Here is a 144,179-nt window from a genome sequence, read left to right as displayed (position 1 = left end):
TTAAGGAGCAATTCCTATGCTACAGGGGCTCTATTTCGTGAATCTCACAAAGGATTCTCCCTTCTGGCTTTTGCCCTGCAGGTATTGTCTTCCCTTCCCCTTACCCCTCCTCCATCAGAGCAGGTGTAAACTTCAGCCATGCTCCTTTCTTCAGTGCGCTGGCCGCCCTTCCCACTCCATATACCTCAAGAAGCACAGGCTTGGATTTGCTTTTTCAATGTGGACTTTTCCCTGCTGCTCCATTACCTATGAGTCATGAGTATGCATAGTGGTCACTTGGCTCCAACTTTTTCTCTTTGAAAAAGAACAGGCACAAACTTTGTGGCTTAAAAGTAGAAGTGTCAAGATGGTGTTACAATTATAGCACCAGAGTCTGGAGAAATGCCTCAGACATGGAAAGCATTAAAATATAGAAAGCTGGTTTTCCAAAATAGTTTTATGGCACTGATTTAAATGGTTTGGATTTTTTCCCTTTTCTTTTTAGGTTTATTTTAAAGTTTATTTTACTTTTTCCCTCTTTTGATAGTAATCAGTCATCTAAAAGATAACTAGATGAGGCCTTTGGGAACAGTAGTTTTTAAATGATGATGAGATATCAAAGTGACTTTAAGAGGGAAAAAAGGAAACTACAAATACAATAATCCAAAAAGTAGCTACATGCATGCAAGGAGGTATAAAACTCCGAAGCTTAAGTTCAAGGCCATTTCTCATTGCTTAAAGGCTTAAAAACAACGAAGAAGAAAATTCCGCAACCCCAAACAACAGCAGTATAAAAAACTGTCACCCAAGTCTTTCTTCCCAGAGGAAAAATGTCAAGGGTATTTCTAAGTTAATTGGACAAACCATCAAAAGTGACTGTCCTTTTTAGATGTGTCCTTCCTTTTAAAGACTTTTGGGTTGACATCTCTAAATCGGTCTCTTCATGAAGGTATTTTGTCTTCAGCAAAAGGTGTAGCAAATCATATATTGTTTCTTTTTTTATGATTTTATTAATTTATTTGACAGAGAGAGAGACAGAGAACACAAGGGAGAGGGGCAAAAAGAGAGGGAGAAACAGGTTCCCTGCTGAGCAGAGAGCCCAACTGGGGGCTCAGTCCTAGGTCCCTGGGGATCATGCTCGGAGCCAAAGGCAGATACCTAACAGACTGAACCACCCAGGCACCCATCATACATTGTAATTTTAAAGTTTTCAGAGCTAATTTTTTTGAGCTACCAACAATATTGGGTTTCCTGCTTTAGATGATTGCCAATGTAAGAATCCTATAATCCTGAGCCCTATAGCTCTACAAGTTCACCTGAGTGGGTACTTCATTCTATAGCTGAATGAAGAGCTTGTGATATTTTTGTGTGTGTGGTTCTATCATTTTCTCATTATATTAATTAATGCCACCCACAATGAAAAGTAACATTTTCTGAACTAGAGTGGAAAGTAAGGTAAGATACTAATATGGCTAGCCATTTCTTTTGGCTACATATCAGCACCTGCAGCATATGCCATAACATTTCCCATTTCATATAAATATAGCCTCGAAAAATGCTCTTTTTTGTCCCACGCCTACATTGCAGAAAGATAAAAGTCAAAATTTTAGTTTAAAGTTCATTTTTTTTAAAGTTTATGTAACTTGGGAGGGCTAGTATTATAACCAGAGTTAATTCAAATTACAAAGTTGAGTAATGGTATCCTAGAAAAAAGAGTAGCAAACAGATAAATGTGGAATGCAGCCTCAGTAATAAATGACTCTAAGCAAAAGTGTCAGGCAGTTCACAAAGCAAAAAGCAAGATGTAAACAGCACTAGGCAGAGGGCAGTCTTAATATGCATGTTGTTTTTGAAAGGCCTTCAGGGCATCAATCATTTTATTTACAATACACACATACACAATATAGAAAACCTCTGTGATGGAACCTAACTTGAAGAAAAATTGACATATGTGTATAAAAGGAAAGATTTGAATGATACCCCAAAATATGCTCATATATTGGGTGGTTTGGCCTTAAGTCCTGAAAGAAAGCTAACTGGCCACAGAAGGCATTTATTCATTCATTCATTTAGCAGAAATTTATTATCTACCGAGTACCAACCACTAGATTGTCCTGGTTCCACAAAGATGAAGGAAATACAATCCCTACACTGTAAATCTCAGGTTTTATTAAAATAAATGTCACCTACATATGCTCAACAGACATATATTCATATGTGCACCAAAAGATAGCATAAGAATTTCGTAACAGCTCAATTTGTAATTCGCCAAACTAGAAATAACCCACTTGCTCCTCAGGAGAGAATGGATAAACTATAGGGTATGCATACAATGAAATACTTTCTAGCAGTGAAAATATAGTATCTGCAATAATATGAATGTATTTCACAAACAATGTTGAACCAAAGAATGTAGATATGAAAAAGTCATACTGCGTGATACCATTTATGTAAAGTTTAAAACAGGCACAAATAAAATGTGGCAAAAGAACACAAAATAGAGCAGACAATGAGATTATGGGAGTTGCATCTGGTTGGTGTACAAGGGGGGGCTGTTGCATAATGTGTTTAGTTTTGTTTTTTTGTTTTAGAGGGAGAGAGAAAGAGCATGGGGTTCTGCAGAGGGAGAGGGAGAGAGAGAATCTCAAGCAAACTCATTGCTGAGTGTGGAGCCCTATGCAGAGCTTAATCACACACCCTGAGGTTATGACCTGAGCCAAAATTGAGTCGGACACTTAATTAACTAAGCCACTCAGGTGTCCCTGCTGCATACTTTTTAAAAAAAATATTTAATTAATTTTTTCATTGAAATATAGTTAACACATAATGTTGCATTGGTTTCAGGTGTATAACATAGTGATCCAACAACTGTATGCTATGCTCATCACAAGTATGGCTACCCTCTGTCACCATACAGCATTGTTGTGATACCATGGACTATATTCCCTATGCTGCATATTGTATCCCCATGACTTGTTTTCTTTGTGCAAAATCCACTGATTTATACACTTATGTGCATATTTGCAAATTTCTACTGAAAAGTATATTGGAAAAATAAATGTCAGCTGTTTTAAGAGATAGATCTTAATGTATATTTGTTGTTGGTAATGTTTTAATTCTAGGACCTATTCTTGACCTCTCCATGACTTGTCTCAATTTTTCTATGCTAGACTGCTATTCAAAAGAGGAGTATTTGGAGACATATCACTGGAGATGTATTAAAGACCTTTAAAGAATGACTGGTTTTCTTTCAATTTTGGGAAAAGTAACTACATTTTTGTCCATTCATAACTAAACAGTTACTCTAGAATGTCTAGAATTCTGCTAAAAGTTTACCTAAAAATAAATTCGTGTATAAAAACTTGGCTAATTTTTTAAAATTAAGTTCAGATCAAATTAAATAGTTTTTTGATGTCTGCCTTCTTATCAAGAACCGATGAGGAGATCTTTCTTTGTCAGAACTTTGCATTCTGAGAGATATATTGTAGGCATAAGAAAGTTACAACTCTGCCAACTCCTGTTTATTAGATTTTGCTTATATGGGCAGAGGCCCTAGATGGAATCAAAATTTGTTATTGAAGGAAGTTAAATTGCTGTTCGGTGTTGAGGAGAACACCATAATTCATATTTGTCTAGGTCTAAGATCTTGAGTTGACAAGTTTTGCTCATCTTAACTAGTAAAGCTTAGAATTTCCACAGCGCGTTTTCACCTAAGTCCAAGAATATGTTCTTGGAATGAAATGTACTTGCATGGGCATTTCGAAGGTATTAAAATCTCTTCTGTTATATCTAAGTGGTCTGGCTTAGGGACTTGTGCATTATTTATTTTATAAATCGTATTTCATAAAGCACAGAATTCAAAAGCTAGGTAAGTTTGTGTTACAGAAATTGCAAATAAGCAGGAAATAAACAGCCCTTCAACTATAGTAAATTATGACACAAAAACAGTGCTAGAATAAGTCTAACCTAAATCACATCATGAACCCTTTAAGTGCTCCTACATTATTTGCTTTCAAATAAGATGAAAATTTCTCAGTCTATAAATCCCAGGGAGCAGGGTGAAATTACATCAATATTATATCCCACCAAGACACCAAAACATCCATTAAAAAATGTTTAGTTATGGAAATTTTCAAAGGTACACAAAAGTAGAAAAAAAGTGGAATGAACTCCCATGTTCCAATTATCCAATTTCAGCAAAAATTAACATCTTCTGAATTTTGTTTCATCTATCCTTCCCCCACATACCTTTTTTCTTTACTTTACATACTTTACTACCTGTCTTTCTTTTCTTTTCTCTTTCTTCCTTTTCTTCTTTTTGCCGAAAACTTCTCAAGAAAGTCTCAGATATGTCATTTCCCTTATAAATACTTTAGTAAAAGCTCTCTAACAAGATTAAAAAAAAATAACTACTATGCTGTTATCATACCTAACATAGTTATGAGTAACTGCTTACCATATGACACTGAGGCCATCTACAAATTTTCCCAGCTGTCTCAAAGGTGTATTTTCCAGCTGGTTTGTTTAGATTAGGATCCAAAAATGGTTCACACAATGCATTTCTTTGTTGTAGTTCTTAAATCTCTTTTATTCTTTAAGAGCTTCCTCTCTTCCCATTTTCCTCGCTTTTTTCTTTTTGTGCATAATTTGTTACAGAAACTGGCTCATTTTTCCCCGTGTAGAATGACTTCCATTCCTTTCTGAATTTGGCTATCTCCTTGTTCTATGACTTGTTCTTCTATTCCCTCTAAGTTGTGGGTCAGCTTGAAGGTTGATTAGATTCAGGTTTAATTTAATTTTTTTTAAACAAGATAGGTCATTTTAAACCTTAATCTGCTTTAGTTTACTATGATCTTGGACTCTGCATACTTTCCTTCTACATCTTTTTTGTTTTAACTCCTATTTTCTATAGTATTTTATTCTGTTAGTGGTTATCCAGCTACCTATTGACAGAGTTGAGAACAGAACCTAAATCTTTCCAGCCTTATCTGTGACCCTTTTCCATCACAGAATGCCTTTGGAAGGAGAAGAGTTCCCTTTTTCTATTTCTTATATCCACCATAATCTTTTGAAATTAGAACGCTGCAGTAGTCTTGGATGAAGTAAAGTGCCAGTCTTCCCAGTCAGGGTCTCATAAAACCCAAAGTAAAGGCAATGTTTATGTTGTTGTTTCAGCTGAAAATTTTCTTTACTGTGCAGCAATTACTTTCATGGTATTGAACAAAACTGAATGCTGGGCCAGCAGAAAGCAAGTTTCTTACAACTGATTAGCATTCTCTTCATTTTCTCATTAAAACATTAAAAAATGTTAAATTTTTCAGATCAGCTTGTCATATTTTTATTGTGACTGTCTTAATTATTCTACCTCTCCCTAGTTAAAACTCTTTTTTTTCTCAAGATTGGCAAAATGTTGATAATTGTTAAATTTAGATAACAGATAGTGGTAATGGCATTTACTGTAATAATCTCCTTTGTTTAAAAAATTTTATTTTTTATTTGAGAGAGAGAGAGAGAATAGGGTGAGAAGGGGAGAAGGAGAGAGGGAATCTCAAGCAGACTCCGAGTTGAGCATGGAGACTGTCGAGGGGCTTGGTCTCATGACCCTGAGATCACGACCTGAGCTGAAACCAAGAGTTGGATGCTTAACCTACTGTGCTACACAGATACCCCAAATAATCTCCTTTAGAATAAAATAATAAAGCTGGAAAATAATTATTTTTTCTTCTCTCATCATGGCTAAACCGAGTGTTCAGAAGGTAGCAAAACCTTAACCCAGGTTATTGTCACATTGACTCAGAGGTCTTGGAAGTTGTCTTTTGACTTAATGGCTCAAACAAGCATAGGCTTTTTCTGATATAGAAAGGTCCCTGCCTTTGGTGCTGTTTATTATACCTGAAGTCAGTTACTGTGATTTCAGCCTTGCCTCTGAGGAAGCCCTTCTATTATCAAAAGCTACTACACACTTAATGTTCAAAGACACCCCGTAATAGATGAAGTCAGTGTTCTAGCTCAGGGGGATTACTGCATTGCTGAAGAGCTGAGGAAAGGAGATTACAAGGCACTTGTCTGAGTCCTGCATCCTTGTACCAAAGTGAAGTAATAAAACTCATCAAGCACATTTTTTTTTTTCAAATGAAAAGTAATGTAGCATTTTGTATGCAATTATGGTCTTTTTTTTTTTCAATTATGGTGTATAAAGGCAAATAAATGAGCATTAGGGAAGCATGATAGCTTCTTTACTGAAACTGAAGAGCCTTAAGACCACTTTGGGAAGAAACTCCCCAACACCGTATCCTGGGTGTAGCTAAATTTTGGTGAAGAGTATTTCCAGAAGTAAAAAGCTAAAGGTAATAAAGTGTTTCCTAGCCAAAGACTATTTCTTGGATTCTGGGACTTTCTTCTATATCTTTTTGCTTGTTTGTTTTTTAACTCCTACTTTACATGGTATTTTATTTCGTTAGTGGTCTCTTCAAAATCATGTAGCTTTACACTGGGTGGGTTTGGACCAAACCTCCTGAATCATATTAAGTTTTTTGGCCAGATACAGCTTCTGAATTTCTAATATCTAATTGCATAGATTAAATTCTATTATAACTAGCATGGTGGCATCTTTTTCAGTTGTTTTATCACAATGGTGTCATAAAACAATGAATGAGACCAGAAGCCAGAGTTCCATTTCACAAGAGGAAAACAGGAAAGGTTCCATGTAGTTTTCTTAATGTGATTGTTTATCACTTTAAGGTGGAGAGAAAGAAAACAAGTTCAGTGAAAATGGCAACTTGCATGTTGGATGAAAAATGATGAAGTGCTAAGTTAGCACTGATCTCTTTTCTCTCTTTGCCAATGTACAATATCCAGAGACTTCCATTGGTAGAGTCAATCTTCTATGGAGAGACCATAGAAAATGAGCATGGTCCACGATTTCTTATTGTGACCAGAGCAGCCAAATGCTCCAACTTGTTCAAAGATGGAAAGGTTTGATTAAATAGAACCCTTGTGTTGAACTTGAAAGAACTATACTTTCCCAGCCTTTTTACTTAAATGAACATAAGTTTGCTGAAATTAGATGTTCAGAAATATGCTTTACATTTGGACAAGAGTTTATAACACTGACTTACCTCAAAAATGTATTTTGTGGTGTTAAAATATTCATATTAAGATTTAGAAGCATTTCAAGAAATTCTTGTAAGTACTCATCAGCAGAACTTATCATGACTGTTAATATTTCTATTTCCCTCTGTTTTCACTCTCATTCAGTGTTTCTAATTGCTGCTGGGCATGTTATAAAATGAATTTAATAAATCAAAAAACTTGGATTTCCTTGGCTTAGATGTTAGTTTTACATGTATTTTACCTTTTACCCATTATGATTTTCAATATGCAGCAAGAGGACACTATAGGGGAGTGTTTCCCAATGCAAAAGAGGGAGATTAGAGATTGAATAAGCCAGTTCCCTAAAGTATAAAACTGGAGTCCTACAGCAGTTGCATATTCTACTATATATAACCAACATGTGTGTGTATACACACATATATATGCATATAAATTTATATATTGATATATTTGCTTTAGTAAAATCATTGGGACCTCTAAGAAGGGTATCGGATGGAAAGTTTGGGGATTCTTATTGGGAATGTTGAATCCTAGTGAACTTAAATCCTGGGGAGTAAAAGTAATACAATGAAAGTATAGAGGATTATTCTATATTATCAAAGAAAAGAGGCTAGGAAGGGAAAACAGCAAGGTGAATTTTGTTTCTACTTCAAATAGCAATAGATACCTTAAGAACTGACTAAAATCGTCACAATATTTACAGTAAACTTACATTTACACAATATTTACAATAAAACAATGTATGTTTTATTATTTTGTTTGTTGCATCAAAAACCCCTAAAATGAAAGGGATTCAAATAAGAAAGAGAGAGACAAATCAAGAAAAGGCTCTTAATTATAGAGAACTGATGGTTCCTGGAAGAGTGGTGGGTGGGGGGATGGGTTAAATAGGTGATGGGGTTTAAGAAGGCACTTGTCGGACGCCTGGGTGGCCCAGTTAGTTGGACGACTGCCTTCGGCTCAGGTCATGATCCCGGAGTCCCAGGATCGAGTCCCGCATAGGGCTCCCAGTTCCACGGGGAGTCTGCTTCTCTCTCTGACCTTCTCCTTGCTCATGTTCTCTCTCACTCTCTCTCTCTCTCAAATAAATAAATAAATAAAATCTTAAAAAAAAAAAAAAAAAAAAAAAAAAAAGAAGGCACTTGTCATGGGGCGCCTGCATGGCTCAGTTGGTTAAGCAGCTGCCTTCTGCTCAGACCACGGTTCCAGGGTCCTGGGATCGAGCCCCACGTCCAGCTTCCTGTTCAGCAGAGAGTCTGCTGCTCTGCTTACTTGTGCTCTCTCTCTGTCAAATAAATAAATAAAATATTAAAAAAAAAAGAATGCACTTGTCATGATGAGCACCAGGTCCTGAATGGAAGTGTTGAGTCACTGTATTATACACCTGAAACTAATATTACACTGCATGTGAACTAACTGGAATTAGAATGAAAACTTTAAAAAAATGAAAGGGACTCTTTGCAGAAGAATCCAGAGAAATGGAAATATTTATTATATGTTCAACTGTGAAGGAGGAACTATAAGAGGTAAGTAAGACAAATGGGTACAGATGCTGAAAGAGGACCTCTAGTTGCACTCCAATGGGCTTTGGGAAAAACCAAAGATCCTAACCTAGGATGAAAAAGCAATGGGGAACTGGGCAGGAAGCTTTAAACAGCCTGAGATTTAATTGTTTCCTTAATGGGTGATGGATTTAGGTGGTGGTCCTCAACTCTGCACATTAGAACCACCTGGGGAGATTTTTCAACACACACATGTTAGCTGGTATGACTAGGTTGAAGTGGGGTCTGAGCCTTTTAAATGCTCCCAGGTGTTTCTTTTGTACTATCAGGGTTTAGAACCACTGACTTAAGGTTTTTCTCACCTAATTTTTGCAAGTTCAGCATTAGAAGGTTTTTCTTGCTAGTTTATTATGTGCGATTACAATATCGTGCTGTTACATGACTAATGGTCCTTAGTTCCGTGGACCACAGTAAGTGTACTTCTAAAAAAGAGCTAAATACAATTAGAATCACTGCACCCCATTTTAAGATAATATTTAAAATAAGCTTTTAAAGAAGTAAATACTCAGAACCAATCTTTCTCACTAGTCCCTGATTGTTATCAATTGATGTTATTCTCTGCTTGGTTTTTTATAATCAGACTTCCTTAAAAAGTTTCCTTCACTCTCTAAACCTTTATCTTGGAAATAGTCCTCTCTATATTAAAAGCTAGTGTAGTTCTAGATGACTATTGTCAAACAAAAGAAGCCCCTATTTTTTGGAAAGAAAACTAAAATATCTGTCCATTTTCCCATACCTCTTTAATTTTCTCTTTTATATCTTCTGTGGTCAAAAATGTAATACATTTTTTTTCACATTCACGGTCATGATATAGATTTATTTCCAGTATATCTGCCATATAAAAGAATGCATTTATTTGCTATAAAACATTACATTTTAATTTTTTAAGAATATTTATTTGTTTTTTAAGAATATTTAATATTTTGGGCGCCTGGGTGGCTCAGTGGGTTAAGCCGCTGCCTTCGGCTCAGGTCATGATCTCAGGGTCCTGGGATCGAGTCCCGCATCGGGCTTTCTGCTCAGCAGAGAGCCTGCTTCCCTCTCTCTCTCTCTGCCTGCCTCTCCATCTTACTTGTGATTTCTCTCTGTCAAATAAATAAATAAAATCTTAAAAAAAAAAAAAAAAAAGAATATTTAATATTTTAAGAATATTTATTTATGTTTTAAGAGAGACAGAGAGAGAAAACATGGATGGTGGGGAGGAGCTGAGGCAGAGGGAGAAGTAGACTCCCCCCTGAGCAGGGAGCACAATGCAGTGTTTGATCCCGGAACAGCAGGATCATGACTTGAGCTGAAGACAGATGCTTAACCGACTGAGCCACCCAGGCACCCCAGAACATTACATTTTAAAACAACATCTTAAAAAAAAAACACACACACACAACAAAAAACAAACACAAACAAACAAAAAACAACAACATCTAGTTAAAGAAATGATCAAGTTAAAAAATTACCATTTTGCAACCATCATAGAAATAATTAATCAGGGGCACCTGGGTGGCTCAGTGGGTTAAAGCCTCTGCCTTCAGCTCAGGTCATAATCCCAGGGTCCTGGGATCAAGCTCCGCATCCCATTGGGCTCTCTGCTCAGCAGGAAGCCTGCTTCCTCCAATCTCTCTCTCTGCCTGCCTCTCTGCCTACTTGTGATCTCTGTCTGTCAAATAAATAAATAGGTTATTTACTTCGTTTTAAAGTACTTCCCCACAAATTACAATAACAAAGGAAAAAATAAGGGTGGACACTCTCTTAACCAAGAGAGAATGCAAAAGAATAGACAAACTGGTGTCCGGTGCCTCATAAAGCGATGCACTCAGAAAGACTTAATGTCACCGAGGTAGTATTCCTGCCCAAAGTGCATTGCCTAAAACTAATCACAAAAATGAATCAGATCAATCTCAAGCAAGGGACATTCTATAGCTGGCCTGTATTCCTCAAAATTATTTATGTTGGAAAAGGCTGAACTGTTCCAGATCAAAAGAGATTAAAGAACATACCTCCACTAAATGCAGATCTTGGGTTGGATTCTGGATAGAAAGGAAAACTATTTTTTCTGTAAATGACTTTAAGAGGATAACTGGAGGGACATTTGGGTGGCTCAGTCAGTTAAGTATGTGTGTCTTGATCTTAGCATTGTGAGTTCAAGTCCCACATTAGGCTCCGTGCTGGGTGTGGAGCCTACTTTAAAAAAAAAAAAGGAGGGTAACTGGAGAAATTTGCATAGGCATTTTAAAATACAGCATCAATGTTAAATTTCCTGATTGTGATCATTTTAACATAGCTACATAATATGAAGTCACTGGTTTTTATGAAATATATGATAAAATTATTTAGAGGTAAAGAATCATAATGTGTCTGCAGTTTACTCTCTAATTTTCAATAGTTTATCAAAAATAATAATAAAATTATAATAATTATATAAATATTGAGACAGGTAATGTAGCAAATTGTTAACAATTGATAAACCTTGGTGACAGATAGAAGGAAGTTCATTTTACTATATCTGTAACTTTAAAGTTTTTTTCAAAACAAAACATTTGGAAAACCCTTATATACAGTATACTTAATAGCCTTGTAAAGAAACACGTATAGTTTTGCAAAGGTCTAGTATATATATATATTTTTAAGATTTTATTTATTTATTTGACAGACAGAGATCACAAGTAGGGAGAGGCAGGCAGAGAGAGAGGAGGAAGCAGGCTCCCTGCTGAGCAGAGAGCCGATGTGCGGCTCGATCCCAGGACTCTGACCTGAGCCGAAGGCAGAGACTTTAACCCACTGAGCCACCCAGGCGGCCCTGCCTAGTATATTTTCTTTACCTTTTTTCTCCCCTCTTTATTAACTGCTTTGACAAATGTTTAATGATTTGTGAAAAGATGTTATAGTTTTAGGAAAGAGCGTCCTTAAAGTGATCATTTGAAAATTGAGAAATCCTTTTATAGTCTCATAACCTTCTCCTAACTTAACTAGTTTAGTAAATTCAAGGATTTTGGTAGTTAGGTTATTCTTTGTTTCTTTTTATTGTAGTAAAATATGCATAAAACATCATTCTAGCTACTTTCAATGGTGTTAAGAACATTCACATTGTTGTACAACCATCATCACTATCCATCTCCAGAACTTTTTAATCATCCCATACTGAAACTCTGTACCCATTAAGCAATAACTCCTATCCACACCTTTATATAACTATATATTCTGAATATTAATCTCATCACATATACAATTTGCGAATGTTTCCCACCATTCTGTGGGTTCCCTTTTTACTCTTTTAATTTTCGTAGTGTCCAGTTTGTCTGTATTTTCCTTTGCTGCCTGAGCTTTTGGTATTGTAGCCAAGAAATCATTTCTATTTTGCTTCTTAAAGTGGTGAATAGCCATAGATTTTGTGTGTTTGAGTGTTTTAGAATAGGAATGATACTCCTGGTTATTTATAATTTCTGGAACGTGCAACCCACACTTTTTGGCCTCAGTAGTGTGTAAATTCAAAATGAAATTATATTTCCTTTTTGTAACTAAATTATCACTGATTCATTTGCTGAAATATAGTCCTTTTACGTCTTCCCTCTGCTATTTCGGGAAAATGTCTTAGGGGATTTCCTCATGTGCTTCAGAACAGATCACTCAGTTTTTTGTTTGTTTTTTGTTTTTTCTATTCAAGCCTCTTCCTTTTGCCTGTGCTGCCAGTGACCCTCGTGAAATGTGTATTCTGCTGGACAGAGGTGTCTCCTAGTGCATATGCCACTGAGGCCTCCAACTTGTCCTCTGACCCAGAGAAATGGGGAAACTTCACTCCTCCCTCATCCCTGATACAGATATCTTGAGCTTCTTGGCGTAGACACCTGTCTTGACTTTGCTGCCCCCAGGCAGGCGCAGGAAGGGAATCCCACAGGCCATGTGCTGAGTCTCAGGATGGGAACCCGAAATTCTGTTAAATAAAAAGTTATTCTAAAACTTATTAAAATAGTAAAGAAGTCTTTATTCAGGACTGTGGCAATAGGTGTCTAGGCAATTGCAATAGGGGAGAAAGCTCAGGCTCACCTCTGCATACAGCAAAGACTGGGGAAGATTTACAACCAAAAAACAGAAACAGAGGGGTCAGTAGAATGGAAAGCTACCAAGATCTGATATCAAAGGTAGGGGGGGTTGTCAAACTGACAGAACAGCATTCTTGCTGATGGCAGGCCAGGGAAATCAGGTATAAAGTGTGGGGGTTGAGGAATCTCATCAGATATCAGGTGATGGGGGATTATCTTTAAACTGACTTCGCAAGATTCATCCTATAACAGGGTATTCAGGCCCAGCAGGGATGGGAGTCAAAACCAAGGCCTAGTTAAGAAAAAGGCTCAGAGGAGTCTGTCTAAAAGTTTGATTAAGAAGTGAATCTTTGGAGTGCCAGGGTGGCTCAGTCAGTTAAGTGTCTGCCTTCGGCTCAGGTCATGATCCCAGAGTCCTGGGATGGAGCCCTGCATTGGGCTCCCTGTTCAACAGGAAGCCTGCTTCTCCCTCTCCCACTCCCCACATTGTGTTCTCTCTCTCAGTGTGTCCCTGTCAAATAAACAAATAAAATCTTTAAAAAAAAAAAAAAAGAATTTAAAAGAAAAAAGAGAAAGGAGTACATTATATCTGGAATATAGAACATTAAAGAACCAGCAAAATTCCAAAGAAAAAACCATAATCATCCTTAATCAGATAATTCAATCCCATGTAATTAATTCTTATTCTGCTTGATCTTGGGTTAACAGTTTTAGGAACCTGTCAGCTTCTCAGCTAGAGTTCTAGAAATCCTTACTCAGTTCAGTGGTATGGTCTCAAACTTTTTTAAGTAATGGCACCAAAAGCCTGTATCCTAGAGTATCTGTCATATTCTTTTCCATGGCTCCCTGAGAGAAACGCTTTTTGTTGAGGATGAAATGCTCTGACCCATAATTGATTCCAAACACTTTCAAGAAAGTATCAGAGTGGGACTCCTGGATGGCTCAGTGGATTAAGCCTCTGCCTTCAGCTCGAGTCATGATCTCAGGGTCCTGGGATCGAGTCCCACATCGGGCTCTCTGCTTGGCAGGGACCCTACTTCCTCCTCTCTGTCTCTGCCTGCCTCTCTGCCTGCTTGTGATCTCTGTCAAATAAATAAATAAAATCTTAAAAAAAAAAATTATCAGAGTAAAGCAATAACTACCTGTGAACAAAAGACTTAAAAGACCATGGTTGAGAATCCAATGTGAGTTAATTTGATCAGGAATTTTTGTTATTTTTATAGCATACCACATTTAAAAATAATAACTGGAATTTTAATTGGTAACATTATACTGGTCATATCATAGACAGTGAGAATATTGCTAAATTCTATGAATTTTATACAAGTTCTGAAATATTTATATTAATGACATTTACCCATACAGATATAATCTAGGGAAGGTTAGGTATCTCAACAGTCATTTTTTTATGCCATTCAACATATGAAATACCCTAATTATTTTTTAATATCTCTCTTTTTACTAAGTGAAAGAACAAATCCTTTGTGATTTTCCAGAGTCCCACTTGAAAATCTCATAGCCTGGGATCAAGATTTTACTTAGGATTTGATTTTGGGAAGGCAGAATGTCAAAAGGTCTGAACAGTTACTTAAATAAGATCCTAGGTCACTGTGAAGCAATCCTGAGCTACCTATTTAACCAAAGAGACAATAAAAGAAATCAAAAGTAACTATAGAAGGTAACCTGATTGTAAAAAACCTTAGTTCTTTCAAAAAGTGAGAAAACTTGGTCCTCCTAAACAACTGAGGACATGATAAAGGTTAACTTAAAGCACAGGGAATTATTCTGATAAGACACAAAAATCTTGATTTCCTAGGCATATTATTCAAAAGGTAAAGAAAAAGCTTTCACAATCTCTTACCAAGAGTAGACCAGTAATCCAAGAAAAGTTTATCATATTTTTTTTAATTTTATCATTTTTAATAGGGAGAAAACCAAAATCTAGTTTTGTATCAGTGTGCTTTTGGTATCAAAGTTCTTTTTTTTTAAAACTTATAAATGAACCGGCTTTGACTTGCTGAATCTGAGGCAGCTTTGACCACGAGATAAATTTCCTTTTCTAAGATTTTGTCCTACACTGTTTCTCTTTTTCATTCTGAAATAACTAGTCATTTAATTTAAGACAAAAATTATTCTTTTTCCCTTAACAAAAACACACCCTACATTCCTTGCTTTCTTTACACGTTAAGTTTCTCTTTACCCTTATTATTTGTAGTAGTTTTATTTACATATACTTATTATAATTTTTAGCCATTAGTAACCTTTTTTGAAACAGAAAAAATGGGGAAGTAGTCAACTGTGAATTTTATGTTGCGTACCATAATTCTGCAGCAGATTGGCAAATCTTATATTATTTGTATCAGTCAGGGTTCTCCAGAGAAACAGAACCAATAGGACATATACAGATATATATAATATAAGATTTATTAGAGGAGTTGGCTCACGCAGTTATGGTGGTCAAGAAGTGCTGTCTGCCATCTACAAATTACAGAACCAGGGAAGGCAGTGGTGTAATTTAGTCTGAGTCATAAGACCTGAAAATTAAGAGACCAATGGTATTAAGTCCCAGTCTGAGTTCAAAAGCCCAAGAACCAGGAACTCTGATGTCCCCAAGAGCAGTAGAAAATGGATGTGTCAGCTCAAGGGAGGAAATTTTCTTTTTCTTCACCTTTTTCTTCTATTCAGGCTCTTGTTGGATTAAATAATGCCCACCAGCACTGGTAAAGGCAGTGGTCTACTTGGTCTACTTGGTCTACTGTTTCAAATGCTAATCTCTTCCCAGACATCCTCACAGACACACCAGGAAATGTAGTTCTACCAGCCATCTAGATATGTTTAGCCCTGTCAAGTTGACACATAAAATTAGCCATCCCTGCATCTCACAATTTTTATGGATATATACTTCCTCATAGTACAACTTTTCAATATGGCAAAAAGAATTTATTAATAGACCCAAATACATTTAGCTTCTCTGTGCCATATTAAAATAAGAAGCCAAAGTATGTACACTTAAATTTATGCTTAGTGATGAATGTTTCCGATAGTTTATCTTACTTAGAAATGATCTAGATAAGGGTGCCTTCATGTCTCAGTTGTGTCTGCCTTCGGCTCAGGTCATAATCTCAGGGTCCTGGAACTGAGCCAGGAGTTGGGCGCCCTGCTCAGTGGAGAGTCTGCTTCTCCCTCTCCCTCCCCTCTGCCCCTCCCCTTGTTTGTGCTCTCTCTCTCTCAAATAAATAAATAACATCTTCAAAAAAGAGAAAAGAGTTAGAAAAAAAGAAGAAAAGGGAAAAGAAAAACATTCAGAATAATTAAATTTAAATTTCTATGTTTCTGATAGTTTCAGGATTATTTAATTTATTTAAGTGTGTATTTCTCTCTAAGCCAGTTTGGTTGGGTTTTCTAAAAGATTTTACTTATTTATTTATTTATTTAACAGAGAGACAGAAAGAGATAGGGAGCGAGGGAGCACAAGCAGTGTGAGTGGGAGATGGAGAAGCAGGCTCCCTGATAACCAGGATCCTGGGTTCATGAACTGAGCTGAAGGCAGACACTTAATGACTAAGCCACCCGAGCGCCCCTCCCTGAGTTTCTTAGGAGCTTCCGGTGGGGACAAGAGACTTAAAGTTGTAGCGATTATGGGGCGTTGAGGGCCTGGAGTGGGGGGGCAGGAAAGGTCTGGAGGGGTGGATAGGGGCATGGAGGAGACAGGAGTTGGGAGTTGGACAAACTAAAAGTTTCAAGGGATGAAGGGAAGATTGAAGGTGGTAAAAGGAGTAGAGGTGATGGAAAAGGAGAGGTCTTAGATGAGCCAGTTAGGAGAGATCCTAAGTTCCAAATTATCCTTTGTAAAATCATGTCAGCTAGAAAGAAAGTGGGTAGAATTAGTGCCTTAGTGATGGAGCATATAGTTAATAGGAGTTTGAGGAAAAGAGGCTTCAGCTGACTGAGACCTTCTCATGGGAGAAACAGGATCAAATAGAGAAGAGAAAGAGACTTCACAAGGAGCTAGGAAACAAATTTCCAGCCTAGGAGTCAGGACATAAATCATACTTGAAACAAAGTGCTGGGAAGAAATTTCCAACCCAAAAATCAGGGAGTGATCTCCATTTGAAAGTTCTGGAAAGAACTCCCAGCTCAGGAGGTCTCTTTCAAACAAAAAACCCCTGTGACTGCATGTAACCCAGCCTCAGAGAGTATACTCAGAACACTAAGACTCAGAATCTGCCCTTACAGTGCTTCAATGGCCTGTCATCCAAAGCACTGGCTTAGTCGTCAGACTCACCAACGTATCCCCAGTCAGTCAGGACTGAAGACAAAGGCTTCAAAGATATACACTTGGGATCCTGGGTGAGGGGTCCAGGGTCTGATGATGAATGGGATCCTGAGTGGCAGCATCGTAACTGTTAAAGAAAAAGTTATTCTGACGTCTGTTAAAGCAGTAAGGAATACTTTATTTGGGACTATGGCTACAGGCGTCAAGACTGCGGCAACAGAACAGAGATCAGGCTCTGCTCTGAATGCAGCAAAGACAATGGAGATTACAGCCAAGGCGCGGGGTGAGGAATCTGTGGGTGAAAAATTACTAAGAGGAGATACCAGCAGGAGGGGGATTCTTGTTAAGTGACTTAACAGGACTCTTACTGAAGGCAGGCTAGGGTGCTCATGTGTCACAGATAGGAGATTCTCAACTGGGCTATATAGCCAGCATGGGGGCTCTGGATCAGGCCGGGTCAAGTGGAAGGTCAGAGGAGTCTGACTACTGCCTGACCACAGGGAGAGTCTTTGTCAATACCTGTGAGGATCTGTACTTGCCCATGAGTATTCTGGTGCTAAAGGGAGAGTGACATTAAGTGGCAAATAAAGAACACCATCCGAGGTAGAGAAAGAGACACTGGAAGAGAGGAAAATCTTGTATTTTAGTAGCTTTAATAGCATTTTTTTTTCTTGCTTCTTGAACAAAGTGCTCTGCATTTTCATTTTGTACTGAGCCCACAAGTTGTGTTGCCTTTCCTGCAAGCAACCCAGGGAGCATGTATACAATGCATCCATTTTCTTGGGATTCTATTTCCTCAGGCATAAACTAGAGGAAAGTTTAGTCTGAAAATGTTTCTTGTCATAATCTAGTTTCCTTATCTCTTTGCAAACAAATGGTTGGAAACAGCTAATCAAATATCTTTAGAGAAAGGGATAATTTTTAGGCATGTGGCAGTTGAAATTCAGATTGTGGAAGAAAATAGTTTCTTTTTCTGGAGAGGCAAGCTTCCATCAGTAATAAGCTAATTGAAAGGACTAAGCAGAACGTTAACATCAGTTTTTGCATTTGTGTAACTTGCTGATTCAGAGCATCGGTAAGGGGCGATGCTATGGTCTGAATATCTGTGTTCCTACAAAATTCGTATGTTGAAATCCTGGCCCCAAAGGTGATGATTTTAGTATGTGGGGCCTTTCAGAGTTACTTAAGTCTGGGAGGGACCCTCATGAATGGGTTCATGCCTTGTGAAAGAGGCTCCACGGAGACCCCTAGGCCCTTCCATGATGTGGGACAGAGTGAGAAGGCCCCAGCTGTGAACCAGGAAGAGGGCTCTCACCAGAGTGTGATCATGCTGCTACCTTGATCTTGGAATTTCCAGCCTCCAGAACAGTGAGAAATAAATTCCTGTCGCTTATCAGCTGCCCGGTCTGTGCTCTTTGGTTACAGCAGCCCAAATGGACTGAGACAGGTGGGAACTGACCAACTTTATAATTGTATCACTAAAAGATTTACCAGAATAGTACTTCCTGGACAGAAATGAGGATTTGACCTAAGGACAAATTCCAGTTCCATGCTCCCGCTCAGAATGCAGAAGCAACCCCCCAATTTGCAGACTTCCAAATTTAAACACTTGAAAATCGAGCCCCCACTAGTTCTCTGATAGCAAAAGCTTTTGCTGCCGTAAATTATTATACTAAAATTCTTTTATTTGATTTTCACGTGGCTTTATAGGGTGCACTTTGTCTTTGGCTCACATTTTTCTGCCTCTGACCTTGCCCTTGACCTTCTTACCTTCTTCACTTTCTCATTTGCAACACAGGACAAACCTCACCCCAGAGGTGAGAATGGATAAATACTATTAAAAATAAACTTATTCCCTGATCTCTCCTGTTTCCATTTTAAATATATTAAAAATATCATATCTTCATCTCTAAGTAAAACAGGATAGCAAGTGGATTCAAAGTCTAGTGTTTTCATTCTAAAAAATTACTGCTTTATGAAAAGTTCTTCTGCACCTGTGTGCCAAGGGATTACTTGTACTGCAGTCTCATCTTCCTTTTGCCACAATATTTTACAGGGAACTGCTCCTTGCCCCAAATTCATGCCCCAACATTTTCTTTCTTTCTTCTTTACGAAACATTTCCACATTTCAGCAGGTTTTACACTGCGTTGATAAAAACATTCCAGTTTTAAAATTTTTATGCCTGACAATGTCATTGGGTCTGATATTTCATTTTAGTTTAAAGATGTCCACACCATAACCTCAGAATAGCAAACAGTGTTCTTTTATTTATTTATTTTAAAGATTTTATTTATTTATTTGATACAGAGAGAGATTGCAATTAGGCAGAGAGGCAGGCAGAGAGAGAGGGAGAAGCAGGCTCCCGGCTGAGTAGAGAGCCCAATGCCGGGGCTCGATCCTAGGACCCTGAGACCATGACCTGAGCCGAAGGCAGCGGCTTAACCCACTGAGCCACCCAGGCGCCCCAACAGTGTTCTTTTAAAGAGCTAATACCAATAGTTGGTAACGGCTCCCTGTAGCACTAAAAAGTACTCAAGAACACATCTGAGCTTATTAAAACAGAAAATCACGGTAGATTAGTGCTGTCTACCCTTAGGGAGGGGTGGGGAATGATGGCCCAGGTGCCAAATACTTTCTAATCCCCTCCCCTCTCCTCCAAGGTTTGGTAATTCCACATTCTCAAACACCAGGGTGGAAACAGCCAACGGTAGGAACCAATTAAGAGTTTGGATTGAGGGGTGTCTGGGTGGCTCAGTGGGTTAAGCCTCTGCCTTCAGCTAGGGTCATGATCTCAGGGTCCTGGGATCCAGTCTCGCATTGGGCTTTCTGCAGGGGGCCTACTTTCCCCACCCCCTCTCTCTGCCTGCTGCTCTGCCTATTTGTGATATCTTTCTCTCTCTCTCTCTGTCAAATGAAAAAAAGAGAGAGAGAGAGAGACCTTTCTCAATGCCTCTAAAACCCTAAGATGGCGACCCCTTGGCTGCTAATTATGTATTCTCTTTTCTTCCAGGTTTTGTTTTTTGTTTTTTGTTTTTAAGATTTTATTTATTTGACAGACAGAGATCACAAGTAGGCAGTGAGGCAGGCAGAGAGAGAGGGGGAAGCAAGCTCCCCACTGAGCAGAGAGCCCAGATGCAGGGCTCCATCCCAGGACCCTGAGATCATGACCTGAGCCGAAGGCTGAGGCTTTAACCCACTGAGCCACCCAGGCGCCCCCAGCTGGTGACCTTTGGATGATTCACCTGCTATTTTATATAACCCATGATGCAATGGGTGATAGAACATCTTATTAAGGTATAATACAAATCTGTTAAATGACTTTAAGTGAGCAAATTTGATTCATTTCATAGACCCACATACCTGTTCAGGGTCACATATTTCTCTAGAATTTTGTTAGGGAAGAGAAAGAATAAATAGAGATCAAGACCAGAAGGTGGACATAACACATGTGTTTGTGCCTTCTAGATTACTGAATTTGTTCAAGCTGCTGGTGGGGACATGAGGCAGGTGGGAAGGAGAAGGGCAAGTCAGAAGACCATGATAACTGCGACTGATGAAAAAACCGATAGAGGATGGGTTTTAAAGTTTGGGCAAAATGAAGCTTGTACTTTTTTGTACAATATTTTTTTGTTTGTATAGTATCTCTCTCTGATTGCTGATAATGAGCTTCAGGATATTTAAATTGAAGTTACATATAAATCTTCTCAAGTGCCTGGGTGTATCATTTAGTTGTTACTTTAACCCATCATGATAAAGATGTTCATTTGACATGAGATTTCCTAAAGTCTGGCATAAATCCTTTTGATTTGGAGATAGTGTGGGTACTCACAGCCTTTAGGTAGCACAGCTGCAGATATACAGAGCCTGAGTTCTTCAGTGGATCTCTACTGACTTTAAAGATTTAAGAAGGATAAAGGAAGGAGATGTCTAGTTTAAGAAAGGGACCCCAGGAATAAGAACCTAGGTCAGGTTCTCTGTAAGCTGCTTTTGAATTAACTTCAGTTCCAAGAGCTGAATTAGGTCAGATTAACCTCCAGGTTGCTGGGATTCCTAAAGGTGACTTAACTTTCAGAAGACTCAAATCAGGATAATCCTGGAAGTCAACGAACTAAGGAGAATCCTACCTATTGGAGTCGACCCTAAAATAGCACCTCCCTCTCACGGCAACCTCCCTCCTCTAAGACTAACACAGGAGCAAGCCAAGCAGTTATGATATCTAAATCAGTGTTTTGAGGAAAATACAAGGATGTACTTTGGGTTACAGGGCATAGGGAATCCTTTTGGTGTCTCTGTGATGGCTCTTCATTTTGTATTCTTTGAGTAGGGAAGTGTCCGGAAGGAAACTCCTCAACACAAACCACGGTGGCTTCTGTGATGGGCAGTGATGCTTGAGAAATACCATGTTTCTTGACACTCAGACTTTTTTGAGCTATGTGTCAATGTATTTGTAGAAAATACTGCTGTGAGGACCCTTATGTGAAGATGTCTATAAACCTTTTCATTCTTTTCCAAATAATCACTGTAGGAAGAAAAACACAAGCAGTTCCTACCTCAGTATCCTAAGTTGTTATGTCACATCCAAATTTGCTCTAAAAGTCTCTGTGGAAGAACCAGGAATATGATTTTAATGACCGGGGTGGGTTCTTGCATTGTAAGTGTACAAAACACTATGTTGAGAAGGCTTAGTGCTCTGAATCACCCAATGTACTTTATACATTTATTTAGAGAGGAATAGTTTAGTTTTAATTATTTATGATAATAGCTCTCAGTGCACTAGTAAATGTCCTTGGGTACATATTTTGTAAAAGTAATGAAGTCTTTGTAATGTGAGCTTTCTCTTTAGCTATAAGCTGCCCTCCCTTTGCTGAAGAACCAGAGCAGAAGACTGTGTCTGTGTTTTTATATAAGAGTGTATATAAATTACCAGGCTTGAGATTTAGCAAGATGTTACTGAACTTCATCAAGAATTTCTAAAATTTATTCCTGAATATACTCATTACTGTTATCCTCCAATCACCCTCTTTCCCAGCCATGACATTAGCAGCCTGACCAGAGAAAATACCACTGTACAGGAGATGAGCAGCCTGTCAGAATATTTTTGTTGTTGTTGTTTCTCAGTGTTTTTCATGTTGTTCTTCCTCTGTTGCTATAGTCCTCTGGTACTGTGATAAAGCACACAGCAAGAATCTGCTCTATTTCCTTCTGACTTAAGTTATCTATGCAGTAACTGATGGGTAAGTCTTATTACGCCAAGGAAACATTCTCTTTCAATTACCTTCTTTCTCCTACTCTTCTCCCTCTGTCTCCTCTGCATCGGATTAGCTTTATAGTTCCCCTTTTGGAAACTTCCACACACCAAAAGCAGAGTAATTTTCCAGAGGGCAATCAAAGTGCACACATCATCCACTGAGCTCACAACTGGGAGGGCTAAGACCACCAAAATTATAGGTTCTGCTTTCCACATTTTTAGTAGCCCTCTGCACGTGTCTATTTAGAAGACAGCAAACCTTGATGATGGTCGTGACCAATATTCACATTATAGTGAACAGAGCAAAACCCTGGTATACTTTGATTTAATATCTGCTGCATTTGCTCTTTGAAGGTGACTTAAAAGTTGCTGGTTTGCAACAGATATTCCTATTTCACAGGGATTTGTTGAGAATTACATGAGACAATGCCTTTAAAGTTTTCTGTAGGAAAGAATCAGCCAACCCAGAAAGCTGGTGGGTGAGAGTCACTTGGCTAGTGAAAAAAACCTAGTTGTATCTTAATTACCGATGTTGGAGATTTGGAGACTCAAGAAGTCTCTAGATACAGCTCTTAAAATTTTACTATACAATGTTATCACATTTAGGTTCCCATCACTCCATAGGCTTCAACACAGAAACTAAATATTAAGAAAGTTATATATAAGTGCCTCATTTGCAAATGAGATCCAAACAGATTATAGTCATTTGGACAGGAGAAACAGTTCCTGTAATATCCAAATTATCCACCTACAAATTAGACATGGCTTCTGTGTAAGTAAAGGAGACTAACAATTTGGCTTAAAACATTTCTGTCTCCAGAAAAAGAGGCTCCCAGACACAGGCTTTGAAGTAAAGGGGTCACCAGTGATTTAGAAGCATTAGCAGAAACCAGAGAACCTGATCATGGGAAGGGAACTCTTGAGGGACAAATGCAGTGATCCATGAGGCAACAATGCTAGAAAGGACATGTGGGGAACACACTGGGCTGATCAGGCTCCCTGACACACATGGGTGGGCGCAGAATGGGGAGCAGTTTCTATAAGAAATGGCAAGGCCACCTGCCCATCAGGTTTGGAATGCCAGCTCATGGATGCAACAGAATGGACAATGAAAAGTGTTTTAATTAATCCTCTTATTCATAAAGGTTTCTCTTTCAATGAAAGGGGACTGTTGCAGTTATCTACTGCCACGTGACAAACTACTCCAAAAGGTAGTGGCTTACCACGTGATTTTATTTATTTGCTTATAATTCTCACTTAAATCCATTAGTTCATGATTAGTTCGTAGTGATTAGTTCATAATGTTTGAATTTGCTCAAGCCTTTATTTATTTATTTATTTATTTACTTTTATTTTTATTTTTTATTTAAGATTTTTATGTATTTATTTGACAGAGAAAGGCACAGCGAGAGAGGGAGCACAAGCAGGGGGAGCTGCAGAGAGAGAGGGAGAAGCAGGCTTCCCACAGAGCAGGGAGCCGGGAGCCGGATGTGGGGCTCCATCTCAGGAACCTGGGATCATGACCCCAGCTGAAGGCAGACGCTTAATGACTGAGCCACCCAGGTGCCCCTATTTATTTATTTAAAAAATATATATTTTATTTTTTTATTTGACAGAGAGAGAGATCAGAAGTAGGCAGAGTCAGGCAGAAAGAGAGGGGAAAGCAGGCTCCCTGCTGAGCAGAAAGCCCTATGCGAGGCTTGATCCCAGGACCCTGAGACCATGACCTGAGCCAAAGGCAGAGGCTTAACCCGCTGAGCCACCCAGGCGCCCCTCATCATGTATTTTTTTAATTAGTGGAAACATCATAGCTTCCAAACAGTATAGCAGGAGGTGAGGATAAAGACGGCCGGGGGAAACACAAAAACCAAAAATCAGAAAACATTGTTGGGGCGCCTGGGTGGCTCAGTGGGTTAAGCCTCTGCCTTCGGCTTAGGTCATGATCTCAGGGTCTTGGGATCAAGTGCGGCATCGGGTTCTCTGCTCAACAGGGAGCGTGCTTCCCCCCCCCCCCCTCGCTGCCTGCCTCTCTGCCTACTTGTGATCTCTGCCTGTCAAATACATAAATAAAATTTAAAAATAAATAAATAAATAAAATCTTTTTAAAAATAAAAAAAAAGAAAACATTGTTAATCTAACAGAAAGTGGGAAAGAAGGAAGAAAAAGTTGCCTAAACAGTAGAGTCTCCCAGTAAGCGAAAGTTCTTCACTAAGCCTTGCATAGCCATCTTTAGAGTCTGTAAATCTAGCCTCTGTCGTGAAAGCGCATTTTGAGCTAGGACACTCGGTTCTATTCCTGACCCTCCTTGTGGCAAGTCATGCAGCTTCTTTGGGCTAAAGGTGTGCATGGATCCTTAGGCTATATTAAGGGCTGGGACATCCTTTGACCATTGGCAGCTCTGTGACAGCTGGCTGGAGCTAGAGATTTAGTTTGCTGCCACAGAAGAAAGCCACGCCAACTGGGTCACATGAGGAAGTAATCTGAGCCCTTTGCTCCAACCTGGTGAGCAACGTTCCATTTTGCCTGCTGCTGTTGTGGCTATTCAAGGATAGCCAAATGTGTATGACCAAATGAAACAGCCAATCCCAAGACACCATTTGAAGAGCGTCAAGTCCTCTATAAACTTTTGAAATACGAGTTGGCAAGTTTCTAGTAAAAGTGATTTGCAGCCTATTTGAATGAAAAGGAAGGAAATGGAGTGAATACCACAAAGATGGCTGCATCTTAGTGACCATGTTTTTAGAGGACATGGGAATCTTGGAGAGGAAGAAAACCTTTCTTCACTCTCTCAAACATTGTTGTGAATTTAAGCTCTTTTCTTCTTTCCAGGTTCATCCTTTCAACAGCTTTCTAGTATTTTCCCATATGTTCTTCATCTTTTTCCCCATGGATTTTGTGTGTGTGTGTGTGTTTACTGCCATCTACTAAGCTCTGCATTTATTCCCATATTTCTCAGTATGCAGCTTTCTTACTACATTTCGCATTTCCTTTCCTATTCCCATTGCCTGCTAGCAAAACTTTGTCTTTAAAAAAAAAATCTCCTCCTCTTTTTCCTCTCTACTTCTATATCTTATTCCCCTGAAACTCTCTTCTGTTCTTGCTCTTGTCCTCTCGTTAGCATATAATGTCCATGAAAGGATTAAGTAGCAAAACAGTCTCAGAGTAAGGTCAGAATGTGTTGTGATGTGGAAAATTTTCCATATTAACTATCTTATTGGTTGAAGTTATTGTTCCTTTTTATCCTCCTGGAGCACTTACTAGATAAAATGTCTGGATTTTTTTTTGTTGTTGTTTTGTTCATAAAATCTCCTAGGGCTCTAAAAGGCAAGTTGTCTTTCCTTTCTAAGTTGCTTCTTAATTTGATTTTCACCTGAAGTGTTGTATGGTTGAAGATAAGAAAGAAATCAGAGAAAGACTAGATAGAGAAAGAAAAAAAAAAAAATCTGTGTAGATAACCTAATCCCATGTTGGGCTTTGATAAAGTCATAGCTAAGTTTTCCTGTGGGAATTTGAGGTACATCAGCACAGGTACTAAATAATACATTTTGGTGATAATGGAGATCTAGAACTGTTCTAAAGAGGGAAAACTACATGAAAGAAAGGGAGAAAAAGGAATTTTTTTTTTAAAGGGAAAGTAATAAAGGTCCCAGATAACAGACCCATAAATTCTTTGGGTGGAAGTAACTAAACTTATGACATCAAAACTCTAACTACTTTGCATATATTCATTGTTAACCTTCTTAACCATTATTAGCCCAGCAGGGGGGATAGTTGAAGCATAGAGAGGTTCAACTTCCTACCCATGGTTACACAATTAGAAAGTAGTAGCCCTGGGAGTGCCTGGGTGGCTCAGTCCTTAAGTCTGCCTTCAGCTCAGGTCATAATCGCAGGCTCAGCAGAACGCGCAGATAGAGTTCTGCATCAGCAGGCTCCCTGCTCAGCGGAAAGCCTGCTTCTTCCTCTCCTGCTTCCCCTGCTTGGGTTCCCTCTCATGCTGTCTCTGTCAAATAAATAAATAAAATCTTTAAAAAAAAAATAAATGTAGTAGCCCTGGGACAAAAACAAAAAACCTTTAAATGAAGTTTATTTCACCAATATTTCAGTAGAAAGGTGAGTTCCAAGATATGGGCAACCTAAAAATTTTGTGTGAACCTGGTCACATTTCAAATCTTTGTTTATATCTGTGATTCCAGTGAACCTATCATAGAGAATGCTTGGGGCACCTGAGTGATGCAATTGGTTAATCGTCCAACTCTTGGTTTCAGCTCAGGCCATTATCTCAGGGTGGTGAGACCAAGTCCCAAGTCTGGCTCTGCACTCAGCACGGAGTCTGCTTACAACTATTTCTCCTTCTGGTCCCTACCCCACTGGCATGCTCATGAGGTCTCCCTCTAATAAATAATCTTTTTTTTTTTTTTAAGAATGCTTAAAAATAAGTCACACAGTTTTCACTGGTAGCACTAAGGAATGTAAGACAATCACTAAATGATGGGTTTCAGAGAAAAATACTTTATGTGCAAAATTCTAAGTAAAGCCATAACATAGAACATAATTCAAAAATTTTAAAAACCTAGAAAAGAGAGGCACCTGAGTAGGCTCAGTAGGTTAAGTAAACATCCCATCCAACTCTTGATCTCAGCTCAGGTCTTGATCTCAGGATTATGAGTTCAAGTTCCATGATGGGCTCCATGCTGGGTATGTAGACTACTTTAACAAAAACAAAACAAAACAAAACAAAAACAACAACAAAACAAAAAGCAAGATATTAATCAGTTAAGGTTAAATTCTAAGAAATCAGAATGTATATACTTGAAGAAAATAAGTGATTTTAAAAATCCATATACAAATTTTAAAGGATTTTTTTAAATTTAAAAAATTTAAGTTATTTATTTTTTTAAGCAATCTCTATACCTGAGATCAAGGGTCACATGCTTTTCCAACTGAGTCAGCCAGGCACCCCTAGGTGAATTTTAATATAGAAATATATAGCTGAGACATGGATATGCTATTGATGAAGGTATTTCAGGTAATTGTCATGTGATATAAACTTACCAATGCTGATAGTAGTAAGGGTAAAACTCAAGTATACAAAACAGGGTAGGAATTATCTAAAACCCAGAGAAGGAATTATCTGTGAAATGCAAGATTTTGATTTTGAGCCAGAAAAAAGTCTATTGAGGTTGACTGTCAGCTCTTTTCTCCTGTGAGGCCATAGAAAGGCTGTCTATCTTGTGTTGTTTACACTGAATCGCCTATAATCATTTAATGGTTGGCAATATTTGCTGGGATAGCTGAGTGATTACCCGTTCTTATACTACACAGACCAATATTCCATCATGAAGCTTTGGACATAGATGTCAGTTGGCTGGAAGGAGCTAGAAGAAGCTAACCAAGTTGCTTTTCTAACATCCTCATGGCAGGTGCTATGGGACAATAAACTGATACTGTATCTCATGGTTAAATATCTTTTATTATTTTTTAAAAGGATTTATCCACTTAGGGGTACCTGGGTGGCTCAGTCAGTTGAGTGTCCAGCTCTTGATTTCAGTTTAGGTCATGATCTCAGGGTCATGGAATCGAGCCTCACATCAGGCTCTGCCCTCAAATGGGAGTCTGCTTGAAGAAGATTCTCTTCCTCTGCCTCTACCCCCACTTGCGTACATGCTCTCTCTCTCTATCTCTCAAATAAATAAATAAAATCTTTAAAGTATAGATTATTCCAAGAGGGAGTACACTTTGAGGGTGACTTAGACTCACCTGTTCAATAATTCGCTCTTAGTTCTGCTCTATTCACATTAGTGGGTGTTGTATGTGGCTTCTAGACCTTGATAAAAGACTTGGAACTTCTAAGTTGGTCTCCTTATTTTCTCACTAATATAGGGTTGAGTTACTGGCATTGTGGTACAAAAAAAATTTTTTTAAGTTTTTATTTTAATCCCCCTGTGCTAATCATAAGTGCACTCCTTAATCTCCATCACCTATGTAACCCATCCCCTAACCCACCTCCCCTCTGGTAACCATCAGTTTGTTCTCTATTGTTAAGAGTCTGTTTCTTGGTTTCTCTTTCTCTGTCTCAGTCTCTTTTCCCCCTTTACTCCTTTGTTTTGTTCCTTAACTTCCACATATGAAGGAAATCATATTGACTATTATAAAGTATAGGGGCATGTATCCCTCTGAATTCATGTTTTTATAGTTAGGGTAGTTCTGTTTTTAACTTTTTGAGGAATCTCTGTACTGTTTTCCACAGTAGCTGCACCAGTTTGCATTCCCACCAATAGTGCATAAGTGTTCCTTTTTCTTCACATCCTCAACCAACACCTGCTATTTCCTATTTTGCTGATTTTAGCCATTCTGACAGGTGTGAGGTGATATCATTGTAGTTTTGATTTGCATTTCCCTGATGATAAGTGATGATGAGCATCTTTTCATATGTCTGTTGGCCATCTGAATGTTTTCTTTAGAAAAATGTCTATTCATGTCTTCTACCCATTTTTAAAATTGGATTATTTGGGTTTGGGGTGTTGAGTTTTTCAAATTCTTTTTTTTTTTAAGATTTTATTTATTTATTTGACAGAGAGAGATCACAAGTAGGCAGAGAAACAGGCAGAGAGAGAGGAAGGGAAGCAGGTTCCTGCTGAGCAGAGAGCCTGACGCGGGACTCGATCCCAGGACCCTGAGATCATGACCTGAGCCAAAGGCAGAGGCTTAACCCACTGAGCCACCCAGGCGCCCCGAGTTTTTCAAATTCTTGATATACTTTGGATACTAACCCTTTATCAGATATGTCATTTGCAAGTATCTTCTCCCATTTGACAGGTGACCTTTTAGTTTTGTTGATTGTTTCCTTCTCTGTGCAAAAGTGGTTTGTTTTTTGTTTTATTTTTTTTTTCTTGAGGTAGTCCTAATAGTTTATTTTTGTTTTTGTTTTCCTTGCCTCATGAGACCTATCTAGAAAGCAAGTTGCTTCTGCTGATGTCTGAGACATTACTGCCTGTGTTCTCTTCTAGGATTTTATGGTTTCAGGTCTCACATTTAAGTCTTTCATCCATCTTGAATTTATATTTGTGTATGATGTAAGATAGTGGTCCAGTTTCATTCTTTTGCATGTGATTGTTCAGTTTTCCCAATACCATTTGTATGGTAGAGAAGAGACTGTTACTGTTTTATGTATTTGGGTACTGCCATGTTGGGTGCACAAATATTCACAATTGTTATATCTTCTTCTTGGATTGTCCCCTTTATTTTTATATAGCGTCCTTCTTTGTCTATTCTTAAAATCTTTGTTTTAAAGTCTATTTTGTCTGATGTAAGTATTGCTACTCTGGCTTTCTTCTGATCTCTGTTTGCATTATAAATGTTTCTCCATTCCCTCAATTTCAATCTGCAGGTGTGTTAGGTTTAAAATGAGTCTTTTGTGGGTAGCATATAGATAGGTCTTGTTTTTTATCCATTCTGTCACCCTCTGCCTTTTGATTGGAGTGTTTAGCCCATTTAATTCAAAGCAATTATTGATAGACATGTACTTATTGTCATTTTATTTCTTATTTTGTGATTGTTTCTGAAGATTTTCTCTGATTCTTTCTTGTGTTTCTCTCTTTCTTGGTATGTTGCGCTTTTTTAGTGAAATATTTGGATTTCTTTTTCTTTATTCTTTTGCAAATTTTTTGGTGGTTTTTGATTTGTGGTTACCATTAGGTTTTTATATGACATCTGCATACAGCAGTCTATATTAGGTTGTTTAAATCTGAACCTATTCTTTACTCTTCTCCTCCTCACTTTTTAGGTATAAGGTGTTATATTTTATGTCCTTTTGTTTTGTGAGTTCCTTGACTAATTTTTTTTTTACAGAAATATTCATTTTACTGCTTTTGTGTTTCCTACCTTCACATTATCATTTTTGGCCTCTCCTTTCCACTCGGAGAGTCCCCTTTAATATTTCTTGCAGAGCTGGGTTAGTTGTCATGAACTCCTTTAGTTTTTGATGGTCTGGGAAACTCTCCATCTGTCCTTCTATTCTCAATGATAACTTTGCTATATAGAGTATTCTTGGCTGCAGGTTTTTCCCATTTAGCTCTTTGAATGTATCCTGTCACTCCTTTCCGGCTTGGAAAGTTTCTGCTGAAAACTTTGCTGATACTTTATGGGCTTTTCTTTGTATGTAAATGTCTGGTTTTGTCTTGCTGCTTTTAATATTTTTTCTCTTTCATTATCTTTTGCCATTTTAATTACAATATGTCTTGGTATGCATTTGTTTTTGTTGATTTTTTTGGGGGGGTTTCTGTGCTTCTTGGATCTGGATATGTTTCCTTTCTTAGATTAGGAAAAATTTGAGGTATTATTTCTTTTTCTTTTTATCTTTTTTCTTTAGATTTTACTTATTTATTTGAGAAAGAGAGGGAGAACACGCAAGCAGGAGGGGTGAGGCAGAGGGAGAGGGAGAAGCAGACTCCCTACTGAGCAGGAAATCAGCAAAGGGGCTTGATCCAGGACCCTGAGATCATGACCTGAGCCAAAGGCAGATCCTTACCCAACTAAGCCACCCAGGCACCCCAGGTATTATTTCTTTAAATAAATTATCTGCCCCCTTTTCTCTCTTCTTCTGGGACTTCTACTGTACGAATGTTACTATGTTTGATGGAGTCACTGAGTTCCCTAAGTCTATTCTCATTTTGCGTAGTTCTTTTTTTCAGCTTGATTACTTCCCATTACTCTGTCTTCTAGGTCACTAATTCATTCCTCTGTTTCTTCCATCCTGCTGTTCATTCCATCAAGTGTGTTTGTTATTTTGAAACTTTTATCTCTGCTATGTTATTTCTTACCTCTGTGGTGATGGTCTCATTGATGTCCTCTTCTTTCTCAAGTCCAGTGAGTATCCTTATAATCATTGCTTTAAATTCTCCATCAGACATGTTACTTATATCTCTTTAACTTAGATCTCTAGCTGTGGCCTTGTCCTTTCATTTATCTGGGATAAATTGCTCTGTCTTCTTATTTTGTCTAAGTCTTTGCTCCACTTCTCTGTGTTAGGAAAGTGAGCTATATCTCCTGTCCTTGAGGGTAATGGCTTTGTAAAGAAGACATCCTATAGTGCCTTGCAGTTTGGTGTCCCCTGTTCCCCAGGGCCTAGTACTTGATGGAGTGTCTCCAATTTTTGCTGTGTGGGCTTTCCTGTTGTGTCCTGGTTGCTTTATCTTTCAGGACAGTCATCTGCAGAGGCTGTCTTTGCCTTTTGTGGGCAGTGTTTGATCCCTGGCCTGAATGTGGTGCAATGTTGGTAGGGGTTTGGGCCAGTCTTCTGGGGGGAGGGGACCCACTGTGCTGGGACTGAGGTGAGTATGACTGGAAAGGGTGGTTCCACTGGAGTGTGAGGCATGAGTCTTGGTGTAAGCAACTTAGGTAACAAGTGTGGGTGTGGTGCTGGTTCCTAGGTGACTCTGTGCTAATGCTGAGAGGCCAGTGGGGGTGGGGGAGGTGTGGGTGTGGGGTAAGGGTCATGGGGAGAACAACGATACGGCACCTGCCAGTTTCTGGAAGAGTTTCTCCATGAATGCTGCCTCTCTGGGACATGCTTTGAGAAGAATAAATAGTTATTTATTCATAATAAATAGTGTGTACTGTTCTCCACTGTGTACCGCAGGCACACTTCAGACCTGTTTCCATACTCTAAGTCTGTGAGCTGTTTGTCCTGCCTCTTCTCCAAAAGCAGCCCCAATGTCCTCTGAGCTCTCCCAGAGCCAAGCGCACTGGCCTTTAACACTCCAGGCTTTAAACCCCACTCATTGCAAGAACTCACAAAATTCATGTCCTTTTGTTTTCCAAGCAATTGTTACAGGGATTTGTTTTCCTTGTGCATTCCCCTGTGTGATAGTCTATCTCTCACCCTTCTCTGTGACTGTGACTCCCTCCCTGCCACAGTGGGCACAATCCATTTCTCTCCCAAGCCATGTCTTCACAATTACCTCCTTTGATGTGGCTACTACTCTCTCTTTAGTTATGCAGTTTGTTTTGCCAGTCTTCAGATTTCTGGGGTACTTAGATGTTATGATAGTTATAGTTGTATTCATGGAACTAGGCAAGCCTAGAGTCCTCCTATTCCACCACCATCTTTCCCTCTATTGGTACAAAATTCTTTTGATGTATGTCTATAAGTGTGTATGCATGCATGCCTGTTTTTCCTACTTTAAATTATAAATATTCTGTAAATTTCCTTTCTGACCCATTAATTTTTAAGCTTAATTTTTAAAAATTTAAATAGATAATTAACGTAATTTAAATTTAAAAAAATTTAAAAGTATACAGTAAGGACTCTTTCTCCCTCTCTGCTCCCATTTCAACCCACCCATTCCTCACTTATGCAGCAACCAATGTTATTAAATTTTGTGTATCCTTCCCGAGATATTTTAAATATATGTAAGAAAAACAATGTATAGATAATCTTTTTTCCCTTTTTCACACATGTGGTAGTCTATTTTGCATACTTTATATACACTTTTTTTAAAAAAAGATTTTATTTATTTATTTTATAGAGATTACAAGTAGGCAGAGAAGCAGGCAGAGAGAGAGAGAGGGGAAGCAGGCTTCCTGATGAGCAGAAAGCCCAATGCGGGCCCTGGGATCATGACCTGAGCCAAAGACAGAGAGGCTTAATCCACTGAGCCACCCAGGTGCACCTACACACTTTAGGCAACAATAACTCCTGGTGTCTTCTAACATTTCTCCACCCTCGTGCTCTTTATCCTCTCTCTTCCCATGTTCCCATTTCTCACTCTTGATATGTATTTACTCTGCACTTTTGTATGCTGGAAATACATTAGTCCATTCACTGACTAGTTTAGCTCTTATTGTGCTAAATCTTGTACATGTTTATCCACTCAGTGTTGCCCATTTAAATGTAAGCCTCCAACTGATGTAATGTATGCACTTATGTCTTTTTTGGGTACAAAATCTAGCATAGCACCAAGAATAATTGTGAGTTTAACAAATATATCTTCATGACTCAGTGTCTGGTTTCTTTGCCATTCATTCAGTTAAATTCTATCTTGTTAATAGGCAAATAACATAAATTGGCCAGATTCTGATACAAGAGATATAAGACCATTACTTTATTAAGTCAGTGTGATAGAAAAAGACATATGAAATTTAGCTATAAACCTGTCAGTGCTTTCTAATTGTATCTATAAACTCAGTTCAACCCTAATCAAAATACCAGTTAGATTTTTTAAAAAACTTAATAAGCATGTCTAAAGTTTATATGGAAAGACATATGTATAGCCAGCTTGATTTTTAAAAACAAGAATAAAGGGGTATTAAAATATAACAAAGCCTTAGTACTAAAAGCAGGATAATATTTGTGTAAGGACAAATTAATGAATGGAATAAAATAGAATGGACATATTAGACATAATAGAATAGAACAGATTATAGAGATATACTAATGTATACAAATAATTAGAATGAAGAGAATATAATTTAACAGATGTTTTTGGGAAAACCTATTTTCTCTATTTAATACATACAAGGAAATATATAACTGGATCCTTGCCAAAATCACACAGGGACTAAAGACCTCAATGTGAATGCTGGAAGTATAAAACTAATAAGAGAAAATATAGAAAACAATTTCTGACCTGAGAGAAAGAAATAGCTCATTTTTCATTTTTTTCATGTTAAAATTTCCAAATATATCAAAAGTGGGATAGAACAGGGCCCTCTGGCTGGCTCAGTAGGTAGGGTATATGACTCCTGATTTCAGGGTTGTGCGTTCAAGCCCCATGTTGGGCATAGAGCTTCCTTAAAAAAAAAAAAAAAAAAAAAAAAAAAAAAAAAAAGTAGCCGAACAATGAACTCCACATAGTCATCACTCAGATTTTAAAATTAGTAAGATTTTTATTATATTTGCTTCTTCTATTCCCTTTTTCATTTCTTCACTTTACCAAATTATTTTAAAGCAAATCCAAGATTTTTATCATTTTTTTCTTTTTTTAAAAGATTTAAATTTTATTTATTTGTTAGAGAGAGAGAGAGAGCACAAGCAGGGGGAGCAGCAGAGGGAGAAGCAGGTTCCCTGCTGAGCAAGGAGCCTGATATGGGACTCCATCCCAGGACTCTGAAATCATGACCCAAGCCGAAGGCAGAGGTTTAACTGACTGAGCAACCCAGGTGTCCCTATTTTATTCCTGATAGCCCCCAGTGTATCTTAAAAATATGGCCAAATATTTTTGTGTGACTACATTTTTTCTGATAGCCACAATGCCATCAGTGAAACTATAAAAAATAGCAATCATTAATTAATGACTTTTAAAACAAGATTTCAAAATATAAAATATTGGGGCACCTGGGTGGCTCAGTCTAGTTAAGCATATGCCTTCGGCTCAGGTCATGATCCCAGAGTCCTGGGATGGAGCCCCACATCAGAACTTTCTGCTTAGTGGGAAGCCTGCTTCTTCCTCTTCCACTCCCACTGCTTGTATTCCCTCTCTCGCTGTGTCTTTCTCTACCAAATAAATAAATTAAATCTTTAAAAAAAATCAAAATGTAAAATATTGATGTATTTGGTTATATTGAGGTTAAGAATTCCTCTTCAAGGAAGAACACAGTAAAGATAGGAAAATGCGGAATAGGGAAGATATTTGCATTATCTAAAACTGTTGAGGTTAGTATCTAAAACAAACAAGGAACTCTTGCAAATCAGCAAGAAAATGACATCAAACTTAAAGGGAAAATGGCAAAGGGTACAACTGGCAATTTATAAGAGTGCGAATCCAAAGTCCAAGAAGCATATGAAGAGATGTTCAGAGTAACTAGTAGTTAGTGAAAAGAAAATGAAAATAACTGGAGTGCCTGGGTGGCTCAGTGGTTTAAGCCTCTGCCTTCAGCTCAGATCACGATTCCAAGGTCCTGGGATTGAGCCCCCCATCGGGCACTCTGCTCAGTAGGGATCCTGCTTCTCCCTCCTTCTCTGCCTACTTGACAGATCTCTGTCTGTCAAATAAATAAATAAAATCTTTTTTTAAAAAATGAAAATAACTAAATATTGCTTTACACTTTTACCCTTAAAAATTTTGACTAGCAATGCCAAATATTGGTGGGATATGTGCTGGTAAAATGTAGGCAGTATAATTTGGGAGAGTAATCTGGTTCATCTTAGTTAAATTAAAATCACAGTGTTCCAGGATCCAGCAGTTCTGCTCCCGGCTATACACCTCAAAGAAACTGTCACACAGATCCATTTAGCGATATGTGTAAGAATGTTTGTTATAGAGTTGTTTGTGATAATAGGAGATAATATGGGAGACTGAATAGATGAAATATAGAGTACCAATCAGCAGTTAGAAGCAAAGCAAAGATACACACATAGCAACATGTGTGGACATTAAGAATATGGATGAGTAAAAAAAGTATGAGTATATAATAGAACACCATTTGCTTAAGAATACCTGAGCATAAAACACTGTACCTTTTACAGAAGTACATAGAGCCAACACACACATTAAGTTCATAGTTTACAACCACTTATAATAGTTTCCTGGGTCAGGAGTGGGGGAGGAGAAGAAAGGGGAAATGGGAATGGAATCTAAGGATAAGAGAATAAAAAATTAGAATAAGAGCAAAAACTTGCACATAATAGTGTTGATAATGTACGATGTACCAAGGAATGTGATTAACTCATCTTTCTATGTCCAGGTGGGGAAAGGGGTAGGAGGTGCATAGCAGAGACAGTGTATATACCTTTAGATAAACCTAAAATAATGTGCAACTTCATTACAAGATTTGAGAAACTAAATCCAGATACCTGAAAAAATATCTCTCCTTCTGATTCAATCTCTGATTTAGAAACTATAAAAGACTCTTGTGTAGAATAAAAAGGAGTCATGAAGTGCTAAAAACAAACAAAATCCCCCTATATTGCTGGTTGTCTATCATAGGGTCATAGGAGCCAAATGAAGTGCTCATAAAATAGCCAAATCTGGAGCAACTCAAGCAACTAGAAAATAAACTGGTATCAGATTATAACCCAACACGTAAGTATCCATGAGTCTATACTGATAGAAATAAATGACTGAGTCCATTAACACATGATGAGGAAGACACGAATCTCTTCTGTTCATGTGCAGAATGCCAAATAATTTATGTAGCTACTCAACCCATAATGAGGGGTGCATAATTCCCCACTCCTTAAGCATGGGCTATACAGAAACTTCCTTCCAAAGAGGACTATATGGAAAGGGGACATAGAGAGGAACTTTATAATGGAGAAAGCTGACAGACACTAACTACCTCAGCATGGTGATCAAGGACAACCACAGCAGTCATGAATCATGTTGATAGTGTGTACCCTTAATATGATGTGATGAAAATGATACTGTTCCCAATGATTTTCTTAACACACCCTATAACCCCAGTCTAATTACGAGGAAAACTATCAGACAGATTCCAAAAGAGGCACATCCTACAATGTACCTGATCAGCATTCTTCAAAACTCTTAAGGTCATCAAAACAAAGACTTAGAAACTGTTAGGACTCAGAAACTGTCCTTAGGAACCTAAGGAGACATGAGAACTAAAATATAATTTGGTGTCCTGAAACTGAAAAAAGACGTTAGGTTAAAAACTAAGGATATCTAATAAGTATGGGCTTCAGATATTAATAATATATCAACATTGGTTCATTAATTGTACCATGTACCATATTAGTGTAAGATATCACTAAAAATGCAAACTTGGGGTTTAGTGTGGGGTGGGAAACTCTTGGTACTATCTTCTCAACTGTTCTGTGAATTTAAAACTGTTCTTGGGGACTTGAGTGACTCAGTTGGTTAAGCATTTGCCTTTGGCTCAGGTCATAATCTCAGGACACTGAGATAGAGTTCTGCATTAGGCTCCTTGTTCACTGGGGAGTCTGCTTCTCCCTCACCCCTGCTTGTGTGCATGCTCTCTCGTGCACACGCACCCATACACATGTGTACACCCTCTCTCAAATAAATGAAATGTTGTAAAAACCCACAACAGTTCTCTAAGTGCCATGAAGTCAGAGATCAACAGACTGCCTTATGATATGCCCCGATTTGTTCCTCGATCCTCCTCCATGCACAGCAAAGAAACTTTCCTTTCCTCCCTTCTAACTCAGGGAGTAATTAAAGATTTTTTTAATCTATTTGATAGTGAGAGAAAATGAACACAAGTGGGGCAGGAGACAGAGCGCAAGGGAGAAGCAGGCTCCCAGGGAGTCCTACTTGGGGGTAGATCCCAGGGCCTCAGGATCATGACCCGAGCTGAAGGCAGATGCTTAACTGACTAAGCCACCCAGGAGTCCCTATTTTGTTTGTTTTCGTTTTTTGTTTTTTTGCTAAACACAGAAAAGATCTTTGCTCAGAGACACAGAAAGTTTTTCTTTTTCCTCTTTGGTGTTATGAGTGAGCTTGCCAAAGTTGAAGACAGATGCCTTAGCACCCTTGAGTAGATAATATAACTATTTAACTAGTTGGAACTTGAAGAGATTTCGAAGTCAGCTGAGAAATAGCCAGTATTATACAATGATAGTCAGTAGCTTCTAAATGTTAGAACAGTAGACCCCTTCCTCTGCAGTCCTTGAAGTTCAACCAATGCCATTACAGTGATGGTTTTAACTGGTCAGAGGTAACCACCATTGAAAGTCTAGTTGCAGGATCTCTGAGCACAGTGTTCAGACAGGACTCCCCGTGGGAACTTTCAGCTCCAGTGCCTAGCACGGTGCCTGAAACCCAGTAGGTACTTAACAAGTGTTCATTGGATTAATGATAATGTGCTCCTAGACTTCAGGGCAGTGTTAAAATATTCCACATATGGTTCTAATAAATTATATAGCCTAACTGGCAAAATAATTATTTCCCCCTCAATCTCATTTATTTGATTTTTAAAAATATCTTCTAGTTCATGAAATTTATCTTTTATTAGTTCATCTACTATTAGTTTCAAATCTTTGAATAGCAGAACTCTGTCTTTTATTATGGGGAAAGTTGGACCAGTTTTCTTGAAAAGTATCTCCCCTAAGTAAGTATTAATGTGTTAGCTTGAACTCAAGACTGGCCTAGCAGGAATGCCTAATGCTTTCCTCGAGGAATCTTGAAGCAGTTGAATGTTATAATTTTTGTGTGTATTTTTATTAGCTACAGAACCTCGCCAATTCACTCATGCTAATTCTGCAAGTCCTGTAATTATCACAAAAAAGTACTCTGGCAAATTAACCCCACTTCTCAATGCAAGCTTAATAGAAAAGAGTTATTTTGAAAGCTCAATGAATTATAAGCACTAATTTACAGAACACAGTGCAACACACTTATGCTTTGAGATACAGCCTTAAATAGTTAAACAAATTCATTGGCATTAAGTGGTTACATTTCCATCCTTTATTTTTTTCCTATTGACTTCATTACCTAAGATGTGTCTGACTGGATGCTGGCAAAGGGCCTTCTGGAAATGTGCAGCCATGGTGGAGGGGAGTGGAGGGAGCCCCATGTTTGTGAAGGAGAGTAGACGCCCTGGGAGATACACGTGATTTGAACAACTAGCTCCAATTGGAATATCATTAAGAGAGTAATGCTTGGTTATAATCAGGGGTTAAGCAGTGAAACTGGATTCAAGTAACTAATAATTGCTTAGTATAATCTAAGACTCAGAAAGACCCACAATAGAATAACTACAAAGAAGTAAAATCAAAACACAGTCTTGGATGTTTTGATCACTGAAGCTGGAACAATAGGGATAACCATGAAAGCTTATCTCTGAAATAACTTCTTGCTGGAGTCAGGGAGTGGAGACCAAAAGCAGACTCTTAGAAGAACTAACTTCAAAGAAGGTTCTATATAATAAGGGTCAAGCTGTTAGATGAAAATGACGAAGACCTCCCAGGGATTTTAGGTCATGCCTAAACCATCAAGGTCAGCACAGACATTTCTAGAGACCTAGTACACTTGCTCTTCCACCCTCGGCCCTGCTCCCAGCCCAGGTTAGGCATTGAAGTTCCCCACCAGCCCACACGGGGCTAAAGCACAGGCCTCTTTTAAACGCAGAACTCCCTGGATACTGCAGTGCCCTGGAAGTCTTGTGAGAGCCGGTGAGCGCAGCCTGAGTGTCTAGGGAGATCAAACCTGAAGAGAAAGTGAGATAAGGAGAGAGTTGAGTCATTAGTCACCTCTTTTAACTAACTCTGAAGTTGGCAGGCTTCACACTAGACCTGGTGATTAATGGTAAAGAGATAGCTCCTGCAATTCAACTTCTGTAAGTAGAAAGAAATGTAAAGCCTCCCTCGAGCATTTACTTCCTCTTAAAATGCTTCAAAACAAATCTCAGCATCTGTAGGCTGATGCTGGTTCTCATCTTGCACCCTTGATGGGGAAGAAGGAGAGGGACAGGCATGCCCTGTTGGACAGGGACCCATGGTTCTCTGGCTTTTCACAGAATTCCCCCAAGGGAGAAACAAAGTGACAAAATCACGGGACAAAATGGCAGCCCTGAGAGGTCATTACACTGTCAATACACACAAGTTATTATGCTGAAGAGGAGAAGAGTGCTTGCAATTTCCTTCCTTCCTTTCTTTCTTCCTTCCTTCCTTATTTCTTTCTTTCTTCTTTCCTTCCTTCCTTCCTTCTTTCTTTCTTTCTTTTTTTTTTTTTTAAGATTTTATTTATTTATTTGACAGACAGAGATCCAAGTAGGCAGAGAGGCAGGCAGAGAGAGAGGAGGAAGCAGGCTCCCCTCCGAGCAGAGAGCCCGATGTGGGGCTTGATCCCAGAACCCTGAGATCATGACCTAAGCCAAAGGCAGAGGCCTAACCCACTGAGCCACCTAGGCGCCCCTCTTTCTTTCTTTTTAAAGATCTTATTTATTTATTTGAGAGAGAGAGAGCGCGCACAAGTGTGGGGAGGGAGAGGGAGACACAGACTCCCACTGAGCAAGGGAGACTGATGTGGGGGTGAGCTCAATCCCAGGACCCTGAGATCACAACCCAAGCCAAAGGCAGATGCTTAACCGACTGAGCCACACCAGCACCCCTACTTGCAATTTTCTAAGGACAGCCTGGAGTTTACCAAAGAAGTACTTTGTGTTCAATTATCCCTTGTAGACAAATACATACATAAAACTTAAGAAAATTCAATACTGAGAATGTTTTCCCTGGCTTTAAAAATGTTCCTAATACATAAGCAAGATTCTTATTTCTGGAACCTCAATTACTATTATTGAAACATGATATGGATAAGGTGACAAACCCCACTATCCACCCAGCTGCTCAAACAGAAATCCGTGATTCCTCTCTTCTCATATTCAGTCCATTAATCTCATTAATTCTCCCTTCGAAATAGTTTAATTCATCCACTCTTCTCCATTTCCATGGCACCATGCTGGTCTAAATCATAATCATATCTCACCTGAACTATTACAATATCCTTAAATAGAGGTTAAATAATCTTACAATAATCTTAGAGAAAACTTACTCTTGCTTCTTTATAATCTATCTCATGGCAACCAGAGAATTTTTTAAGCAATCTCTATGCCCAATGTGGGGCTCAAACTCATGACCCTGAAATCAAGAGTCATATGCTTTACCAACTAAGCCAGCCAGGCACCCCAAGTCAGAGGAATATTTTTGAAAGTCCATGAGATCATGTCATTCATGAGAGCATGTCATCTTCAATAGGTTCCTTCCAAGGCCATTCATGATCTGACCCCTATCTACCTCTCAACTTCATTTCCTACTGCATCCAGCGTGAACACCACTGGCCTCTTTGGAGTTCCTTGACTAAGCCAAACTTCAATCTCCTTGAGGGACTTTGCCCTCATTTCCTCTGTCTGTAATGCTCACTTCCTATGACTGGTTCTTTTCTGTCCTTTATGTCTTAGCATAATTGTCCTCTCCACAGATAGGATCTCTCGGACCAACTTGTTTACTTCCCCAGTTATTTTCCCTGTACTGGTATCTCCTGTTTATTTTGTTCACAACGTTAATAATTAGAAATTGTCCTATTTAGGGATGTTTGGGTGGCTCAATCAGTGGAGCATCTGCCTTCAGCTCGGGTCGTGATCTCAGGGTCATGGGATCAAGTCTCGCATTGGGCTCCTTGCTCAGCAGGGCGCCTGCTTCTCCCTCTGCCTGCCCCTCTCCCTGCTTGTGTGCATGCACTCTCTCTCTCTCTCTGACTAATAAATAAATAAATAATTTTTAAGGAGAAATTCTCCTATTTATTTATTAATGTATATGCCTATTGTTGGTCTCTTCTCACCCACAACAGAATCTAAGCTCCTGGGCAGGAACCACCTTAGGCTTATGACATCACAGCATCTCCAATACTTCGAACAGTGCCTAGAATGGATTAGATATGCAGTGAATATTCACGAAATGAATGAACAAAGAAAGCTCATCTAGGGCAAAGTTTGGCAAACTTTCTGTAGAGGGCCAGAGAGAATATATTTAGGCTTTGCCACTTAAAAATCTCTGTTGTCTATTCTTTTTCATGGGAAAACCATTCCTCTCGTTCTTCTAAAAACAGACCTCAGGCTGGATTTGACCCCGGGGCCATAATTGCTACCCCCTGATATAGATTAAGAGAGAGTTTATCTATGACCTCAGTTATCTCTAATGCTTAACTTTTGCATACTTTTTGGAGTTCTAGGTTGTAGTATATAAACTGGAATAGATGCACCAGCTGTTAACTCCTTTGCCCAAGATCCCTTCTTAGTGACCCTATTCCACTCACAGCTCCTGGAAAGACAGCTCAATATACTACTTGATTCCTCAACAGCAAGTCTTCCCTACTCATGGGTGACTGTACTAGAACTGAACACTACCCTGATCAAATAATGTCTCTACAAATTTGAAATTGGGCTACTGAAACCGAACCAATTACATGCTGATGGGTTCTTGATCTGCAGTGGTTGGGTAGGGCCATGATAAACTAAAACCAATTATAACTCCTATTTTAACTCATATTTTAAAATAAAGTTTCCACAGTAAAAAGGTCAATCTACTAAAGAATTTTGAGAGAGAAGGAGAGGCAGAGATAGAAGCACAGACCTGAAGCCACAGGGTCCCAGGAGGAAAGACTGGCCTTGGGTCTTGATTGTCAAGCTCCATGTCTCTGTCTCATGTCTGGGTGTACTTTGCTTATGTCCTTGTTATCTGTTCTTTCTTTTTTTTTTTTTTTTTTAGATTTTATTTATTTATTTGACAGACAGAGATTGCAAGTAGGCAGAGAGGCAGGCAGAGAGAGAGGGAGGGGGAGAAGCAGGCTCCTTTCTGAGCAGAGACCCCCAATGTGGGGCTTGATTCCAGGACCCTCAGATCATGACCTGAGCCAAAGGCAGAGGCTTAACCCACTGAGCCACCCAGGTGCCCTGTTATCTGTTCTTAACCTAATTTGAGTTTCTTCTTTTTTTTTTTTTTTTAAGATTTTATTTATTTATTTGACAAATAAATCTGTTCTATTCAAACAGATTGGCTCACACTGATGGTTCCAGTGACAGTGCTTGGCTAGTCCAGTTTTGGGGTTTGGGAAGGGCTGCCCCAAAGAATGGAGTGCTGACACATGCTACCACACAGAGCACAAGTAGGCAGAGAGAAAGACAGAGGGAGAGGGAGAAGCAGGCTCCCTGTTGAGCAGACAGCCCGATGTGGAGCTTGATCCCAGGATGCTGGGATCTGACCTGAGCCAAAGGTAACTGAGCCACCCAGGCACCCCAAGAGTTTCTATTCCTGACCAGAGGAATGGGTATTTCACATTACCATCAAAACTTTCAATCAATACACACATATCTAATGGATGTCCATGTTTAAGCCACCTGATAGACAGGATGAGGGCAAACGAATACATATAAGAGATTTTTATTGGCCTTCAGGAGGGTAATCTTAGTTGAGGGATGACACAGAGACACAGGAAGTGATAATTAGCAGTTCAAGGCTGTATATGATAAGTACCACATGACATGATCCTGTGAGTTTAAGACTTTCTAAGAATCAAGTTTAATAGTATTTAAAGCAAAATGAAAATAGAGGCTGATGAAATGATGGCCACTGTTTCAAAAGAACCACACAAAAGTGAATTTTGCTTTTATCAGAATCATACTTTTATCTAAGTATTTAAGGCACATTTTAGCAAAATTTCAAAACTGCTAACCATGAGTCAAATCTATTCAGATTAACTAAGAATAAACCATTCTTGTGCTCTTTCTGAAAGAGATAATGACTATCTTCAGAATAACTAAAAAGTGTTTGGTCTTAACAAGAAAGGATAGATAAAGTCCCTGGCGTGTCCAAAGTGAATTCTTGAGTATTTCATCGATACAGGCATCATGTTACCAATCGCCTTAAAAAGGCACTGCCTGATACTGTCTCTGCTGACAAAACAGTCACTCAGAAAAGCAATCTCCAGAGACCTATGTCTGATGTGAGTGCATGGAAGAACTAATTTTTCTGAACCAAGATTTGTAGAAATACCATCTTCTAAGGATGCTTGCTTTAAGATCATCTCCATCTGGAGTAGAAATAAACTCTACTCATGCAACAAGTTTATTAGGATTTTTTAAAAGTACTTTTTCCCCCAAAGATTTCATTTATTTATATGACAGAGAAAGACAGCGAGAGAGGGAATACAAGCAAGGAGAGTGGGAGAGGAAGAAGCAGGATTCCTGCTGAGCAGGGAGCCTGATGTGGAGCTCGATCCCAGGACCCTGGGATCATGACCTGAGCCGAAGGCAGACGCTTAATGACTGAGCTACCCAGGCGCCCCTCAAGTACATTTTTTATCAAAACATGTTTAAAAGGAAACAAAGATGGGAGATGGGGAATAATTGGTTGTCTGTCATATTGAAGGATAGAAATCCAGTCTATATTTCATGATCTGCTATTTTGTCCCTGAATGGTGTTCTTTGTCTTCCATCAGGTATATACACTTGATACAAACAGAATATGAGTCAGTAATTTGTGTTCATGTGCCAGTGACGATAGTACTATACCAGTTAATGAATGGGCGGTTCTCAAACTTTAGTGTGGATCGGAGTCACGTGGCGTGTACACGGTACACCCAGATGTATTGGGCCCCACTCCCAGGATGTCAGAATCAGTGAGTCTGGTGTGGCCCTGAGAGTCTGCATTTCTTTCAAGTTTCCCAGGTGCTACTGGTGCTATTGGTCCGAGGGAACACACGGAGAACAACTGAACAACTGAACTAATAACCACTCTATTCGTATAAGCTTCAGCCCACTTACCAGCCTGGACTCCCCTGCTGGATATACTCGGGGAGTCCACTAAAACGGTAAGAAGAAACAATCCGAGGTGGTTTTGTATGAAATCTATTGCTCCAAGTCATACAATGGTTTGGAGGATTCTGTCTGTAATTCTGATTGGTTCTGAGTTTCCTCTCTTCACATAAGGCTCAGTGTGAAGTGGTGGCTTGGGTAAAGAAGCACACAGCAGGCACCAGGCAGGTTGCCAGCAAGGAACCGTTGCAGATGAAAACCTCACCAAAGTGAAACAGATTGGGTCACACTGATGGCTCCAGTGACAGTGCTTGGCCAGTCCAGTTTTGGGGTTTGGGAAGGGCTGCCCCAAAGAATGGAGTACTGACACATGCTACCACAAAGATGCACCTTGAAAGCATTATGCAAAGTGAAAGAAGCCAGTCCCCAAAGATTCTACTATATTATATGGTTCTATTCATATGGAAGTCCAGAAAGCCTATAGAGATGGAAAGTAGATTTGTAGTGTGGGAGGCAGGCAGGGGGGGGGGGGGGGGACAGGTTAGCTAAAGGATACAAGGTGTCATTTTGAAGTGGTGCAAATGTTCTAATCATGGTGATGGTTGCACACATCTGTAAATATACTAAAATCCATTGATTTGTACACAAGTGAGTGACCGCTATGGTATGTGATTTCTATCTCTATAAAGTACATAATTTATTCACTTTTAACTGTGCTCATTGTCTTCCTACTCTTTAAATAACTTTTCTTAGTACTTGTGCATGTACGGACTGTCTCAAGCCAAGGCCCTAATATTAATGGCCATATCTAAAAGCAAAGAAGGGGGGCACCTGGGTGGCTCAGTGGGCTAAAGCCTCTGCCTTTGGCTCAGGTCATGATCCCATCCTGGGATGGAGCCCCTTTTCCGGCTCTCTGCTAGGCAGGGAGCCAGCTTCTGCCTCCCTGCCTCCCTGCCTACGTGTGGTCTCTGTCTGTCAAATAAATAAATAAAATCTTTAAAAATAAATAAATAAAAGCAAAGAAGGGATTCTCCAAATACGATTAAGTCTTTGTTACCTATTATTTTTATCCAAAGTGAAAAAAAAAAGGTATGAGAAAGCACAAAACGTACAAGACTGACAAAACATGAAAAAGCTTTTCTGACTTCTTTTAGAAAGCGATTTGTAAAATTTAAATGCTCTAAGCATGAGACTTAGGAAGAAACCGCTGAGGCTTCTACTCCAGGAAGCACAGTTTGAAGGGGAGCATAAGGTTGGGGTCCCAGAAAGCATTGCTATACATCCCTAGGTATAAAGTTGGTGTTAAAAAGCTAAATAACATTTCCTCTCAAGGGCAACAGGAGACACTGGAAAGGAGGTGTGAGGAAAAAGGCCCTGACTAGTACAGGCCTTTTAACACAGACAGAGGAAAGTAAATGCTTCAGAAAATGAAACTCATCCCAGGAGCAAAATATGTTAGAGTTCATGAAAGTATTCACAAAACATATTCTGAGGACATATACTAGCCCCCAACACTGTAGTCAGATACTGTCGTGGGCTCAAGCAATATAAAGAAAACAGATACCACACCACCCCTCGAAGAACTTACTATCTAGTGGGAAAACTGGACAAACCAGTGGTCACAGTACTTTCTGATGACCACTTGGATAAACGGAGCTTTGCAAGCCCAGAAGAGGGACAGGTAAATTATACTGTGGGATCAGAGACAGCTTCCTGTACAAAATAACCCTGGAGCTGGATTTTAAAAGACTGGTAGGAGTTAGCTATCTAGAGAATGAGGGGAGAGGGTATGACAGGTCTGACTTAAGAACAGGTGGGGAACCCCTGCTTTGGAAGGCACAACTGGGGTCCTCTGTGTGCCTCTGTGCTCCCAGCATCTGCAGGACAGGTCTACGTGTTCTAGATTTCCCTGGGGAGCCCTGACCCATGGGACCTGGTGACACCACTTTCTCCTCCTCTTCCTTCCTGCCTGGGACTGTCTGTTGGTAGTGGCTTTAGTGGCTTGCTAGTGTTGCTCATCTCTGGTTGCCTCACCATCCCAACTGATTTCTTAGCTCTTCCATCACCTGTGTAATCAATTCACTGAAGTAAATGCCCTCTGGTCTAAAGACCAAAAAAAAGAGCAGGTGGGAAGGCATAGAAACATCATTTCTGACTGGAAACTGCAATTAATTGTGAATGGCTGGGGTGAGCCATTTGTGTGAGAGGAGTGAAAAAAATAAGTAAGACAAGTACCGGGTGCCTGGGTGGCTCAGTAGTTTCGGGTCAGGTCATAATCTCAGGGTCCTGGGATTGAGTCCCATTTCAGGCTCCCTGCTCAGTGGGGAGTCTGCTTCTTCCTTTCCCTTTGCCTGATGCTTCCCCTGCTTGTGTGTACTTGCTTTCTCTCTTTCAAGTAAATAAATAAATAAAATCTTAAAAACACAAAAGAAGTGTAGTGTTAGATGCTAAACTGAAAGAAACAAGGAGCCATTGAAGGATTAAACAGGGATCTGGTTAGCATTTAATAAGATCACCTTGGAAGCGATGTAGGGAAAGGGGATATTGTGATTGGCCATGGACAAATCAGGAGCAGAAAAAACATTCCAGAAATTATTCAAATAGATCCTGGTGAGGGATGATTCCGGCATTTATAGGCAAGAGTTCTCAAACATTTTGTTCTCAGAAGCCCTTCACGTTCTTTAAAATTATTTTTAAAATTTAAAAAAAATGTTAAAATTTTCTTAAAAATTATTAAAGTCTGGAAGACAGCTACCTTAGTTCTAGACATAAACAGACACACCAAAGTGATAGAAGACAGATTATCAGTTAATGCGTGTTTAAGAGCCAAGATAACTTTTCTCAAAATTTCCTCAGTTGACTTTCTCCCAGTGCTTAAACCAGTCACTAGAAAGCTGGGGATGGAGGAAGACAGAGCATCATGTTTGGTTTTAAGTGATCATGATTCCTTCTTTGGGGTCCAGCCTCTTCTAAAGCTCACAGAGGTGCCTACCAGTAGGAAAGAAAGTGGGAGGGTAAGTGCTGTTGGGTGAGCAACTACGAGGGGCAGCTATGGGATTCATCAGTGCAGAAATTGTAAGAGGAAATCTCACGTCTACTGGTGATTAACCATAGAGGCAATAAAGTAAGCTGAGCTAAGAACTAAGGACTGGACTCTGAGGAACATGGACACTTGAGTGAGCAAAGAAAAAGGAAGCACAGAAAGAAACTGTGGTATAAGGTGAAGAGCATATGCTCTAAGTCAGACTGTTGGAGTTGGATGCTACTAACCTCATCATCTGTCTGACCTGGAGAAAAATCACTTAGATTTTCTACACCTAAGTTTTCTCATCTAGAAAATGGAGGGACTAATTATGCCTATTTCATTAGCGCTGTCAAGAGGGAGGATTAAACACAATACTGTGTGTAGCTGGCCCAGAACCTTTAATAAATGAGGGCTATTGTATTATTCATGTTAGTATTAATGAGGATCTGCTTCAGAGACAGAAAGATAATCAGATGTAACCAAAGCCAGGAGAGTAGAGGATTTTTAAATATCTCTGGTGATAAGTACAAAAAGAAGTCGTAAGGTAAGGGCCATCATGAAATACTTATGGGTTGTTCTATTTGCGTTTTAAGCATCTACTATTACTGTACATTAAACTAGCAGTCCACAAGTTTTATTTATTCATTCTTTTTTTATTGTTTTTAATTTTAATTCCATATAGTTAACACACAGTGTTACATTAGTTTCAGGTGTATAGTATGATTCAACAATTCTATACATTATTCAGGACTCATCATGATATGATAAATGCACTGCTTAATCCCCATCATATATTTCACCCAGCCCCCTCACCCACGCCCCTCTGGTAACCATCAGTTTGTTCTCTACAGTTAAGAGCCTATTTCTTGGTTTGTTTTCCTTTCTCTCTCTGTCTCTTTTACCCCTTTGTTCATTTGTTTTGTTTCTTAAATTCCACAAATGAATGAAATCATGTATTTGTCTTTCTCTGACTTATTTTGCTTAGCATGTACTCTCTAGCTCTAACCATGTTGTTGCAAATGACAAGGTTCCATTCTTTTTTATGGCTGAGTAATATTCCATTATATATGTGTGTGTGTGTGTATATATATCTCAGTATACACACACACACACACACACACACATCACACTTCTTTATTCATTCAATTGGTGGACACTGGGCCTGTTTGCATAGTTGAGTTACTGTAAATAATGCAGCAATAGACATGGGGGCACATGTATCTCTTTGAATTAGTGTTCGTGTATGTTTTAGGTAAATGTTCAGTAGTGCGATTACTGGATCACTGAGTCATAGGATAACTCTGTTTTTAACTTTTTAAGGAACCTCTGCAGTGGCTGCATCAGTTTCCATGCCCACCAACAGTGTGTGAGGGTTTCTTTTTTCTCCATTTCCTCACCTTCACTTGTTGTTTATTGCATTTTTGATTTTCACCATTCTGACACCATTTTATTTATTTATTTATTTATTTTACAAAAACTCCAGGGACACCTGGGTGGCTTAGTCGGTTAGGTGTCTGTCTTGGGCTTAGGTCATGATGTCATGGTGCTAAGATGGAGTCTCACATGGGGCTCCTTGCTCAGTTGGGAGTCTGCTTTTTCCTTTCCCTCTGCCCCTCCACCACTCCACCCCCTGCTCGTGCTCTCTCTCAGATGAATAAATAAAAACAAACAAATGAACAAAAAACTCCAGATAAATTTTCTGCACCTGTGCAGCTGACTGCAGGATTTACATTTTATGCCCTGTATTGTATCTTACCTTCAGTTTCAGTCAAGCTGGCTAGCCTGACAAGATCAGTTTGACTCTTTGGTCTCTCCTGCTTATATTAGGTGGCTTTTCCATTGTTAACGTCATCTATATATTAAGTGAATATGTCTTGTATATTTTTATCCAATCTTATAACAGGTAAGTTGTAAGAATATTTAAAAGAGACGTAACTTTTCTCTAAATTTTATTCCATTTCCTCATCGGTAAAATGAGTATAATTATATTTATTTTGTGTAGGGTTGTGATAAATAAGTAAATGCTTGAACATGCTTAGTATTGTGCTTAGTATTGTGCTTCTAATAATAAAGGTGTTCCTGAATTCTTCCTTGTTTCCTCTTCTCTTCTTCCTGATATTGTTCCTTTTCTTTTTAAATTTCTTTAAAACATTGCTTTAACATATTGCCTGGCTTATAAAGAGAAATCACATATAGAGTAGAATGATGTTTTGAAAGCCAGTTGGCTAACATAGAATAAATTGAATTTCATGCTTTGAATTGATGACAGTTCCCTAAAGTGAGGATAAAGGCATAAATACACTTCAGTCTCCTTTCTCATGATCCCCTAATCCCCATTCACACACTATACTCCATACCCTCTCCTCCCACATCCCCTCAAGTCCCTCAAAGCAGATCATAGTCACTTCACTGTTAATAGAAATATAATCACTGAGTACCTATGATGTACAGAGCATGAAGTTAGGGCTAAAGATGAGAGTAGAAGCCAAAAACAACCTCTGCCTTTAGTCCCATTGTACTCAAGAACCTGGACTTAATTTGCTCAGGCTAGAATCTCTCCTTTCCCCTATAAATCAACTACAATATGTATACATGTATCCCTTTGTGCCTTCAACAAATATTTATTACACCCTTATTATGTGTCAGACATGGTTATAAATACTAGGGATATGGTAGAGAGCAAGACAGGAAAGTTCCCTGTTCTCACAGGGTTTACATTTTAGAAAGGGGTGGCATACAATAAACACACACAAAAGTACATGAACAAGACAGTGTCAGAAGTAAGTGTGATGTAGTGTATTTGAAAAAGTGTAAAATGCTAGAATGCACCTCCTTTAGACTGGGTGGGCAGGAAAAGCCCCTTTGAGCAGGTGACATTTCAGCTGAGACCTGACTCACAAGAAAGAACCAGTCCCACTAAGATCTAAAGAACATTCCAGGCAGAAGAAACACTAGTACAAAGCCCCAGAGGTAGGGATGAAATTGCTGTGTTCAGAGGGCTGAAAGGAGGCCAGTGTGGCTGGATTATAGCACCTGATGGGGAGAGTGATGTGAGATAAAGGGGGAGAGCCAGAGACCAGGTCATGCTGGCAGGACCTGAAAAACATGGAGGCCTCTTAGAATCTCCTGGGAAGCTTTAAAAACTATGTGGGGCCCTCCTCCAGGGATTCTCTTTCACTTAGCCTGAGGTGGGGTCCAGCCATCAAAAGTTGCCAGAGGTTGAAAATCAGTGATGTCTGGGCTTCACAAGCCATGGTGGGGGATTTGTGTTTTCTCCTAAGTGGGATAGGAAATCACTAAAGGGTATTAAGCAGAAGAGTGATGGGATTTGAGTAATTTATTTAAAAGATCCCTCTAGCTGCTGTAATGGAGAGTGAATTGTAGTGAATCAAGAGAGGAGGCAGGCTATTACTACTATCTTTTTGTGGACATATGCTTTCATTTCTCCTGGGTAAATACCTAGGAATGGAATTGCTGGAAACAACCCAGATGTCAATCAAAAGGTGAATGGATAAACAAATTGTGATATGTTCATACAATAACATACTATTCAGCAATAAAAATAAAGAGCTCTTGATACAGGCCATCACATGGGTGAATCTCAAAACCATTGCATATTAAGAAAACCAACCAGATACAAAACAGTATATGTATACTATTCCTCTTATGAGGTTTAAGAAGAAAAACAAGTAAAACTAATCTAATCTATGGTGATAGTAATCAGATGTGGCTGCCTCTAGTGGATAAGAACTCGCTGGAAGGGGGTTACTAGGAAATTAAATAGGGTAATGGAAATGTTCTACATCTTGATTACATAAATGTATGCTTTTATCAAAACTCATTGAAAACTTAGGATCATTACATTTCATTGTATGTGAATTTTGCCTCAGTAAAAAAAAAGGGGGGAGAATACTACTACACACCAACTAGAGTGGCTTAAAAAAAAAAAGGCAAAAGAAACCAATACCAAGTACTAAATAAGATGTGGAAAACTGAATGTGGAACTCTCATATTTTATTGGTGGAAATGCAAAATAGTTTGGCAATTTCTTTTAAAATGAAGTAGTCACTTAGCATATGACTCAGCAAGCTCACTTCTAGATATTTACTCAAGAGACATAAAATATGTCATGCCAAGACCTGTAAGTGAATATTTATAGAGCAGGGATTACAGTTGGAAGGCTATTTGTAGTGTCCTGGTGAAAGATGATGGCTTAATCTAGGCTGATAGGAATAGAGATGAAGAGAAGTTAACAAATTCATGATATGTTCTAGAGGTAGAACCTCATTGATGATTGCATGAGAAGACGAGAGAATCAAGAAGGACTTAGATTTTAGATCTGGGTTGTTGATGATGCCATCTACAGAGCTGTGGAAAACGAAGAAGAGTAGGCTGGGGGGAGGAAAATTGACGGTTCTTTTTTAGGCGTGTTAAGCCTGAGATGTTTATTAGACTTCATGGACATTTTAACTATGAAACTATGATGATAAGTGGCAATAGAATGCTGTTCCTTTAAGTTGTGATAATAGAGTCAGCAATAGGCTATGAGACACAGAGCTCGACATACTTTAATGTCTATAATTGTGGATCAAACAGATAGAAAGAATGGGGGGGGGGGATCCGGATGAGATGAAGCAATAAATAGTTTAATCTAAGCAAATGGTGTAGGCACATGAGTGGAGGTTTATAGGAGCTAGTAGACTTAAAATGAGATAATGATATGCTTTAGATTCAGAGGTGTGGCTGATAGGACCATTCTGTATTAGTTACCTACTGCTACTTAAAATCTCTCAAAGTTCAGAGGCTTTAAACAATAGTAAATGTTTATTATCTCACAGTTTCTATGGATCGGGAATTTGGGAGCAGGCGTTTTTGTGTTTTGAGCAGGAAGCACCTGCTTGGTCTTAGTGTCAGTCAGGGCTACAGTTAGCTGAAGGCTTGACTGGGGCTGGGGGATCTGTTTTCCAGATGGGTGACTCATACACATCACACGTTAACACTGGCTATTGGCAGGAGGATTCAATTCCTCACCACACAGAACTCTTCGCAAGGTTGTATGAGTAGCTGGCTTCCTCCAGAGCAAATGACCCAGGAGCACACAAGATAGAAGCAATGTCTTTTATGACCTAGCTTCAGAAGGAACTCTGCATCATTTCCACAATATCTTATTGATTACACAGGTGAGTCCTGGTTAGAATGGAAGCATCTACCCTGGGAAGTAACTAACAAGAGGTGAGAATCAGTGCAAGCAATTTGGAAATACTGGTGACAGGCAGCTCTCTTTTTATGTTTTTGAGTTTATGATATATTAAGAGTATAAAGGGACTCACTCTGGTAGTGGTGTCAGGAGCAGAATTCCCGTAGACATTTGTGGCTTCAAACCTCATATGCAATTCAACCAACTTTGGACGATATGCTCAAAAGAATTAGAGGAAAATAAACTTTTTAAAAAAGCAATAAGAATGTTTTTAAACAGTGGGAAAATTTACAACTAAATGTAGAAATGTTCAGGAAAATCAAACACATTGTATTTGTATTTTCGTGTAAAGAAATCTGTCCATTAAGTATTTTAATTTTTTATGATGTTCAAGAGAATATGACCTATTAGAATAACACATTATATGTATAGAGTTTATTTAAAATATGTAATCTAAGTAAATTATCTATATTTGTGATTTTAAATGGAAAATTTTCAAATGTGAATGTAATATTAGACATTTAAAAGAACTTAATGTTGATGTATTTATAAGATTAATTCATTAGATATATATGAATTACTTAAGTATTTGGAAAGGTTTCTTTTGTTTTGGGGAGTTTTTTTTTTTTTTTTTTTTGGTCAAACAACTATAAAGTATTTTAAAAAATAAATTGAATATGTTAAATTTATAAATGCAGTTAACGTACTTAAAATAGGGCGCCTGGGTGACTCAGTGGGTTAAGCCTCTGCCTTCTGCTCAGGTCATGGTCTCAGGGTCCTGGGATCAAGCCCCACATCAGGATCTCTGCTCAGCAGGGAGCCTGCTTCCTGCTCCCTCCAACCCCTCTCGCTCTTTCTCTGCCTGCCTCTTCGCCTACCTGTGATTTCTCTCTCTCTCAAATAAATAAATAAATAATTGTTAAAGAATACTTAAAATAGGTTAGTTAAGTAAATTTGGAAATGTGACCCAACATTAACCAAAACCCCCCTTAAAACTGATTGTCTAAATTTAGTTATATCTAGGGACCCCTGGCTGGCTCAGCCCATAGAGCATGCAACTCTTGATCTCGGGGTCATGAACTACATCCAACTACATCCCATGTTGGATATACAGTCTATCTAAAATAAATAGAAATAACATTGGGGAGGGTATGTGCTATGATGAGAATAAGTAAATTAAAAAAATGTTTTAGGGGGTCCTGGGTGGTTCAGTAGGTTAAGCCTCTGCCTTCGGCTGGGGCCGTGATCTCAGCATCCTGGGATAAGCCCTGTGTCGGGCTCTCTGCTCACTGGAGTCCTGTTTCCCCCCCCACACCCCGCCCCGCCTGCCTCTCTGCCTACTTGCAATCTCTGTCAAATAAATAAATAATATCTTTTTTAAAAGTTTAATTTATTCTTCTCCTACTCCCTAACCCACTATGTTGCATCTCCACTTCCTCATATCAGGGAGATCATATGATAGTTGTCTTTCTCTGCTTGACTTATTTCGCTAAGCATGATACCCTCTAGTTCCATCCATGTCATCGCAAATGGCAGATTTCATTTCTTTTGATGGCTGCACAGTATTCCATTGCGTATATATACCACATCTTCTTTATCCATTCATCTGTGGATGAACATCTAGGTTCTTTCCATAGTTTGGCTATTGTGGACATTGCTGCTATAAACATTCGGGTGCACGTGCCCCTTCAGATCACTATGTTTGTATCTTTAGGGTATTTATTTACCCAGTAGTGCAATTTCTGGGTCATAGGGTAGTTCTATTTTCAACAATTTGAGGAAACTCCATGCTGTTTTCCAGAGTGGTTGCACCAGCTTGCATTCCCACCAACAGTGTAGGACAATTCCCCTTTCTCCACGATGGGATTGGGAGGGGACAAACCATAAGTAACTCTTAATCTCACAAAACAATCTGAGGGTTGCCGGGGGGAGGGGGGTTGGGAGAAGGGGGGGTGGGATTATGGACATTGGGAGGGTATGTGCTATGGTGAGTGCTGTGAAGTGTGTAACCCTGGCAATTCACAGACCTGTACCCCTGGGGATAAAAATATATTATATGTTTATAAAAAATAAAAAATTTTTTTTAAAAGTTGAATTTAGCTATATCTATAAAATGTACACATTGAATCTCTAAGCTTACAGAAAACTATCCATAGATTTTAACTTTGTAAAGTCAATTATTAATTTTCTAAACAAAAGTAAATTCTGAATAGTTTTTCTATGCACCAAAGTCACCCTTGAGTGAAGAGATTCTCTTGAGTGGTAAGTAGGGAAAGGGAGGAAGAGAGATTTTGGCTGATGAGCTGAGCGGGTCCACCTGGAGGAGCTCCTCCCTGCCAGGGCCAGACCGAGGAGGGGAGGGAAGCAGGAAGGCATGCCGAGTCCCTGTCAGTCGTCTGTCTCCCCGTCTGTCTCCCCATCTACCTCCCTTGTCCTCACTGTGCTTGGTGCATGTGATAAGAGCTGTACTGGCCTTCAGGCCAATTCACAGCATGATTCTTGTTCTCCCCAAAGAAGGTAAGCACATGGCATGATGGTCTTTCTTTATTAACTTGCTCTCTGATTGTCTGAGGGATTTCAAACTGACCTGCGGGACTAAGCAAAGGGTACAGTATAAACCTGCGAGAGGTCCTGGACATAGGATCTGCAAATTCATCACATTGTAGTCATATGACTTATCAATATAAAACAAAAGTATGGACAAACATTGATTAATTTTGGGTGGCACAGTCCCACATTTTGTTTTTGGTTGTCATATTGAAGTTTTAAAGGGACTCTAACTGATCTTACATCTGAACCCCCTACCCAGCTGTTTTATGGGCAGGAGTACTCTTAAATTTCCTATCAACCCTTGTGTCTGTCTTTCCCAGTTTGTGCTCTTAGTCTGAGATGGCATTAAGGTGCAGGAAGGGAGCCTCAGAAGTCCCCAACTTGTTGCGGGGGAGGGGTGAGGGATCCTTTTAGATGCCAGAGAGCAGGGTGGCCTCTCTCTGCAATGGCACCATTTTCCCAGCCCTACTGCCCTTTGCATGGGTTTTAACATCCACTGCACTGCCTGACCAGTGGCCACAACCTCCCAGTCCGGATTTCTCCCTGGAGGCCTTCCCTTGCCCACCCTCGCCCTGCCCTTACCACCTGCAGGGCACAGCGATCTCTCACCCAGGCACAGTGCAGTCACCTCTACTCCCTGCCCTACCCAGCTTGGATAAGCATCCCCAATCCCACCCCTGGGTGGCCAGCTGGCCTGGCAGCTCCAGGGGTTTCCAACAATCTAAGCACTCACAGGCCTGGAGGGATGGGCTTCTTGGGATGTCTTTCTTTAGGGCGTTAAGCTCTAAGGACTTCACTATATTATGCAACAAAGTGTGGTTTGAGTCTATGATGTGAGGAAAACGATCAAAGCTAGGTCATTTGCTGAGGACAAAAATACATTGATGTTGTATATGTACCTGTATTTCAATTAAAATGAACTTTACATACTGTTAATTGAATTTTTGAGAGGGTAGAGATGGGGAATTATATTTAACAAAGAACTACCATCTGACAGTTATATACAAAGTACTGGACTTCATCTACAAGGAGCGGACACCTCAGAGAGGGAGAAAACCTGTTTAGAAGTGTCTCCAGTAGAAGCCAGAAGATGGCAAATGCTGTAAAGGAGGTTCCAGCAGAGTCCTAGGGTGGCATGGATCCCAAATGAATAGATACAAGAAGGGTTCAAGGGATAGCCACAAATTTCCATTAGGGGAAGGGATATAGGAAAGAATAAGATCTATGGGTTTCTGCTTTTGGGGATTCATGGTCTAATGGTAGAGACCAACGTATTTTGTGGAAAAGGTGACATTTAAGCTAGACTTTAAAAGACGTGATTTCAGTAAGCAGGGATAAAGAATGAGAGAAAATGGAATTTCTAGGAAAAGGGAAGCATGAGTATCAAGGCACCAGTGGTTCTTTTTCCCCTCTCCTTCCTAGATCCACTTTATCTACATGATTTCTGTGAAAATCATCTTCTTGGGGCTATAGGATCACATGATCTTTCGAGGAATCATCTTCTGATCACTGGTTGGTAAATGAGGCTGAATTCTGACCCAAAAGGATTATCTATTCTTCCTTGGGAATTTTGGAACAAAAAGTGAGACAAAAATAGTCAATTTCAGGGGTATCTGGGTGGCTCAGTGGGTTAAGCCTCTGTTTCAGCTCAGGTCATGATCTGAGGGTCCTGGGATTGAACCCTTCATTGGTCTCTCTGCTCAGTGGGGAGCCTGCTTCCCCCTCTCTCTCTGCCTGCCTCTCTGGCTATTTGTGATTTCTCTCTTTCTCTCTCTCTGTCAAATAAATAAATAAAATCTTAAAAAAAAAAAAGTCAATATCTTTTGGGGTACCAGGAAGTAAACTTTGCAGTTGTTGATGACTGTGACCTTGAGAAATGTAGGAAGAGGGAGAAAAAATAAGAAAAAGTGGGAAGAGAAAGAAATGAAACAGATACAAAGGGGAAAAAAATGTCACAGAGAAACTGGTGGCCTTTGTTTCTCTGATTTTGGACATTCCTGAAGCTCAGTTGCATTTCTGCTCTTGGTTGCCTGAAATACAGCAGTATCTTTGTGGTAAATTTCTTTTTCTTTAAGCTAAATTGAGGTTTTTAGATTTTTGTTATGGTTGTTAGCCACCAAAAATCTCCTAGCCAGTTGTGTTAGTTTCCTAGGGCTGCTCTAACAAATGACCTCAAACTTGGTGGCTTAGAACCACAGTTTAGGGGCACCTGGGTGGCTCTGTGGGTTACAGCCTCTGTCTTCAGCTCAGGTCATGATACCAGGGTCCTGGGATCAAGCCGCGCATCGGGCTCTCTGCTCGGCAGGGAGCCTGCTTCCTCCTCTCTCTCTGCCTGCCTCTCTGCCTACTTGAGATCTCTGTCTGTCAAATGAATAAATAAAATCCTTAAAAAAAAAAAAAAAAAACACACAATTTATTCTCCCAGTTCTGGAAGGTGTAAGTCTGCAATCAAGGTGTGCGGCAGTGTCACGCTCCCTGTAAAGGTTCCAGGGAGGAATCCTTCCTTCACTCTTTCTAGCTTCTGGTGGCTTCTGGCAATCCTTGGCATTTTCTGGCCTATAGCTATATCCCTTTAATTTCTACCTCTATCTGCACATGGCCATTTTCCTTCTGTATGTCTCTTTGTAACTTCACATGGCCTTCTTATAAGACACCAGTCATTGGATTTATCCCACCCCAATCTAGCAAGATTTCACCTTACTAATTACTTCTGCAAAGACCTTATTTCCAAATAAGGCTGGATTCTGGGGTTCCAGGTCAACATGAATTTGGGGAGAGACGTTAACCCAGTACACTAATTCAGTACATCAAGACACTAGGGTTGCAGGTTCAGGCCATGTTTAAAGCCAGGTGCTTGAAGACCTGCAATGTTGTGTTGAAGATACTGAGGTTTGCTCTCTACCCAAAAAGGAGGCATCAACTGCTCTGTGCAAGAGAGTATCATGGCTATAGTTTCGTGGAGGATTGCTTTGATTACAGTTTCTAAAGTACCTTGGAGCAGGGAGAGCTTTGGAGGAAGGAAAACCAATTATAACCATTGGATAATTCAAGTGAAAGGTAATACAGTTTGTGTCAGGTTAGAGGAAGTAGGAATAGGAGAAAGGGACAAGTGGGAGACACATTGCAAATTCAGAGTTTTCTAGACTTGGTGATTAATTGTATAGGGAAGGAGGAGAAAGAGAGTGAAGAAAGAGTCTAGGAAGACTGTACTTTACGGGTGGTCCATAAATATCCCTGAGTTGTTGCCAAGTAAGAGACGGTATTGCCCAGAGGGCTGTATTAAAGAGAAGGACAAGGCTTGAGGATCTCACAGGAACCCAGAGACATTATGGTCAGGTAGTTGGAAGTAAACTTTCAGTTTGGATTACTTCCATGAAAATTATTCCACATTTGTATAAGAGGATTCCATGGCATAGTCCTTACTCGCTTTTGTTTATTTTTGCTTTTAAATAATCTTTTCTGGGGCGCCTGGGTGGCTCAGTCGTTAAGTGTGTGCCTTCAGCTCAGGTCATGATCCCAGGGTCCTGGCATCAAGCCCCACATTGGGCTTCCTGCTCAGTGGGGAGCCTGCTTCTCCCTCTTCTTCTGCCCCTGCTTATTCCCTCTCTCGCTGTTTTTCTTTCTCTGTCAAATAAATAAATAAAAATATTTAAAAATAAATGAATAAATACTCTTTCCCTTCATCAAGTCTATCTGAATAATGTATTTTTAATTTTAAAAAATCTTGCCAGATTACTTTCCCAAAAGGCTATAGCAATTCATGTTTCTACTGGCATTATATGAGAGTCCCCTTTATTGTTTCCACTATTAGTAGGCAAATCACTCTCTAATTGTTATGATTTAAAAATATGAATTCTTTTAGAGGCTATAAAACATTCTGTCAGTCAACATGTCAGAAATTCCTTAAACATTTTCTGATTTTTTAAAGGCTATTTACTTATTTGCTTTAGTCATCTCTATATCCAGCATGGGGTTCAAACTCAAGACTCAGAAATCAACAGTCACATGCTCTTCTGACTGAGCCAGCCAGGTACCCCAACATTTTCCTATTTTTGGTCATTAGACTGTTTCCCTTTTTTGCTGTAATAAAATTAATAACCCAGAAATGGGCACATTTTATACATAAATATGTCTTTTCCAGTGATGCTTACAATGATGCTTATATTTTGAAAGGAGAGAGAAGATTACATAGTTATAGCTTCCCCAGGTTCTTTGCTTTGTTGTTTTTTCTTCCTGTGTGCCTTTCTTTCATTTCACTGATAATATTCTAGGGTGGACAGGGAGGGGTATGAGAAAGGGAAAGGGTTAAAACATATAGATTTTTTATTGTTTTTAAATTCTATTTACATATGCTATTCCTGTCCTTCATTACCAAAATGATCTAGAATTGCTATTAAGCCATTATTAGTTCCTTAATTTTACCTTATACATAGTAAGTTTCTCATTTTATTGATGGAGGATGCATCAGTGATACAATGATGTAAGAATACCCTGGCATTGTCTGGAACCTACCAAAGCAGCTTGGCTCTGTTTTCTTAAAGAAGTTCTAAAAAGCATCAATCCTTACTTCCCTGAAAAAAAAAAAAAGAGAGAGAGAAGAGAGATGAGGGATGCCTGGGTGGCTCAGTCAGTTAAGCGTCTTTTTTTTTTTCTTAAGATTTTATTTATTCATTTGACAGAGAGAGGGAACACAAGCAGGGGGAGTGGGAGAGGGAAAAGCAGGCTTCCCGCTGGGCAGGGAGCCCAGTGTGGGGCTCAATCCTAGGTCTCTGGGATCATGACCTGAGGTGAATGCAGACGCTTAAGGACTGAGCCACCCAGGTGCCCCTAAGCATCTGTCTGTAGCTCAGGTCATGATCCTGGGGTGCTGCAGTATAGGGGAGTCTGCTTCTCCCTCCCCCTGCTCATGTACTTTCTCTTTCAAATAAATAAATCTTTAAAAACAAAGAAACAAAAAGATGAAATTTATATCTTGGTACAATGAATGGTATATAATGTATGAGTAGATAAATAAATATCCTTTTCTGTATTCTTTTCCCTTAAACATTAGCTATTAGAGTAAGAATGCTTCGATTGCAGAATTCTCACTTGAGCAAGGTTTTTATATAACATTATTCATATTCTTGGCCTTGGATGCCAATTAAGTCTCTCAAGTCTAAAATTGCTTTGTTTGCTTTTTAAAGAAATCTGCCCACCTTACAGACCTACAAGTTAACTAACCAGCCTGTTTTGTTTTGTTTTGTTTTTTCTCCCAGAGGACTTTGCTCTGTTGGTTTCCTGCCAGCTCTTACTTTCAAATTGAAATAGTTCAAGTTTCTCTGTTTCTAGAACATAGAATTCATTATGCCTGGATTTTTGCCAACAATGTCCCTCTCATGTTTTTAAAACTAAGATGAATGTTACAGAATGACCTAGTGGGCTTGACCCTCAAGTGGAAGTCAGGCGTTGATCTATTAGATGCCTGCATGGCTGATCTGCTCTGGGGAGCAGGGCTGCTAGGGCAGCGGGATTCTGGGAGGATGGGAAGGGCATCCAGGGTGAAGCCTAGGAACTGGGGTGGAGAAATATGTGCAAGAGATTAAGTAAGATTTGGCTGATATGAGGCAAGGCTTGGATTCTTTCTCTGTCCTTAGGGCTCTGGCGGGTCTCTGCCATAAAAAGGGTATAGTTATTCATTCCTATTGGCCATTTGGGGAGAACACAGAAAGCCAGGTGACAGATAATATTTATAAAGGGCTCTGGGAGGAACCACTCTAGGTTTGTTTTGTTTTGTTTTTCGATTTTCAATGCTCTTTTCTTTTCCTACCTACACAACCCTGCTTATATTGTATCTACCACTACTGAAAAGGTACAGAACAGAAGTTTTAGGAACGTATACATCAGCATAATCATACAGCCAAATGAATTTTTCATTTGTGCAGCTCTATTGAATGACATAAAGAAATTCCTTTGCTTTTTAGGTTACTTTCTAGGAATGTGTAAGAGTCTATTTTTTTCTTCTCTTCTGGGTGCCTGGGTGGCTCTTTCGTTAAGTGTCTGCATTCAGCTCAGGTCATGATCTCAGGGTCTTGGGATCAAGTCCCACACTGGGCTCCCTGCTCTGAGGGAAGCTTGCTTTTCCCTCTCCCATTCCCCCTGCCTGTGTTTCCTCTCTCACTATCTCTCTCTCTCTCTCTCTCTCATTCTGTCAAATAAATAAATAAATAATATCTTTAAAAAAATTTTTTTTTCTTCTAATTAGTTATATAGTTTTTAACTTTGACTTTTACTTTTAGGATAATTGCAGAATGATCATGCAGTTTTGAGAAATAATGCTAAGAGGTATGCCTGGGCGGCTCATTCGTTAAGTGTCTGCTTTCAGCTCAGGTCATGATCCTAGCATCCTGGGATCCAGCTCCCTGCTCAGCGGGAACCCTGCTTTTCTCTCTCCCACTTCCCCTGCTTGTATCCTCTCTCTCACTGTCTGTCTCTCTGTGTCAAAAAAAAAAAAAAAAAAGAAAGAAAAGAAAAGAAAAGAATGCTAAGAGATCCTGGGTACCCTTTACCCAGTTTCTCCCAATCATAACATTATGCAAAACTATGGTATAGTATCATTGTGCCATGCATTTATCTACAATATCATTAACATTGATATAATCAAGATATATAACATTTCCTTTTTTGTTTTTTATTTTTCTTTAAGATTTTTATTTGTTTATTTGACAGAGAGACAGATCACAAGTAGGCAGAGAGGCAGGCAGAGAGAGGGAGAAGCAGGCTCCCCACTGAGCAGAGAGCCCAATGCAGGGCTCCATCCCAGGACCCTGAGATCATGACCTAAGCCCAAGTCAGAGGCCCAACCCACTGAGTCACCCAGGTGCCCCTCCTTTTTAATTTTTATTATTTATTATTTTTTATTTTTTAAAAAAGATTATATTTATTTATTTGAGACACAGAGAGAGAGAGTGAGTTAGTGAGAGCGAGAAAAAGAGAGAGCGAGCAAGCGAGCACAAGCAGGGAGATTGGCATGCAGAGGGAGAAGCAGGTTTCCCGCCAAACAAGGAGCTCAATGTGGGACTTAACCCCAGGACCCTGGGACCATGACTTGAGGCGGAGGCAGCCACTTAACCAACTGAGCCACCCAGGCACCCCGATGTATAACATTCCCAACACCACGAGGATCTTTCATATTACACTTCTATACTCACATATCCCTCCCTTCTTCCCTGACCCTTTCACTATCCCTTGTTAACTGCTAATCAACTCCATTTTTGTAATTTTGTCATTTCAAGAATGTATAGAAATGGAAACATATGGTCTATAACTTTTGGGTTTGGTTTTTTAAACTTAGCAAAAATACCTGGAGATTTGTGTATGTTATCAATGGTTCGTTTTGTTTGCTTGTTTATTTAATTGGAGTGTACTCTTTTATAATATCTATATACTATTGTTTGTTTACTGTTCACTCATTGAATAGTTTCCAGTTTGGGGCAGTTACAAGTAAAGATGCTATGAACATCTGTGTACAGGGCAGTTACAAGTAAAGATGTTATGAACATCTGTGTACAGGCTTTTATGTGAACGTAAGTTTTCAGTTCTCTAAGATAAATGCCTAAGAGTGCCATTGCTGGGTCTTGTGATAGTTGCATGTTTAGTTTTATAAGAACCTGCCAAACTCTTTTCAAGAGGGAGCAGAGCAGTTTACATCCCCACCAGCAATGTATACGTGATCCAATTTCTCCACATCTTGCCAGCATTATATGTTGCCACTATTTTTTATTTTGGTTATTCTGAAATAAGTGTTGTGATATAGCATTATGGTTTAAATCTGCATTATTTTCCTGATGACTAATGATGTTGAACAACTTTTCATGTGCTTATTTGCCTTCTGTACATCCTCCTTAGGAAATATGGTCATGGTTTTTGCCTGCTTTCTAAATGAATTGTTGGATTTGTAAAAAATATTTATTTATTTATTTATTTATTTTAGTTATTGAGTTTTAAGTGTTCTCCATATATTCTGGATTCTAGTTCTTTGTTGGCTATGTGGTTTGCAAATATTTTCTCTCTGTCTGTAGCTTGACTTTTTATCCTTTTCACAGGTCTTTCAGGGAAAAAAATAATTTTGAGGAATCCAGTGTATTACATTTTCTTTTATGGTCTGTGCTATTGGTGTCAAGTATATGAACTCTTTGGTTACCCCTAGATCCTAAAGACTTTCTCATATTTTTTTCTAAAAGTTTTACACTTTACAGTTAAGTCCTTGGCCACATATTTACATAGCTATAGATGCCTGCTATCTGAAATAAGCCTTAGTACTTGCAATTCTTTCTGTTCTAATTTTCTTTCTCAAGTATCTATTGACTCAAGTCACTGATACCAAGTCATGGATACAATTTCTGATAAGGCACATGATTCTGACTTTGTAATGAGTCAGTTGAGTGATGTACTTAAAAGTATGAACTTGGGAGCCAGATTGTTTGAGTTCAGATTCTGGGACCACCTCTTCCAAACTTTGTGATCTTTCTCAAGTTACTTAATCCCTCTGAATGTCAATTTTTCAGTTCATTAACACCTGCATGAAAATAATAATAATACCTATGCCTAGGGACGCCTGGGTGGCTCAGTTGGTTAAGCAGCTGCCTTCGGCTCAGGTCATGATCCCAGTGTCCTGGGATCGAGTCCCACATCGGACTCCTTGCTCAGCGGGGAGCCTGCTTCTCCCTCTGCCTCTGCCTGCCATTCTGTCTGCCTGTGCTCGCTCTCTCCCCCTCTCTCTCTCTGATAAATAAATAAAATCTTAAAAAAAAAAATACCTATGCCTAAAGATTGTTGTGAGAAATAAATGAAGTATTACGTGTAAAAATGCTTAGCTCAGTGCCTGACACATACACAGAAGACATTCCATGACTGTTGGTCTCCCTCCTTCCACACTCAGTGCAGATTCTCTAGGCACTTTCCCTAACTCAGATTCTCCTTCCCCATACCCTCCATTTCTTCCTCTCTGCCTCTCTCTCCTGGTCCTAATATTCTCCTTCCTTTATGAAATCTTCTCAATCTCCTTTGGCATTTGAAAGATTTTTCTGTCTCCAAACTATCATAGTACTCATATATGTGGTCAGGTTAGTGTTATTGTTTCATGGGCATAATACGCCTACATATACATAATATTATGTACACCGCACATATCTCCTAGAGAGCAAGTCCCCCACCCTCCTCCATGGAATATAGCTCTATGCTGGGCAAGTGGCAAGTCCTCAACAAGTCCCCAATACACTGATAGAGCGTATCTCAATTACAGCAGGTTTTGTGCAAAGCAACTTGGCAAAATGAATCCAGTCTTAAACACTTTGACCTAGTAATTTACTTTTTTCAGAATCTATCCAAAGAATGTTCAGATATAGGAACAAAAATTTATACATAGGAATATTTCACATACCCTTATCTGTAAAAGTAAGGACTTAGACATAAAGATATAGCAATAAAAAATCAGGAATCATGCAAATTCTATTTGTATGATAGAATATTATACCATTAATAAGATTCCATTTTCCTAATCATGGATGATACAGCTATAAGGATATTCACTAAAGCACTTTTTACACTAGGAAAAAAAAAAAGAAATAAATTAGAAGGCCAACTATATGGATAAATTAACTTTAAAAGTCACAAAATAGAATTAAAGTTTGATCCCATTTGCTAAAAAAAAAAAAGTATGTACATATAGATATACAACCATACAAAAGACGGGAAAAATATAAACCAAAATTTTAGTGTTGATTGTCTTTGAGTAAAAGTTTTTTGGTAATTTTAGTTTTAATTTGGCTTCTCAAAAGCATAATATTTATATTTTTAGCACAAGAAAATAAGAATGAAAGCTATAATCTATTTTTAAAATAGTGTTTTAGAGACTATTTATTATATGAATGTAATCTTCATTCATCCATCACATTCAAAACGTTTATTAAGTGCCTACCAACTGCGAGGCCCTTCTATGAACACAATGGAGAACACAACTGACTATGTCCTTGAATCACAAAAAATTACAGAATAGTAAGAGAAGTGATCATACAGCAATAGTCTTGAATATCATGGGAAATTAGATAAGGGTTGGGTTTAAAAAGGTAGAATAAGCCTTTTTTGTGGAATTTGAGGGAGATGGAGCAAAAAAAAAGGTGGACAAATAGCGAAGAATGATCCAAGCTTAGGAATAAAGATTTTCAAAGTTATCTCAAGATATCATTAAAGAAATATGAAGGCCATGAGTGTGGGAGAAGGGTTTGGAAGGAAAAGTAGCAAAAGTAAGTAGAAATCGGAACATGAAGGACCTGATAGACTGTGTTGGTGACATGTTCTATCCTTATGAATAAATAGGGAAAAAATGGCAATTAAAGGTTCTAAATGGAAATGGCATGATCATATTTTTTGCTTTAAAAAGATCACACTGATTACTGAGTAGGAAATGAATTAAAAGGAGACAGTACTGCAGGCAAGGAGACCATTTAAGTGGTGGTTTAAGTCAATGAGATGATAGTAGCTGTGGGGATGAAGAAATGAGACCTGATGGAGAAGCGATTGGGGGATAAATTGGATTGGTAGTGTTGGTGGAGAGGGTGTTCTTGGGGAGTAAGAGTTTCCTCCACCCTTTGAGGTCCTTCTAGATGGACTAAGAATCAAATTGAAATGAGCCAGATTAACAGGAGAAAATAAAATTGAAAAGTGTGGGGAATCCATGGAAACATGAAGTTCCAAAGACAGTGAGACAACATGCTGCTTATATGAGCTAAGTGGAGTTGTAGGGGTCTGAGGATACAAAGTGGAGAAAAACCATTAGCAGGAAGGTGAAAAGAGATGTCTGGAAAACAAAGGTTGCCCTATTATGCAGATAAGTTTCTTAGGTAAAGAGGAATCTCTGTTAATAGCTCTCTTCCTGATACTGGCTGACAGCTGAGTGGGGAGGTAAAGAGCTTTTCCTAAACCAGCTGAGTTTCAAAAGCTTTTAACTCAAAATAAAGTTCATGCCAAAGGGGCCCATCTTGGGGCAGCCTGCCCTTGGCCCCCACTGTGTCAAAGAAGAGTAGGAGTCAAGGAAGATGTTTTGGCTCCTGAGTTGGCTTTTGTGGATGGTGGAACCACTAAATGAGACAGATATGGGACAGAGGAGGAAGTACCAAGTGGGAGGGAAAATGAGTTCAGTTTGGAATATGTTGAGTTTAAGCTGCCAAAGGAGTGTTCAGGAAACCATTGGAGACACAAGTGTGAAGGTTAGGTGTGAAAGTGGCTATGTAGACATGTGTTTTGAGGGGTGTAATTAGAGTAGATATGATCACCAAAAGATATATGTATAATGAGAAGAGAAGACGGCTTGGGATGGAACCCTAAGGAAACATGTAGGACGGAACCCTAAGGAAAACCAACATTTGAGAGGCTGAAAATGAGAGAAAAAAATGGACTCAAACCTGGTCTGGGACAGAAATTTTTTTGTGTGATGTAATTTACAACTCCTTCTGGGAAGCAATTAGCATTCCTGATAAAGTGCGTGAACAGTTTTCTGACAGACTTTAATAAGACGGAGAACTCCTTCTGGGAAGCTAGGGTTACCCATCCAGCTGATTGACTAGCCTAATAATCTTTAACCAGATGTTCTTTTTTTTTTTTCTTTCTTTTTTTTTTTTAAATATCCATTCTAAACGGTTAATGGTTAGTGAACCATTCTTTTTTTCTTATAAAATGTCTCAACCAAAATTATTCCTTTAGTTGAATTTTTCAAAAAGCTTCTTCTCATACACTCAAAAATAATTTGTCCAAGGCGTTGCTTTAACAGAAAAGAAAGAGGAACCTGCAAAAGAATTAGAAGAGGCTAGAGAAGTAGGAGAGGAACCAAAAGACTGCTGGTGTCATGGAAGCCAGATGAAAGCATTTGAAGAAACAGGACATGCCTGAGCAAGAGTGTCAAATGTTAGGGCAAGGTCAGGTAAAACAAGGATACGAAATTGCCACCGGAATTAGTAATAAGAATGTCAAAGGTGATCTTGGCAAGAAGAGTTTCACTGGGGTGATTGGGGGCATCAGTCAGATATCAGTTGGCCCAAGAGTACGGGTAGACCATTCTTTCAAAAATGTGACTTTGAAGAGGAAGGAATAGGAAGAGAGTTGTTGTTGTGTTTTTTTTTTTTAATTTTTAAAATTTATTTTCAGCGTAACAGTATTCATTGTTTTTGCACCACAACCAGTGCTCCATGCAATCCGTGCCCTCTCCAATACCCACCACCTGGTTCCCCCAACCTCCCCCCGCCCCGCCTCTTCAAAGCCCTCAGATTGGAAGGGGAGGTGAACCATGAGAGACTCTATGGACTCTGAAAAACAATCTGAGGGAAGAGAGTTTTTGAGAGTTTTTTGTTAGTTTTTGTTTTGTTTTGTGGAGATATTAACTGTATTTAAACATATTTGGGAAGAAGTCAATAACCAGGGCAGTAGAGGTACCTGTGAGAGAAGGGCTAATCTCGAGTTAGAGAACAGAGAAAGTGGGTCAGGCTCCAGGGACTCTGGGTCCAGGTAGAGGAAAGATCCTCTCTCCCATTGTGACTGGAAAGAAGGGAAAAATGGGCCTGCAGGGAAGACTATCTGCAAGTTTGGTGGTAGAAAGTCAAAGACTTTCCTGTCCAAGGGCCTATTACTTCTGTGATGTAGGAAATTAGAAGCTCCGCTCAAAGTGCAGTGCAGGATGGTAGTCTAAGGATGGGAAGACTAAGTTCTGAGGAAGATTCCAAGGAGAATGGGAGATTGAACTGACTGGGGGGAAATGGAGCGTGATTTCAGGACATTGTGAAAGTGGAGAATAACGAATACACTGTGAAACCAATCAGCACAAGTCTGTGATTTTCTCTAGTAGTGCTTAGAAGTCTGGACTTAGGCACGAGGTAGGCTAAAACATTTCAATTAATCTGGACTGACCTCAATGAAACCATTGAAGCATTGCAGCTTCCTTTGCCCATCCTTTAAATGTGACACCACAGTTTTGAGCCTAGTCTCTCTTTTCTTCTTACTCTGTAGACCTTTCCAATTAATCTCATCTACTTCAAGTCCGGAGTTAATCTCTCTATGCTGATAACTCCTAAACCAATACTTGCCACTGTCAGTGCCTAGGGCAGGTGCCCCAAGACGGGCCACTTTGAAATGAACATTATTTTTGAGTTAAAAGTAACCAAAACCGAGCAAATGCAGAAAAGCTCTCTTCTTGGTCCTGCCTAAATTTACATCAGAAAGGAGAGCCTGTACCAGGAAGAGAGCTATTAATAGAGACTCTCCCTTACCTAAGAAACTTATCTGCATCACAGGGCAACCTTTGTTTTTCAAGACATCTCCTTTCACCTTCCTGCTAATGACCCTCCTCCCCTTTGGGGCCTCAGACCCTTTCCCTTTCCTTAGCTCATGGAAGCTTCAGGTTGCCTAATTGTCGTTGGAATTTCGTTTCTGTGTGGATTCCCTGTACATATGCCTATTAAATTTTATTTTCTCTCTGTTTCCTATCAATTTGATTCTAAGTCCAGCTGGAAGGACCATTATACAGTGGAAGTTCTTCCTCCCCAACACAACCCAGCCCTTCTCCAGAGCACCAGACTCATCTGCCTGGAGTATCTTTAGTCAGCGTCTCCTCAAACTCAAGCATTCCGTTTACTCTGAGAATGAATGTGCGCTCCAGGAGGGCAAGGGTTTATTTGTCTTTTTCACCACTTCATGCCCTGAGCTCAGTGTTCAGTGAATGTCTGTTAAAATAAATGAAAGAATCCACTCAGTTCTCTAAGCCCGAGACCTGGGAGTCATCTTTTACTCCAATTTCTCCTTCACCTCTGACATCCAGTGCACCAAGTCGTGTCCAAAACTAGATATGTCTTATGGCAGGGGGGAAAAAAAGTGAATTATCAAACAGTTTTAACACAGAAACTTGTGTTTGCTCTGCCTCCTTTTCTTGGCTTCATTAACACTGGAACTAAACTAGTGGGAGGGCACCTCCCTCCCTGCTTCCTCTCCCTATCTGCACCCAGCCCTCTCAGTCTTTGAGAAAAGCAAGCCCGTTTTTCATTTGCTAATGATTTGGGCTCAGGTTATAATGGGCCATTGACGTATATTGTGGAAGAAAAGAGGAAAACAGAGCTTTTTTTGGAGAGGGATAAGGACCTCGTGGGGTGGCGACCGAGACGTGAGGGAGGAGGGGCCTGGGATGAGATCCAAGCTTGTGCGAGAAGGGGGGCGGGGAACGACCCTGCCAGGGGCGCAAGTCCTCCCAATCACGTTGGAGGAAACTGGCTGTTTGATCGCCCGGTTCCGTGAGGCTGGAGCCACTGCTCTGTGCATAGGTTCAGGGCTTGGACCCCTCTGCACTGGGCCTTTAACCCGTTCACTGCCCAGCAGGACCTTCATTTGGTTCCCCTGGAAGAAGCTCTCTCCCCATACAACTGCATCTATCCAGGGGGTGCCACTTGAGAAGCCCCAGGCTCATAAGGTATAGAAACATCCCCTTGGCAACTAATTAGTTGGGAGAAGGAGTTCCCACACCCTTCCCTGAAGGGGTGCTGGACGGGGTGAGCTGGAGACCTCCGAAGAGCGGGGACATTGTTAACCATGCCTCCACCATGAGCTGATCTGTCTGCTTGTCTCTCTTCCATGATCAATAACTGTAGGCCAAGCCTCCTTCATCTTTCACCTGGTAACTGCAGAAACCTCCTAACTAACCTCCCTGCCTCCTATCTTACTCCCACCCCATCCATCCTGCGCACGGAGTCAGACGTTTTGTTAGAAAGAAAGAGAAAGAAGGGAGGTAGGAAGGAAGGAAGGGGCAAGAAGCAGCACAATACTTCACAATACTTGACCCCCTCCTCCTCACCTGCCTAACAGCTGTACTTCTTCAGGTTTCAGCTTTAGGGTCACTTATTTAGAGAAGTCTTCCCTGAGCACCCTCTTCCCAGGACACAAAAACAAGATTAGATGTCTAGGTATATACTTACCCCCAACCCTGCAGTTTTTTGTAATTACTTGTTTATATTTTTTAACTAACTTGAAAAATAGGCCTAGCTGTCTACTTGTCACCTTTTCTCTAACATCCATCCCTGTGCTTTGAGTACAGTGGGTAGGAGGAAGATCTACACCAGTGGTTCTCAAACTTGAGCATGGATCAGAATTACCTGGAGGGTTTGTTAAAACACACACTGCTGGATCCCCCTTACTGATTCAGTAGGTCTGGCGTGAGACTGGAAATTATGCATCTCCAGTAAGTATCAGGTACAGCTGCTGGGGCTGGTTGGAGATCACATTTTGAGTTGTCAGTCTGGTTCTAGAAAGAAGAGAGGCCAGAGGGGTAGGTAGATTGCAGTGACTTTTCAGATAAAAAGAAAGGCTGAGTGAGAACTATACATTTTGCACACCTCAGAAGTGGTGGCTAAAATGGGAGATATTTGAATTTGATATTAAACTTTCCAAGAGTTGACAAGGTCCAGGGAGTAACTACGAGAATGCATGGTTGAAGTGGCTTGTAGATAAAAGTATGGTATGGAGCCAAGGCCCTGAAAATTTAAAAAACTAAAAAAAAAAATTTTTTTTTTTACTTGAAAAAGTACAATATTGAAAGTTTAAAAAAAGGTGTAAGTGCAAAGATTGTAAAATGGAATGTGTGACATCATTCCAATTTTATTAAAAATGTCTAGAAAAAATACTGAAAATACATGGCAGTGTTTATAGTAGTTATCCCTGTGGGTGAGTTATATTGTCTTTGTAAATTTCAAAATTCTCTCAATAATAATAATTCTTCAAAATTATCATATTTTTCTTTCATAATTAGAGCAAACCTTTTGTTATTTTGAACCTCTCCAGTCTTAGACATTTCCATTTGGTTGGACTAAGTTATATCCCTTCTTAACCCCCTCTTGGACTTGTTTTTCACTGACAACTTGTGCTAAAAGTATGAAAAACAACAAAATGGAAACAATGAAAATAAACAAGGAAGATGAAAGGAAAAGAAAGAAAGAACCTCATGAAAAAAATAATGTGGTTGATACTGACACCCACAAGAAAGTATGTCAGATGTTGACCTTCAATCATTCCATATATTCGAAGGTTGTAACCACCTACCTGGAGGGGTAACCAGGCCATTCGGGACTGGTGACTTCATTGACTGGTCAGACAGGGTACTCTAGTCCTAATCTCTTACTCATCACCTCCTGTTTCTCATGGAATTCAGGCATGTGCTAAGTATGGTTCCCAACTGTACTCCTCTTATTCAGAATTATACCTCCTTATCTTTCTTTGAACTGGATCCTTTCCCACCCAAATAATACCATTTTTTAAAGTAAACAAAAAGTTATTCTTTTCTATCATTCAGTATTAAAATTATTATTGTTTTTTAAAGATTTTTATTTATTTATTTGACAGAGAGAGACGAAGAGAGCACAAGCAGGGGGAGCAGCAGAGGGAGAGGGAGAAGCAGACTCCCCGCTGAGCAAGGAGCCCAATGCAAGGCTCCAACCCAGGACACTGGGATCACAGCCTGAGCTGAAGGCAGCTGCTTAACTAGCTGAGCCACCCAGGCCCCCCTAAAATTATTTTCTTAAAGATGGCTTAACAACCTAAACCCTCTTTATAATAAGGTTTATTTGGGGTATAAATTCAAAATTCCAAACAAGTAAAGTTCAAATAAACTTTCAGAACACAACCCATTTTATCCAGGATATTCCTTGTACAATTAAAAAATTCTCTCTGTGTGTCATAATGTATACCAACTAGCAGTGGTATTTGCCAGTAAGAATTTTTTTGTTCATTTCTCTAAAGGAATGAGATATATAGCGGTTTCAACATATACATTTACTTCATTTTAATTGTGAACAATTCTGTGGGCACCTGGCTGGCTCAGTTGTTAGAACATGCAACTCTTGATTTCAGGGTCATGAGTTCAAGCCCCATGTCGAATGTGGAGCCTATTTAAAAACAAAACAAAACATAAAACAACTATTAATTATGAATAATTCTGAATCTCTTATCAAGACCTTATAATTTTTTACCTACAAAGATGTACATACAAATGAAATGATTAAGTAAACATTCATAGGTTTAATCAAGTATGGTTTCAAAATCAAAAATATGAGTATAAAGTTCCAAATATTTATTTCATAAAAATCCATTATTACGGAAGAAAATAATTGAACAGTGTATGACTACAGCAGAATGTAAGAGATATACAGAATTATAACTTTCATCACAAACATGGTCAGATCAGGCCAGATGAGATCAGAAAAGACTAGAATCTCTCTTTTTTTTTTTTTTTAAGATTTTATTTATTTATTTGACAGAGAGGGACTCAGTGAGAGAGGGAACACAACAGGGGAAGTGGGAAAGGGAGAAGCAGGCTTTCCGCTGAGCAGGGAGTCTAATGCCGGGCTTGTTCCCAGGATCCAGGGATCATGACCCCAGCCGAAGGCAGAAGCCCAGCAACTGAGTCACCCAGGCGCCCTGGAAGACTAGAATCTTGATATTTCAACCACACTGATCAATTTGTGGCTCTTTTCTTAAATGTCATTTCATCTCTGGCAATAAAGTGTGAATTAACAGAACTGTTCTACAGACTAGGAGATGGGGCGCCTGGGTGGTTCAGTGGGTTGAGCCTCTGCCTTCAGTTTGGGTCATGATCTCGGGGGTACTGGGATTGAGTCCCGAGTCAGGCTCTCTGCTCAGCAGGGAGCCTGCTCCGCCCTCCCTGTCCCGCCTGCTTGTGATCTCTCTCTGTGTGTCAAACAAATAAAGTCTTCTTTAAAAATAGCAATAATAAAGACTAGGAGATGGTGATCCTGAGTGACTGGGCAAGGTAAGACAGTTAAGTGACAGAATGGAAGAGAAAGTAGTTTTTCTAATTGCCACCTTAGTACTTCTTATTCTACATTGTATTACCTGTGCAGCTGCAAGGCAAACCATGTCATTTACTCTCCTATTTTAAAAATAGCTTGTATAAAAGTCTCCTTTGTGGTCTGATGGCAAAATGCCTATCTTATTTTTTAAATGTCAGCTGTTGGAGTGCCTAGGTGGCTCAGTCAGTTAAGCAATTGCCTTTGGCTCAGGTCATGATCCCAAGGTCTTGGGGTCAAGCCCTTGTCTACTTCCTGCTTGGTGGGGAGCCTGCTACTCCCTCTCCCTCTGCCTCCCACTCCCTCTGCTTTTGCTCCCTCTATCTCTTAGAATATATGAATGGGATCTTTTTAAAAAAAATGACAACTGCTGATCATCAATGACAAAATGTTTTTACATGTTCCTTAGGACTCAAGTTGTCCTTCATTTATTCAAATAATCATCACTTTCTAAGTTAGGTAAGAAATCACTGAATGTTAAAGAAGAAGAGGCACTAGATACCATCTGTCAGTCATATCATTGGAGAAACTAAGACCCAAAAGCCATGTCAGAGTCACAGTGTGAGTTGGTGGGAGTCTCCTGACTTCTAATCCAGGGTTATTTATAACACATCACACTGCCTCAGTGCATCAGTATTTTGATGTCATGGCATTATTGAGAGAATATTCTTGGGACCATCAGTCCTGGTCAATCTATCAGCTAGGGGAGTCTGTGTGCCATTTTACCTCTTCATTTTTCTCATCAACTTATTCAATACACTTTCATTTTCTTGCCTGGTGTTTTGGGAATGGGATAGTCAGAAAAAAACAAGTAAAACATTAAGTAGCAAATGTTTGAAATTTTTAAAATATAAGTTAATCTTTTTTTTTTTTTAAAGATTTTATTTATTTATTTGACACAAAGAAAGAGAGGCAGAGAGGGAACACGACCGGGGGAGTGGGAGAGGGAGAAGCAGGCTTCCCGCTGAGCAAGGGAGTCCCATGCACGCTGGATCCCAGGGCAGATGCCCAAGGACAGAGCCACTCAGGTGCTCCATTTTGAGTTTTTGTTGTTGTTTGTTTGTTTGTTTGTTTGAGAGTATGTGCAGGAAGGCTGGCTGGAATTTAGAAAAGTTGCAAAAAAATTGGTTGAAGACCGAGAAAGAGATATGGAATAAATGACCCAGGGAACTGATAACTTCCAACTGCCCAGGGCCTCTGCTGGGCACTTTTATGGAGCTTTCTCTTTCCTCTTAACAACCCTTTAGGTTAGGAGCTGTTAACCTCATTTTATTACTCATGAAGCAACTGAGGGTCCAAGAAGTTCTATACTTTATCCCACAGCCATACAAGTTGGTCAACTGGTAGAGCTAGATCCAATGTGGTCCGTCTGGCTATGAAGCCTGTGTTCTCTTACTTCTACAGGAGAGTATGTGTAAGGTGAACCAAGGAAGGTAGCAACAACTGCCGTGTGACCTAGTGATAGTAATAATGACAGCATAGTGCTTTATTTATGTCTGTAATCTCTGAACACGATTAAATGAGCCTATGAAATAGGACTGACAGGTGTTACTACAAACAGGAGAGGAAGATATGAGACTTAATACTTGAGATTTCCTTTGGCTTCCTCGTTTTCTGAAAAAGTATGGAAAGGCTCAGTTAGTTTTGTTTTGCAACATTTATCAGATTATGTTCTTTTTTTTTTTCTTAGATTATTGTGTTCTTGATGTAGGTGGATAGGTTGGTGTGTGATTGTGTGAAATCAAACCTGGTATCTTCAGAAGAATTCTTCCAGCAGATAAGGATGCCTTTAGGTTCAATATCCAATTTTGTAATTAGTGACCACTGTTCACATTTACTGAATGGGAGTTTTTATCTGCACCAAGGTTTATTTCCTTTGAAGCTAAATGACATATACACACTCGTTTGTTTTATGTTGACCTCCGCATGAATAAGTAAATTTGTATTCTGTGGAAAATCAGTTATTTCTACACATAAATAACCTCCAAATAAACCTCTGATGACTAATTTTATGTTAGTCTGCAATTCCAGTTTAAGATTTCGTCTCCATTTTCTGATCTGGAAGGCAATGTCCAGTTCTGTAATCCTGTGAAATATAAAGCTGGTGTCCATTTACAAATAATCATTGTCCTCTAATGAATTAATCCTCAGTTGCAATTATCAGTTCGATATAAAGTTGGGTAAAGATGCAGTCCGTCTCCAAAACTGGATTCTCTGTATTTAAAAACGTCATTGTAATTCTCAACTCCCTAGAACTGTTACTACAAAAGAACTATTTATTTTGCCGTTCAGCCTAAAAATAAAACCTTTCACCCAGATTGCACACTTTTAATAGTCACATTGGTATCTAAATAATTTTAAACTAATTTGAAAGAATCCATTTCTAGGTGCAATGAGATTAGATCAGAGTTGGAACTGGGGCAGTTTGAAGAGGGTGATCTGAGAGCCCACCTCCCTGCTTGGAAACACCTCAAGAATTTCTAGACTCACAAGGGAGGTGAGGGAAGAGATTTTAAAAGCTGAACAGTGCCACTCTTTGCCAGCTCCCGCGGACGAAGGCCCAGCCGGCTGCGGCGAGGACCGCGAAGAGTTAACGAGGGACGGAGCCCCCCGCGCTGTGGACTCCCCGCGCGCTCCCTCCGCCCTCGTGTCCCCACCCTCTCGTTTTGGCAAGGGATTAAAGTGCTCCCCCCTGTGGCAGCAGTGACCCAGAAATGAGTTTGATTCACAGAGCCCTTCCTCCATAACAAGCCAAACGCCCGTCCGAAAGTGCCTCCCTGCGCGAGTGCCGAGTGTGAGCGCGCCGGCGAGAGCAGGGGCCCGCCCGGCGCGGCCAGAACTCATGCAGCGCGGCGCGAGCGGCGTGGAGCCCAGCGCCTCCGCCGAACCCTTCCGCAGCAGGTACGCGCGCGGGCCGCGGGGGGCGCGCGGGGGGGGGGGCGCGCCGCGCCTGTGCCCGCGCGTGTCCGCGTGTGGGTCCGTGTGCGCGTCCCGGTACCGCGGCGGCGGCGGCGGCGGCGGCGGCGGCGGCGGCGGCGGCGGCGGCGGCGGCGGCGGCGGCGGCGGCGGCGGCGGCGGCAGTGGCGGCGGCGGCGGCTGCAGGACGAGCCGAGAGGCTCAGCCATATTTGATGGTTTTGTTGCTTTGCTCGGGAGTTCTCGGGAGTAATTTAGTGCCGAAGGTCGCTGCCTAGTGGAAATAATATAGTACGTCATTAATATGGCGCCAAAAGATTGGGTTCTCGATATGTAGCGAGGAGGGAGGGCAGGCAGCCGCCGAGCGCAGCGTTACTATCCCACCAGTAACTTGGGCACTGCTGGGGCGGGGGCCAGAGGAGGAGGAGGAGATGATTTTTGGATCCTGAGAATTGATCTGTGTTGGATCAGTAAGTTTAATTATGATTAATTTTCAATTTTGGGGGGGGGGCTGAAGACTTAGAGCTTTTTTCTTCTTTCGGATTTGCGAAGAACATGCGGTTTTCAGGTGAATCACCATTTAAACGCGTTTGGGAACAGAAGCCCAGTTTAGTTGGCTTTAGTTGATACAATTTTTTAAAAAGCCAAAGCGCATTAGGCTGCATGAAAGTGGAAAGCATAGTAGCAACTTGGTAGACAGATGGCAATGGCAGAACGCAGGTCCGCGTACATATATGAATCCAGAGTGTGTGTGACCGTGGTGGCGGGGGGACGACTATATTTGTCCAAACATAGGTGTGTGTGTGTCTGTGTGTGTAGGTCCATCTCTGTAGGGTGGCCGCAGCAGCCCTGGCTCTTGTCACCGCGTCACCACATGTCCAAAATATTCTTTGCATCAATTCAAGGGCAGTGAGCAGGGGGTGTAGGGACAGCTTGGCAATTAGATTCTTCCAAATTGGGTTTCCAATAATCAGATCTCTGACTTAAAGCGAGACTGTCTGTAAAGTGTAAAACCCTTCATCGGTGAAATTAGGAAGGAGTTGCATTCGTAGAGCAAAGTACCGATTAACCATGAACTTAAAAACGGATTGCAAATTGCAACCTTTGGCACCATCTGCAAATTGTGGGGGTGGGGTCGCTTGGGCTTCCCTGCCTTAAATGAACGTGCAGTGTGTACCCCGGGACTGCAAGTTGCAAAGCCCTTCAGTGCACGTGTCTGGTGCCTGTGAGTGTGTGTTTGTGAGTTGGGGGCTGTTGTTTGGTAGCCAGCAGGCTTTCCGGATTGTTGGCGCTGGCTTGCAAATGCGGGAGAGGGATGGAATGTGGAATGTTGACCAGGGAACCGAATCCTGTCGGAACGGTCCCATTTGCTGGAGAAATTCGATCCCTTCCACCTCCTTCCCGCTCCCCCCCGCCCGCCTGCGGGCAGGAGGCGGGGCCGAGGACGCGGCTGCTGCTCAAAGTGGCGGAGCGCGGCGGCGGGAGGCAGGTGCACGGCACCCGCCAGTGGGGGTGTCTCAACTTCCGCGGGCGTTTAAATAGCAGGCTCTCTCCCCTCCCACCGGTAATAGGTGACCTGGCGGCCGAGGGCGGCGGGGGGAAGGGGACGGGGGAGACCCGGGAGCGAGCCTCCGTGGCACGTGGGCAGGTGCTGGGTGGCCCCGGGGCCAACTTTTGTAGCCCGCCTCTGGCGTTGGAGGAGAGGCTGCTCCATGTGGAAATGGGGGCGGGCGGCGGCCGAGGTGCTGCTTTCTTGGCCGCGGCCGGAGCGTCACCTAACGGTCCCAGAGGCGCTGCCGCGGGGCCCGGGGTGGGGGGCTTCGGGGGCGGGGACGCCCGGCCCGCCGCGCCCGCGCCGCGGGAGCCCCGCACAAAGCCTGCGGCGCGGGGGCGTCCGCCGCGCCCCCGCCTAGGGAACGGCCCGAAGCCCGTCGCCGTCCCCGTGCCGATTCCGGCGGGCGGCCGCAGGCGTTTGTTTGTTGGTTCCGCGCCGCCTTCCTTGCCGGATGGCTTCCTGTGACAGAGGTGATACACAGTTTCCAGAACTGTCTGGGGGCGGGAGCGAGAGCAGGAGCCGAGCCCGCTCGGGGCTGCTCGCCGCCGCCGCCTCTCCCACCTCACAGCCGTTTCTCGCCGGCGCGCCCGCCCCGGCTCAAAGGTGCCGCCCGGGAGGGACTCGGGGAGGGGGACGGCGCGGCCGTTTCCAGCGGCGCAAGTGGCTTCTGGACGCGAGGGAGCGTTTGATTTGCAACTGGGGCCGAGCGGATTGGTGCAGCTGGCGGCGGCGGGGCGGGAGGAGCGGCGGCGGCGGCGGCGGGGGGTGGCCACTTTCAAATGGAGAGGGCGGCGGCGGGGACGCCGCTGCGGAGGGAGCGGGGCTTGGTTGCGCCACGAGAAGGTGTCATCACTGCACCGGGGCTAATTCCGGCGGAGGTGCCGGGAGTTACTTTCCCCTCCTTCCGCGCTGTTGTTTCTGTCGCCTCGGGAAGAGGAGGAGGAGAGGGAGGAGAGGCAGGCAGGGAGGGAGGGGGCGGTGCCGCGCTGAGCCGCGGCCCTGCGCACACCCTGGCGGGAGGCGGGAGCCGTACGAAGCGTTCTCCGGTGCGGGGCGGTGGCCCGGCTCCCCCCACCCCCGACCCACCCCGGGATTTCCCCCTCTCCTCTCCAGCCTTCTTCCCCACAGCGCACCCTGCACTCCTCCCTCCCACAGGGCTCGGCGACCCAGGGCCCTCCACCCCCGCCTCTCGCCCCGGTTCTCCCCCACTCCGACCCCTCCCCCCACCGACAGGGCTCCGGGCTTCCCGACCCTGGGCTCCCCCTCTCGGGCGCGCGGGGGCGGCTGCAGCCCCGGCGCCCGGTGAATGCAGCGAGCAAACAAAAAAGCGGGCGATTTAAACGTGCCTTCGAAACCCGTTAGGAATGCGTCGTCACCCGGAGACCGTTTAAAAGCTGCTGTGGCTGGCTTTCTAGTAACGAGGAGACGGGCGCCCCACCTCGCTTCGGCGGGGGCGAGGGTCCGCGGTCCTCCGTGTAGTCCGCCCAAGAGGGAATTGAAATTTTCTTTTCGTAAAACGATAGCTGCAACTGAATGACACGACAGCAACATTTTTAGGGAAGTGGGAGAAAATCTGAGGTTTCCATTAATAAGGAATGCGTAGGGGCTTATTTTCCAAAGATTTTTATTAGTGAACTGTTTTTCCGTTTTAGGAAACCCACTGTGAAAGAAAGCCTTAATCTTTGGTTACTTGTAGTTCAAGGCTTTCATTATCTTTAAAAGCTGATGAGCTATTTTTATAGTTCTAAGGTACAGGGAAATTATTTCACTGAAAGCTTGTTTAATAGTGGTCCACAATGGTTAGAGATTACTACAGGAAGTTGCATTTTGATCAGATCACAGCTGATCAAGATTTAAGCACTTCTAGGTAAAGGAAGAGTTCTACATAACCATACTTAGAGACAGATTTAACACTTTAGGTACAGTAATTGTAGTGAAGTGGGTAACATGTTGGGAGAGAGAGAGGGTGTTTTAGGGGTGACATTTAATAACAAAGATCTGAACCCGGAATTTTATTACTTATTTATTCCAAATATTTCGGTCTCATTTAATGTCCCTTTTAAATTAGATGACTTCCTGGTTGGTATTTTGCTTTTCTTAAGTTTGTGTATTTTTATATTTGTATATGAATTGGCATCTTTGATGTCTGCAACAAGTAAAATTTTCAATTATGTGTTTATTTTCCCCATATCTCCCTTCATTTTTATGGTAGCCAGACAAAAGGGAGTTGCCTGATAGGCTGTAGACCTTGAACTTGATTCCATCTTAAGCTCAAGATCGGAAGCTGCTTTTTTGTAAGAAAAGTTGGATGGGCTGCCTTAGAAATTTTAACTATGACAAAGCTAGGTGTATGTTCATTTAAAAGGAGAAAAAAAGTTTATCTAATTAGTTCCTCCTTCCTCCCTTAACAGGTTTTAGCCTATAATGAGCGGTTTAGCCTTTTATTAGTTACTAAGGTTGAAAGAATAGCTGTAAGGAGAACACTGAAAAATAGTAAGTGTGCTTGAGAATGAGAGGAGAGGAAAAAACTCTTAGGAGTTTAAGGAAATGTTTCATTTTAAAGGGACTGTTGTTTAGTTCAGAGGCTTGGGGGGAAAGATTGGCCAAAAACTTGGAGAACTTGGAATGAAACAGATCTGCATGTGAATTGTCTATAGTAGGCATTTAATAAATAACAGATTTTTGACTTTTAGGAGCCCTTAGTGACCTAAAGTATTATTACAGAGGTGGTGTTACATGTGTGTTGTTGGAAATCAGAAAATACAGAGAAGCAAATAAACATATTCCTGCTATCCAGAGATCACTGATCACCACTGTATCACTGTAGATAACTGTCTGTGCTTATATATGTAGTCTTAAATCAAAATGAGATCATACTCTACATACAGTTCTATAAAGATTTTTTTTCCTCTCCCTTGTCTGCCAGCTAGGTAAATTTTCATCTCTATTACTGGGGTATATTCAGATATCCTCAGTTGGCCCTAAAATATAATGGCAGCTTTGTCTAAATTAATACTGTCCAGCTGAGGATCAATTATTGCATCTGGTGATTATTTCCCATAAGTAGATTTTAATCTGTAGTTACTTTTTGACAGAATATCTTACATTGTGTAATCAAGCCTTTGGAATTAATCATGACTGGATTTTTAAAAAGTTAAAAATGAAAATCGCATTTTATTGTAATTTGGGATTACATTTGGAAATTTCTTGCTTGAAAAATACTTTGAAGAAATTTGCCTGACGTTTTTATCTGGAGGCTTGTTGGGAAAAGAATTATCAACTGTTTGTTTCAGTACTGAGGTGGTTGGAACAGCAAACATCAAGATCTCAAACTGATCATGTCCTGTATCTACGATTTGTGAGGAGTAGGAAAAAGGCATATGAATCTCAGTTTGCTTACTTCCTGTTGTGAAGCTCTTGGCTTTTTTGGTATTGTGGGACACCCATTATACCATTGCAGTAAACAGTCTGTCAGATTGTGCATTGTAAACCCAGTTTCCCTACAAGGTTAATAAAATAGACATCTTGGCCAGTACATTTTGCTTTTTATTTGGATTGGCATCAAAAAGTTTGGCTCAGTTGTTCAGTTATACCAGTATTAAACTTCTTTCCTCCCCTCTTGGTAAGTTAAAACATTGGTATCATATTCAACAGTACATTAAAAATTTTTAATTTTTATTTATTTATCTTTAAAGATTTTATTTATTTATTTATTTATTTGACAGAGATCACTAGTAGGCAGAGAGGCCAGAGAGAGAGGAAGGGAAGCAGGCTCCCTGCTGAGCAGACATGGGGCTCCATCCCAGGACCCTGGTATCATGACCTGAACCTAAGGCAGAGGCTTTAACCCACTGAGCCACCCAGGTGCCCCTAACATTTTTTTAAAAATTTAAAATAAAGGGTGGCTTTGCTTGGAGTTATTAGTTCTTAGTATCAGAAGCCTGGCAGGAAACTTAATAAGAGTATTTTAATTCCCGAGACAAGTTATTTCCTTGAAATTATTCCTGTTCAGTCTGTTTTCTCCATTTTCAAGATCTTGCAGTGGCTTATGTGATTCATTATTTAAAATTTGGACAGTTAGTACATTACTTGTAGTATATGATATTTAGAAAGTTTGAGATTGATTTGAGAGTTTATTGTCATTTGCCTGGCATACTTATATAAAAGTATTGGTCTGTGATCTTGAGGGGTGTTAGGTTTTAGGTTTTTGTATTTGGTGGAGTAAGTTCCCTGCATTCCTTAAATATGCCAGGGCGGCCTTAGAGAGCCTTTTTACTTTTGAGTGGAAGTGGCATCTTGTCTGCAGGTTTGGCTTAGGGTCAAGTATCCTCTGAGTCCAAACAAAATGTAGTGTAAGAGGATATTGCTCCTGACTCTGGTGATGTTATTGTGGCCATCTCTGGCCTAGGCCTTGAATGATTACTAATAATGTCATTCCTCACCTGAAAGCGACAAAAATATTACCAGACATGGGATGGAAAACTTAGTTGTTGGGCAGTTGCCATTCTGTAGTAACTGTGGACCAATGGTGTATGATGTGCAGTTAACAAATGTTCAGGATCAAACTTGATTACTCTAAAACCAGTTCAGTATTTACTTTTTGCTTTTGATTCTCCAGGTGGAATCAAAACATAATTAGGTGATTGAGGATAGTTGAAGTTCATTTTTAAAAATATCTTGGGTTTTTTTGGGCTTGTTTGAGGAAGGAATTAAGCCACAATATTCTCTTGTTGTAAAAACACTCAAAATTGGCAGTGGTATATATATGTATATGTAGTATTGATTAGTGTTTGCACAGAGATTTTATGAAATCTCCTGACAACTTCTAAGACTGATTTTAAATGACGATTTCAGTGGTGAGAGTCCAAACTGAAAAGTAAAAGGAGTATGTATATATATATATATATATATATATTTTTTTTTTTTTTCCTTCTTCTTCTTACTCCTTACTCCAGAGTAAGGAGCAAGAATTAGCAAGGGTAACAAGTTGCTGGAATTGGAGTGGAAGTATATGGTTGGTTTTTGTTTAACACAAGGTACGCTAAACATTATTTAAGATTTTTTCTTGATTACTCATGGTCATCTTTACAGGTATCAGTTATTTCAGTGTTGAAATATAATGGGTGCATTTAAGATGTAGAGGCTGAGTACTAGTGGCTTATAACTTCTTTAAAGTCAAGCGCACTTGAAATCTGAGGCCTGTAGAACCTCTCCCCAGAAAAATTGAGTTGCACTGAAATTTGTGTGTCATTTCAGGGATTTGGGGGATACTTTTAAATGTATTGTTGGAATTCCATTTTACTGTTTAAATTCTGGTGATTTCTTTTTATGATTTCTCTCTGATACTTTCATATCCTTGTTAGCCATGTATTCTTAAAATGCCTGTCTAGAACAGTCTTTTTTTTTTTTCCTTATTGGTTATTGGCTTAAAATTTAAGTAAGAAATGTGTTAGAAGTTATTATAATTTATTTTTTATTAAAGATTTTATTTATTTATTTGACAGACAGAGATCACAAGCAGGCAGAGAGGCAGGCGGAGAGAAAGGAAGGGAAGCAGGCTCCCTGCCAAGCAGAGAGCCTGATGTGTGGGGCTTGATCCCAGGACCCTGAGACCATGACCTGAGCCCAAGGCAGAGGCTTTAACCCACTGAGCCACCCAGGCGCCCCAGAAGTTTTTTTAATTTAGTGTGCACTGGCCCCAAGTAGGAGTCTTCAGGGGTTTGAGAAAAAGTCACAGGTTTCTAGACATGGTCTTTAATTTGCTTAGAGCATCCCCATCTCTCTTCTCCCCTTTTGAGTCTTCCCTGTTCTAGTTAAAAACTTCCTGAGGAATGAGTGTGTCTGATCCTTAACTTTGTAAGCTTTAAGGCACTTATTTGCCCAGGACCTGGTCATTGATTTACATTTCACTAAACATACATGATGCTTGTTTATAAGCATAGTACCAGTATGTTGATTTGTAGCAGAGATCAGTACAGTCTTTGCAGAGAGCCAGACAATAATTATTTTAGGTTTTGTGGGCCTGATCGTCTCATAAAACTGTTTAACTCTGCTTTTCTAAGTATGAAAGCAGTCTCGGTGGACAAAAAAAATTAATGAATGAACATGACTGTGTTCCAATACAACTTTATTTGTGGATAGTGAAATTTTGAATTTTTCTTAATATATCATGAGATGTTCTTTTGACTCCCCCTCTGGCCCCCCCCCCATTTAAATATGTAAAAATCATTTTTAGTTCTGGAGCTAGACAAAAACAAGCTGTGAAATTCTGATTTATATTGAGCCTAACCATTACCTGGTCACCATATTGTTCCTGTTGGGGCTAAGTTACCTTTCTGTTGGGAACCTGAAATAAGCTGAAATCATAAAAAACAACAAAAAAAACCCAAGTTGGTTTGATAAATACAGAGGAAGTTTGCTAGTCTGAGGGCTGTGGTTCTTAATTTTTTTGTTCTTAGATTCCACTTGAGGATAGAATTTATACCATGGGCCTTTGTGTACTTGGGAAAGCACACTTAGGTAGTCACACCCTCCCAAGGGACCCTGGCCAAGAAGCCTCATGTAAGGGAATATGGATTATAGACTGGAGTTCCCTGCAGAGGGAGTTTACCTGTTTCCAGGTAGGATGTGTGTGTCCTCCGACCGCTCCAAAGCTAATGCCTGCTGCTCAGAGGACTCATACCCTCTGTGATTAGTGTTCAGGAAACTACCGGCACACTCTTCTTCCAGCTCTACCTTTTGTGTGCTCCACCAGGCAGAAGGACATTTACAACTGTCTTCATATCAGCTTGCCAGGAAACCATGTTTCAGTTTCTAAGTTAACAGACTGTTTTTCATTGATTATTTTCATTGTCTGCTCCCTGATAATATATAGTTTGTGGCCTTAATCTTTAGATAGTATCTTTCTAAATCATAGTCAGTGTCTAGGAGGGGAGAAGCCTATGGTGTAGGCACTGGAATGCCCACTCACCTTGGGAACTGGTCTTTTGTTTGGAGACTGGCTTTGTTCTAGATCTGTGTGTTTTTGCTCATGCTGCTTAACCTCTCCAGAATTCAGTGTATTCATCTTTAAAATTAGGAAAAGTGGATTAAATTATCTCTGAAATGTTTTCTAATGCTGCAGCCATTTTATGGGTTTCTTTTTGGGAAGATTTCCTGCAAACCCAGTCCATGGGTGAGACTCTTTTTTCAACCTTCAACTCAGAGTACTTTTTGAGACCTTGTTGCTGGGTTTTGAGACCAACTTTATGTGTCAGTGATCATAATAACAAGACTTGTACAATTGTGATAATGTTTGTTCTCATATGGAACTCAGATGATGTGTAAGTGCTGTTTTTGTTAAGTGTGCTATCCAGGTCTTAAAACATACAACATTGGGAGTCCCCCCCCCCCCCCCCCAACAGTATTTTAACAATTTTTGGTGACTTAACATTGTTAGTGGTAACAGTTTCTGACAACTGGCTATAATTGAGGAGTAAAGTCCTCAAAACAGTTGCATTTCAATCTGTGCACAGTGTTAATTGTCATTAGCCGGTTGAGTCTGGTTTCTGCAGAAGCTGCTTTTTATATCCTATATAAGAACATCTGGTTTAAGCATTTAAAAATCTTTTAAAATTACCCTGTATACACTTTGCATTTATTGACTTATTCTTACGTGGGCAGAGTGAGGGTTTGTAGACTTCCTTTCTATCCTTACCCTCACCTTTGTTCATGTAGAAGTATCTCCTGTTACCATTTGGTTTTTCTAAAAGTGTTCTCTACCTTCAGGGGACTTTGAGACTTTGAGCTGGTGTGTGTATGTGTGTTATATAAATTAGAATTTGGTGCGTGTGTGTCTGTGTATGTATGTTACGTAAGTTAGAATTTGGTTCAGAAACCCCAGGGTAGACTGGAACACAACTTCTGATTTCAGTAAATATTCTAGGAAAAAAAAAACTTTTAGTTTTTCCTGGTTAATTGTTTAAAAAAAAAAAGTGTAAAGAGGGTTAGGGCATATGGGGCAAATAGGCTTTATCTCATGAATTCTGACTGAGTGGTGGTAGCACTGTGTTAAGAAGGATTCTGAAGTCATGTCTGGTCTTGTGGAAAAGAATGACCTAATTTATTAATGCCTGTCATGGGTGGAGGAAATGGCCTGTTTGGTAGCCATCTCTGGAATGTAGCTTTTTTTATTTTTTATTTTTTTCCAAAATAGTAGTACTCTTGCAATGGCCAGGAAGTGGAAAGTTTATTCTTTAAAGGTAGTTTAAACCCTAGTTTTCCTGTCTAAATTAATTTTTTCTATTCTTATTGCATATATTTTAGTGACCTGCTACTAGTAATGGCTGTTCTTACGTGTTTTGAAAACTTTTGCTTTTAAGTAAATAATGAGTGGGTGATAATAGCATTTTATGGTATTACCCTGTTACCTTTTTTACTTTTTTCCTTCTGTACTACTATTCCATCAAATATTCTTTAGAAGGCAGGCATAAATAAGCCTTTGGTACCTCATAGTTTATTGATGGCTGCTTCTTTTAGACTTGGTGCTTCACATGGGACTCAGAAGTTGTGCTCCCAGGGTCTTTTTTTTTTTCTTTTTAAAGATTTTATTTATCTATTTGACAGAGAGAGAGAGAGAGAGAGATCACAAGTAGGCAGGGTCCGCTGAGCAGAAAGCCCGATGCGGGACTCAATCCCAGGACCCTGAGATCATGACCTGAGCCGAAGGCAGTGGCTTAACCCACTGAGCCACCCAGGCGCCCCTAGATCTTTATTTTTAAGATTTTATTTATTTATTTGAGAGAGACAGACAGAAATAGTGACAGCATGACTGGGGAGGAGAGAAGCAGGCTCCCCGCGGAACAGGGAGCCTGACCTGGGTCTCAGTCCTAGGAGTCTGGGATCATGACCTGAGCTGAGGCTCCTGCTGAGAATATAGATAGAACAGAAGAGACTTTTGAGTAGATAGAAGTAGGGATAGAAGCTCAAGATTGGAGGCCATGGTGACCAGCTGCCTTTGTTGTTTGGATGTGAATTCCGTTATTCCCACGTCAAGGGAAGTTAAATAAATTCTAAATACAGATGATTGGAATGTTTTGTCATAGCTGCTCTTCAGTTGCTATCTCTAATTTGAGTCAGTGATTACAGAGACCTGTGAGGGGTTTGATTGTTTTTAGAGCTCATAAGCAGGGATTGGATTATTTATAAATTTGGCAGATGGGAACTGCTTGTGATTTGTTAAAAACCACTCAAATTTGTAAATTCTTTAAAATCTTGAAAAAATTTTATTGACTTTTAAAGGCTGAGTTTACAAATCATGAAGAATTTACAGTGAACTAAGGCATTATAGCACTTAGGCTTTTATTAGTAATGTTTGTACGAATAAATAATGTAGTCATGATTATCTGGTCAGTTATAATCTTTTTTGGGAAAGGTGGTTATTTATTGCTAATATAAACTCTACTGAATATTTTCAAGTGTGACATATTCACAAAAGCTCTATAGTAGCTTAGGCAGCATTTTTTTAAAACAGATTTTGATATACGACATTATAAAGGACATTTTTAAAAAGTTCCCATTTTAGGGGGTTTGAAATATTTGGACAAGGTTAAAACTTTAACACTTAAAATCTAAGCAGTTTGTCATTTACATCAAATATATGATTTTTTTTTTTTTTAACCAGATCTAACCCTTGCTTAAAGTGAGGAAGCTGGATTTGAGTTATAGTCACACTAGTATTTTTAGACTCTCAGTGAGCATATGAATTAGATAATGTTGCCAATTTGAAAACTTCCAAGCAATTAATGTTGTTCTTTAAAAACAGGTAAGAAACCAGCTGGATTTCTTTCACATTCATTTGGGAATAGAAAATTACTATCAAGTATAGATCATTATTATATTTGGATACTTTGTTACACTGGGTATTGTGTATGCCACAGAAGTTAAGAAGGTGACTTTTTAAGAAAATACAAGTTTTTTTTTGATTTGTTTTGTTTTTAAAATAGGGGGGTATTCAGTAACTTAGGAATCAAAGTATCAATTACATAATGTTTAAAAATAATATCCAAATTGTATGAACTTATCGAACAGAAAGGAAGTAGCTCATTATAAAATACTTTTTATGTAACCATGAGTTGGTGTCTGAAAATATTCTCCTTTATATACATTTTTATATTACACATTTTCTGAATACATCTTTAAATATAGTACATTTAGGTATCAGATTAACTTTGACAGGAAATGGAAGGACACCAGTAAATTTAGAGATAATATGATGGGGGTACCTGGGTGGTGTAATTGAGTGTCTGACTCTTGGTTTCGGCTCAGGTCATGATCTCAAGGTCTTGAGATCAAGCCACACAGTGAGCTCTGTTCAGTGGGAAGTCTGCTTGAGATTCTCTTTTCTTCTCCCCTCCTGTTCATGCTTTCTCTCTCTCTCTCAAATAAATAAATCTTTAAAAATAATATAACAAGAATAACACCAGTTAAATGTCAATTAGATATTAAAGTGAAAGCATCTCAAATTCTGTAAAGCCAAGTGAGCATAAGATACACTTTGTATATGAGAACTCAGTCATTCATCCAATAGTTTATTTTCAAATACAGTATATTTATTTATTCATGAGAGACAGAGAGGGAGAGGGAGGCAAAGGGAGAAGCAGGGACCCCCCAATGTGGGACTCGATCCTGGGACTCTGGGATTGCGACCTGAGCCGAAGGCAGACGCTTAACGGACAGAGCCACCCAGGTGTCCCCACTAGTTTATTTTAGTACATAGCATTTTTTTAGGTGATAGCATAGAGAAGTCCTTACAGGTGTTTAATTGAGTACCTTCTAGAACTTCTTTAGAGTGAAATAAGAATGAGACATAATGGCTAATACTTTGAGGAAGAAGCCTGACTTTCTACCTATGAGCTGTAAGATAATTAAAATCACTAGGGTGTAATCCTTACTATAACTGTAGACTTTATAGCCTGATAAATGGTCTTGTTATGCCACAGAGAGTAATTCTAGTAACTGGACAGTTTCTTTTCCTCAAATATTGGACCCTCTTTCCCAGGAATAGCACTGAATAAACATCTTCAAATTCTTAATTATCTCATTCCTTTTTTAAACCCCTTCACTCCTTATCCCGGAAGTCATTTCTCATTCTTTATTCCTCAGAATCACATACCAGTCATGCCTCCCTGGGACCACACCCAGGTCACTGAACTTGTTCACTCTTCAGTAAATTCCTGAGCCACCTTGGGAATGGATTCCTTCAGCTAATGGCTGCTCTTAGCTTCCGGGCATGCTGATGTATTTCCCCCAGTTTCAGTCTGAGGAATTTCAGGGTACCTTGCTATCTCATTTATGTATGCCGTGTCCCACTGTAATCCTTGAATGACAGTCAAGTAACCTTTATAGCAGTTACTGCAGTGAAGCCACTTGTCTAGTTTACCGTATCATCTGTTGGGCCATTTCGGATCCTGTTCACCCTATCTTGGGTATCCAACTCAATACAGATTTAATTGAATTAATATAGTAGTTTATCCACTCATTTTAACCTGTGTGAAGAGAAGATTGAAGGAGAGTGGTTTGCATGTAATGTCCACAAGGATGGTAATATAAATAGTGCCTATGCTTGGTGAGGAGTTGGTGCCTAGTTGTCTTGGCATGCCCCTGCCTGCAGTGGAGGTGCCTGGAGATTGGCACTGGATACATCCAGCCAGGGTCTTTAGCCAGGGACTTGGCCTTTGACTTGGCCTTTCCAGGCAATGTTATTATAATCAGGCTTCCTAGGTAGTCTTCTTCTCTTTGGACAAAGTCCCAAATTTCTAATAATTAGTATTTTTATCTGCCTAGCTGTTCTGCTTCTCATGGCAAAGGGATACTCCAGGCTCTTGTAAATTGCGTCCTCTTGAGTCACTTTTGATGAAACCAGGCAGAGTGGGTAGGGACTGAACCCAGATTTCTGGGTGTTTTTTATTGTAGCTGTCCTGAGGCTATTTTATGCAGGACCCTCTCCATGGTGTCTTATTTTCATATTTAATTAAAAGAGGATCTCTGTTTGTTTGTTTTTTTAAAGATTTTATTTATTTATTTGACAGATCACAAGTAGGCAGAGAGGTAGGTGGAGAGGGGGAAGCAGACTCTCCGTTGAGCAGAGAGCCGGATGCAGGGCTCCATCCCAGGACCCTGAGATACCTGAGCCAAAGGCAGAGGCTTAACCCACTGAGCCACGCAGGCGCTCTGAGGATCTCTGTTCTGAAGAACTCTGTAAATTTCTAGAGACACACATATGGCACATTTAGGTGCTCATACAAAGCAAGAATTGATTATTGAAGAAAGTAACACATTGAAAAGCAGGGTGAAAAAGTTTTTAAAACAAGATGGAATGAGTGGTACAAAATGTAAGTGCTTGTAATTGGAATGGTAGACCATGCTTACTGGCTTTTTGCTGAGGCCCCCAGAGGAGAAGAAGGGCAGAGAAGCCAGTGTTAGCAGAGGAACGGAAAGAGGCCTGGCGCAGCAGAGGCAAGCCTAGATGTTAGGAGAGATGCTTGGGTAGAGTTGTGAGGGGCCAGGTGGCAGAAAACTTATGAGTTTCTGGCTGGACTAATTTGTAAGTGTGCAGCAGACGGAGAGATTTGTATAAGGAATGACTTGATGTGGTCACCTATTAGAGAAGATTAATTTATTGTAATAATCAGAAGGGGTAAGAGATTGCAGGCACAGAGAATGAAAGGGAGGTGCTTAAAGCTATACAGATTTAGGTGTTTGAAGACAAATCGGTGAGGCAGAGTTAGGGGAACTTGAAAGAGTCCTACATTATGAATCAGTAAGGCTCGGCAATAGGATAAAAGATAAAAAGGAAAGTGTACTAGTAAACACTTGAGCAAATAGTAAGATTCTGGTTATGAAGATGCTGTGCAGAGTAATATGGTATGTTACATGTATGTTGACAGATATTCCAGTGCTTTTTCCAGAATGTTGTGCTTCTACTTTTGGCTACCTCTCCTTACTCTTTAGGACTCTGCTCCGGCAATTTGTCCCTGGCTCCATCAAGCTCTGTTCCTGCAGAGCCTTGTGTCTACTACTGTCAAGCACTAACCGTGACTGAATTTCTGTTGACTGTCCCCAACCAGACGTGTTCATGGGGTGTGTTATACGCTATTATATCTTCTTGTGCTTTCTCTAAAGTGTTCTTTTAATTATTACTTACTACACTATCGTCTAGATAATAATCAGCCATGCCCTAAAGAGTCCCCAAAGGTAATGATGAAGAGGGCCCTCTGTTTCTCACACTCGCTTTTATTGGTCAGATGTTTGAAGCATACCACCACTGTATTGTGTATCTTGAAGATACTAAAGTGTACTTTGATTTCTTGACGCAGCAAGTAACCCCAGGTGAGAGAAATCAGCCTGATGTCAAGGTTTAAGTGTATTAGAGAACAGAGGAGGAGATTCTGCTGGCACTAACCCCTGTTACTGTGCCAGGTTCCCTGGAGAAGTATAATATAGCATTCTCAACCTTCATTTCTCAACATCTTTCAGGGTGGATGAAAATGGAATGCGTTAGGAGGAAAATACTATTTTTATTCTTCTTTTACTTGCATAATTTTGCTTGAGAGAGTGTTTATATATATGTGTTTAGGAGCATCATTCTATTTTGGCCAATGCTGGCATTTTTCATTTAGTTGAACTGGGTGTTTTCTCTGGGGTTGTGTTTGAAGGCTAGGAGGAACACTTTTTGACTGAAGAGGATGCTAAGTTCTTCAAGCTCTTTTTAGGTAAATTTAAGTTGTTTGAGTTAGTGGAGATGTGATCAGCACTGGTTTTCTTGTGTCTAGTCTGGGGTGGGAGCTACATCTCTTTTGGGTCACATCACACCCTTTTTTTCTTCATTTCTTTTTCTTTTTTTTTTTTTTTTTTAAAGATTTTATTTATTTATTTGACAGACATAGGGAGAGAGGGAGCACAAACAGGGGTAGTGGGAGAGAGAAAAGCAGGCTTCCTGCTGAGCAGGGAGTGTGTTGTGGGCTCCATCTCAGAACCCTGGGATCAGGACCTGAGAAAGGCAGATGCTTAATGACTGAGCCACACAGGTGCCCCACACCCTTACTTTTTTAAGGAATTCCTCTTTAGGTAGCCCTTCCTTCTTTGTTCCTTACTTTCTTCTTCCTTCATTCCTTCCTTTTTTAAAGCTGCTTGGTGTAAATAGGCTTTGGGGAGCTTGAAGCTGTTTTTAGGAAAAAATGGTCTTTTGCTTTATCCTCTTCTCCCTGTGCCTCCTGTTGGAAGGGAAACAGGGCTGCCCTCCCTGGAAGGTTGGAGGACGTTTAGCTGTCAGTAGTTGATGTTTTTGGCATGTGGTGACTGGGCAGGAAAGACAGTCCTTCCAAGTGGGGAGTTGGCCACAGATGTTTGTGGACGCTTCTGACTGGAATTGGCCTGCCCCAGGCCAAGTTATAGATTGCTGAGTGTTAGTTATGGGTGAATGGAGCTCTGCAGAAAAGGGATGGGTGGGTTCTAGGACTATGACCCCGCCCCCATGGTATGAAACCTTAGGGCACAAGGTAGCCCATGACCCAGATCCCAAGTCCTATCTGGGCTGCCACTTGGTAAATTGTTTTATTAATGGTTTTTGAAGAATCAGTTTGTGAACAGAAGCCCACAAAGCTTAACTGGTGTCTCGGGGAGAAAATATAAAGTGTTGGAATTACAGATTAGGGGCCTAACATTTGAGTCAATCATATAGGTCTCTTTTGTAGGTGGGAACTACACTGTGTAGACTACAGTGTATGATGGATTTCTGCCTTTTTTGGTCTGCTCTTTAGTAGGTCCATTTAGAGTGGAGCTTTGGGTTTCTAATTTCTATCTTGTTCTAACACAGTGGTTCTCCACATTTTAACCCACACTGTTCCTGTGCTCTAGGCTACAAGAAACATACCGCATTCCAATGCTCTGATTCCCAATGAGGAGGATCTTGGGATGTACTTTTCTTGAGGGGCTGGGTGTGTACTTCTGACTTGAAAAGTCCTTTTCTCTCATCAGGAATCATTGCCCTGCAGTAAGATCAAGTTCCTAAAAATACCAAGGGAATCAGTAATTTCAGTTTGGGAAAGCCTTTTGGATTTCTTTGGAGAGCCGCCTGTGCGAATATGACCAGGGAATCCATCTTTATAAGTTCATTGACTGGCTTTTAGTCTCAGGTCACTGTCTGCTAAGTAGAGTCTCTTACCAGGTAATGCTGGAGGTCTATTATCACTGGGAAGGAGTTAGCAAGAGCAAGTTGGGCCAGGTGTCTGTCTGGCTAGGTTAGGTTGGACCAGGCTGTAAGGAATTGGGTGAAGTTCAGTGAAATAGGATTTGGTGTGAACTTGGGGGAGGAGCTACCTAAACTTTTTTTGATTTCATTCCTCACAAGTAAAGGGGAAGGGGCAGGATCAGCTACTATGTCTGGTTCCTTCCTCATGGAGCTTTGAATGCCAAGGGGACGGAGATGGCTGGAGGAGATCATTGCTTTCCTAATACCCCATTTATTTTGTTCCGGCAGCTCCAGGTTATTTGGCTTTTAGGATTATTAGCAAAATTTGCCTGAGAAGCATAATCATGCCCAGTGCAGTGTAAATATTCACACATTCAGGCACAACCTCCTCCCCATCCCCCATATACACACGTAAAATATGAATCTGTCTGTAGTGAGGAGGCACTGTGCTCATTGCTGCGGGTTTCTTTCTGCTTTGCTTGCTGCCAGTCAGCTAAAAAGACTCCTGGAGTAGTTGTAGTGATAATGTCACTGGAACTAGAGAGAAACGTGGCACCTTTAGGAGACCTACTGATTCGTGACTTCGCCACCCCTCCCCCTCTTTGAACCTGTTCTGTTAAAAATTGCACCTAATTATGTATCTTTGGTCTTTTGGCTGTTTACAATTCAAATGCTACTTAAAGCCAATTGTTTGCTTTTGTATGATGTAAATCCTGGGCTGCCATCTGAAGCACAACTTGATGATTGTGTATTATCATCTTGGGTTAAGTGCTGTCTCATTGCTTTGCAGGCTGCCTGCTGTTTCCCGGGGAGATCATGAAACGAGGTCGCCTTCCCAGCAGCAGTGAGGATTCTGACGACAATGGCAGTAAGTCCTGCTTTGTTGTTCTTGGAGCCTACCCGGGTTTGGGTTGGTGTAGAAACATGATTTTTTAATGTAATGCTTTAAATAGCTGAGGCCCTTCGCATATCAGGCAGGTCAGAGAAAGCCAAGGCCTCTGAGTGTGAGACTGCAGGTCTGTAACCAAGTCTTTCTGGTAAGGTTGACTGTAGGCGGGCATTCCTCAGACTTCCTGTTTGTTATCCAAGGGTGAACAAGCCAGTTCCAAGAGTCCCTGGCATGTCTCTTTTTCCTAAACATCATTTATAGCACTTAGACCTGCTATTTATGAAGAGGGAACTTAATTGAAACCAGTTAATTATCAACTAGTCCAACCTGAGACAGGGGGTAGATTGAGTGTGATGTGAGAATATTAAGTATAGGTTTTTAGTGAGGCAAGAGTCCATGCTCTTCACTTGACTTTTAACGTGACTGTATTTAATACTACTCCTGTCTGCATCTCTGCTCTCTGGCATCCTCGTATTTTCACAGTGCAGCTGAGAACCAGAAGTTGGCTTCCAGGCAGTCAAAATAAATGTCATACAGCTTCTGTGTATTGAGAAGCTAACATACTACTCAAAAGAGCTCTTCTCAGATAACAAGGGAATTTTGTACCTAGCACAGTGCCTGAGCTCCAGCCTGTTGGCTTATGTTTTAGGTTACATATGAAACTAGGGAAACCTGCTTGCTCTGCTGCATGATGGGAAAGGTATTAGGCTGCTTTCAAGGAACTCTATCTTAGACATACATAAAATCTAGGTCTGACAGTCATTAGGGGAGTAACAGAGATGTCTCTTTGACGCTTGTTGGAAATGTGTGTGTGATATATATATATATACATATACACACACAATATATATAGGCACAAATTCAGAGGACATGAGGACCAGGGAAACACAGGATTGACATTTGGACAGGTCCTGAAGGATGAAATAGTTTTTAGGCAAACAGGATTGTTTTCCGTTTTCTGGTCTGGAAGTCTTCAGCAGAGTAAAAGCTGTAAATTATAGAGAGCAAGGCTTTGCTGGTAAAGGTGGCCACATTGACAGCCATGAGAAACCTACTGGAAGGAACCATGAAAACCAGAAGACCTCAAACACGGCATTCTGTAGGGGGTTTTGGGGACAGGCGTGGGGCAGTGGGATGTAGATTTGGTGGCTGTTGGAGCGGCGTTGGGTGTGTGGGGTACATGGAATGCTAAGTTGTGACAAGATCATGCAAGGCTGGGTTTGACAAGCTAGGGGATCGGGGACTTTGGGGGCAGATGGTAGGAGCTGCTGATGTTTGGCACAGGGGAAGAGTTAACTGGGTGAAGGAAGGAGAGGCATGGAGGTTTGGGGGCTGCAGAGAGTAGGGCTTCCCTTTAATTTCAGGGAGAGGTGTTGAGGGTGGGTGCCCAGGCACAGGCAGCTAAAACCACTTGGGAGAGCCCTTGGGAGAGCCTTCTGAACTTCTTAGCGCTTGTCTGTACACAGCCCTCACTACCTGTTTTTTGCTCTGATATTTACTTAGGCTTTTTACTCCTTGAGGCAAAAACATGCTGATATTTCTCTTCTGCCCCCTGTGGTGCCTATCAAAGTGTTCTCAGGAGTCATAAGTACTCAATAAATGCTTGCTGTTTGCTTGAATACACAATTTTGTCCTACAGCAATTTTAAAAATGTCTTGCTTTTTAGGATCAGAATTAATCAGAAGAAGGTTTTATGAATTACTTTCACATACTAATAATGCTGGATACAAAGCTTGGAGTCCTGTTTTAATATATTTTTTGGCATTAAGCAGCAGGTTTATGCTCACTGTGTTTGCTCTTGTTGCTGCTTCATCTCTTCCCTGAGAGAGCTGGGTTAGAGGAGGTTCTCTCGGAGGCACCTGGCTGGCTCAGTCGCTAAGGCATGCAACGTCTAGTATTGGGGTTGTGAGTTTGAGCCCCACATTCGGTATAGAGATTACTAAAATCTTTTTTTTTTTTTAAATATTTTATTTATTTATTTGACAGAGACAGAGCAAGAGCGGGAACACAAGCAGGGGGAGTGGGAGAGGGAACAGCAGGCTTCCTACTGAGCAGGGAGCCCGATGCGGGGCTTGATCCTGGGACCCTGGGATCATGACCTGAGCCGAAGGCAGACGCTTAACCGACTGAGCCACCCAGGTGCCCCCCTGAGATTACTAAAATCTAAAAAGAAATGGAAGACTAGGTTCTCCTGGAACATTCTCTCAGACTTATAGCCTTTCCCTCTCTGGTCTAGAGCTGCCCAACAGGATGGAAATGTTCTTATCTGCTGTAATTGAGGAACTCTAGGTTTTAAGATTTTGTTTAGTTTTAATTAATTAAAATGTACATTAAAAGAAGTTGCATGTGGCTACTGACGACCATGTTGAACAGTGCAGTTGTGGGCCATGGCTCAGTCTATTCCTCAGCTGCACAGAGGATCCTGATAGTCCCAGAGGCCCTTGTATGGGTCTGTTTGAGCTGCCAGAACAAACGGCCACAGACTGGGTAGCTTAAGCAGCAGGTAATTATTTTCTCACGGTTCTGGAAGTCTCATATCAAGTTGTCAGCAAGCCTGGTGTCTTCTGAGGCCTCTCTCCTTGGCTTGCCTTCTTACTGTGCCCTCACACCATCTTCTGAGCATGTGCATCCTTGGCATCTCTGCGTCTAAATGTCCTCTTAAGGACATCAGTGAGATAGGATCAGAGTTAACCCTAATGACCTCATTTTAGCTTAATCACCCCTTTAAAGGCTTTTATCCAAATGTAGTCACATTTTGAGGTACTGGGGGTTAGCCTCCAACATAAGAATTCTTGCAGCCCTAGAAGACCAGGTATTTCACCTAAATAGGATTTTCCACCTAGAACTCTTGTTAGAACAGAAGGAGGAAAAGAGTGCCCAAGTTCACCAAAATGTGTCCATCAAAAGTCACCTTAATGGGGGGTGCCTGGGTGGCTCAGAGGTTAAAGCCTCTGCCTTCGGCTCAGGTCATGATCCCAGGATTCTGGGATCAAGCCCCACGTCGGGCTCTCTGCTCAGCGGGGAGCCTGCTTCCTCCTCTCTCTCTGCCTCCTTGTGATCTCTGTCTGCCCCACCCCCCCAAAAGTCACCTTAATGGTTTGACAGCCATTTTCTACTTCTTCTTAATACATTCCTGTCGGGGCTCCTGGGTGGCTCAGTGGGTTAAAGCCTCTGCCTTTGGCTCAGGTTGTGATCCCAGGGTCTTGGGATCGAGCCCCACGTTGGGCTCTCTACTGGGCAGGGAGCCTGCTTCCCTTCCTCCCTCTCTGCCTGCCTCTCTGCCTACTTGCGATCTCTATCTGTCAAATAAATAAATAAGTCTTTAAGACAAAAAAACCCACACATTACTGTCTGTGCTGGCCTCCCTGAAGAAGGTAGAGTCGGAGCATTAAGGAGTATTAATATTAACAGAGGGCTGGAGGGTTAAACTAGGTAGACCACAAAACTGGGTTCTGTCCCACTCAGGCTAGATGAGGAGATCATGACAGCACTACTAGAAGGTAGGTGGGCTATCCTTTTGTCATATACTTGGTTCAGTATAAAGTGTATGTTGATGCTGTAGTACTGGACTGTCTGTCCAGGCTTAATGATTTGGTAATTATGGTAGACGATGATACAGTAAACAAACAGGTCTCATTAAGTACCCTTGGAATCCCAAAGCTTATAAAAATACGTACATATGGACGCCATGGAATACCCTTTCAAACCCTCTCTGAGGGCAGTTGCTTCACAGCAGAGGCCTCTGGTACCAGTTGGTTTATTTACGTTGGAGCCCATCTTTTTGTGTAAGCCCATGGTGGTTTGATTGGGGTGCTTTCTGCCCTTGGAATGCGGTCCCTAGAACTAGTCCCGCCCTCAGGGAGGTCTGGGCACTTGGAAAGTCCTGATTGCAAGAAGGGTTGGGTGTGTGCAGTGGCTGCGCCCCAGCCTCTCCAGCCTGCAGCCCTGACAGAATTTTGGCAGCAGTTCCCAGCCCAAAGCAGAACTTGTCCAAGTGGAGGAGAGGCAGCTGCAGACGTCAGTGTGGGGCCACAACACCAGCCGCAGCCACGGCGGGGCCCTCTTGGCCTCTGGGCTGGAGTCCTTTGCTTTGTTTTCTGGCCTGATCCAGGGGAATACCAGTGTGGTATTTACAGTTGGGGATGGATGGGCATTTTCTGTGCCAGTGCAAGCCCTCATCCAGCTGCAGTTGGAGTTGTTGAAGCCTTTCTCCAGGTGCCCTGTGGAGGGCTGCCCTACAGTTAGACAGAATAGCATTGGGGTGTTCACAGGCTGTGCCTTGTAATAGCTGGACTCCTGGGACTGGGTGGCCCTCATTAGGTTGAAGTAACATATTGTGCCAGGGTGTGGCCCCGGGAAACAAACCCTTCATTTCCTGCTTTCCAGCCCAGGATCCTCTGTCCTTCGGAGTTTTGGGCAAATGTGGGAATGGGATCCACCAGCTATTGTCAGTATTTCCAAAACCTGAAGGAGATTGCATTTTTTATCTTCAGCAAAGCTGCAGAGGCTAATTAAAGCATTGAGTGTCCTTTCTTTTGGCAGGAATTATGGATTGTTATCTCAGGCCAATTAACAGCTCTGATCACCATTCTTCTTTTTTTTTTTTTTTTCTGTAAAAGTAAGACAAGAATTAAATATTACTTAATGAATACTGTCCATTTGGCACACTTTTTTTTTTCTTTTGAAAATATGAGATTTTTGGCTGGAATAAGGGAGCCAAATGTAAATGATGTTTTTGGGTTTTTTGGGTTGTTTTTAAATGTGCCTCTCAAAGACACAGAGGGAAAGGAAAAAAAAAAATCTATCTATCTATTTATTTATTTATTTATTATGAATAATGAGAGAAGTGTGCTGACACTTTAAAGTTTTTCCTGAAGTTGTGAAGCAGAGCTTCGTTTTCCTATTGAATTTCATAACTGTCAGAACTGTTGACTTCATTGTGGGAAGGCCTGGAGAGTGTTGCTGGGGATCTGGAAACCAGGTACCTTGCGGACCCTCTGGTCACCTAGTTTCCACACCTGTACTAGCCCTGAAAAATGTCGTCTTATCCAGTTAGCAGCTGAGCCCTGCTCCATCACCTGTGATGATGAATGTGCAGAAAAAGAGTGCTGAGCAAAATTCAGACCTACTAATTTTGAATTTAGTAACTCAGATTGATGAGTGGTAAACATAAAGTTATGTGAGGACTTCAGTTTTATTCCAGCTTATAGGTAAACAATGAGAGAACAAAATTTTAGTGGATGAAATATACTTCTGCTTTGTACCTCTATGTCTTATTGCATTTAATGAGTTTCCTTCCATCTTTCCATAACTTGCTGTCATTTTCTTAATTCAATTGGCTGTGCTTTGTTACCTTCATGCAGGTCTTTTTTTTTTTTTTTTTTTTTTTTTTTAAAGATTTTATTTATTTACTTGAGAGAGAGACAGTGAGAGAGAGCATGAATGAGGAGAAGGTCAGAGAGAGAAGCAGACTCCCCATGGAGCTGGGAGTCCGATGCGGGACTCGATCCCGGGACTCCAGGATCATGACCTGAGCCGAAGGCAGTCGTCCAACCAACTGAGCCACCCAGGCGTCCCACCTTCATGCAGGTCTTAAGTGGTTTCTCTTTTGCATGCTTCCACTTCCATTCATATTTGACTGTACTTTTAATTTGTTCTTTCCCCCCATCAGTTGCATCTTGTGACACTCAGGGATTGTGTAGGCATTATTGAAGTGTAGGGGATTTTCGGTTCAAATATTGCAGAATGTGTACTGACACACAGAGGTGGCTTTGCCCCTTTTCGAACCCAACGTGTGGCTTGGCTTTGAGAGGCAGAGCCAGCATCTTCTTGGGCTATAGGAGCAGTTAGCACAAAATGATCTAGTCCATGGGCTAGTCTTCTGTAGCCATTGGACTTGGATGTCGGCAGGAGCGCTGGGTAAGGGAAACACATGTGTGTTCGTTGGTTGAAGGCACAAGTATATCTATTTTGAAATATTCCTGAGCCAGTTTTTTGGATATATGCATGAAGCTTTTGTATTTTGGAATGTGGAAGTGAGTTGGACCGTGGAGCTAAGCTATGCTGGGATGGAGGAGATGGGGAAAGTGTAGGGTCAGCCCCTGCAAGAAAAAGCAATTATATTAGAGTCTTGTCTTCTATCTATCAATTAAAGCAAATGATTAATAACTACGTTAAATTTGCTTACTTTCCAGTGGGAATTTCCACAGCCTTGCTTTATTTGCACAGCGCTGTCCCTAGCTTTGAAGTAATACATAAGGGTGTGTCTTGGATCTGTGCTTTTATGACACCAGTTACCCTGCGATCCGATACTCCTTGGTCTCTAAGTGCCTTTCTTTGTTACGCTGGTTTAACATTCCTGAAGACACCAGCATGTGATGTAGTGTCTAGAAGCAAAGCAGTGTTGGAGACCTAGGAGATTTCGGTATTTGGTGAGTGGTGCAGTTCTTTCAGAGTTTGCATTTTGTGGTGGTGTCAGCACCCAGACCACCATTCGTTCTGATTTCTGAACCTCTCGTGGGCTCCACAACCTGGCTTATCACACACGGGCTACCAGTGGAGTGTGTGCAGTAGGTAGTATATTTACTCTTGAGGTTTTTCCTTATTTTAGATCTAGGGCAAGAAGCATGGCTATTTTTAATTTCAAAGGAGAATGTTCGAGATACCTGCCTAGTAGGACCCGAAAAACAGGGTTGAGTGCTCTGTGCACATACGGAGTCCATGCTCATGATGCCGTGATCTGTAAGTTTTTTATAACTTTGATTGTTACCCCACAGAGCTCTGTTTCAGTGGGAATTCGGGACCATTAAAATACGATGCTTTGTCTAATCATTCTTTCCAGTGTTTAATAGAGAAAGAATTGTTCTTATATGGTATATATTCTAGAATTTTTAAAGTCACTTAAACTTGTCACTGGAGTGGACTTTAAGTAATCCTGTTTTGTGTATGGACAGTGAAGTAATTTTAGACATCATTGTCAAATTTCTAGAGTTCCCAACTCCTGAAAGCAACGAGAAAATAAAAAAGAATTTTACTTGCTATATTCTTAGTTTAATTTGCCATTAAATGTTAACATTCTGAAAACAAAAACAAAATGCAGTACCAACAAAGTGTGATCTTAGCACATGGTTTTTAAGAACTTAGAGGTGTCTAGAGGTTTTGCTGTAGCATAAATCACTATCTCCTGGTCCTTGTGGGATTTGAAATACTCTTGGTTCTGTTTTTTGTTTTTTTTTTCACCCAACATACTTAAAAAAAAAAAAAAAAGATTTCTGTAACTTAACTTTTTTCTTTTTTTAAATTAAAAGGGGTTGCAAATTATTTTGCTTGAGTAATACTCTGGGAGCTTCTTGACCAATTGAGAGAGCATTGCTGTGGGGAGAGAACTGGTATAATACTGTCAAGACCTGAGTCTCTTGGCCCGTAGGCTTTTTGTGAATGTTTCTGTAGATGCTGGTGCATTCCTGTCAGGAGGCAGTGGCCCCAGCAAGTTGTCTTTAAATGCATTCCTTTTTTTTTTTTTTTCTAAATTATTATTTTATTTATTTATTTACTTGACAGAGAGCTAGAGTTCACAAGTAGGGAGAAGGGAAAGCAGGCTTCCTTCTGAGCAGAGAGCCTGATGCGGGGCTGACCATGATCAGAGCAGAAGGCAGAGGTATAACCCACTGAGCCACTCAGGCACCCCTTTAAATGCATTCTTGCTTTATTTTCCATGACCTTGTTTTCCCAGAACTCAAAAACATATCTTTTTTTTTTTTTTTCTTTAAACCTGTCTTCTAGGGGCACCTGGGTGGCTCAGTCGGTTGAGCGTATGGCTCTTGATCTTGGCTCAGGTCATGATCTCAGGGTTAATATCCATTTCTGAGTTGGGCTCCTCACTCAGTGGGGAGTCTGCTTGAGACTCTCTCCAACCACCCCCCAATTGCCCTGCTCGCTTGTGTTGTTTTTCTCTAAGATAAGTAAGTAGATCAGTCTTTAAGAACAAAGCAAAACCCGTCTTCTAGTAAGTAAAACAGGTATATTCTTGGTGCCTGCCACCTTCAGTTTTTGAGTTACAGTGGTGGTGATTCTTGTTAAGCATGGCTGTTCTCAACAACACTATACTTTTTTCCACTCAAAATTTTTTTTTGAGAATCTGCTGTGTGCACAATACTAACTTAGGTATACTGTATGTTGTAAATAGTCACCTCTGACTTGGGCCTGATGGCTCTTGACAGTGCTTAAAAGCAAGAAAAACCAGAAAAGGGATTACAGGTAACAAATACCTGCTGTTGGACATGGAAGGATCCTCTAGTTCTCTATGCAGATTCTCACCTATATGCAAATTACCTGTGTGAAGTAAAATAGAGCATTATCTTTTCCTTTACTGTTAATGGATGGTAGAAAATCATCACTTATTTTCTGCATGCATTTAAAGTATGCACTTTTGTTACATTTTGAAATGTTTATACACATGAAATCATAACACTCAAGATACTCCTTCTATCTTTTTCCTAATCAACCTCAGATCTACTTTGTCACATAGCTTAGTTGTTACCTTCCAGAGTTTTGCGTAAATGGAATAATGCAATATGTATTCTTTGTCTTTCGTCACAGAATGATTCCAGCATCATGTTGTATGTATCATTAGCTCATTTTTTTTTTTTTTTCTTTATTGCTGGGTGGTACTCCATTGTATGCATATACCATAATTTGGTTAGTAAATTGTATGGATACCACTGTATGTTTACTCATTCAGTTTGTGGATATTTTGGTAATTACTGGCTTTTGGCTCTAGCGAACATCCCTTTTGTCAGTTAAAATTTAAATTTTGCCTTTTTGCCAGTCTTTAATAGATTACTTTTTCTCTTTTTTTTTTTTTTTTTTAAAGATTTCATTTATTTATTTGACAGAGAGAGATCACAGTAGACAGAGAGGCAGGCAGAGAGAGAGAGAGAGGGAAGCAGGCTCCCTGCTGAGCAGAGAGCCCGATGCGGGACTCGATCCCAGAACCCTGAGATCATGACCCGAGCCGAAGGCAGCGGCTCAACCCACTGAGCCACCCAAGATTACTTTTTCTCTCCTTCCTTTTGCATTAGTTAAATTAGAAGGAGGAGGGACAGACTATTTCTGGGTGGACCAGCATTTCCCTTGGATATTATTACTATCAGATACCAAATTTGGAGCATCTTTGGATTCCTGGTTTTAAAAGCATATGTGGCCCAGACATTTTCAAGAATATAAAAGCAGTCCTAGGAAAAGTTTCTAAGTGATTGCCATTACTTGGATTGTGTTCTTGGCCAGCAAAACTGTGCACTTCCTGGAAATCTGGGAAACTACCTGGGAGGGACTTCTGACAGATCCCCAAGAAGAGGCAAGAGTGACACAAAAACCAAGAATGAGCAAATTTGGGGGCACCTGGCTGGCTCAGTCAGAAGAGCATGTGATTCTTGGGTGCCTGGTTGGCTCAGGGTCCTGGGATTGAGCCCCTAGTCATGTCAGGCTTCCTGCTCAGGGGGGAGCCTCCCCCCCCCCCCCATTTGTGCACTCTCTCTCAATCTCAAATAAATGAATAAAATATTTATAAAAAGAAGAGCATGCAATTCTTTTTTTTTCCCCATTTTTAAAAAAGATTTTATTTATTTATTTGACAGAGATCACAAGTCAGCAGAGAGGCAGGCAGAGAGGGAAGCAGACTCCCTGCTGAGCAGAGACCCCCCGATGTGGGGCTCCATCCCAGGACCCTGAGACCATGACCTGAGCCGAAGGCAGAGGCTTCCACCCATTGAGCCACCCAGGCGCCCTGAGCATCAATTCTTAATGTTGGAGTCCTGAGTTTGAGCCCCACATTGGGTATAGAGATCACTTAAATAAAACTTTTTTAAAAAGTGAGCAAATTTATTTTCTGCTTTAACTCTGAAAGTATTTGACTGTAAAGACTCCCCTCCCCTCACTCTATATTCATTTTTAAAGTATAGCAGTGGAATGATTCTTCTAAAATTTCTGGTTTTCTTATATTTATAATCCTTTTCCTAGTAATTCAAAGGAAAGGGGCCTTGCCTTTTTGCCCTGTATCTTCTTTCCTCTCCACAAACAGTTGGGCATCCTTCTAGAGTTGTTGTTTGCACTCTTCTGTCTGTTTTCTTGGCCTGTGTGCTGGCCGGAGGAGGGCCTGCAGGACCAGAGGGCGAAAAGAGACCTGTCTGAAGACATGAACCATCTGCCTGCCTCTCCAGGTTCCTGAGTTGGCTTCTGTCTCTACTTTTTCTGCTGATGACTGGACATAGAGCTTTTGCAAGTTGGGTTTGCACTCCTGTGTGCCCAGAATATTTCCTTCAATGTGGGAGTGAAACATTCTTACTGATTAGAGTCTAAAGAGACATACTTACTATTCTTTAAGGAAGAATTTTCAATATTTACGGAAAGTACAGTAGGGCCACCTGTAGGAAATGTAATTCTGCTAACCTAACAGCAGTCAGTTGACCCAGTAAAAGCCTTCAGAACTGGTTATCAAGGGTACTACCCCCATCTGTGTCAGAGGAGCCTGGAAATCTCCTTTAGTCTCCGTCATTGCAAATCTGATGATAGGCTTATGTGTAGAATCTGTTTCTTAATGTCTCCAAGGTCTTAAGGTGTTTTGATTCTGTGTCCCTCATCTCTGGAATCCACAGAGATAAAAGCTTCCTACTTGAGTGGCAAATGATTTTATTGGTAGAAGGCAGTTCCTTTAGGTTTGGGCTTTTATTTTGCGGAGGTTTGTTAATTTCTGGGAAACAGTACAGTATGTGTTCAGGTTAGAGGTGAGTGATGAGGAAGTTCAGCACCTGCCAGGGGCAGTTGTGAGGGCTGTTTCAGCTCTCTGGTGGTGGTAAGGTAGGTACCCACAGACAGGAAGCCACTGCAGTTGACCAATAGAACAAGTGAGAGGAGGCGGGGATTCTGAGGTATTGGTAGTTGCACTGAATATAACTCGGCCAATGGTTGGATGTATCCTGAGTGAAGAGAGTCTAGGATGACTCTTAGATTTCTGAATTCTAGTAGAAATGGTAGTGGTATTCATCAAAGTAGAAATAGAAGAGGAATAACAGGTTTGGGTAAAAGGTTGAGGCCAGTTTTTATTGTGTGGAGTTGATTGAGCTAAGGAACCCTGGAGTTGATGTCTTATCTGAAGGTGAACGTGGACCTGGAGCTTGGCAGGGAGGTAAGAGTAGAAATGTGAGTCTGACGGTCTCCTGGGCACATTGGGAAGACCCAAGGGCAGGGATGACAGCTCCATGGGGAGAATACTTGGAGCAAGAAGGAGAAATGCTAATGTGTTCAGGGTTCATAGAAGACTGAAGTTAGCACTGAGTAGATACCAGGAAAGAGAATTCCCACCCAGGCTGAGGGAGCATCTCAAGCAGGATAGAGTTCATGCTGCAAAAGAGGTCTTAGGCCTGAGAGGGGCCTAAGGGTGCTCTGGTAGGGCTTCTGGATTCTGTGGCCTGGTGGGGGAGTAGCTGGATCGTAGAGCATTAATTAGTTGTGGAAGAAACACACAGAAAAGACCCCGTTCGCACTTTTTTTGGGCAAGGTGAGTAGGCAATTTTAAAAGTTAATTGGCCAGGGGCGCCTGGGTGGCTCAGTGGGTTAAAGCCTCTGACTTCGGCTCGGGTCATGATCCCAGGGTCCTGGGATCGAGCCCCGCATCGGGCTCTCTGCTCGGTGGGGAGTTTGCTTTCTCCTCTCTCTCTGCCTACTTGTGATTTCCGTCTGTCAAATAAAAAAATCTTTAAAAAAAAAAAAAAAAAGTTAATTGGCCATAGCACTTAGTCTGGTGCAGTCTGAGCTTCCCCGTTTCAGGCCATGCAAAGTTCTTATGTTTTGTGGAGTCAGAACTGTTTTTTAATGTTTTGGGGGGTGGCATTATGATTTAACATAATGATCTGGCATTTAGAAAGTTTATTGAAAACTCATGCTTTTCACATTGTAGTTACCAATGTGAGAGACGTGGAATCTCTTGAAGTGCAGGCTTACAGATGAAGGCTCTGCATGGGTGATAGCTTAAAATGCCCCCTCCTGTGTGCTGTTACCTGGGCTACACAGCGAGGATGGAGGGATCTGGTTAGGCCTGCTCTGGAAAGTGTGTGGTTTAAGTAAGTACTGGGAGTGGAGGAGCATTCCCGGCTTATGTTGCGGGGAGGCGGGGAGGCGGGGAGGCGGGGAGGCGCTGAGGTCAGCCTTGCTGAATTTGGTTAAAAAAGCTCCTGTGGGGGGCGCCTGGGTGGCTCAGTGGTTAAAGCCTCTGCCTTCTGCTCAGGTCATGATCCCAGGGTCCTGGGATCAAGCCTCACGTCAGGCTCTCTGCTCAGCAGGGAGCCTGCCTCCTTCTCCTCTCTCTCTCTGCCTGCCTCTCTGCCTACCTGTGATCTGTCTGTCAAATAAAAAAAAAAAAAAAGCTCCTGTGGGAGTGCCGGGGTGGCTGGCTCAGTTGGTTAAGGGTCTGCCTTCAGCTCAGGTTGTGATCCTGGGACCCTGGGATCAAGCCTGGGGCTGAGCAGGGCTTAGCAGGGAGTCTACTCTCTCCTGCCCCCACCCCTACTCTCTCCCGCCCCCACCCCTTCTCTCTGCTCCTGCCGGTGCCTGCTCGCTCACTTGCTCACTCTCACTCGCCCTCTCTCAAATAAATAAAATCTTTAAAATAACCAAAAGCCCATGAACACACTGTGATTTGTGTACTTTTAATTGTTCCTCTTTGGATATTTGTCTTTAGGCCTCTCAACTACTTGGTCCCAGAATTCCCGATCCCAGCACAGGAGAGGTTCCTGCTCCAGACATGAAGATCGAAAACCTTCAGAGGTATTTCCTGAATGATGGTGCGACTGTGCATGTCCTACCATGTGCATGAGTACATGTGGTTGGCACACACCTGGTTGATTGATATTGATGTCTCTGCAATCGTGGGCAAGTTATCTAACTACTTCGGCCTCAGTTTTCAAATTTCTAAAATGGGGGTAACACAGGTGTTTGCCTCATAGGATTCTTGTGAGGATTAAGTGGGGTTAATACACGGACGTTAATACATACTGAGCACTTAAAAGAGTGCTCAGTAGTAAATGTTAGCTATTATTATTAATTATATTCTTTTTTTTCCTTTTCTGTTTCATCTTCGCTGGCTCCCAACAACTTTTCCTCTGGCCAGGAGATCAGCGGGTTCGGCTGCTGCCAGTCCCTGCCAGCCTCAAGTTAGTTTTGGCCATGAATTTGTGGCTTATTTGGCAACAACCCATTGTAATTCTGGGAGTTTTGTTTCGGCGATTACGTTTAAGGCTTTTTTTTCCCCCTTCTTTTTCGATTTGTTTCTCATCTTCTATTTTCCTGCTCCCCCACATTTTGTTACCTACCTCCCTACCTATGATCTATTGTCTCTTTATTTAAAATTGCTTTTAGGTGCGTTTCTCTGCAGGCCTTTGTTGATTAGGGTCCTTTACCAGGCCTGAGATAGGTTTTACTTGACAGCCTTGGCCAGGCTCTGAGGATTTGAATGATCGCAGAAAGGGATTTTAGTTTATTCCAGTTTTCAGGTGGGCAGGCTGTGGGGAGGAGGGCCTTAGGTTCAGTCCCTGATTTTGTGTTGCCTCTTGAATAGATGGCTTCAGAGACTGCCTCATCCTGTAGCTGCAGAGCCGAGGCCTGTGCTCCACCAGCTCCTTCTTTTTCTGGGTCTGTGATGGGAGTGCTGAGGGTCGCTGGCTGTATTGAGGTTAGGAGTTGTTAGTTGTGGATTACCATTCTCCATGAGGAATTGTAGTAGAAAACCATCCCAGGAGACACTTAAACATTAGATCAGACCTTCATGGGAAGGTGGCTGTTTTAGTGCCTTCGTTTCCCAGGTCTTTGTCATTTTTGATCTGCAGTGCTCCCCTCCTTTCCTGTGGGATCTGAGCGGCTCTGCCTGTCTTTATTTCTTAATTCTCTGTGCTGCCTCCACAACCAGTGTCCTCCCGTTCACGCTGCATGCGTTTCTGTTACTTCAGGACAATTGGATGGGGGTTAGGATGGGGGAGCTAGTGCTGGGTCTGAGGGGCACCAGGCGGCAGGAGGCTGAGCGGCATGGAGGGCACTGGCCTTGTCCCTGACCCGTTTTTTTTTCCCCCTCTAAAATTCTGAGTTGAACTCTTAGTTCGGACTACTTTACACATAGGTTAGCGCTAACATTGAATTCTGCCAGAGACTGGGGAGTCCGTGTAGGGCATCTGTTTCATTTCTTGACTGTCCTCCGAGTCTTTCAGTAAAGGAAGGGTGGGTTGCCTTTTCTCATATTGTTGCCGCAGTTTGATTTTCCTCCTCCTTTGGCTTACTCCCTTGTTTTTACTTGCAAGGCTTGGTTGGAATGTGTTTTTTAACTGATTTGCTTCCTGAAGATGAAGACTTGTGATCTTTGTTTTAAAGTGCTTTTCTCTGTCGGGGGAGAAGGGCATGGGTGCCTGCATCTGGGCTGGGTGCCTGCTTCGGGGTCTCAGTGCTGCAGGGGAGCCTGACCTTGCTTGTGCTTTTGCAGACGGTGCACAGCCAGGTTATTGCTTGTTAACTGGGACTTGAGAAACGAGAAGTGGCAGACCGAGGAAGAAGTCTGTGTTGAAAAAATGGCAGGCCAGAGAAATGGACTTTGTATTCAGACACTGCCCTCAGACTTTATTATGGTGAAGTTTATTAAAGTGATCACCAGTCTGAAAAGCCACCAGGAAAAACAAATATGGACCTATTAACAGGCGTATAATGTGAACTGTGCTTCACAGCTTAAGAAAGAACTCCCTGTCCCGAGCAGAGAGAGTTCAGCATTGTGACTTGTGTAAACAGAGAGTGTAGCTTACAGATGCAGGCTTGCTTTGTGCCAAATACAACTTTGGGCCAGCGCTAATGCCAGGGTCAGAGCTTCCTTATGTAGCCCTGAGACACTGGTGGACTGAGGACAAGGCCCCGTCTGGCTGCCGGCACTGCACTTCTGCCCTTTTCCCAGTTGGGAAGAGCAGCCCTGCGAGGGCCACTTTTGCTCTCGTCTCTACCTCTGATAGATTGAGGAGCTCTGCCTGTACAGGGGTGCTTTGGAGTTTTGAGGGGTCGGTTTTAGGTGGGGTGAAGAGAAGGTAGCGTAGCTCGCTTGCTTGCTTTTTTTCTTTCCCTCCCCTCCTTTCCTCTCAAATACTGCTTCCCTTATAGAAGTTATGCCAGGTAAACATGTGTAAACATGTTCTTTACAAGCCCTTTTTCTGACTTGACCCTGGTCTGTCGTTGCTTCTTTCCCATATTTTCCCCACATGTACTTATGTGTGGCACCTGCCAGCCAGGACCTGACTGCCCGGGTACCTTGCCGCAGGCCCTGGTGCTCTGGGAGGCAGGAGCTGGGTGGTGGTGGTCTGCGTATGGGAGAGGAGGCCTGGCAGTTCTGGGTTTTGGCTTGAAGTTCTTGCTTGGTTAGTGGAGTTTTATATCTTACCAAAAGGGCATCCTTGAGTGAAATCTCAGCAGCCCTCTTTTGAATTGAGAGTTTCTAGAGTTTTGGGGAGGAGGACAACAAGGTTGCTTCCCTGCTGTCAGAGATGCTGCAGGCTTACGGAGTTGATGAGGAAGTGAGAGGCTGGTGTGAGCCATTGCCGCCCCTAGCCTGAGAGGCCAAGGGCGCGGCAGGCCAAGGGGTTCCTGTAATAGGTCAGACCTAGTCTCTGCTGATATAGTGACCTTGTTACACGGCAGCTCCATGGTTACCCTGCAGCTGCCAGCACTCTGAGTCAGAATGCAAATATCACATGTCAGTGACCCTTTCTTTCCCTTTCCAGGTGTTTAGGACAGACCTGATCACTGCTATGAAGTTGCATGACTCCTATCAGCTGAACCCAGATGAGTACTATGTGTTGGCAGATCCCTGGAGACAGGAGTGGGAGAAAGGGGTCCAGGTGCCCGTGAGCCCAGGGACCATCCCTCAGCCTGTGGCCAGGTAGACGTGTCTCTCCACCTGCCATTGCCTTTCTGCCGACAGCCAGGTGCCTGAGAAGAGCAGTGAACTAAGAGGGGGCCTCAAGTGGCCACAGAAATGTGTAGAAACATGCTTTAGGTCCAGAGGGAGTGATTTTGTGGGCCATGGGCCTCCATATTTAATATTCCAGGCATCTTGGGAAGGTGCTGCTCTCTTACGAGAGGAGGGCAAATTCCAAGACATTTCAGGGAGGTGACTGGTTGAGGGGAGGAAGTTGGGATGTTTACACAACTGCTGCTTTTTTTCCCCCCCTCACCTCACCCCCAGTTGTGTTCACTCTGGGGAGCAGTTCTGCTGGAGAGGAGTACCTGGCTTCGTGGCTCTTGTAGGGATGGGTTCCACCTCTGGAGGAGGGCAGGTGTGAGGAGACCTGCCAGGTTATGGTAGTGTGGAAGGGGGGCTTCAGAGGAGGAACGCTTGATGAGTTCTCTTATTATTTTATTTTATTTAAGGGTCTTGTGGGTCCGGGGCCTTGATGACCTGCCTCCGCATGGAGCTGGGGCCTGTTTGCTCCTTCCTTCACTGTGCTGCTCAGCTGACTATGGAGGCCCCTCATAGGGAGGGAAGATTCAGGGCCTCTACGCTCAGCTAACGCCTGGTTTCTCTGCTGTGCTGTTGGCTAGCTGCCGGCTTTGTGAAATGGACTCTTTTACCATTGCTGATTATTGTTGTTTTGGGGTCTCTGTGACAAATGTCCCCTTAAATATGCAAGCTTAAATGACCAATCCGATGCTTCCGTAGGCCAGAGTCGTTGGCCCTGCAGGATAAACACCATGTTTGCCTTCGAATCTACGTTTGGGTCACAGCACTGTTTTCACTGTTTGGATGGCAGTCCCCATCCAGAATTGCTCGCCAGGTCATTTTTTTATTTGAGAGTCCAGACCAAGAGCAGTACATGTTAACCACAGCTTATGGAGTTTTTAGCTAAAGCCCTGCTCTTGGTTGAGTTGGAGAAATAACTCCCTTTGGTTTGCCTGTTTTACCTGTAGGTAAAATCACTCTGGTAATTAGTTGATGACAATACTTTGACACTCTTTGGACCACCTGCTGATGGTCTGCTGACATGGCAGTGTGGAGGGAGGAACTGTGTGGACATGTGGGGCCTAGGTCTTTAGGAAGAGGGCTCTTCCTTCCAAATTGGGAGGGTTTCAGTCTTGTGTACTGTCATTTCTTTTGAGTGGGGTGTAGTGAAAGGCGCTCCAGGTCTTAACAGGTGTGGGGAGAGGGTGGTAGTATATAAGGAGAAGCGGGAGCTTGTGTTCCTCTCCTGGGGTCCTAAGCATATGTTGGGAGAGTCCCCTACTTGGCTAGGCCTCTCAGATTCTTAGCTTGCTTAGTAATGGGCAAGGCCTAATTTTATTTTTAAGATTAGAGGTGATGGGTTTGTCCCCTTGGTTCCCCAGGGTCCTGCTGTGCAGGACCTGTTCGGAAGAACCTGGTGCTAGACCTTCAGCAGGGGGGGCAAGCCTGATTGGTTGAAAGTGACTTAATCGCTAACTGTTGAAGCTTTGGAGGTCAGTGTTTCGGGATTGCCAGCAGGTCGGGGCAGCCACTGTCCTAGCTCAAGGCAGGGCGTGCAGTATCCCAGGAAGCCAGTTGGAAAAAGCTGTTTTGAGGATGTCTCAGTATTAGCCTGTTTATCCTGTGATAACCTGGGGATTAGGGTGTTGTAAGTGGAAGCAAATTTTGGGCCTTGTGAAAGACTTCCTTTCTTATGGCAGGAAGGGTAACCTGGCTGCTTTGTTTTCTTGTTAACTAGGGTCGTGTCTGAAGAGAAATCCCTCATGTTCATCAGGCCCAAGAAATACATTGTGTCGCCGGGCTCTGAGCCTCCAGAGTTGGGCTATGTTGATATCCGGACGCTGGCCGACAGTGTGTGTCGTTACGACCTCAACGACATGGATGCTGCATGGCTGGAACTGACCAATGAGGAATTTAAGGAGATGGGTGAGAGACCATGGGTTATATTTCTTCATTAATGAATGATGAATAGAGAAGAATTTCAGGCATATGGGTATGTAGCAGAAGCCCCTCAGCATCGTCTGGTGAAGTCCACTCCATCCTACCTTCGGTTTCAGAATCGTGGGGTCTTTTTTGGAGATGAGTGTGTCTGGCTATGGCACCTGTTTTCAAAGGGACTGAGTCTGTGAATGGCTTGTGAATAGAGTGGTGGGATTGAAGGAAGATGTTTTCCATGGGTATGGGAGGCAGAATTCCCCATCTCTGCTCTGATCTACCCCCCTCACTTGCTTATCTCAAGGGAACTGAAGCCCAGAGAGATGAAGCGACTTCCCCAAGATGACAGGAGGGTCTGGTCCTCACAGTTTCATGCCCTGGTGGTGTTTTCCTGCAGTGCTATACAGTTCTTTCTTCCTGTGGTCTGTTGTTTCTCTCAGGAAACTCCGCACCAGCCAAGCTCACCGTTCTCTCGTACACCTCTTATATTTTTACTTCTATGATTCTCAAGTCCTGCTCCAAATCTGGAGTGCTTTTCCCATTCACCTCTGTCCTGTTTTCTTTCTGTGAAACCCCCGCTTGGCTGAATGTTTTGCCCATTGTAGGCTATTTTCTGTAAGTTACTCTTCTTGTGTTTATCTACAGTTTGGGGCTTCTGTACCTCTTTTTACTTGTGCCTCCTGGTGTCAAGACCAGGATTGTAGGTAGGTTGTATCTTACATTGTCACCTCAGGCTGCTAAGTGCTGCTTGAAGGGCTGTGATGAGCAGGAGCACGGAGGTCAGTCAAGTCTGGGCTTGGAGTGAGAGACTGAGGATTCATTAGAACTTGTGCTTTGGGTCCTGGGTTGGGGAGAGGTGGCAGAGATGTCTGTTGGCAGTTTGGCACACAGTAAGCGTTTATAGAATGCTTGGTGGTAGATTTCAGAGCCCTGAGGGACAAAGACTGCTTTTGCTGTGGATGGGTCCCCGAGCCTCACATAGAGCCTGGTGGACAGCAGGTGCATGTTGTGCCACCGCACTCCCTGGGCCTCAGCCTGTTGGATGGGGGCAGTCAAGCCAACTGAGCCAGGAAGGTTGTTGCTTTCTCCTTGTTTGATCACTCACGTATTTTGACAAGGTACAGTGCCTTCCTCCTGGTCCCTGCTTTTAGGTATTAGTGACTAGGACGTTAGCAAGCCAGGAGGTTGTTTGACATAATCTGTTGATAAGTTTTCAGAGCTCTCTTGGAACTGAATACCGTTCAGTTCTAGCTTCAAAGATTATAAAGTTCTGTTTTGTAACAGCTGTGGGAAGACCTGTATCATACACTTGACTAGCTGGGTGTCCTGTCTTATGGTTGAGGGTACAGCCAAAGATGCTGAGGCCTTTGTGGGTGGTTTAAGTAACGAGTACTGGGCTAACTCGCCAGATGGAAAGGTAGTCTGGAATACTTTGGCAAGACTGATATGCGGTTGTCTAACATAAATTGAACATATGCTTTTTAAGATGTTTTAGTTTTTATTGGTCTTTGTAATGGTAGAAGTTAATTATAGGGCATAGAATTATATTTTCAAAGCCAGTGTTAGTTTCAAAACTGGTAGGAGGAATTGAGATGTAAGTGCCTGACCAGGCAGTTGAGTATTTTATCAGTAACTGGAGTGTGGGAGATGGGTAGGTGGTTTTTTTTGAATATGTGCTTAGAGCTTATCATGGTTAGCAGCTCTGTGTCCTCCAAGTTTTTAAAAACTTGAAGTGTTAATTTGATGGCTTTGTATTTATCAGAATGCATAGAAGTTGGCTCTAATGACCTATTGTTTCTTGTCACTTACATGTTCTGTTAGAATATTTTTATAACCTGGTTTTTCTTTCTGCATGAGTATTTTCATTGTAGGAAGTTTGGAATATATCCACAAATGGAAGGAAATAAAAGTCTCATCTTACCAGTATTGTAACCACGATAACCACTTGAAATTTATTTTTGATCATTCTTGCATAAGAATGCATTTTATTTGATTCGCAATGAGCTGTTTCCCTTGCTTCAGACATTCCTTGTGTTTCCGTCTCTCATGTGTCTGATTGACTATGCATCTCAACTTTGTAAATTCAGAGTGTGAGGAGGGATAAACCAGTTAAAAACATTTGTGTGCTCACAGTGAAATCTGTTCTCAGAGCAACATTTTCAGTAGCAAGAAAGGAGTGTTATTCAGAAGACACCCAAACTATAATATACCCTTGGTGTTTTTTTTTTTAATTGAAGATTCATTTATTTATTTAGAAGATTTTATTTATTATGTGTGTGAGAGAGAGTGCATATACATGCACAAGCAGGGAGAGAGAAAGGGAGCAGACTGTCCTGCTGAGCAGGGAGCCTGATGCAGGGCTCGATCCCAGGATCCTGGGATCATGACCCGAGCTGAAGGCAGATGGTTAATTGAGCCACCCAGGTGCCCTATATGGTCATGGTTTTGTTATGAATCATATAATAAAATGCTAGTTTAACAATATATGTATTTAATACCCTTTAAACCCTTTTGGGATTTATCTTTTGCTTTTCTGCTTACAACACTATAGCTCAGTGCCTGACCATAAGTAACAGACTGTTGCATGGAAGATTCTCTTTGCCTTTTAATTTGAAGATCCTTCCTTGGAACAGTGAGAGGCATTCCGTAGAAAATGTTTGGGATCCTCAGGATGGATTTATTTATAAGAGTATTTATGCATTATAAATACAAATATACTAATAATGTCTTACTGTAATGTTTATCAGTATGGTTTTATTAAAATGTTTTTGGGGCACTTTTCCTTTAGGAATGCCTGAATTGGATGAATACACCATGGAAAGGGTCCTAGAGGAATTTGAACAGCGATGCTATGACAATATGAATCATGCTATAGAGACTGAAGAAGGCCTGGGGATTGAATATGATGAAGATGTTGTCTGTGATGTCTGCCAGTCACCTGACGGTGAGGACGGCAATGAGATGGTGTTCTGTGACAAATGCAACATCTGTGTGCACCAGGTATGTAGGCAGTAAGGCCCAGAAAGAACGGAGCCGCCTGGGGTGTAAGCTCACCTGCTGCCAGGGAGGCCAGAGGTCTCCCTCCAGATGGGGCCTGTTTTCCTGCTGTCCTAAGTGAGTGAAAGAGGTGTGCTCTGTGGACGACATCTTTTGTTCCTAATAGGTTCTTACAGTGTCTAAAGTATTTCCTACTACTTTCTTACATCTGGAAGAAGAGGATCCTCTATGGAGATCTTCTTCCCTTGCATAATGTTTTTATTCCCATCCACAGAAGTAAGGTTTGCTTCAGAGGAATATATGCAGCCCCTCTCAACTGGCTCACACCTGAGTTTAGATATGAACACTGGGGGCAGGGGAGGGGGTAATTTCTAAAACTGGTTAGGTTGCTGTATTAGTTTGTTAGGCTGCCATAACAAAATACCACAAACGGGGTGGATAACAGACATTTATTATTTTGCAATTCTGAAGACTGGAAGTGTGAAATCAATGGTGTGTTGTTGGGTCCATGTTCCCTCAGAAACCTATAGGGGAAGCTGTCCTTGCCTCTGTCTGTCTTCTGGCGGTTTGCTAACAGTTATGTTCTTTGGTTTGCAGCTGCACAATTCTAGTTTCTGCCTTTGTTGTCTGACGGTGTTCTCGTGTATCTGTCTTCATACATGGCCACGTTCTCCTAAGGGTACCTGTCCGGATGGATTTAGGGACCCACCTTACTCCCATATGATACCATCTTAACTAGTTATATCTGTTAAGACCCTGTTTCCAAATAAGGCCACATTCTGAGGGACTTGGGATTAGGATAACTTCTTATCTGTTTGGGACTCAGTTCAACCCATAACATTTGCTAATGTGTTCGTTTATAAACTGTGATGTTAAAAGAAGAGTAAGGAGATTCCTTTTCTTAAATGTTACTGACTGTCCTTCGCGTGCTCACTGGCATTTGGTGGTTGTTGGCTACCATCCACAGAAAGGTAAAGCGTCCAGCATCAGTAAGAAGGGTGCTGCGTGATTTTAAAAAGCTCCTGACTATCTCCATCTCTTCTCTCACGTATTCCTTGATGCAGTAATGAAGTAATTTGGATTTCTGAGGGGACACTAGTTTGTATATACACTCGCGATTTAAAAGGCTATCATTCAACTGTTGATGTTGAGATTTAAAACAAACTTAAAGACTCCTGTGGAATACTTCTTTGGGCGACCTCTCAGAAAGAAGAATCAGGTTTGTTCTGAGAAGTTCTTGCTGATTGTGTACTCCTTCTGCTAGAAGGAGGCTTCCCCTCTTCTTGACGACGTCCCCACTGGTCAGCTCATCCTGACAAGGAGACAGGAGGCCACAGTCTCTTGCTCTAGTTCTGTTACAGGCCACCTTTTGGCACTAGATTTTCAGATTATCTGGGAAGTTTCCCTGGGATAACAAAATTCTCAAAGTGGCTTTGTTGGGTCAGGATCACTCTGACTACCAGTGTTGCTGTTTTGTTGCTGGTGTTCCTTTCCTGGATGATGTTTCAGTATTTTTTAATGCCATTTTACATTCTTTTTTCCTCCCTGAGAATTTTGTTTGAAAACAAGGGTTCTGCTTGAAAACTAGTTGAACCCCCTCTTTTATAAATGGGTTCACTAACGTCTGGTTGGGCATTGGAACTGGGACTTGGGACCCTGGTCCCCCAGCCCCACCCCTCCGCCCAGCCTGCCATGCGACATTGTCCCTTTGCCCTCACATTTATATCACCGTCCTGTTGGGAGGCTCTTGAAGGCTTCTCTTGAGGGCATACTGTATTTAATTTTTAAAATTTAGCATAGACTTGATTTTCCAGTAAAAAAAGTTCTCTCTAAAAATGTGACTTTTTCTAGAATGCCTGATACAGACCTTTTTAGTATTTGAAAACTTAATAGTGTCTTTTAGCTCTGTTAAAAAATTTTTTTCCAGTAAGTCTGTGTTGACAGTGGCTTACTCATGGCACCGACCTAGGGCTCGGCTCCTAAGCTTCAGTCTTGGTGTTGCTTTACTTTGCTCCTCTCTTCATGCTTGTGGTTTCCTTTCTGTGTCCTCGCTATTCAGATCCCAGAGTGGCTGTGTTTTTCCTGTCTGGAGGATTGGAGCTATGTTACTGTGTCTTGACTTCCTGTCTTCTGGCTTCTTTAAGGATAAAGTTCTGAATAATTTAGTTTTTTTAAATGTTCTGAATGTGCTCCTGGTACCATCCCAGTTTTGTTTCTTCACATTTAACATTTGCTTTTTCTTATTTTTGAACCATCTTAATGACTTTAGTGGTAAAATCCTTGATTTCAGTAGTTTTATGTTGTCTGGTGTAATGTTGCCATCTTGTGCAAAGCAGGTTTTGTTTTAAATATTGGCTGAAGACACCAAATTCTCTTTGTCTACAGGGTCTCATTTTTCTGTGCATGTTGTGCTCACTTGGGAGAGTGGTGGGGTCTAGTGAGCGGATTTTGTTTGACTGTGGGAATGCAGATGCTCCTTAGTTCATTCTTACTTCATAGGCCATCTCATTGAATAGCTTTTGTAGACTCAACTGCTTTGTGCATTTTCCCCTCACTTTGGTATCCCACCCACATTAATAAATCAGAGAAGGAAAAGCTTCCCCCACTTAGCCTCATGGGGTGTTTTGAGAATTTATTGCCCAATATTTAGAAACTTGGTATAGATGGGTGCCGGTAGCAATAGAGTAAAGCAGGTTTCCTGTCAAGCTTTTTGTCCTTCAGGATTTTTCAGGACCAACTTCTGGTAAATAAGGATGTGTTTATCCCTGAAGATCCCAGATACCTCCAGGCTGTTGCTGTGAGGCTGGCTGGCATTTTTTGCTAAAGGGAGAGGGTCTCTAGCTAGGTGGATGTGGGAGTACCTCTATTCTATTCTGTTAAAGTCTTTCTGGTGTTTTTTAAATGACAGATACATGGGGAAAAATAAATCTTTCTTCTTTCTCTGTTTTCTTTGGGGGATGTGCTGTGGCTTCACAGGCCTGTTATGGAATCCTCAAGGTCCCGGAGGGCAGTTGGCTGTGCCGGACGTGTGCCCTGGGAGTTCAGCCAAAATGTTTGCTGTGTCCCAAGAAAGGCGGAGCGATGAAGCCTACCCGCAGTGGCACCAAATGGGTCCATGTCAGCTGTGCTCTGTGGATCCCTGAGGTAGGTGTAGTTCTTAGTAGTAGCCTAGCTTAGGAGTACTATGGGCTTTATAGCTGGGATTGGGGGTGGGGAACCACTCATATATAGGGGTATTATAGCCGCTGAGTGAAAAGACACCTATTAATTGTTGTCTTTTTTTCCCTCCCTCTTAATCGGAATCTCAGGCTTACTGTCCTCTTGACTTAGTACATAAATTTGTGGGAATGTTAACTGGAAGCAGCATTGAGTCGGACTCTTGGTTGTGTTCAAACCACTTCAGAACTGTGTCCCAGCTGATTCTCCCACTGCTGACACGTGCTGCCAGGAGTGGGCCTGTGGCGGTCTGGCCTGGGTGCTGCTCTGGCCTTTCCTAGGGATCTGCTCTGAGTCCCTGGGCTTGGTGAGCCTTCCATGCAGCACTAGATGGTTAAAGAACCACTGCTTTAGGTCAATTTTTGTGATTTTTATTAAAATTCTAACTTAGCCTCAACCTCTTTAATTTCAGGTCTGGTCTAATTTATTTCAAGTCCCAGACCTTGACTAATTTAATTTGCATGGCTCTCTATGAGGCTGTCATTTGTGATTTAAATTGCAACTTTTTTTGTGGGGGTGTGGGGGGTGTAATTTTGGTGCATTTTTCTTCTCCTGAGGAATATTATCTGGGAATGATTTGGATTAGAGTCCTGGTACCGTTGAATCTCATGGTTTGTTATTAATAGGGATAGAGTTTAGTGATCCAGGCTGAATGCAGACAGGATGCCTATTTATCTTGGTAATTTTCCACTTTGAATTGTAGTAATGTTTTCTGACTGGAAAGAATGGTTTTCTTCACTGAGGGAGATACTAAAATTAGTATGTATTTACTTCATTGTTCACAAACTATTTAAATACATCTAGGAAGGCTTTTCAGTCTTGACCACTTAATTGTGGGCCAGAGGCTGAGTTAGATTGCATTGTCCTGATACAAACCCATCTTTTGCTGTCAGACACTCAGGTGAGAAGTGACTGTTACTAGTTACCTGAGTTCATAAACAGGAACCACCTCCCCCCTCGCCCCGCCCTCGACGCATGGAAGGGCATGGAGCATGGGGACTGGGCTCTGGGTTCTCTACTGCTGCTGGCCCAGAGCTGGCACCTGCACTGTCCAGATGCTCAGAAGTAGGGATTTTCCTGCCCTAGAAGAGTGTGTGCATGCCCCTTGCCACCAGCTGGTAGGGTGTCCGTAGGAAAATACGTTTTTGCTGTCCATGCTCAGCTCTTGCTTGTCAGATGGCCTCTGCCAGCCTGTCTTGCTATTCCTTGGGCCTCTAGGTGAGCATTGGCAGCCCTGAGAAGATGGAACCCATCACGAAGGTGTCTCACATCCCCAGCAGTCGGTGGGCGCTGGTGTGTAGCCTCTGCAATGAGAAGTTTGGGGCCTCCATACAGGTAATCCACTTAGTCACAATAGTGTCTTTTCTTTCTCTGTTTTGGGGTTGGATGAGGGAGGGCTCTGTGAACTGTCAGGTCCTTTGGGGATAGGTCTAGAATCAAGGTTCTCACAGCTCTTCTGAGGTTGCTGAGGAAGGATTCGAGCCCAGTGCAAACATCTTTAGCTGGTGGATTCTATCCAGTGTAACCAGAACCCCAGCTGTAACAATTACAGGCAACTCGGAAGTCCACTTGAGACATAAGGCAGTTCCCATTGGTCTCTGGTTTCTGCCTTTATGCCCCAAGCCTGGCACTGAGGCTCTTTCCACAGGCAGACACCTTCCGGGAAGAACCATTCTGGACGCTGGAGTGTTGGCCACCCTCCCAGTGGCCCTTACAGGGCTGGTGGCAGACCCGCCTCTGTGGCTGCCTCCCAATCCTGCTGGTTTCAGTGTGCTCATGAGGTGTGTCAGACCTTAGCTGTGCATTGTTGAAAATCAGCTCGGTGTGCTAATAACTTTCGTGTTTGGTAGAATAGAGTCCTTGGAGCACCAGCTAGGTAGAGGGACACTGGAGGGGTGCTGCACCAAGTGTTGTTTGCAGAAGCTGTTACCTGAATCCAGGTTGGATACCTGATTCGTCAAGGCACCACATGTGTGGGATGGTGTCGGGGGTGGGCGAGAGCTGCTGTGTGCAAACTGTGTCCACACACACACACACACACACACAGACGTTAGGTAGATAGAATTATGGAGGGAATGTAAATGATTTTTCAGGTTTTCAAAAACTCCATTCCAGAGGTTAATTTCTGGGCCTCTTGTTTTTTTTGTTTTGTTTTTAAAGTTTTTTTTTTATTTATTTGACAGAGATCACAAGTAGGCAGAGAGGCAGGCAGACAGAAAAGGGGGGAAGCAGGCTCCCCACTGAGCAGAGAGCCTGATGCGGGGCTCGATCCCAGGACCCTGAGATCATGACCTGATCTGAAGGCAGAGGCTTAACCCACTGCGCCACCCAGTTGCCCCCAGGCCTCTTGTTATTGGCATTTAGAGTCATGACTGAAGAGGACTAGGATACTGCTTCATTCCCCAGGTCTTCATATGCTGTTTGTTGTGGACATTGGCCCTAATAGAGGCCAACTCTAGCTCTTCCTGTAGGAGGTCCACGGCGCAGGACCATGGGCTGGTCTTTGGTCTCCACAACACATGCTAAGAGCAGAGAGAGGCATTGTTTTGGAGTGGATTCTCTCTCTCTCTTTAAAAGATTTTGTTTATTTATTTGACAGAGACAGCGAGAGAGGAAATACAAGCAGGGGGAGTGGGAGAGGGAGAAGCAGGCTTCCAGCTGAGCAGGGAGCCCAGCATGGGGCTTGACTCTCAGAGAAGGCAGACAAATTTAACAACGGAGCCATCCATCCAGGCAGGTCCCTCTGGAGTGGCTTCTTTTGATGCAGACGACACAACAGATCAGCACAGATATGAACTATTGGGCTTGGGTTTTAAGGAAATGACCTCATTGGGCAAAATCATTTTGTATTTTGGGTAATATTTATTTCAGTAAAGTTATCTACTGACCAGAGGTTTTAAAAAATTTTTCATTTTGTAAGCCTGGTGTTTCTACTTTTCTTCATTATTACCTCTACTGGAGTTCAAGGATCCAAAATGTAGCAAGTATTCAGAGGGTGAGGCATGAGATAGGTGGTGGGATTTGGCTATACACCTTGTGTGTAGGGTTTTTGCACATCAATTGAATCAGTTTAAAACTGAAACATGGCAAAACCCTCTGACTTTTTGGGGAGAGAATGGAAGGGAAAATTTTTTAAAAGCCTCAGAATTAAAAACAAGCATTAGAGCCCTGCAAGTGCGTTTCTTGCATAGACCTGCTGATGTGAGCACTTGCAGAACACAAGCCGAGGGAGACCAAGGGAAATGGAAGTTACTTCCTTCCATGTTAGCTGATGTTCTGTGGACAGAATTTATGCTCTTTTCTGAGTACACCAATCCTGGTCCTGAACTGGTGTTTCTGAGAGGTGGGTGAATGAGATCTTCTGTTTCTCTTTTGAAAAGAACAATGGTAAAATGACATTTTTTGTTGCCACTGACCTTTTTTTCCTAGAACATTAATTTGAAGGAGTCTAAGAGGCCAAGTATGGTGGATGATTTTTCATATCTTCACAGAATAGATTGATTTTATTAAAGAATTCCTCTCTGAAATGTCTGCAGCTGGAAGGCTCTGGTTTATGTTTCTGTAACATCTGTTTGCTGAGTCAACCTGAATAGGAAAACCCAGAGGAAGGCCGTTTGGCGCTTTTACAAAGTCCTGTATAAAATATTCTGCTGCAGTTCATTCCTCTTTAAGGTTGGAACGTTTTGGTTAGATGTAGTTTAAGCCAAACCCAGATAGTGTCTCATCATCTGTTCCCACTTTTACTTCCCACTTGGCTGTGCGCTAAAAGGGAGGAGCACTTTGTCTTTTAATGATAGTGGCCAGGTGTGTGTGTGTGTGTGTGTGTGTGTGTGCGCGCGCGCGCTTGCTCTGCCTGCCACTAAAGCTGATTTCACACATTTCTTGGAATTGAGGTTATTTATAGGTAAAATTACAGATTTATGTGAGTTCATGTGCCTGAAGTGTTTGTAATGAGATTGGTGAAGGGAGCTGGATTTTCTGTACTTCTGTGTAAAAGAGACTTTATAAAAATGGAAGAAATCATGGCTGCCAGTGTGTCACCTCTTAAATACTGAAATGATCAGGGGAAAAAGCCCCAACTCCAGCCTCTGCTATTTGTAGTTATGGGATTCAGGGTCTGTTGAATGAGTTTAATTAAGCTTTTCAGCTGGCCTGCGGCCACCGGGTTCTGTTCCTCTCTGCAGTCTTGGTGTGCCCAGGGATCACTTGGCCTCACACAAATACAGTGTTGCTTTTAAGGGACTGGCTTCAGTCACCACAAGGAAATCTCCTTCCAGGGATTTGCCCAGTGAGATCAGATGGGGAGAAGTTAATGACTTTTCTCCTGCTAGCCTCTGGCTTGCCATCTACATCAAGGCTCTAAATTGTAGCCCTGATCAGGCAGGGAGAGGGACAGTGTTTAGTGAGGTGGGAGACACAGCAGGGTGGGGCCTGGTCTTTGGGTCATCTTCCCTGTGACCCATAGGAAGTGGGTTCTTCACAGTTGTTCTACCACACTGCAGTTTAGTCTCGTGATGCTGGGCCTCCCCTGGCCCCAGAAGCCTTCTGCATCTGGTGGAGCCTCTTCACTGGCGAAGAGGCTCCACCTCTTTATAATCTGTTCTCATCCCCCTTCCTGTGCTCGATTCTCCTTTTACCTGTTCTTTCCAGGAGTTTTTTATTCACTCTTGTCAGACTTGGCTGCTTGGAAGAAGTGTACTATTTATTTTCCCATGTGTTCCCTTCCTGGCTGGAAGTTAGCAGGAGGATTCATGTTCCTTGAAAAACTCTGAGTAGTAGTTATTTTTCCTGAAGAGATTCTTTTTCAAACGTTTTATATAAGCACTTTAAAAAATTAATTTTATTTATTTATTATTTGACGCTGAGCAGGGAGCCCGATACAGGACTTGATCCCAGGACCCTGGGATCATGACCTGAGCTAAAAACAGTTGCTTAACCAACTGAGCCATCCAGGTGCCCCTAATTTATTTTTTTTTAAGATTTTGTTTATTTGTCAGCACAAGCAGGGTGAGCGGTAGAGGGAGAAGAAGGCAGGCTCCCTACTGAACAGGGAGCCCAGTGTGGACTCTGGGATAATGACCTGGGCACAAGGCAGATGCTTAACCAACTGAGTTACCCCGGTGTCCCTATATAAGCGCTTTTAAAAGAGTTCAAATCTAGGAAAACTAGTTAATTCCTCAGAGTTTACTCTGCATATTGAGCCCATGTTCTTTATAATCTGTGCCAGGCCACTTTTGTCTACATGTGCCATTTGTGTAATTGTGTCTGCCTTAAGAGGCGTTTCGGATGCAGTTACTTTTCTAAGAGTGATGGTTACGTTTATGAAACCTTTCATGGAAAGAGTTCCTTCCCTTCAGTACCTTTTTTAAGACTAGACATGCCAGGGTTAACTGAGGTAGAGAGCCCTCTCCTGGCACGTGCTTGAAGTACCACTCTTCCTGTGTGTGGATGTAAAGAGGGTGCCCAGCACGGAGGGCCTTTAGCCACTGTCGCTCCATAACTATTTTTTCTCGCGTTCTCTGTGTTCTTTCCAGTGCTCTGTGAAGAACTGCCGCACGGCCTTCCATGTAACCTGTGCTTTCGACCGGGGCCTGGAGATGAAGACCATCTTGGCAGAGAACGATGAAGTCAAGTTCAAGTCCTACTGCCCGAAGCACAGCTCACATAGAAAACCGGAGGAGAGCCTCGGTGAGGGGGCCACACAAGAGAATGGGGCTTCTGAGTGTTCCCCTCGGAATCCGCTGGAGCCTTTTGCCAGCCTTGAGCAGAATCAAGAGGAGGCCCACCGGGTGAGTGTCCGCAAGCAGAAGCTGCAACAGCTGGAAGATGAATTCTACACCTTCGTCAACCTGCTGGATGTGGCCAGGGCCCTGCGGCTGCCTGAGGAAGTAGTGGATTTCCTGTACCAGTACTGGAAGTTGAAGAGGAAGGTCAACTTCAACAAGCCCTTGATCACTCCAAAGAAAGATGAAGAGGACAATCTAGCGAAGCGGGAGCAGGATGTCTTGTTTAGGAGGCTGCAGCTGTTCACTCACCTGCGGCAGGACCTGGAGAGGGTAATGATTGACACTGACACCTTGTAGTGACTTAGAAAAGAAGATTGCAAAGAGGCGGCTGCTTGCCCAGAGCAAGGAATGGTAGCCAGTTCCTTTACTCCCAGACCCTTGTACACACTGCAGCATGAGGTTGTGTCAGTTAAATATATTTATGGGCTGGTAAACTCATTGTACATATGTGTAAGACTGCCACAGAGTGGAGAGCTTCTCTGTGATTTAGTTTTAAAACACTTTCCCACTAATCCTTGTTGTTCTGTAAGATCATATGGGGTGTGTCCCCTCCCCTCTTCCTTCCAGTACTAGAGGGAACTGAGCCCCAGGAAGACGACCAAGGGATTGGCTCAGAATTGTTTGCAGATGGAGTTGGATTTGATTCATGGTGGGGGCAGGCAGAAGTAGAAGATTCTTGTTCAGACCTGGGGAAACACTGGATGCCAGTGACAGGCTCATCAAGGAGAGCTAGGCACTGCTTCTCTGGCCCACCCTCGTTTCTTGGCTGATTCACAGGGACATTCCCGGTACCGTCCCGGGGGCGAGCAGGCAGTGGGTGCCGATGTGTGTGCATGAACTTACATACACATGCGTATCTGTTCCCGGAGGTTGTCCTGGCAGTGAGGTGCTAAGGCTTCACTGAGGCAGAGTATATACTGTGCGTGTGCGCTTGTGTGTCCCTGTCCATGTGTGTCTGTGGTGTGTCTGCGGGGCTGGGGCGGCGCACAGGGCTCTCTCATCTATCTGAGGAGCCCTGAGTAATGTTCAGTACACTACTTGATCCCACTACTGGATTGTGAATGTAGTGGCTTTTGGCTGCCTGGAGCCTTGTTTGATGTTACTTCCTTAAACGTGTGGCTGCTTTATGCCTCCCCAACTCTCTATTATCTTTGGAGCCCCAGTCTGGACCTCCCTTCCTGCTACAGGAATAATTAGGATTGGGCTGTCTTCCCTCCAGGGCCTCCTATTCCCCATAGGTAGTTTCTGACTGAGGTTGCTAATTGGGGATGCATCTTAGAGCACCTTCTGTGGCAACTCCCCTGACTGCCAGCTACGATTAAATTCATTAGTGCACAGGAACTGGGACCCAAGCTCTCTGGCCTGGAGCATCCTGCACTGAAAGGCACCCCAGTGGCCTGAAACAGTTACCTCGTCGCCCCGAAGCACCTCACTTATTAGCAGGGAATGATTCACCTGCCTGGGAGAGGATCTGACACAGAGATAATTTGAAATGAGAGCGTAGGCAAAGAGCAGGGATAAATCAGAGGAGTATTAAGCTGAAAAATCCAGCTCTCACAGAGACCTGTGTGACCCCGCTAAAGATGGCATAGGTGCGGAAGTATTTAGTGTGCATTAGAGATCCTTTCCGAGTGCGGAGGGCCAGCTTGTTGCAACACCCCCTCTTTGACCAGGTTCAGATTCTAGATTCAGGGGGAGGCTGAGCCGGAGGAGGGTTTTTGAGGCTCTTGTGCTGCTGTACCCCCCCTGGTGGTGAGTGTAAAGAAGACCTCGCCTCAACCACCTGTGTGTGGCATTTGTAAGAGGGGGAGGAGAAAGGGATTCGGAAAGATAAACTGGAGTCCTGCTAAGAAGCCATTATTCCCAGCCTAACGACCGCGGTACATGGGGTTGCATGAGCTATGGAGTCAGATAGTCCTCAGGAGGGAGGACGAGAAGTCTAAATGTTTGGACTGTGTTTGTCTCATGATCACCACAGAATAAAAGTGTAGAAAATGCTTGTGGTGTACTAACTCTTTTCTGTACTTCAGTTACTCAGATTAACACGCACTTATAATTATAAATTCTAAACATTTTTTTTTTTTTTGGAGTCCTTACTGTTGGTTTTTAAGTAGAATGATACCGATGATGTACGAGAAACAGGGAATAAATCAGGATTTTTGTGTGTGTGTGTGTGGCATTACTTACATTATTTTATTAAAAGCCTAGGCCATTTTAGGGAATTTAGTATCCATTTAAAATGGGCTTATTATAATGAAAAATAAGTTTCCAGAATTTGCCACAAGGCCAGCTATGGTGGAAGCTTTAAAAAACATTGAAACCCGTACTGTGCTCCTGAGAGCCGCACAGTGCTTTGTAATTATAGACAATTAAGTATATCAGGCCAAAGGTTTATCAGGGCAGGGGTGACCGGAACAAATCCTAAATTACTTTTTCAATTAAGTTACAGTTCTTCTAATTCACAAAGTAGTAGTTCATAGAGACTGTCCTGCAGAAGCCATGGATACACGGGATTATAATCAAAGCTGTGGTTGGTTCTAAACGGACAAATGAGTAGCCTTCATTAGAAATGCGAACAACTGATGAACGATAATGTTGATAGCTCTTCTTGCAAATACACACCTCCGGGCATTCCACACCTGGGTACAGCTCTGGATGGCAAAGTTAGGTGGCAGGAGTGCATTTTAGAAGGGTTTAGGAACCCCCATTTTTAAGAAGACGCAATTGCTGAGGTGTGGTCCGTGGCTATGTCAAGTTCCCGAGGCTGCCACTTCACTCTGGTGGAATCCCTATCCCCTAGACATTGTCTTTTACAAGATGCAGTAAATGAGAACTTTCTCAGAGATCTGCCTCCTCTGCACTTGGGGCTCATGCGAAGGGGCCAGCTCCTGGGAGACTGTCCTACTCACCACTCAGTGGAATGGTCACCTCTGAGAATCTGATAGAGGCTACAGGTGTCCCCAAACAAAATGCATGTTGAGCTTTAGTGTGTGAGCAGTGTTTGGGATTCAAGAAAACTCCTTTAAGACCATTCTTGGATTCCAGAGGGCAGTGGTTCTCAGAGCGCAGGCCCCAACCAGCAGCAACAGTACCTGGAAATGTAACAGAAAGGCAAGAGTTTTGGACCCCACCTCTGACTCCAGAAACGGTGGTGGGGGTGGTTAGTGGCCAGCTTCCTGTGTTTTAGGGTCCCCTTATGTTTCTGTTTGAGAATCCCAGCTTTGGGGGGAAGCCTGACTCTGGTATAGTGTGGTGTGAGGGCGTACCCATGAACTGGTTTTTTGGGTAACTCCTCGCTGGCAACTGCAAGAGGATGAAGGAGGGGAGGCTGTTTGGCTGAGCGGCGTACAGGAAGGGCCGAGCATCCAGGAGTAGCGGGGGCTACTGGTGGAGGTTGTCCTGTGAGGAGTGTTTTGTGCATAGGAGAGGGAAGGTTTAGTGTGCCTACTAGTCTAAATGTGGTGAGCCAGGGCTAGGTTATTCAGAGGTTCATTTGTCCCAGTGAAAATCCACCTTGGCCTTAGCTTTTTGGGGTTACAGGTAGAGTTTTCTTATCAGAGATCATGAGGGCATAGTAGTGGAATTTGTCCACTTAGCAGCAGGGTGGAAGCCTTTCCTGGGGATAGTGGTTGAAGTGATCAGAATTAAATTTAAATAATATGCAAAGTTCAGGTACTCTGGTTTCCTTATTTTCTGTTTTCATGGATACTTACAAGTCAGCTGTAAGTAGCTTGGGTGTACATCTGACTTGAATAGAGTAACTTCGCTTGTTCTCAGGATGTCAGAATTTGTTTCTGTTTCCTATTTCCAGAAGTCAGATTCCTTGATGTAAAAACCGTTGGCCAGAAGTTTTTAATCTGTGATACAAACCTAGTCTTGCCTCTTCTCTCTCTTTGGCCTTCCACGCTCAAACCCCCGCCCTGGTGGAACAGTACTTACCAAAGATAATAGCCTGTGAGCCACTTCGATCCCCATATTGGTCAGGATTTTTAGAAAGGACATCTTCCTGGCCTGGGGCTCTGGGGCTGTCAGAACAGGCTCTGGCCAGGGTGAATTACACCAAAATAGTATTGACTCTGAGATAGAGTGATTTTCTTCTCAATTCTTTAATTCTGAGATTACACATACACACGCACACATGTCTATGCATCAAGAAGAGCTGTTAGGAGGATGCTGAGTAGCCCTCCAGGTGATGAGGGTCCGCAGAAACCTGACGGGGTGCTCCTGCGATAAGCCCGGAAACCGCCATAATGCAAAAAAGAAGAAAACCAGCCAGCCAGCCTATCCCTCTCTATGCCTCCTTTACTCTTGGAGACAAGACAGCGGTGAACTCAGGAAGAGCAGCTGGAACGGTTAGAGTTCAGAAAGGACTGGAAACCTTAGGGGAGGTTCTTGCACAGAAGCCGAAGTGCCAAGTCCTGTGTGTGGGACTTGTTGCCACCCTTATGGGAAAGGTCGGGAACTCTCTTCAGCTTGTTCAGTCAAGGTGGCAGGGAAAGGGCTTGCCCGCACCTCAGGAAGACAGAGGGGTTAAGGGAGTGTCGCCGCGCTGTGCCTGAGGCGGAGGTCCTGCACTCCCGCTGCCGAGCTCTAACGGGGCTCTGGTCTTCATCTTCCTGAAGAGGTTTAATTGTAGCTCTGGGGTGTTGAATTTGACATTTGTGTTTTCAGGTGCATGCAATCTAGTCAGGTTTCCCAGTGGGTTTGAGGACTGAGAAGTTAAGGGCATTTATTAACTAGTTTGTTTTCATATCAGCTAATCATAGGTGAGGTGACTTTAAAAATGGGGAACAAATCTAGGGGTCGATTAGTTCATATTGGTTAGTGGGTGTATAAGTGGGATCCCCAGCAGCTGTGGTCAGATGCCAAGTGGAGCTTTTAGTACTTGGCTCTTTTTTGTCACTTATGGATGAATGTGGAAGAGGGCAGTGGCAGTTGGTGGTGGTGATACAGGGAGTTGAACTTGAGATGCTGACAGCATATCAGTGGCAAAGCAAGGAAGACATTTCCTAGGTTTATATTCTAGAGGAACACAGTAGCTCCCTGTACGCTGCAGGCATTTCAGATGCTGTCCAGTTGATAAGTTTACTTGGATTCTGGTACCCATTTGGTCTTCTAGTGGGCTTGGTGCAGAGATCATTTTGGCAGGTGTAGGCAAGGATATTCCTGTGATGGCCCTTGACCCTGTGCTTCCCTAATTCCATCTTCAAGAGATGCTTGATAAGGTGGCTTCTGAACTGCTCGAAAGCCTTCCATCAGAATTCATGGGGAGTGGCTCCTGAGGGGTGGTATGCAGAGCCCTTTGGCAGGAGGTGGCATATCTGGACTTGGATCCCAGTGGTCTTCTCTGCTGGGATGAGCCTCAGGCTGGGTGTGGTGGACGAGGTAGGGCTTCTGTTCAAGGTACCCAACCAGTCTCTCTTCCATGTGGCTGCTGCCTACACGGAATCCTAGTTAGCAGCCCAGAAGTGGTTTAGAGATTGGATAAAATGTTGAAGTTCATCTTGATTTCAACGTCACTCACAGCCCTAGTAGAACACATTTCTCAGGTAAAGAAAAAACACTGAAGTACCGTTATGATGTGTTGTTTACTTAGCGTCTTTATTCTCTACGTTCTAGGTTCGGAACCTCACTTACATGGTGACCCGCAGGGAAAAGATTAAGCGGTCTGTGTGCAAAGTCCAGGAACAGATATTCAATCTTTACACTAAGCTCTTGGAGCAAGAAAGAGTTTCAGGTATGCATTAAGCTCTTGTAGGTCAAACAATAGTGCAGGGGTTTGTAAGCCTTCACGTTCTGGGAAAGGAAAAAAATAATAGTTTCTTTAATTTTCTTTTATGTATGCTATAGGAGAATCTTGGAAGCACTGACTTTTCTATTTCAAGAAAATCTTTGGGCATCTGAAGCATCACAGTATAGGGAAAAGGGCTTTGGATGTGACCTCTGTGACCTCAAATAGGCATTGAATCCTATATCCTCTACTTATAGGCCAAACACAAGCAAGCCCAAGTTTTTGGAGGCTCCCCCATCCCTGAGAGGATGATCTCTCAGGCTTCCTACTGGGAGCTCTTGTGAGACTCGAGAAGCACAGCAACTTTTCTGGTGTGTTGCAAAGCACCTGATAATTGTTTTTTTTTTTTTTTTTAAGATTTTATTTATTTATTTGACAGAGAGAAATCACAAGTAGACGGAGAGGCAGGCAGAGAGAGAGAGAGAGAGGGAAGCAGGCTCCCTGCCCAGCAGAGAGCCCGATGCGGGACTCGATCCCAGGACCCTGAGATCATGACCTGAGCCGAAGGCAGCGGCTTAACCACTGAGCCACCCAGGCGCCCAGCACCTGATAATTGTAAAGTGTCATGGGGATCCTCATAGAGACTTAAAGATTATCTGGTCTTTGGATCTACCTTGTAAGGTGTGAGAAATAAGATCTGTTAAGACATTATGCTTAAGGCACACATCCATGTTGAGATAACATTTCCAATGCACATTTTGGTGTAGGTGGAAGTTTGGATGTTTTTGAGATTCAGCACCAAGTGTTTATTTAGTGCCCTCTCTTCTACATTGCTCTGGGTTAGGCAGAGTGAACAAGGAAACGAAGATACATACTTCCTCCGTTGTGGAGAGCACATCTGTTACTTGGAGGCGGGGTGCATGCTAGGGCAGGTCCTTGAACCTCTCCGGGATCCTGGATCTGTAAGAGGGGCTGGGTTCTGAATCTCCACCTCCCCTGGGTCTCTGAGTACTGACATTCTGTGACTGTGAATCCCGCAGAGCCAGCATCTGGAGGCTCTGAGGGGAAGGAGATCACGGAGTGGATCAGGCAGGTCTTGGGACTTCAGGGCCCTGTCCCCAGGCCCACGCACTTGCCTTGTGTGGCCACAGAAAGCTAGCTTTTCCTGCTGCGGTGACTTTTTGTCTCTGTAGATGGCTGACACATAGGAGCAACAAAGAAGTGGTTATACCCTATTACACTGAAGTCCAAATTCTGGTTTACCTAAAACTAACCACATGAATGGAACTAGACTTAAGTTGGTCAGCTGAACAAAGAGAAACAAACTTAGGGAGTTTGGAATGGTATTCTAGAGGCGTTGTTACACAGGGAATACTAATGGCATTAACTTACTAATGTTACTTAGATAATTTTCTTCCCGAGAAGAAATATTTTCCAGATGTATCATTAGTTAGAGTTTACAGTTGTAAGACTTAAATTTTTGTTAACTAGGGTTCATCAGGGAAAGTAGTTTGTTTGATTCGGAGTGTTTCAAGTGAACTTCTTTCATTCATTATTCCTACTTGAATGTAAATACATGGGACCTATTTTATCCCTTGTCTTTGTGGCCTCCTGTAAACAGCTGTCTGTAGATGCCCCAGCTTCTGGCCAGCATAGGCCAAGCTGCCTGTGCTGCCCTTGAGATCACGGAGTGGATCAGGCAGGTCTTGGGACTTCAGGGCCCTGTCCCCAGGCCCACGCACTTGCCTTGTGTGGCCACAGAAAGCTAGCTTTTCCTGCTGCGGTGACTTTTTGTCTCTGTAGATGGCTGACAAGAATCCTTGAGCAGGATTCTTAATGTATGTTGTGCCTGTGGAGTTGTGCTATTGGAGGGCTTTCTGTGACTCTGGTTAAGTTGTTATGTAATGAGTGATTACCTATAAAAATAAGCCGTAAAGAGCATTTTCATCTGATTTCACAGTCTTTTTTTTTTGGATGTTGCAGGCAGCTTTTTTGCTTTTCATGGCTGAGGTTTTTATATGGGGGTGATTGAGATTCTTCACCAGGTTAGGAAGTGTTTTGTGTAACATAGCTGTAAGGAAATCCTGCTGCTATCCCAGAAAAGGTAAACCAACCCTTCCTCCCCATACTAAGTGTGATGGGTTGAAAGCAACATTAATCTTTCTGCAGGCTCCCACAGGGAATGAAGTGGAAACCCTTTAGGATGCCTCTCCCACCCTCCTTTCCAGTTCTAGACTTTCAGCTGTATTCTTACTCATGCCGCAGGTGGATCCCCAGTCTTAGAAGATAGATGGTTCCAGGTGAGGAGGAGATGGCCACAGCTTAGACATGTCGGTCAGGGTCCATGGTTTGGATGTGTGTGTGAAGCTGAGAATGGCAGGGCTGTTCTGTCGGAGGAGCATGTCCTCACTGGGGACCATGCTTCCAGGTCCTGCGGCCAAGGCTTTTCAGAGACCTGGATCCCAGGTAGATGGAACTCAGAGCTTAGAAAATGTCGGTCCCTCTTACCTTTGTTTTCCCACAGTAGGTGACTGAGGAAGAGAAATGGAAGTGTGGCATGAAGGTTGACCTGAAGGTTTGATCCTTGAGAAAGCAGGCAGTCTCTGGCCCAGTGGATTGTAGAACTCCCTCCCCTGGGGCACCCACATGCCTTTGTGTTCGGAGTGCTCCATTGAACTCCATCATGTTTGGAGTTGCTCGCTCTGTTCTGTTCACACGTGGTGCCTGTGTCTTGACTGGGCTCCTGCCTGGCAGAGCTTTGCTTTCCTGGTGGTTTATACCTTATGGGAGACAGATCATGAAAACAGCTCTTTATAGATGTCCCACAGGCTCTTGCAGAAACGTGGTCCTTGTGATAAAATCCAGTGTGTTATGAATTCATTGTTTTTCACACTGAGGGTTATGATTCCTTAGTTGGTTGTGAGATGAATTCAGTGGGTCACCACCAGCATTGAAAGCATGTGACATGTCAGTGACACATCTGGGTGGGGAAGGCTAATATGATTTCATGAGATGTGAGTTCTTACTGGGTTACATTGTGAAGTTTTAGTTATTGTGATTTGTAGCAAAAATGTTTGCAAAACACCATTTTAACTTATCCTTCTCGTGTTGGATGACAGTTCAGTTTATTTCCACAAATAGGCTTTGTATATAATTGTGAAGATTTAAAAGACATTTACTAGGTATCAAGAATGATTTTAAACTAAACCTTCCTTTCTCATTTCATGTACATACAGTTATTTATCCTCATCATAGCCCCGCGAGGGTACATTTACTTTGGAGAAAGAAACTCTAAAGATTTTCATTTACTTATTTGAGAGAGACCGTGTCAGTGTGAGAGAGGGTGCAGGGAGGAAGGGCAGAGGCAGAGGGTGAGTCTCAAGGGGACTCCATGCTGACTGTGGAGCCCGACGCAGAGCTGAGTCCCATGACCCAGATCACAGCTGAGCCGGAAATCAAGAGTTGGGTGCTTAACCGACTGAGCCACCCAGGTGCCCTTGGAGATTCAAACTTCTAAGGCCCCAGTTGCTGCCCTTGTGATGCTCTCTTTCTTGGCTCAGAGGCAGATGCCTAACCAGGTGCAGGAGCAGAGGCAGTGCTTGACCAGGGGCATTCTGCATGGATTCCTCTTTGAAAGTCAGATCACTTGTTTTGTTTGAAGGAGAATGTTTCTCTTGGAAAGATGTTTCATGAACACTTCTGTGAGCTTCAGCTATTTTAGAAAATAGAGCATATTAAATCAAGTCTACAGACTGAATGCAGATTCTCAAAGCAGATAATATTTCTGTGTAAATTTTTATAGACTGGGTGGTTGTGTGTTGTACTGTTGGGTGGGTAGATTGCATTACTAGGGCCATGCTAAGGTTATAGAATTTTATTTTTTTGGATCTGCTTCTGTAATGTTTTTCTTTGTGGTTATATGTTCATAGGTGTGCCTTCTTCCTCCTGTTCCTCCTCCTCACTGGAAAACATGCTTTTGTTTAACAGTCCTTCTGTGGGCCCTGATGCTCCCAAGATAGAGGACTTGAAGTGGCATTCTGCGTTCTTCAGGAAGCAAATGGGTACTTCCTTGGTTCATTCGCTGAAAAAGCCCCATAAGCGAGATCTATTACAGAACAGCACTGGGAGTGGAGGCAAAACCCTGCTGAAGCAGCCGGACCTGTGTGGGAGAAGGGAGGGGATGGTGGTCCCAGAGAGCTTTTTGAGTTTTGAAAAGACCTTTGCAGAAGCACGTCTCCTATCAGCACAGCAGAAAAATGGGCTGGTGATGCCAGATCATGGGGACAGAAGAGACCATCGTTTTCATTGTGATCTTAATAAGGGAGACTTAAAGGACAGACCTTGTAAACAGAGTCACAAGCCTCTCAGGTCCACAGACGTGTCCCAGAGGCACCTGGACAACAGCAGAGCTGCCGCCTCCCTGGGAGCGGGGCAGGCAGCACCTGGCACGAGGAAAGAGATAGTGCCCAAGTGCAACGGCTCCCTCATCAAAGTAAACTATAACCAGACTGCAGTCAAAGTGCCTACAACGCCTGCCAGCCCAGTGAAAAACTGGGGCGGATTCCGGATTCCAAAGAAAGGGGAACGGCAGCAGCAGGGAGAGGCCCATGAGGGGGCCTGCCACCAGCACTCAGACTACCCCTATTTGGGCTTAGGCCGAGTTCCAGCCAAGGAGAGGGCAAAGAACAAATTAAAATCTGACAATGAGAATGACGGGTATGTCCCTGATGTAGAGATGAGTGACTCAGAGAGTGAGGCATCAGAAAAGAAATGCATACACGCCAGCAGCACTATCAGCCGGAGGACAGATATTATCAGGAGAAGCATTCTAGCCTCTTGATGAAACCAAGATGGCGTGGGGGCGCCGCGGGCTTTTCGTGGAGTTGCTAGACCAGAGCTCTGATGTGGGGGACAAGCAGAACCCCATCACTCCTGAGCTACACAAACACATTTACTTGCAAGTCAGATTGAATTTTTTTTTTCCAGAGTGCTTTATGAATCACTGTTGTGAGAAGTGTGTTATCTGCAACTTGTTGAGGAAACCCAAGAGTAGATTGTAACCCTCAGACATTAGTACTTGAGGCTGAATTAAACACTAAGAATGACTGAAATAAGTCTTCAGAGGGCAAGGCTTACGGAAGCCTCCTGAGTTTGTATTGCCCTCTGTATTCTTCCCAAAGCACAAACTCTTGGTTACCTGAATATGCGGAATCAGATGCAGTTCTTGAGAAACCCTCACGTACCGTTTAATAGCCCATAGAACTTACTTCCTAGGACTGTGGTAGATGTTGAAGTCATATTTATACTTTAGCCCACAAGGCTGTTTTTGTTGCATTGTAGTTAGAGGCAGCAGCTCAGAAGCTTCAGTGACTCTAGGGAATTCATGTGTAAATTAGAACAGCAGATGGGGAAGAAAGAATTAAAAAAAGGTCAGATCTAGAAGATCTGAAGGGGCAGTGGGGAGCTGCTGCAGCTTGCAGATTTAGGGTCAGTATAGCAAGGTCCTGTTGCCTGAAGCACTTGAGTGTGTTGGGGGTATGGGACTGGTGGAGAAAGAAGCCATTAGAAAGTTCTGTGAGAAAGGGCAGTTGGTCTCATTTTTATCAGTCCTCTTGACCTTCCTCTTCCCTAACCACTTCCTTTTGGGCCAACTTTGGATCTCCCTGGCCTTTGGCATACCTGGCCATCTGGCTTCCAACAATACTAATGGCTATTCAAGTTCAAGCGATGAACTTCCAGACTCTGGTGACATACTTCCCAGAGCCAACCACTATTGCATATGTTGGGGAATCCGGGCTTCCAACATGAACGGATTCCTTAAGAAAAAGGAAAAGAAAAAAAAGAAAAAAGAAAAAAAAAAGCAAAATAGGTTATATTTTAAAAACAATAGAAAGGCAATAAGTTGCGATAACCTCTTACCATTGACCAAGGTTATACGGGAAAGAGACTGAAGTGTAATAGGTTTCCTGGAGTCAGAGTTCTAAGCTCCAATTCGTAACTTGGACTTTCTAATTGCAAATGGCAATAACTAGTAAGTTATCAGCAATAATGAATTTAGCATTAAATTTGAGTACAATGTTCTGTTTTTGCACTCACTGTAGTGCGTATGTATTAAGACAGTGGATAGTGTTAAAGTCCTGTTAATTTTCTTTGGAATTCAATGTAGTTGTGAATCAAACTTAAGGAAAGTTTAAGTAGCAATGAAATTTAGAATTATGGGCACTTGGAACAAGCCCAGCTTCCCCTAAATTATCCTTAGTTTGTTAATATCAGTATTCAAATTCCTGATTCATTTATACATCTGTTTCCATGTGGCAGGGACATTCTGATACTTAACGAGGGATGCTTTGAGTTCTGTAGTTACCTTTCAAGTCTTCCAGGTGATTGTCAACAGCAAAAAAGGCTTATGGAATTCCATCTTGCTATGCAAGTTTTATCTGATGATCAAATAGTAGATCTGACACATCCCCATTGTATGTATGACATTTTCAAACCAAGTCTTAAACTTTTCGAATACATTTTAGTAGCTAATTCAGGGGAGGGGAAAGAATGACCCAGGTTTTTAGATTGACTATTTTTGAGCTATGGGGCTCATTCTGAAAGACTGCTGTCCAGATAAGCTGTTGCTACAGATATTAGGAGCTTCTTAATGAATCCAAGTTGTACATTTACTCATAGCGTAATTTAAAAATCAGATTTTTTGCATATGAGCAAAAATGTTTTTGTTGGATACAGAAGAAGGTGGATACTTTTTACAGTTACCTTTTGACCACAGCAACAGCTCTGGGTGAGAGTAGAATATATAGCGGGGTAATCTGTCAAGCCATAGAAAGAAAATCTAAATTTTAGTAAGTATATGACCTCTCACCATTTTAAGAGGTACCAGATTCATTTGCACTATTTAGGAATGCTAGTTTTGTGCAAAAATAATGCCTTACCTGTTTTTCCCCACATTTAGGTTGAAAAGCTTTCAAATGTTCCAAGTTATGCTGAACCAAAAAAAACAAAAAACAAAAAAAAACAAAACAAAAAAAAAATAAAAACCCACACAAAAACAAAACACAAAAATAAAAAGCCCACACTTTTTATTCCTGCTTTGAAATGCAAATGGCATAGAGCACGGTTTCTCTGACAGTGTAATGATAGCTTTGTAAGTTAGTTCACGTCCTGCTGGGAACTCTGTATGAGGCGGCCACACGCAGCACCCACCCACCCACCCCACCCACTTGCACTCTCTTAGTAGGAGCCATTTGCTCTGCTTTTCCTTTCTTTTCTTTGAAGCTTTATCTTTCCTTGTGCATCCTGACCAAGAAATATCTTTGATTATGATCAATGTATTATGTCAAAATGTAGGCTAGTTAAACTTTTGTAAAGTTGCCTGGAATGTCATTTGTTAGGTTATAAACACAAAATCGAAAATGAAGGGTTCTATGTGTTGTGTACAAATCTTAATTATTTTGAAATGGACAAACTTGTCATTACATTTGTAACCTTGTACAGAGGATTTTTCACTATGTGCCTAGCTTGGTGTCCATTCAGCTAAAATTGGAAAAAAAAGGTGCATGAAGAGTTAAAAAAAAAATCAGAAATTAAACAAAGTATATGTAGAGATGACTATTTTATATTACATGGCCCAATCCTGTATTTATTTCTACCCCCTTTTTGAAAGTATTTATAAAACTAGTTGAGGACAGCTGTATTTTTTTGTTGAACTATTTAGTAGAATTTGTGCCTTTTTGTCTGTATGTGAATAAATGCTGTACATTTTGCAATACATTTTTAAGTGTCTTTTGAAATCTGATTTTGCTACGTGTTTAAAGATGTATATGACATTCCAGTCCTGAATTGGTGTATGTAAGTCAACTGTTGGACCGTTTAGGAAGAAGAGCTGTAGGGGACAGAGCGAGGAGCACAGATTGACTGGGCTGCTGTCTGGCCCAACTCTGATGGTGAGACACTGGAAAATGATGACCGTTTATTTTTAGTCTTCCCTGCCTGAAGTTCTTTCCAGAATAGTTTTTGACCTGAAAGTAACCTGACTGCAGGGTCAGGGAGACCTGGGTTTAAAGGCTAACTGAAGCTTATCAGCTATGGGACCTTTGCCAAGTCACCTACCCTGCATAAGCTTCCATCTTCTCTTCTGTAAAAAAGGATTACATCCCACTGTCTACTGGGGTAGGGTTATTGTGATTTTTCAAGCAAGTTCATAAACATCTCCTAAAGCATGCAGTAGGCACTGAGTAAATGGTAGACTATGTTAGGAACAAGGCCTTGATTTCAACAACATGTTGACCAGTGAGCCCTCTGAGGCAAGAAATGTATTATTTAATGACAGGAAGACTTTAAGATCCTTCAAAAATAATTTTTCAAAGGCTAGTTTCATTAAGTGCTGTCTTTTGATCATAGAATTCTGCAACACTAGGAAAAAGAAGAGATCTCTGCACTCTACAAAGGAGGTAGGTCCAAAATTACAACAGTAAGCACTGGCAGAACCGGGCCTAGACCCTAGTTCTAATTTCTGAGTTTGTTTTCCCAGCCTGAAACAGTCTTTATTTAACCACTGCAGGCAGAAATTAGCATAGAATGAAACACACTTTCCTTTATCTTGGGAACAGCAAAGCTACTATGGGTTTATAGTCTGGATTCTCTGGTAGATTATGAGCCACAACAGGGTGGTGTTACTGTCCCTAATTTATAATTTTTGTAAAATCTTGGCCAGTTTTTTTTTTTTTTTTTTTGAACATGAATTGTTCATACATTTGGCTAAAAGCTTGTTTATTTCTCCTTGTTCCTCCTTAGTGACTATTTACTTCCATGTTGCTTGCTCTGAGTAAGACCCCAGAGAGGAGTAACAGTGGTTCTTCTGCAAGGTCTTAAAGTTGAATAACCACAATAGTTCCCCAGGGAAATTAAGTCCCCAGGAGCCAAAGGAAGGGCCTATCATCGGCAGTTCTGCAATATGTGATGGGAAATGTGGCACCAGGGACTCGTGTTCATTTTTTTACCCAGATCACTTAGAAAACAGATTCTACCTTTGAAACATTAGCCATCTGCAGCAAACTTTGCAATTAACTTCAAGGTCGAAATCTTCAATAGGATTTCCCTTTAATGTTCAGAACTGCATCAGATGATGTGTTCTAGTCTGGCAGAGAAGAGAAGATTGCCTGGTCACTGAAAATGAGTTTTAGGGCAAATCTGTTATCTACTCCCTTGACTTCAGGGATTCTCTGCTGCAGATTCTGAGGTCTGTGCAGTCCAGCTCTTCCCGAGTTCTCATGGGCTGCTTACTGAGTGTTTTCTCCCGGATGTACGTAGGCGCTGGAGATCCAGGAGCTCCTCCTCTTCTTCCCTGTCCTGCCTTTGAGAATGTCATCCACGCCCGAAATCAGGGAGTCCTTTGTGCGTCTGTCCTTTAACTCCCACAGCCACATGGTGAGCCAGGTCTGTTTCTCACTGCAGTATTTTTCACTACTCTCAATCCCTCTACCACCTGCCACGTAATTCAAGATTTATCATTTCTTGCCTGGATTATAGCTGCAGCCTCTTATCTGTTTCCTTGACCCAAGTCTTGCTGAAATTTATACCTCCCTCTCTCTGTCCCCAGTATCTACAACCTTGACAATGCCATCTCCATAGTGAAAACCTGAAATAAAAACGGATTCTGTCATTCTACTTAGCCTTCAGGGAACCCTTCAGACTTCTGCAGATAAAAAGGGTTTATCAAATGGCAGACACTGGTCTGTATTTTATGCATATTAGTTTGCTTAACCCTCACAATGTGAGGTAGGCACCACTACCTAATTTTGCTGATGAGGAAATGGAGGCACAGAAATTAAGTCACTTGCTTAAAGTCAGTTGGTCAGTTGGGAGTTAATCCCAATCAGGCTGAAGTTGAACTCCCTGGGCTCTATTGCCTCTCAGAATATAAAATAGTTGACATCAAATAGTGTGTCTTGAGTATACTCAGGATTATACATGGAAGCTTTAGTTCAATGAATTTTTATAAAGTAAAACAATGTTGGCTTAAAACATGTTCATGTACCGGTTGAATGACTGGACATAACCTAATGGATAATGAGCAACATGACCGGCTTGTGGTCAGTCCCTGCCTTCTAGGGAGAATGGTATTGGTTTCATTTCCTATACATTTATGTAGCCTACACATAACACACACACACACACATACACACACATATTTACAGATAAAATTATGCATATACCATCAAAAAGGATAACTGCCACCAGAAACTTAATTCTCCTATGTCCTGACACATGGTTCAGAAAGTTAGAGAATTATTTAAAATTACATAGTTTCTTGATGATGGATCTGGAATTAAGACTAATGTCTGGGCACCTGGGTGGCTCAGTGGGTTAAGCCGCTGCCTTCGGCTCAGGTCATGATCTCAGGGTCCTGGGATCAAGTCCCGCATTGGGCTCTCTGCTCAGCAGGGAGCCTGCTTCCCTCTCTCTCTCTCTCTCTCTGCCTGCCTCTCCATCTACTTGTGATTTCTCTCTGTCAAATAAATACGTAAAATCTTAAAAAAAAAAAAGACTAATGTCTGCACACTTTAAACTGATACTATGCGAAACCTTCACATCAGTGTTTTTTGTGATATAAAGTACATTAAGTCTGCTTAGTTTTTATAAATAAGTCATCACTTCTTGGGCTTTTGGCTAAGATCAAGTGCAGAAATGAATAAATCAAGCAATGCCAAATTAAATAGCAAAGATTAAAAAAATAATGTATCATTCCTTTTTTTTTTTAAACATGTATCATTCCTAATTTATCAATAGTGTATCCTGATAGTCTCACTACTGCTGGGCTTACTTATGGCTGTTTGAAATACTGCATTTTAAATTATGGGTTAATTATGGTTATTTTACCCACTAATCTGGCTGATGGTTCTAATTTCAGGTTTATTACCAGTGTGATACAATTTCTTTATGAAGCAAATCTTTTTCTCTGGCATTTCCCTCCACCATGTAGCAGCCTCAAAGGGCGCTTTCCTTCTCTTGCTAATTATGGCTCTGCTCCAGCTTTCCTGTTTGAATTGTCTGAGCCTCTCTTTTTCATATTAAATCCTTGTGATCATATCTTTGCCTCAACTACTCCCAAGTACTTACTTAAAGTGAGTAAATATACTTTTTAAACATCATGCTTTAAAATACCATGCTTGTTTTGCCATAAGAAATCATAAAATATTTTATCAACTACTTTATAATTGCTAAACATATTTATGACTTTTTGGGACATATAACACTTTTTTTTTGTGAAATTGTTAATCACTCATTCAAAAAGTCTGGAAATCTTAAAGAGATTGCATTATATAGGAAACTTCTTAGGAAAAGCATCTTCCTATCAAGTGGGATTTGGTAATTTTTTCAAACCTTGAAAAGAAATTGGCCATAACCTAAAAAGTCAAATAACTTTAGCAGAAAACATATATCTAAGCAAAGGAAGTTAGAAAAACCTTTTTTGAAGGCTTCCAGATTTCTTTAGTGGGTGATAACAATTTCACCAAAAAAAAAAAAAAAAAAAAAAAAAAAAATCCTGTATTTACCAAAAAACATAAATATGTTGTGTTTAACAACTGTAAAGCAGTTGATATCCTGTTGTATGATTTCCTCTGTCAAAAGAAGCATGGTATTCAACATGACCTCTGAAAGGCATTTTTTTTCACTTTGAGTACTGAGGACTAGTTGAGGCAAGTTGCTTAACGATTATAGTACCTTATATGTTTGGAAAGGGAATGATAAAACTCTAACCAGAAGGTCTGTTGAATTCTATGAGGTAATAAATGCAAAATGCCAGCACGTATCTTCCATAGGACAATACACAGATATTAGTCATAAAGATCAGGATGAGTACTGTAGATCCAGGGAAAGATTCCCCAATACATTCCAAAAAAATTTTGGTTACTTGTAGAAACATGATTATAACTTTTCCCATTCTCTTTTATCCCCTACAGTTTATATGAAAGGAGATGCTAGTCTCATATTTTTAATCTTCACAAATCTTAGTGTTAACAGATTTTCTATGCATCACATTTTGCTCTGATTTTTTTAATTCTTTGAAAATAGGATGAAAATATTGAATGAAAATTTCCATGATGCCATATTAAAAGCTTCCAGGGTTTTAAATAAACATAAAAAAAAAGAACAAAACCCAGTGATTACTAGGCTGCTACATGGATCTACTAAAAAGAAATCTATCTGGGGGCACACAGTGGCTCAGTCAATTGAGTGGCTGACTCTTGATTTCAGCTTAGGTCATGATCTCAGGGTCCTGGGATTGAGCCCCGAATACTCAGCATGGTCTGCTTTTCTCCCTTTCTAATAAATAGATAAATTCTTCAAAAAAAAAAAATCTGACTACATTTTTTTCTTGGACAGGATTACCAGGTTAGGTCTGTAAAGTATGACAGTTGTGGCATAAAGGAACTTTCGCTGGACAGAATGCTGGGTCTTTCTTGTTAACTTTTGTGATGGTGAAGCAGCAGCAAATGGGCCAGATTAAAAACAGGCTGAAATGACCAGGTCCCACGGATCCTGATTAATTATCCATACGGTAGCTGGTGGTTACTGTGTTCCAAGAGAACAACTGTATTCACATCTGTCTAGTTCTCATCTTTTTCATGATTATCATGAGAATACGGGTGGTATGTTTACCAAATCTGTAGATGGCATTGCCATAAATACAAAGTTGTATTTATAAAAGAAACATAGCACTAAAACAAACAAAACAGAAATGGTCCCTATGCTTATACGTAGCAAACTGGATGACAGACTTGGGAGCTAAAAGGACCTCAGCAGCACCCAGTAATGACATAACAAAATTTAAAAGGAATGGATGACCAGTCTGGCTTCTGGGGCAAAGATCTGGCTCAGCAACAAAACCTCTGGAAAAGACTTTAAGATTTGAGTCAAAAATATGCTCAATATCTCCCAACAGTGAAATTCAAATTCCAAAAAACCAAACATGATTTTAAGCTCATTAATGGAACTGCACATTCTAGAATAGTAATTTTTCTTTTTTCTCATCCCAAATACTAATGAGAAATTATATAGTAACTCCCAAAGCGTGCCTCCCTAAGAGACTATGTCAGACTGTCTTGGGGTTGGGAAAGTGGAAGGGCATGTAGTTTGAACCATACCCTTGCCCTGGGGGTTCTAGTATGTTGTCTTCCTCACACTTACGTATCTACCACTTATCCCTTCCCCACCTCTCTGTCATGCTCTATAACAAAGGAATAGTTTTTTTTACACCTTGAATATAATTTTTGGTTCTGGGCATAAGACTGATGTATCCTAAGCACATCTGGTATAAAGTAGGTGCTCAATAAATATTTATTGAATGAATGGAGGAGGATATATGGAAAATTGGAGCACTTCCAGAGGCCAGTGCCTGCCCAGCAAAAGGACTCAAAGTGGATTGTGCCATCCCCACCTCCTCCACCCCAGTGAATTTCAACAGTGGTGCCCAGTAACAGCAGTAATTTGTTTTCTAAATAGTGAACTTAAGAATGTATATTTAGAAAGAAATAAACTAGAGAAGACTCAAAGTTCGCTCCATAATGTTATTTTCACATGCTTACATTCCACTTAAGTGGAAGAAACAAGAATGATGTTAGAACTAGTACATGGGAGTGTCTACAGGAAAGTGGGGGCATGTGAGCATGTTTTGTGGTGAACCCTTGGGCTGTAAGACCACTTCCTTAGTGTAGATTGGTTTCCTTGGTAGCTGGGTGAGTGCCAGGGTTATAAATATTACTTTAAAGATCCTTCCCACCCACCCCATGATTTTTGTTACTTAAGTACATACATATTTATTTAGTTCCATATAAATACTAAGGTAAGACAGTTAACACTGCCCCAGAGGCACACGTTTGAACAAGTCTGAAGGGCTGGTAAGGGACAGATTTCATACATAACACTGAGGTAATGCCGTGTCTGTCTCCTCTCTGTGCACATATCTCTATGTATATATACATTTTAAAATAAACTAAAAAAAGCTAATTATTTTTGATCAAAATGTTTGTAAAAAAGCCCATTACAGATTTGCTATTTTGGAAAAATTGATAAAATACATTATGGTAAAAGAACAGAATTTATACCAAAATGTTTAAAGTATTTTTTCATTCTTCCTTGATTTGTCTGAGAGTTGGTTTGGCAGACTGCGTAGCTATGAAATATTCATATTTGCTGAATAAACGAATGACTGAATTGTTGCTAATGTTCTCCCATATTTGGGGTAGTTACAGTGATCACACCAGAGGAGAAATTAGAAGATTGTTGGCTGCCCCAATTTGCATATTTGTATACAAAGAGAAGAAGAGGTAATCATATCTCTTTTCTTCCTCAGGGAGACACAAATAAAGAAACATGAATAAATAAAATGAACTGGCTGTGTTGTCTTCAATTTCAGATTTACATCATTTCTTTCTCTCTTTCCTATTCATTTCTTCTGTCTCCTAAAATACAGTTCACAGAAAAATGATATTTACTATCTTTGTAAATGAAGGCAAGACTGACCAATATGAGAAAAGTCAAAGACTCCACTACATTTTTACTTTGGAAATCTAGCTAACAAACTTTTCTGAAACAAAAACAGCCATGTATGTTCAATTCTGTGGGTAAACACAGCTTACCTCTGTTCAAATTCAGCAGAGGTAAGAAAGGCCTATCATCTGCCTATTAGTAGCCTATCCTTTATTTGGAGACAATCTGAGTATACAAGGAGATCCAACTGGAGAGAGGGTTATCAACATTCAAATGTAAAGAGTAGGTGCCTATGGCCAAAGTTTAAAGAAAGTGCTTATGCTGAAAGACCTT

At 41.5% G+C, this 144,179-nt stretch overlaps 1 protein-coding gene across 11 annotated transcripts; it reads left to right on the top strand.

The window, feature by feature from the left end:
• The first annotated feature begins 75,842 nt into the window (after positions 1-75,842).
• On the top strand, positions 75,843-137,123 carry JADE1 (jade family PHD finger 1). 11 transcript variants are annotated; one of them, XM_059168835.1, is made up of 12 exons: positions 75,919-75,980; positions 93,569-93,646; positions 106,401-106,486; positions 106,830-106,872; positions 109,465-109,622; positions 111,421-111,608; positions 114,406-114,617; positions 117,591-117,758; positions 119,049-119,165; positions 123,365-123,886; positions 129,236-129,353; positions 133,277-137,123. In XM_059168835.1, the coding sequence occupies exons 2-12, from the start codon at positions 93,641-93,643 to the stop codon at positions 134,185-134,187; spliced, it is 2,529 nt and encodes an 842-aa protein (XP_059024818.1). In that variant the 5' UTR covers positions 75,919-75,980; positions 93,569-93,640; the 3' UTR covers positions 134,188-137,123. The 11 variants fall into 11 exon arrangements, with proteins under 11 accessions (XP_059024803.1, XP_059024818.1, XP_059024832.1 ...); XM_059168840.1 differs by lacking the exon at positions 75,919-75,980 and adding an exon at positions 76,296-76,464; XM_059168844.1 differs by lacking the exon at positions 75,919-75,980 and adding an exon at positions 77,538-77,558.
• The last annotated feature ends 7,056 nt before the right edge of the window (positions 137,124-144,179 follow it).

The sequence above is a fragment of the Mustela lutreola genome, chromosome 1 (genome assembly GCF_030435805.1).
Source record: "Mustela lutreola isolate mMusLut2 chromosome 1, mMusLut2.pri, whole genome shotgun sequence".
Taxonomy (NCBI): Eukaryota; Metazoa; Chordata; class Mammalia; order Carnivora; family Mustelidae; genus Mustela; species Mustela lutreola.
Note: the sequence above shows the minus strand (reverse complement) of the source record. Positions and strands in the feature narration are given on the sequence as shown.

Coding starts and splice junctions, on each gene's coding strand:
- JADE1 (XM_059168811.1), top strand. Junction 109,623..111,420: donor ATCCCTCAGCCTGTGGCCAG/GTAGACGTGTCT, acceptor CTTGTTAACTAG/GGTCGTGTCTGAAGAGAAAT. Junction 117,759..119,048: donor GTGCTCTGTGGATCCCTGAG/GTAGGTGTAGTT, acceptor TTGGGCCTCTAG/GTGAGCATTGGCAGCCCTGA.